The sequence below is a fragment of the Bubalus kerabau genome, chromosome X (genome assembly GCF_029407905.1).
Source record: "Bubalus kerabau isolate K-KA32 ecotype Philippines breed swamp buffalo chromosome X, PCC_UOA_SB_1v2, whole genome shotgun sequence".
NCBI lineage: Eukaryota > Metazoa > Chordata > Mammalia > Artiodactyla > Bovidae > Bubalus > Bubalus kerabau.
Genome location: NC_073647.1, coordinates 155,971,574 through 156,100,641, shown reverse-complemented (window position 1 = coordinate 156,100,641; position 129,068 = coordinate 155,971,574). Strand labels below are relative to the sequence as shown.

At 38.7% G+C, this 129,068-nt stretch overlaps 1 protein-coding gene across 1 annotated transcript; it reads left to right on the top strand.

Moving 5' to 3' along the window:
- Positions 1-9,884: 9,884 nt before the first annotated feature.
- SCML2 (Scm polycomb group protein like 2) lies at positions 9,885-108,731 on the top strand. Its single transcript, XM_055563399.1, has 15 exons — positions 9,885-10,136; positions 32,431-32,476; positions 34,775-34,843; positions 41,601-41,671; positions 42,501-42,735; positions 46,094-46,182; positions 56,213-56,456; positions 93,011-93,228; positions 95,639-95,765; positions 97,532-97,735; positions 98,661-98,843; positions 101,080-101,193; positions 101,994-102,248; positions 105,649-105,806; positions 106,907-108,731. Exons 2-15 carry the CDS (start codon positions 32,455-32,457, stop codon positions 107,033-107,035), a joined length of 2,118 nt encoding a protein of 705 aa, XP_055419374.1. The 5' UTR covers positions 9,885-10,136; positions 32,431-32,454; the 3' UTR covers positions 107,036-108,731.
- Positions 108,732-129,068: the final 20,337 nt, after the last annotated feature.

The following is a 129,068-nucleotide window of genomic DNA, read 5'->3' as shown; positions in this document are numbered from 1 at the left end:
CTCCCGAAGGAGAGGAGACACTGAGGCCTCCCCGGTAGGATCTTAGAAGCCCAGGCATAATTAGCAAGCATGGCGGGTTCCGCGCTCCAGATGGAGATTCAGACAGAATTTGAGAGAGAGAGTGACATGGGGAGACCAAGTTTCAGTGAACAAGGCCCACACTTTATTTTCCAAAGTAGTTTTTATACCTTAAGTTGTGCATAGAGGATAATGGGGGAAGGGGTGGAGTCATGCAAGGACAGCAGTTCCTGGTCCTAATCGAAGCCAGGCTTTCAAACTTATCATATGCACAAGTTCAGGTGAATTACATCATCTTCTGGCCAGGAGGCCTGTTAACATTTTAAGAAACTTATTTTTCTCTAAAGGTGATTATTCCAAAGTCAGGCACCAGCCTCCCAAAGCTGCATTCCTATAGGGCAAAGGTGAGGTGGGCTCAATCAAGAAAAGAATTAACTCAAGGGTCCAAGCTTACAAACATTGAGGCTACTACTTACATTTCTATACACCCATTATATATCAATCAATACACTGCCAAGGACACAGTAGGTAAGGAGTATGGAGACTTAGCAGCAAACATTGGCCCAATAAGTGAAAAACCCTTCACCAATACAATTTCTAATCAATCTTTGAACTACTCAAAGGAATCTGTGTTTAGACAGTTTAGAACATCTCCTGCCTCTCACAGTTGGGAGGCTCTGAACAATCACATGTGGCCGGAAAAACCTATTCAGGCAGGCTAGAGGATTTCCAAAGGAGTTTGTAGGTTAAACACTGTCACACCCAGGAATTATTAACTGGAGTTGTAAGCTAACTCTTTTTTCAGAGAGAGGTAGTGGGGGACAGCCCCCGTAAAGTCAGAGGTGTAGGTGAAAGCACAAAGCAGAAAGTAGGCAGACTCTGGTTTTGGGGGTAGATGCTCGAGAATTTCCAGGGGGACTCCTGAGGCTCGATCCCGCCTTTGCATATGCCGAGCCTCCTTCCTCATGACCTTTGTCATGGGTGGAGTGCCTCATGCTGGCTCCCAGCAGTGATAGAATTCCAGTTGAGCTATTCCAGATCCTGAAAGATGATGCTGTGGAAAGTGCTGCACTCAATATGCAATATGCACTCAATATGCAATATGCCGGCTCCCGGCAGCAGCCGACTAGGCTCCTCTGTCCCTGGGATTCTCCAGGCAAGAACACTGGAGTGGGTTGCCATTTCCTTCTCCAATGCATGAAAGTGAAAAGTGTAAGTAAAGTCGCTCAGTTGTTCCCGACTCTTAGCGACCCCATGGACTGCAGCCCACCAGGCTCCTCTGTCCATGGGATTCTCCAGGCAAGAGTACTGGAGTGGGTTGCCATTGCCTTCTCCGAACAGAAGGTATAGTCATATATAATTTTGAAGAGCATTGAATGAATTATTTACAGAGGTGTAGGTAGTTTAGGGGAACTAACAAGGGATGCTGAGGTTGCCCAGGAATTAGTAGAAACTGGAAGCTGTACCTGCTCCTCCCTCTTCCTGAAGGCTTAGTGAGAACCAGTCCTGAAAGGAGGAGACCCTGCCCAGAGCTGTTGTAGTGGAGATACTGCCACTGGCAGTCTAAGGTCCCAGGCAGGAAGAGAGTGGGAAGCACTCTCTCTCTTTCCCCACCCTGTGTCCCCCTCCCCCCGCCCATCACATTTGCCATTGGCCAAACCAGCTGACAAAAGGGCCAGCACTACTGAAAAGTAAGTCCCCACCCAGGGACAAAAAAGGGTGAAAATGCGTGGAGGGGGGGGCGGTGTGGGTAATGGCTCAAATGGAGAAGAACCAGTACAAAAAGTGTAAAATCAGAACTAGTAAATGTTTTAACTGTCCAAAGGACATTGTGTCAGTCAGTCAACTGCTATTCCATTCATCGAGTTATGCAGTATTATATGGTACATCTAAAAATTTTTGCTATGATGAAGGGTGTGATAGGAGATACTAGTTCTTTTGAAGATTTTAAACCCCCTCCTTTCCTCCCTCTTTCTTTTGATTGGGTGTAAACTCCTGGAGTGTTCAGTTTGTCTTATTCATTTTGATATCCCCACCTCCAACAGAGCTGCATACAGTTCAGTTCAGTTCAGTCGCTCAGTTGTGTCCGTCTCTTTGCGACCCCATGAATCACAGCATGCCAGGCCTCCCTGTCCATCACCAACTCCCGGAGTTCACTCAAACTCACATCCATCGAGTCAGTGATGCCATCCAGCCGTCTCATCCTCTGTCATCCCCTTCTCCTCCTGCCCCAATCCCTCCCAGCATCACAGTCTTTTCCAATGAGTCAACTCTTTGCATGAGGTGGCCAAAGTACTGGAGTTTCAGCTTTAGCATCATTCCTTCAAAGAAATCCCAGGGCTGATCTCCTTCAGAATGGACTGGTTGGATCTCCTTGCAGTCCAAGGGACTCTCAAGAGGCTTCTCCAACACCACAGTTCAAAAGGAATTCTTCGGCACTCAGCTTTCTTCACAGTCCAACTCTCACATCCATACATGACCACTGGAAAAACCATAGCCTTGACTAGACGGACCTTTGTTGGCAAAGTAATGTCTCTGCTTTTCAATATGCTATCTAGGTTGGTCATAACTTTCCTTCCAAGGAGTAGTCGTCTTTTAATTTCATGGCTGCAATCACCATCTGCAGTGATTTTAGAGCCAAAAAAAATAAAGTCTGACACTGTTTCCACTGTTTCCCCATCTATTTCCCATGAAGTGATGGGACCAGATGCTATGATCTTCGTTTTCTGAATGTTGAGCTTTAAGCCAACTTTTTCACTCTCCACTTTCACTTTCATCAAGAGGCTTTTTAGTTCCTCTTCACTTTCTGCCATAAGGGTGGTGTCATCTGCATATCTGAGGTTATTGATATTTCTCCCGTCAATCTTGATTCCAGCTTGTGCTTCTTCCAGCCCAGCGTTTCTCGTGATGTACTCTGCATAGAAGTTAAATAAGCAGGGTGGCAATATACAGCCTTGACTTACTCCTTTTCCTATTTGGAACCAGTCTGTTGTTCCATGTCCAGTTCTAACTGTTTGTCTTATTCATTTTGTCTTATTAATTTTGATATCCACACCTCCAGCAAAGCTGCATACAAGTGTTCGATAAATGTTTGGTTTTTGACTGAAGGACTGGGTGAATGTAATAATGGCCAAGTGTACCCTATAATTGGAGAAGGCAATGGCACCCCACTCCAGTACTCTTGCCTGGAAAATCCCATAGATGAAGGAGCCTGGTAGGCTGCAGTCCATGGGGTCACCAAGAGTCCAACATGACTGAATAACTTCACTCTCACTTTTCACTTTCATGCATTGTAGGAGGACATGGCAACCCACTCCAGTGTTCTTGCCTGGAGAATCCCAGGGATAGAGGAGCCTGGTGGGCTGCCATCTATGAGGTTGCATAGAGTCAGACACGACTGAAGCAACTTAGCAGCAGCAACAGCAGCAGACCTCATTCATGTCTCCCAGGAGACATTTGGTTGACAATAATAATTTAGGTTCTTTTACTATCAAATAAGTAAGCAGCAGCAGCAGCACCCTATAATGTTCATTGAAATTATGCTAGTTTTCACAGTATATAAAATATCTGACTTGGACAAAGTCAGCTTATATCTCATACATTTTGTTGGTAAGAGATGAATCTATGTTTTGTGTTTTTTTTTAAAGTGTGGGGATCCATTAAGGGAAGACCTTGTGGTTTTTCAATAGATTTGAGTAGCACTTTCTCAGCTGTGGAGCATGGCAGATTTTATTACCCCCATTTTTAAAAGGAAAAAAGTTGAGGGATGGAAAGATGCTAAAGAAATCTAGTTAGTAGATGATAGACTAAGAATTCAAGATAAGAGCTCAGACCTCCTGATGCTGCTCTGTCTTTTGATAAGACATAGTCTTTCTGTTAGATTGGCATCTCTCTCTTCATATCACAGACTACCTCTTGATATTTTTCCAAGGAAGTTACTATTTTGAACTTAGGAAGAAGTTTATTTTACCAACAATAACAATCCTAAATAAAAGCAATTTATATCTTATTGACATTATCTTGATTTAATGTGGAAACAGTGAAAGTGTGTTAGTCGCTCAGTCGTGTCCAGCTCTTTGCAACCCCATGGACCGTAGCCTGCCAGGCTCCTCTGTCCATGGAATTCTCCAGGCAAGAATACTGGAATTGGTTGCCATTCCCTTCTTCAGGGGATCTTCCCGACCCAGGGATCTAACCCAAGTCTCGGGAAAGGGTCAGTTTGTTAGAAACAAGTATCTGAAGATGTTTGTAAACCCAGCTACTATTTTAATTAGTTTTTTAATACCAACTATATAGAATTTTTCACTAAAGTGAAAACATGCATGGTGAGTTTACCAGGAATACCTTGGATCTCTAGCTTCTGCCAGGCTTAGGCATCTGTGTTTTAGGGAGAAAGGAGTGCATGAAGTGGGAAAACTAGAGGGTAACTTCACTAAGCATCTGAAAACTTGAACTTGATCTGTGCAAATAATATTGTTTCAATATACAGATGCCTGCTGATGGAAATCTAGACTAAACCTGCTTACCTAGGAAAGACTACTGGAAAAACCATAGCTTTGAATCCCAGATTGGTGGGAAAGATTGAAGGCAGGAGGAGAAGGGAACAACAGAGGACGAGATGGTTGAATGGCATCACCAACTCAATGGACATGCATTTGGGCAAGTTCCGGGAGATGGTTAAGCACAGGGAAGCCTGTTGTGCTGCAGTCCATGGGTTCGCAAAGAGTTGGACATGACTGAGCAACTGAACAAAATCCTAGGAAGGAAGATCATATTTTCATTCTGATGAACTAATATTAAATCCTAAAAAAAGCAAAATGGCTGTCTGGGGAGGCCTTACAAATAGCTGTGAAAAGAAGAGAAGTGAAAAGCAAAGGAGAAAATGAAAGATATAAGCATCTGAATGCAGAGTTCCAAAGAATAGCAAGGAGAGATAAGAAAGCCTTCCTCAGCGATCAATGCAAAGAAAGAGAGGAAAACAACAGAATGGGAAAGACTAGAGATCTCTTCAAGAAAATTAGAGATACCAAGGGAACATTTCATGCAAAGATGGGCTCAATAAAGGACAGAAATGGTATGGGCCTAACAGAAGCAGAAGATACTAAGAAGAGGTGGCAGGAATACACAGAAGAACTGTACAAAAAAGATCTTCACGACCCAGATAATCAAGATGGTGTGATCACTGACCTAGAGCCAGACATCCTGGAATGTGAAGTCAAGTGGGCCTTAGGAAGCATCACTACAAACAAAGCTAGTGGAGGTTATGGAATTCCAGTGGAGCTCTTTCAAATCCTGAAAGATGATGCTGTGAAAGTGCTGCACTCAATATGCCAGCAAATTTGGAAAACTCAGCAGTGGCCACAGGACTGGAATAGGTCAGTTTTCATTCCAATCCCAAATAAAGACAATGCCAAAGAATGCTCAAATTACTGCACAATTGCACTCATCTCACATGATAGTAAAGTAATGCTCAAAATTCTCCAAGCCAGGCTTCAGCAATACGTGAACCGTGACCTTCCAGATGTTAAAGCTGGTTTGAGAAAAGGCAGAGGAACCAGAGATCAAATTGCCAACATCTGCTGGATCATCGAAAAAGCAAGAGAGTTCCAGAAAAACATCTATTTCTGCTTTATTGACTATGCCAAAGCCTTTGACTGTGTGGATCACAATAAACTGTGGAAAATTCTGGAAGAGATGGGAATACCAGACCACCTGACCTGCCTCTTGAGAAACCTATATGCAGGTCAGGAAGCAACAGTTAAACCTGGACATGGAACAACAGACTGGTTCCAGATAGGAACAGGAGTACGTCAAGGCTGTATATTGTCACCCTGCTTATTTAACTTCTCTGCAGAGTACATCACGAGAAACGCTGGGCTGGAAGAAACACAAGCTGGAATCAAGAGTGCCGGGAGAAATATCAATAACCTCAGATATGCAGATGATACCACCTTTATGGCAGAAAGTGAAGAGGAACTAAAAAGCCTCTTGATGAAAGTGAAAGTGGAGAGTGAAAAAGTTGGCTTAAAGCTCAACATTCAGAAAACGAAGATCATGGCATCTGGTCCCATCACTTCATGGGAAATAGATGGGGAAACAGTGGAAACAGTGTCAGACTTTATTTTTTTTTGGCTCTAAAATCACTGCAGATGGTGATTGCAGCCATGAAATTAAAAGACGACTACTCCTTGGAAGGAAAGTTATGACCAACCTAGATAGCATATTGAAAAGCAGAGACATTACTTTGCCAACAAAGGTCCGTCTAGTCAAGGCTATGGATTTTCCAGTGGTCACGTATGGATGTGAGAGTTGGACTGTGAAGAAAGCTGAGTGCCGAAGAATTGATGCTTTTGATCTGTGGTGTTGGAGAACACTCTTGAGAGTCACTTGGACTGCAAGGAGATCCAACCAGTCCATTCTGAAGGAGATCAGTCCTGGGTGTTCTTTGGAAGGAATGATGCTAAAGCTGAAACTCCAGTACTTTGGCCACCTCATGCAAAGAGTTGACTCATTGGAAAAGACTGTGATGCTGGGAGGGATTGGGAGCAGGAGGAAAAGAGGACGACAGAGGATGAGATGGCTGGATGGCATCACTGACTCGATGGACGTGAGTTTGAGTGAACTCCGGGAGTTGGTGATGGACAGGGAGGCCTGGTGTGCTGCCATTCATGGGGTCGCAAAGAGTTGGACATGACTGAGCAACTGAACTGAACTAAAAGAAAGGTACAAAAGGAAGTAATCAAACATACTTGAGATACAGGAGTATTTTGCATTGGATTTGGGCTGGCTGGGGATGACAGATCTCCTTTAAGGTTGTTACAGGTTTTGGGCTGAGTCAGGAGAACTATAGGAGCAAATCCACAGAAGGAAATCTGAGGCTTGAAAATTAAGCATGAAATTTAGATTTTACTAGTCTTAGTCCTTATTCTTTCAGTTTAAATAGTCTCATTTTCATGTTTTCTAGGCAAAATTAAACATCATAATAGTAGGTATTCATTATCCATTCATCTATTCACTCATTCAACAAATATTTATCAGCTTTCTACTGTGTGCAAGACACTTCTGTGTAATGTAAAAGAAACAGTGATGTTCTGACCTATGCTAACATTAAAAAGCAGTCTTGAGTTTATTTTGGCAAAGGGAAAAAAGTAAATAAAATAATTTTTATTGGATGTCTATATACACTTTGCTGACAAAGGTCTGTATAGTCAAAGCCATGGTTTTTCCAGTAGTCATGTACAGATGTGAGAGGTGGACCATAAAGAAGGCTGAGTGCTGAAGAACTGATGCTTTCAATCTGTGGTGCTGGAAAAGACTCTTGAGAGTCCCTTGGACAGCAAGGACATCAAACCAATCAGTCCTAAAGGAGATCAACCCTGAATATTCATTGGAAGGACTGAGGCTAAAGTTCTAATACTTTGGCCGCCTGATGCAAAGAGCCAATTCATTGGAAAAGACTGATGCTGGGAAAGATTGAAGGCAGGAGAAGGGGGCGACAGAGGATGAGATGATTGGATGGTATCATGGATACTTAATGGACATGAGTTTCAGCAAATTCTGGGAGTTAGTGAAGGACAGGGAAGCTTGGAGTGCTGCAGTTCATGGGGTCTCAAAGAGTCAGACACGACTGAGCAACTGAACAAAATACATGATCTATGACAAAAGCATATGATTGATGACTAAGTTGGAAGGGATAGGGACATTTCAAGTGTATATTCAGAAGCTGATTCTGGCACTTATTTGGGATGTAATGTTACATTTCCTCTTCTATAAAATGGGAATAAGAACTTTGTGAAAGAATGTTAGGAATATTGAAAATTATGTATCTAAAGAGGCTATCATGATTCTCAGCACTTGGTAGGTGCTCAATAGATGGTGGCTGTTATTGTTAATAACATTTAATATAACAAGGAGACTCTTCTATAAATGCCTACGTGATCACAGTCATTGAGAAGATATTCTAATATAGATAATGTGAATTACATTATTAGAATTAGGGCTTCAGTAATTTCATGGGAAATATGGGAAGTAGATGAGGGATTCTTGAAACAGGCAGTTTATAATCAGAGTACTATTTCTACAACTTAATAAATGGTCTGTATGTGTAAGAGTCTTTAGTGATAAGTCTTTCAGAGAATGCAGGATGAATTTCAGATATTTCTACTGCATCAGGATTAGAAAGACGATGGCCAGTAATTACAAATTTACCCCCCTCAGTAGCCCATACTAAGGGTTTGCTAAGATTAAACTTAAATCTGTTTTTTTTTTTTCTGTTAAAGGTAACTTTCTAGCTTTTAAAAACATTTTTGAACCTTCATCTTAGACCATTTCAACTTTTCCTCCTATGTGATAATATACAACTGATGCAACAAATCTCACTTTAATATTTGCACCTGAACCAGTGAACCAGTGAAGTTGCTCAGTCATGTCCGATTCTGCAATCCCATGGACTGTAGCCTACCGGTCTCCTCCATCCATGGAATTTTCCAGGCAAGAGTACGGGAGTGGGTTGCCATTTCCTTCTCCAGGGGATCTTCCTGACCCTGGGATAGAACCCGGGTCTCCCGCATTGCAGGCAGATGCTTTACTGTCTGAGCTACCAGGGAAGCCCTAGTTTGCACCTAATAATGGCCTAATTTTTCTATTTTCATCTTCAAATTTTCTTGAATTTTGCACTAACATTTATTTATTCATTTTAAAGGATGCAATTTGATCTTGTGCTATTCTCTAGTGTTCAGATACAATAAATAATACTTTAATTTGGTCCTTGTTTAACATTGCATAAGTAGTGTCCTATGAAAATAATTTTATTCTGCATTGTAGAAAATGGATATATTCCGCATTTTTTAAAAAAAATTTTCGGTTTCTATTCCCGAATTATGATTTTAAAACTCATGTCCTAAGTAAAACTCATGTACTAAGTTAAGCAGATCATGGATGCAAAACTTTCATCCAACTTTTGGAATAAGTTGTAAAGAGAAAGGCCTGCCAATGGTTTACTTTTAGCTAACACAGCACATTGTATTATTTTTCAGACAAAAGTTTTAAATCTGCCGATACCCAACCTCACAACGAGGAATGGGATGTTTTTCTCTGTTCTTTTTTTTTTTTGTCTGCTACATTTTGTGCGGGAGAGATTCCCTTTGGAGCTTTTTTTTTAACGCCCGCCCCCTGCCCCTAGGTGCGACCTCCACCTGCGCAAACCTCTGGGTTCCTGGCCAGGGGATTGAGCAGAGGAGACCCCAAAACCCACTCTCGAAGACGCTCCCAAGTACTTTCAAGCCTGTGAGCAAATTATTTTACTCTCCAGGTTAATCTAGTTCCCGTTAGCTCAAGCCTGGGTTTAAAGGAACAACTAAATCTGGAATGTGGAGCTGGAGGGGATTGCTGGCAAAAACTCATGGAAAAAAAAGAAAAGCTGTTTCGAGGACTATGCTGCAACCCGCGAAGGAGTGGCTTTGCTCAAGCTGCTCTAACGAACTGCTTTTTCCTTGCTCATCGAATTTGCTCGAGCTCCTAGGGAAGCGCCTGCCTTTTCGGTGCGTGGCCAGGGTGGGCGGTGGCCGAGAGTCACAGTCGATGGCTAAGGGGAGAGCGTTCCCCTTGGATGAAACTTGATGCGCATCCTGGGCTCCCAGTTGGGGGCCCACCACGGTCTTGGGTGCAGGGGCTGCGACTTTTTTTTAATTTTTTTTTTGGCGGGAGGGCAGATTGGGGCGGGGTTGGGGGGAGCGGACGAGGGAAAACTGCCAAGGTCTTGCCCGGGTTTGCAGAGTCTCACTGTTGGCCACCGGCCGCAGGAGCTTCCGGCAGAGCCCCCGGCTCGGGCCCCGCACGCGGCAAACGGTCAAAGTGCGCGGCTGCGGCAACCGCAGGGCACGCGGACGGAGGGGAGGGGGCGGGGCCGCGGTGGCGGTTGCGGGGCATGCGCGGCTTCGCGCGCGGCTTCTCAAACATGGCGGCGGCGGTGTGAAGACCGGTTCTGGCTCGCGGGATCTGTGTGACAGAATTTCGCTTTTTTCGCCGACGAGACTCGAGGTGTGAGGCGACTCCGGGCTCCGTGAAGACCAGAGAGGAGGAGTTTTGGCGTTCTGGGCTCTGGCTGTTTTCCGCAGAAGGTAGGGAGTCTCCGGCGGCGCGTCCCCCGCGAGGAACGCCCCCTCACCGCTCCGCGGGGTCCGGCCCCAGATTGGTCCCTCACTCCAGTCAGCCACTCTCCGAGGCTTCACCCCCGAGGTCCCCTACCCCTCGGCGGCCTCGCCCCCAAGGCCGGGACTCCCCTGCCCCGCGTAGCGCTTTCCGCGACGCCCCTCAATCGCTCTCGCGCCGCCCCTCACACTTGGGGCCCGGTCGCCCGGCACCGGCCCATCCCGCCCGCGGCGTTCGGAGGCCTCACTCCAACGGTCCCCTGACCCGAAGCGCGGACAGCACCTTCTAGAGCATCCTCCGCCCGTGGGTGGGGCCGGGCTGGGGTCCCGGGACAACGCAGGTGGGCGGCGGGGCTGAGGAGTAGGGATGACTTTGGTGGTCTGTGTTGAAACTGGTCCCGGAGTTTTCCGGAGACTTGTGAGAGAACTTTTGGAGTTTCTGAAGGAAATGTCAGTTGGGAAGGATGCGCTTGTGGCCGAGCGCGGGCTTGGGCCCCGGTGCCAGGTGTGTACGTTAGACTCGCGGCCCGGGGCTCGGGGCGGATGGGTTGGGGGCAGCGCTGGTGCCTCGCTCTCGGGGGAGATAGGGGGCGGGAGGGCGCGGCAGGCTCTGGCGGTGGGGTGCGGGTGGGAGTGGGGGGCCGAAGAGTGGGTCTGCTGCTCTCGGGAACGGCGAGGCGGCCGCCGCGGTATCGCGGCAAGACTGGGTCGCAGGACCACTGTTCTTTTTCGAGATAGCGTTCTCGCTTTTTCCACCTGGATAGTGGTTGTGCTACATTCTAGTGTGAATCGCCAGGGGGAGAGCGAGTAGGAGAGTTGACTAGATTTTGCGTCTTGAAGTTGTACGTAACTTTGAGGGCTGAGCTGTAAATTCGCGCCACCTTCCCCTCGTCCCTCACCCCAAATGTTAGGGCAGCACAGGTAGTGACAAGTTTACGTTTAAGACTATTGATTTTTTTTTTTTAAAGGTTGTAATACATTTGTCATTCATTATAAAGTGTGATTACAATTTGGAACTAGCCTCTACTTTGAAGAATTAGATTAGCATTTACAACTTACCTGTAGGTTGACTTTAGGACAGACGTCTCTAAGAGTGCATGGGGCGGTTAGGAGGGGAAACTGAGGCAGAGAAAGTGAATACTTCCTTATGATCATATGATATACAAAGCTATTGGAGATGGTTTTCTTTCCGAGATGTTCATATGTCTGTTTTGGGGAAAGAGTATTATAAAATGTGTAACATTTATGCAGTACAACTTCCTATGACAATCAGTTGCGTTTTAACTATAACTCATAGACGCATTTTTTTTTTCAATAACACTGCTTGGAAATGTTCAATAAGGACAGTTTTGCCTTTCTTACCATTCTTTTTCTTACTCATTAAATGTGTTTCCACGGATGAATGTTTTCTTTAACTATGTTTGTGGTTTTGTATATTCAATGGCAGGAATGTGAAAATAGCTTTTGGAATTGAGTCCATTTGGGATTTTGAGACTAGAGTTCATCAGTACTTACATGATGCCTTGAATTTGTTTGTCTATGTCTTTATCCATATTCTTCAAAACAGTCGGATGGATTTTTTTCAAAAACTTAGCCGAACAGTACTTTCAGTGGCTCTGTCATTTTTGAATAAATTTCATGTATATCACACAACCTCATACTCTTCCAAGGATGTATACCTGTTTCCCCCCAGAGAACCTGATTTGTTTTGAAATTGATACTTCTAAAAAAGATTAATGTGGGCAAACTACATTGTTAATGTGTGAGGATGCTTTAAAGTTAATGATGTCATATGTACAAAAAAACTGGAGTCAGTCTTTAAAGAGATGATTTTTCTCTTGAGGCAGCAGTTGGTCAGTCCTTTTGATTTATGGTTCAATCAACACATCTTTATTAAGTACCTGTGCTGTCTGTAGTATGGCGTTCAGTTCAACCTACTGCTGTGTGTGCTGATTTCTAGGGTGTTTAAGGCTTCCCATTAGTAGTTTATTACTGAAAATCTCAAGATTATAGTTAAGAAAATCATTATGAATGTAGAACAAGTAGTCTTTTTCTTTCAGTGGCCAATTCAGGGAGTCAGTGTTTTGGTCATAATTCTCTAAACAAAATTTGAGTCTTGAATTATTTCTGATTTATGTGATATTAACTTTATTCCTCTTTTGTTATGATTATACACAGCTATATATATATTTTAAAACAATTTTATGTATTTATTTTTGGCTGTGTTGAGTTTTCATTGCTGTGCCAGCTTTTCTCTACTTGTGGCCAGCAGGGGCTACTCTGTAGTTGTGGTGTATGGGCTTTTCATTGTGGTGGCTTCTCTTGTTGCAGAGCATGGGCTCTAGGCATGCAGGCTTCAGTAGCTGTGGCACATGGGATCAGTAGTTGTGGCTCCTGGGCTCTAGAGCACAGGTTCAGTACTTGTAGCCATAGGTTTAATTGCTCCACCGCCTGTAGAATCTTCCCATACCAGGGATCGAACCTGTGTCTCCTGCATTGGCATGCAGATTCTTTACCACTGAGCCGCCAAGGAAGCCCAAAGCTATATATTTTATGAGAGATTATTTTTTGGGTCAAACAGATGTCATACTGGTTAGGCTTGAGGGAGAAAATGAATTACTGGTATAAATTGAAATCAGTACGGGTTCTGGAGAGTGGGTATTTTTTAATGCTAAGTAACTTCTATGGCTGAGTAGTTTAGGCTGTAACTAGATATTAAGTGACAATTTAGAGCCCTTTCTTTTTTTCATAACATTTCAGAAGTCTCTCTGAGCTAAAAAATAACAAGGGTTATGATGGTCAGCTATAAGCCAGATGTGACTCTCATTTTCTTTAGGGTTTGTTCCTTTTTAGCTGCCTGCCTGTTCCTCCCAGATGCTTCCTATCACCCCTCTTCCTGCCCCTGTTCCCTTTGCTGTTGGTGTCTGTTTCCGCATCAGTGAAATGGTCAGGGTAATCCTGCACTGCCTCACTGAGAAATAATTGATGATAGTAAAATGCCTTGTGAAGGCTGAGTAAATGCCAATTTTTTTGAATGAGAATGATGTAGCCCCTTGTTCCATTTAAGGAAGGCCCAAATCCCAATTTTAGCTTGAGCTCTTAGAGTGTGGGGAGAGAGGGAGGGAGGAGGAAAATTGCACTTGAAAATTTACTGCCCCCTCCCCCCGTTTTGGTTAATAGAAATGACTGTTGGAACTTTAGAAACTGGAACACTGAAGGGTGCAAAGGATCCTTTGCTATTTGAGTCATTAGTCACCTCAATTTTTTTTTTTTTTTTTTTTTTGGCCAGGTTACTCTGTCTGTTCCTTTTTACATTTATGCCAGGTGTGAATGGAAATCTGAGGTCATGTTCTCTTTTAGCTCATCTCCCTGGGAGTCAAATTGTCTCTTCCTAGTAATATTCCAGGTTTTTAGGATATGTTAAGATATGAATTAAGTGAACTCTGCTAGCCATCAGCTGGTAGAGCTGTGAGGGGTATGGTATGAATATTGGTCTGGCATTACCAGGTATTTTGTAGTTTGGAGTGAGAAAATCAAATACCCTTAGGAATTTAAGGAACATTATTAATGTCTGAAAATTACTACATCCATCATATTTTAGAATTTGAAGTGATTATTGATTTTAGGAAGCAAAAGCCTGGACGTTTTGAAAACGGCAGATGTGGGTCAGTTTGAAAGAATAAGTTTACCCTACCTTAGCTTGGGCTCTTAATCTTTATAATCCTTTTGTCTTGGGGAAATAAATGAGAGAAACCGCTGTTGTTTATTTTAGATTAAAATAGCTTGGCATGATTTAGTGGCAAGTAAGTTTTCTAGGCTCTAACTAGTTTGGGCTTTGGTTACTCTTAAGAGTAGAAATGCCTTTACTGTAGTGAGAACATTTTTTAAGATACCAGAGGTGACGGTTCTTAAAAGTAGGCTAGAACAGTCTTATGGACTCTGTGGGAGAGGGAGAGGGTGGGAAGATTTGGGAGAATGGCATTGAAACATGTAAAATATCATGTATGAAACGAGTTGCCAGTCCAGGTTCGATGCACGATACTGGATGCTTGGGGCTGGTGCACTGGGACGACCCAGAGGGATGGAATGGGGAGGGAGGAGGGAGGAGGGTTCAGGATGGGGAACACATGTATACCTGTGGTGGATTCATTTTGATATTTGGCAAAACTAATACAGTTATGTAAAGTTTAAAAATAAAATAAAATTAAAAAAAAAAGTAGGCTAACTTCAGAAAATTAAAAAAAAATTAAGATTTGAAATATGCATGTGCTGTTTGGTTTTCATGAGGAAGGCATTTTTGCTTATTTTGTCTTTATGTTATCTAATATAAAGTAATCCTTGGTTACTTTAGAAATAATAATACTAGTTATTTTTATGCTAAGTGACTTCTACTAAACATATATCCCTAAACTTTTCTCTTGCTTTCATTTTTTAGGCATGTGGTGGAAAGGTTTTAAATAAATGAGAATATCTTACTGTGTTAATAGTGAAAGATTTGAGGCTCCTATAAGCAGTTTATATAATGGTGCTGTTCAGTTTAATTTCATATTCATCTGACATAGACTAGTGAGTTTCTTATTTAATTAAGGAGTTAAAAAAAGAATATGCTTTGTATGAGTAAAGAGCTGGGAAACATTTGAAGGTACAGAGTATTTGACTACCTACTACTTGTGACCTGTGTTTATGGCTGTGACTCTGCCTCTTCCTAAGTTTATAGGAGCAAATTGTTGTGTAAGAGCGGAAAGAGAGTGCCCACCTTTTATGGTAACGTGCCATTGTAAACTTCAGAAGGGACAGATATATTGCAATTCTAGGGCATATCTTGAGAACACTTGCTTTTCTCGGGAAAGGTGATGGAATTCTCTTTGCTTTTTGTGTGTAGAATACATATTTGATTTTTCTCGACCTCTGTTTCTCATAAGGGTTAACTGGTGCTGAACTCCAAACAAACAGCTCTATTTGCTTGGGTACCTTGTAGCCTTGACATAGTCTTATAAGCAGATGTATTGACAAACTTCTTTTAGTTTTAAATTAAGCAGTGAGTAAATCACATGTTTCTTCGGTTCTCTTGCCTCCCTGAATACAGTTGTAAACTTGTGCCCTTTGCTGTGAAACTGCCTTTTTTTTTTTTTTCCTTTTGAAAGATGTGAAGTATTATTTGGAATGTTTTACAGTATACTTGAAAGGGTTTTGAAAGGTAATGATCATTATTCTCTTTGTTTTTTTATTAATTTGGTAGAATTTGATAAACCGTTCAAATGAACTACACTGTCTTTGATTATTAAAAGAATTAAAATATAGTACTCAGTAATTTAAATACATTTATATATTGCTTGGTTTTAGATTATAGACTCTTGAGATTTTTTTGTGTTGAGATTTTGAGAGATTGTAGAAATATTTAAATAGGTCGTTTACTGACACCTGCTTCATGTTTGAAGTATGGTCAGGGATGTTTAGTTTTCTGGTCACTTCAGATTATGGTTTATTACTTGCTTTTCTGTAATCTGTTGTCTAGCAGGGATTGTTGCTGTCATCATTTCCATTATTTCTTGTAGGGCCAGTGTTAGAAACCATAAATCTAGACGTGATAATAGGGACAGGCTGTAACCTGACCCAATTCTTTTGTCACAATGTCCGCACTGAGAGCTGCCTGTAGTAAATTGACATGCCCGGCTATTAACTTCAGTCATCTGCAAATGTCTGTGGGCAGCAGGTCTTTGGGCAATTAGCCTGTGGCTGTGCTTTAAAACCTTAGGAATTTACAACTATAAACTGGGATTTTGGCAGCTCTTTCATTTATCTGTTTTCTGACATGACATACTTTTTAATTAAATGCATAGATTTCGTATATGTATTGTTTTAAAATTGTAGGGGATTATTTAACTTGGAGACTTTAATTCTTTAGATAAATTAAAAATTCTTAAAAATAGTTGTTTTCTTCTTGAGTTTGCTTTGACACAGAAAAATAACTAATTTCTAATTCGTTGGGGTCAGACTTTACTAAAGCATAATTAAAACTGCTCCTCCAGGAAACTTGTTTTGATACATCTTCACTGCTAAAAACATTGATTTTGATTATTCGCAATTCAGAGATGGGATTTTATTTTTAAAGGTAATTGCAGCCTTAGAATTGAGGTGTTTTCCTGATTAATTTGATAAATAGATCAGAAAATGGGAAATTTGATTACTGAGTAAATCGAGTAGGTGCTTGTGAAATCTTAAAGTGATGAATCATGTCCAGTTTAAAACTTAAGCTGTGCAATGGATATCCTACAGTTGTCTCTCTGTATCCATGGGGTGTTGGTATCAGGACCCCCTCAGATATCAAAACCTACAGGTGCTCAAGTACCTTATAAAATGGATTAGTACAGTCAGTCCTCTGTATCCGTGGGTTCTGCATCTGTGGATACTGAGGACCAACTGTATACACTTTTTTAAACTGTATCAAGGTAATCATCTTACCAGGAACAAATTTTTAGTTAAAAGAGCCAGTTTCTCTTTGTCAATGGAAAATATATAGCTATAATATATTTCAATTAAATCAATAAGTGCTTTTGCATTTAGGTGTAAATGTGCAGTACTTCTTGAAATCAAAATAATAAACTTTTCATGTCAAAATGAAAAACTTAAAGGTGTTGTTTTATGCAGTTAATTTAGACTCTCTGTTATCTTGCATATTGACTGAGCAATAAAGAACTTTTGCATTTGTGTTTCAAGTTTGAAAACAGTAGCAGCAGCAGCAGCAGCAGCAGACTAAAAAGGAAAAAGCATTCTACCTGTGCTATTTCATTAAGAGTCTGTGGTGATTTCTGTGTGTATATAACTTTGACCACCTATTTCAACCTTTTCTTTAAAACCACCAGCAACCATATGTTCAAGGCTTTTAGCCTTGAAACTTCTTATACTTTTGATTATGCTCAAGGGGATATAATGAAATATTTTTGCCACTAAATTATTTTGTGTGTAGGTTCTGTGTCTTTTCTCTCTTTTTTGTGAATATTGGTTTAAAGCACATGTTTTAGTTCAACTGTTATGTAGTTGGAATTTATAAACTGAATTCTGGTACAGCATAGTACACATAGTTCTTCTCCTTGGAAAAATACTTATAATAACAACATTTGTATTTGGGCCTGTCTTTTTGAGACTTCAAACATTTTAGAAATCAAATTCAGAGTAAAAAAAAAATGAAGGTCTATCAGATGTTGGAAAGGAGGAAGTTGTGGGAGTGGGGGACTGTCTCAGATCCCACAGAATTTTATCCTTGGCTCATTGATTTAGACTCTAAGCTATAGAGTAGACATTGCAGGAGAGAATGGAGAACAATGACAGCCAAAAGAAAATCTCACTAAATTTTTTTAAAAACTACAATATTCTAGGACTATATGGTTTAGATATAAGCATACTGTAGCACAACAGATTTACTAATTTAGCAAACATTTGGGGGCCCTACTCTGTGATAGACCTGGTGGATAGATATTACAGAATACAAAAGTGAACCAGAGTAGGTTTCTAGTAGGGTACCACGCATTTAGCAGGAGCTCAGTAGGTGACAGCTCTTAGTATTTATTATTACCACTGCCAGCACCACCATCAGTAGACCCCAGGGACCATAATCTTCATTTTTTCCTGTCTTCAAGGATCCATTCTGTGCAGGGTGTCTGTCTCCTTACTTCTCCCTTGTAAAGCAGGAACAGTGTTTGGAGCTCTGTCTTTTGTTTTGGTGTCTGACACACCTAGATTTGAATCGTTTTTCTTTCACTACTTTCTTTCTAAGCTTCAAGAATCAACGGAACTTGGTAACTGATAAGATATTGGACAGAGGAGTAGGGTACTCAATGCTATGCTAAGTCATTTCAGTCGTGTCTGACTCTGTGCGACCCCATAGATGGCAGCTCACCAGGCTCCCCCGTCCCTGGGATTCTCCAGGCAAGAACACTGGAGTGGGCTGCCATTTCCTTCTCCAATGCATGAAAGTGAAAAGTGAGATGACTTCTAATTCAGAAAGATTGGTAGTTTGTAATGTCTAGAGTAGGCAGCAGAGGGAGAGAAACTCATTTTGGAGGGCAAAAGAGTTTGATTTTGTTTGTTGCTTTTTTTTGGCCATGCCATGCGACTTGCTGGATATTAGTTGCCCAACCAGGGCTGGAACCTGGGTCCTCTGCAGTGGAAGCTGAGAGTCCTAACCACTGGACCTCCATGTATCCCCAGAATTTGATTTTTAGAAGTATGTTGTATTTGATGTTGTGAGGCATTCAGAGTGATGTTCACTTGGCTAGAGTAGACATTTTGGAGAGGGGTCGGGACAAGAGGCTTTGATATAGGAGTTATCCACATAGAAATTTGCATGAACCATGAAATAGAATGAGATTCTAGATTCTAAAAGTTTCTAGAATGTAGAGAAAGAGACTGAGTGACTAGAGAAGATCAATGGCTAGGAGAGCGAGAGGAAGTAGACACAGAGGGATAATAGATGTAGGACAACCAGGGAATAAATAACACGTGGGGCTCAAAGAGGAGAGGTGTCTGGGTTGATGGATCTATCACAGAGGGCTCCTAAAGTGTCAAGGAGAAGTACGACTCAATGCTGAAATAGGGTTTGATGTCTGAGAGGTAACTGGGGCCTTGGAAAGCAGTTTTAGAAGAGGGAATGTAGAGGCCAGATCACAGAAAGTGAGGGAACCCAGCAACTCTGTATTATGGGTGTTATCATTATATTTATTACCAAAACTCCGGTCATCAGGAAAGATTACTTTGGTAAAGATACAGTTGAGAATCTTTTATACACCTATAAAAATTCAGTGTTACCTCTTTTTAAGGTCACAACTCTTTCAAAAAATCTGGATTTTAATATCTGTCAAATGGGAGGTTGAATGAACAGGTGAATAATGAATGCTTAAATTTGGACGTCATCCCCACCTTTGGGGCTTCTGTTTGGTACATATGGTAGCAAACTTTGCTGTTAGTGAGGGAACACATTTAGTTTTTCAGCTTTGCATCTGTATTTTGTTTATGTTCTCTCAGGTTGAGATTCTGTAATTCCATCCATTTTAGAACATCTGAGTAATAGCCTAAATTTAAAAGGGCCCTAGGAAATTTCCTGCTAGTCAGACTTGTTTAGTTCCTGTCCTTGTCAAAATGTTATCCTTTATTGACTGTTCAGATAGTGGTCTCTAATTAGAGACTCAAGGTGTATTACCTTTTTTTCAAAACAAAACACAAGGGAAAGGCTAAAAGAAAAAAACACCCAAACAAATAATGGAAGAGCCCTTAGAATTATGGACTCATTAACTTGCTAAATAGTTCTTTAAAATGGTCTTTTTAAAAAAGATTGTAGAATTTTCTCCAGAATCAGATAAGAGCAATAGGAGTTTTAGGTTGAATAATTCCACTTTAATCATTGTTTTGCATTGTTTAATCATACTAAGAAAATGATTCAAAACAGTGTAAGACTTTCAAAGCATTTTTGATTTATTATCAGCTCTTAAGTCTGTTATAAGATATAATTTGCAAAACAAATGATTTTGTAAAAGACCCCTGCCCCCTACTATCTATCCTTGTTCAAAGCCTGCTAGATACAACTGCTAGATTTAATGTAATTGTGGTCTTTGGTAAAGGAAATGCCAGTGTCAGATACTATAACCTAGTACTTTTTTTGGCTTATATTTGAATTTTTTTTTTTTTTAATAGCGTGACGTTGCTCCTTATATGCATTTAGTGAAACAACTTCTCTTAGTTCTGGCAAAAGTAAAACAAAACTTCTAATTTTTTTTCTCATTAAAATTTTCTCTCCCATGTAACGTGGAGAACTACTTTGGGGGTCTTATTTGAGTTTTTTTTTTTTTTTAAGTGCTGAGGCAGTTCAAAGTATATTGAGAGCAAAGTTAAGCTTTTCTGCAGTTTCTTCTGCAGACTGCCACTGTGGAAATGAGGTATGTCTTTATTTTTGAAAGAAGATCAGGGTCCTAATATTTTCCAGAAAGATAACAGCTGTGCTGTATTGCATATCTGGTATGTAAGTCATATGTTCTAACTCCACAGTATCTTTGAGGTGTTCTGAAGATTCAACCATGAATTGATGCTATCCAGAGTTTACTAAAAGAACATGGTGTAGTCCTCTAACTTCTATAATGTCTGTCCTATTGTATCTGAAAGACATAAGTGAATTACATTATAATGCTGGGGGCATTTTAAGAGGGACAATACAACTTCTGTTTTTCTCAAATTAGTTAGTCAAAGATACTTTCTGTTAAATTAACCAATATTCCTTTACATCAAAATCTATACAGATTTCTCCTAGTATTCAGTGCTAGGCAAGTGCTTGTCTTTCCCATTCAATTTGTGTATATGTTTATCTTGAAGTGGGACTTTTGTAGACCAGAGAGAAATTAATCATTATATGTGATTTCCTACCCCTCCTTTTACCTATCTGTGTTCTGATTTTTAAGAGAGTTGATGAATGTGTGAAAAAAAAGGAAAACAAATCCCCAAACTATTCTAGCTTCTAGTAGTTCATAAAGGCCATTTTAGTTCACAAAAAACCTAAGGCTGTTTTTAATACTCACCAACCCTAAAGGAAATAATACATTCATGAATAATTATACTTCAGAGTCATCCAATATGGAGTGACATCAAGATTTTTTGACTCCAGCTAGAATGTATAGGCTTTCTGATAGTGCTAGCTGGGAGATGGTGGCTGCTTTCTTTGGTAATTATATGTCTGGGCATTACGTATATGTATATTTATTAGTTTATTTTAAAAATGTCTTAAACTTAACATTTTAGTTTATACTTTGAAAGTGAATAAGTAATTCTCAGGAATCAAAGTATGAATATAGGTTCATTTTACAGCATAATTGCTGTTGTGTTAATGCTAAAACTCATTCATCTTGGGGAGTTTTAATTAGGACAGATGGGATGGGATAGAAAACAGTCTTTGAGTTTCTAGTTGTTCAGGATACTATGCTAGATGCTTTACCTGCACTATCTCATTTAATTTCATGACTGCATTTAATTTCATGGCTACAGTACAAAATGTAGATGGTAATAGTTTTAATTTACACATGGGAAAACCAAGACTCAGGGAGATGAAGTAATTTGTAATGGCTTTGAGCACTAGAAATAATATTTCTGTGTAATTGTTATGGCTACCAGTAACCATCACAGTAACGATATAATTTATTAAAATTTGTGTGATAAGCCAGGCATTTAGGGATTATTAAAAAAGAAAAAATAACTGACAGGGTACATTCTCCCGCAAATGAAAATAACTTTCTCTGGTTATTTAATATATACTATGGTAAAGAATTCAAATCATACGTAAAAATATAAGGAAGAAAATAAAGCTCACCTAAAATCGCACCACCCTGTGATGCACAAAAGGAGGATCACCAAAATATTTTTGCATTACTTTATGCAAACTTATGCAAAATTTTATATAAATAGAATTATATCACACAAAATAGATTTATAATGCCTCCACACATACCATTATCTTATCTTTACCTTCCCAAGTAAGCCTTAATAACAGCCTAGTACATGTCCTATGTTTCTCTCCATGCTTAAATAACTTAAATCTGTTATTCATGTAATCCTGTAGAGACCTATGTATACACTTAGAGTGAGATTTTAGTTACTATCAGAACGTTTGAGTACTTCTTTTTAGGTGCAAGTCTTTGTGCTAGTTGTGGGAGAACTATAAGGAAGAATAAGTGATTCTCAATCACTTTGTAGTGTGTGAGGAGAGGTGAGCAGGTAAACATACAAGACTTGCTTTGATACCTGCTAAACGCTGGTTGGAAACACAGCCTGGGAGCCCTGCAGGGGAGCTCCCAGAGGGCAGAGGCCTTGCCTTGTTGATTCTGATGGGCATAAACCCTTGCTTGACCCATGGGATTATGGGTACATGTCTGTAAATAAAAGTATGTGTTTAAAACAAAAAAGATTATTCTGTTTACAGGTCTAAATGGATTGGCTTTTGTAGTTTGAGAGTCCAGTAGAGAAATAGTTGGTATATTTGTTTCTTTGCAATGGAGTTATCCATTTTCCCATCAGAGAGTTTAATTCATTTTCTTTTAAAGTTTGGGAATATTTGTAACAAGGAGGACACTGTAATATTTTGCTGTACAGTTTAGTGTGTATAGTGCAAGGCCCTTTGAAGTTTAAGATAGTTTAAGTAGTTAGTGATACTTTCTAACACAGAAATCCTTATTTGCTCAAAAGTAAGCTTAAGCATTCACTTTGATTGTACATTTGATGCATAAATTGAATGTGAATTTATACATTTGCATACGCCAAGTATTGAACTTGGGAAGAGTAAGAAATAAAATAAGTCTCCAATGAGATGATTGACTTTCAAAATGTTTGAAAAGAAATAATGTTTTATTAAAGGTTGGTGAATATTCACTCGTGTTCAGTTTGCCTAGCACTGTTCTAGATGCTGTGATATATATCTGTATATATATCTATATATATCTATATCTATATCTATATATAAAGGAAATAAAATGGGGCAGGACCATAGTCTCTTAAGGGGAAAACTATTTCATTTAACATTGAAATGAACATGGAAGCTATGTGGCTCGAGGGAAAGCAGTAAAGGCTGTTTATAGTGAAGAAGAGTGTTTAGGGCAAATGATTTTGATTTTATCATGACCCTGAAAGAATCCTTAAATTACTGCGATGAACACAAGCTCACTTTTGATGTCTCCTTAACAACTCAGTGAACTTTAACACCATAATGACTGAAAAGGAAGGTTTATTGAGTCACTGACTCATTTCCTAAAGAGTTTGGGTTCTTTTTGTATGTTGAAGTCTTTATGTGACATGACTTTGGACTTCACAGGAGGATAGGTCTGCTCATTGGTGTTGAATGACTATGATAATTGAAAAGGAAATGTTTCTAAACTCTAATAAAAGAGTTGGTTTTATTTAATATGGCTAATCTCAAACTAAAGGGGTCTGGAATTCTTCCTGTTTTTATCTAGGGATAAGTAGAATATTTTATTCTTTGGTGTGTGGTTCTACTTCTAAAGTAAGTGCTGATGTATAGAACAGTCTTATGGACTCTGTGAGAGAGGGAGAGGGTGGGAAGATTTGGGAGAATGGCATTGAAACATGTAAAATATCATGTATGAAACGAGTTGCCAGTCCAGGTTCGATGCACAATACTGGATGCTTGGGGCTGGTGCACTGGGACGACCCAGAGGGATGGAATGGGGAGGGAGGAGGGAGGAGGGTTCAGGATGGGGAACACATGTATACCTGTGGCGGATTCATTTTGATATTTGGCAAAACTAATACAGTTATGTAAAGTCTAAAAATAAAATAAAATAAAAAAAATTAAAAAAAATTATGTAAAGTTTAAAAATAAAATAAAATTAAAAAAAACAAACAAAAAAAATAAAGTAAGTGCTTTGGATTCCAAAACATTAGTTTTAAAGTTAAGAATATTTATTTACTTTGTGTTTAGCTCTAAGAAGGTTCTATTTTAATAGAAATACTTGTTTTTCTATTACCATCAGCAATGAATGAGTTCCAGTTCTTCATCTTTACCAACATTTGGTAGTGTCAGTCTTTTTAACTTTAACCATTTATGTGGTGATATATCATGGTGGCTTTAACTTGTGCTCCCATGAATACTGATGATTTTAAACATTTTTTTCACATGCTAGTTGGCCATTTGTGTATCTTTAGCGAAGTGATTGTCCAAATCTTTTGCCAATTATGCTTTTATTGGGCTCTGTTTGCCTTTTTAAAATTGAGTTGTCAGTTTTTTGTATATTCTGGATACAGATCTTTTATCAGATCTGTGTTTTGCAAACATTTTTTTCCGTTCTGTAGGTTATCTTTTTGTTTTCTTAATAGTATCATTTGAAGAGCAGTTGTTAGTTTTGATGAAGCCCAATTTATCAATTATTTGTTTTATACATTGTGCTATCTAAGAAATCATTGTCTAATTCAAAATTACAGTATTTTTGTGTTTTCCTCTAGAAATTTTATACTTTCAGGCTTTATGTTTAGATTTATGAACTGTCTCAAGGTAATTTTTGTTTATTGTGAGTGAAGCATTGTTTTCTTTTTTGTTGTTTTTAATTGAAGTATAGTTGATTTACAATGTTGTGCCAATCTCTACTGTACAGCAAAGTGACTTACTTATAAACATACATTCTTTTTTGTGTGCTTTTCCATTATGGTTTATCATAGGTTATTGAATATAGTTCCCTGTGGTATACAGTAGGACCTTTTTGTTTATCCATCCTATATATAGTAATTTACATCTGCTAATCCTACTTTTCCAGTTCTTCCTTCTTCTGCACCCCCCCTCCCTTGGCAACCACAAGTCTGTTCTCTATGCCTGTGAGTCTGTTTCTGTTTTGTAGATAGATTCATTTGTGCCATATTTTAACTTATTTATTTTTAATGTTTTTAAAATTTATTATTATTTTTTGCAATCTTTATGTTTAATTGTAGGATAATTGGTTTACAATATTTTTGTTGGTTTCTGCCATATATCAACATGAATCAGCCACAGGTATACATATGTCCCCTTCCTCTTGAACCCATCTCCCACCCCATCCCACCTCTCTAAGTTGTCACAGAGCACTGAGTTTGAGCTCCCTCTGTCATATAGCAATTTCCCACTGGTTATCTGTTTTACATACGACAATGTACATGTTTCAGTGCTGTTTTCTCCATTTGTCCTACTCTCCTTCCCCCACTGTGTCTACAAATCTGTTCTCCATGTCTGCATATCCATTACTGCCCTGCAGATAAGTTCATCAGTACCATCTTTCTCGATTCCATACATATGCATTAACATATGATATTTGTTTTTCTCTGACTTATTTCACTCTGCATAACAGACTCTAGGTTCATCCACCTCATTAGAACTGACTCAAATGTGTTCCTTTTAATGGCTGAGTAATATTCCATTGTATATATGTACAACTTCTTTATCCATTCATCTATTGATGAACATCTAGGTTGCTTCCATGTCCTAGCTGTTGTAAATAGTACTGCAGGGAGCATTGGGATACATGTGTCTTTTTCACTTATGACTTCCTCAAGGAATATGCCCAGTAGTAGAATTGTTGGATCATATGGTGGTTTTATTCCTAATTTTTAAAGGCATCTCCATACTGTTCTCCATAGTGGCTGTATCAGTTTACATTCCCTCTAACAGTACAAGAGCATTCCCTCTTCTCCACACCCTCTCCAAAATTTATTGTTTGTAGATTTTTTGATGATGGCCATTCTAACCAGTGTGAGGTGATACCTCATTTTAGTTTTAATTTGCATTTCTCTAATAATGAGCCATGTTGAGCATATTTTCGTGTATTTTTTAGTCATCTGTATGTCTTCTTTGGAGAAATGTCTGTTTAGGTCTTCTGACCACTTTTTGATTGGGTTGTTTGTTTTTCTGGTATTGAGCTGATGATTCTTTTTTTTTAATTTATTTTTTAATTGGAGGAAACTTTCTTTACAATCTTGTGTTGGTTTCTGCCATACAACAGCACAAATAAGCCCTGATTATACATGAATCACTTTCCTCTTGAGCCTCCCTCCTCTTCCTTCCCCCTTTGCCATATTTTAGATTCCACATACAAGTGATAGCATATGGTATTTGTTCTTCTCTTTCTTACTTCAATTATTATGATCATCTCTAGTTGCATCCATGTCACTGCAAGTTGGCATTATTTTGTTCTTACCATTAAAAAAATTTTTTTTTTGTTCTTACCATTTGGTAATTTTATTTTTAGTTATCTGAGAAATCTCCATATTGTTCTCCATAGTGGCTGCACCAATTTAACATTCCCACCAACAGTGTAGGGGAGGATCCTTTTTCTCCACACCCTCTCCAGCATTTGTTATTTGTAGACTTTTTAATGATGGTCATTCTGACCAGTGTGGTTTTGATTTGCATTGTACTTTTCATTTGCATTTCTCTGATAATTAGTATTGTTGAGCATCTTTTCATGTGCCTACTGGCCATCTATATGTCTTCTTTGGAGAAATGTCTATTAAGATCTTCTGCCTATATTTTGATAGGGTTTTTTTTTCTGTTGTTGTTCAGTTGTATGAGCTGTTTGTGTATCAGTTCAGTTCAGTTGCTCAGTCATGTCCAACTCTCTGCGACCCCATGGACTGCAGCATGCCAGGCTTCCCTGTCCATCACCAACGCTTGGAGTTTACTCAAACTCATGTCCATTTAGTCAGTGGTGCCATCCAACCATCTCCTCCTCTCTCATCCCCTTCTCCTCCTGCCTTCAATCTTTCCCAGCATCAGGGTCTTTTCCAATGAGTCAGTTCTTCGCATCAGGTGGCTGAAGTACTGGAGTTTCAGCTTTGGCATCAGTCCTTCCAATGAATATTCAGGACTGATTTCCTTTAGGATGGACTGGTTGAATCTTCTTGCAGTCCAAGGGACTCTCAAGAGTATTCTCCAACACCACATTTCAAAAGCATCAATTCTTCAATGCTCAGCTTTCTTTCTAGTCTAACTCTCACATCCATACATAACTACTGGAAGAACCATAGCTTTGACTAGATAGACCTTTGTTGGCAAAGTAATGTCTCTGCTTTTTAATATGCTGTCTAGGTTGGTCATAACTTTTCTTCCAAGGAGCAAACGTCTTTTCATTTCATGGCTGCGATCACCATCTGCAGTGATTTTGGAGCCAAAAAAAATAAACTCTGTCACTGTTTCCATTGTTTCCCCATCTATCTGCCATGAAGTAATGGGACCAGATGCCATGATCTTCGTTTTCTGAATGTTGAGTTTTAAGCCAACTTTTTCACTCTCCTCTTTCACTTTCATCAAGAGGCTCTTTAGTTCTTCTTCACTTTCTGCCATAAGGGTGGTGTCATCTGCATATCTGAGGTTATTGCTGGTTCTCCCGACAATCTTGATTCCAGCTTGTGCTTCATCCAGCCCAGAGTGTCTCATGATGTACCCTGCATATACGTTAACTAAGCAGGGTGACAATATACAGCCTTCGTGAACTCCTTTTCCTATTTGGAACCAGTCTGTTGTTCCATGTCCAGTTCTAACTGTTGCTTCTTGACCTGCATACAGATTTCTCAAGAGACAGGTCAGGTGGCCTGGTATTCCCATCTCTTTCAGAATTTTCCACAGTTGATTGTGATCCACACAGTCAAAGGCTTTGGCATAGTCAATAAAGCAGAAATAAATGTTTTTCTGGAACTCTCTTGCTTTTTCGATGATCCAGCGGTTGTTGGCAATTTGATCTCTGGTTACTCTGACATGGTACATGTCTTCAGGAAAAGTATATATAAAAGAGTGTATATGTGTGTATCACTGAGTCACTTTGCTATACTGCAGAAATTAACAAATACTGTAAATCAACTATACCTCAGTTAAGATAAAGGCGGGGGGGAAGAAGATAAAAAAATATTTGTTTTTAATTATTTCTAAACACATATTTTTACCTTCTGAGATTTACAAAATCACTCAACTAATGGGAACAGTTGATACCAGTTTGGATTAAGAACTCACTTATGGAGATTTTAGAGAAGAACATAGGAACCTGAGTTTATCTTCTGTGTGTGATTCATCCCTCAGTTTTTTGAACTAAATCCTTTGTGTAGTAATGGGATTTATTTTAATGTAATTCACAAGTTTTTGCTTTCTGACTAGAGTTGGTTAACTTCCTTTGGTCCCTACCTGGATTGTGGTCATCTCCCTTTACTTTCTGCTTTGATTCAGCACTCTTTATATTTTTCACTTTTTATTTTTTGCTGTTAGGCTGTAGTCCTTAATTGATAGTATCCTCCACAGTGGTATCAAATATCAAGTTCATTTAATTATTTCAGTCTGACTTTCAGAGGAGCGATCTGGGAGGGAAAGTTAATACTTTGCAAGTTGTCTGTGTATGCTTGGCTCCTGAGAGACTGTAGAGGGAGATGAGAGCCCAGAAGGAACCGGAGCAGCTCCAGCATTTCATAATCAAGTAGACCAGGCAGGATCTTCTTTAGTGTTCACTCATTTTGTGCCCTCAATCTGAAATTCCTCTCTGTCTTCTCTGCTCATTTTAATGTTCACCTTTGAAGAACCAGTTTACACACCTCTGAGAAGCCTTCTTTTATTGATATATTCCAAGTTAATAGTACCTCCTACCTTCCTGAAGAGCCTGTATATTGTCTTGCTTTTTAAAAATAACTATTTGTTAATATGTCTTTCCCAATAGATTTATAGCTCTTTTGTAGTAGATTGTGTATCTTCTATCCAAACAGCATCAAACATATAACAAGAATTCTGTAAATATGGTTATATAAATAACCAGATCACACCTGCAAACAGATGGTGGTAATGTAGAAAGGAACAAGAAAGGCTTCAAGAAGGAGCTTGCATTTATGTTGGGCATTAAAGGATGGATAGGATTTCCAGAAGCAGAAGAGGAGGAAAGTGTGTCCCATGTAGATAGAATAACATGATGAGTTTTGGGCTAGGCCACAGGTGGTATATAGGTGGTAGATGTCAGGTGGCTTTGAAATTATGAGTGGCTTTAAATATGTCCCAACAAAGATTTGTTCAATTCAGTAGTCAATGAGATTACTAAAGTAGGAGGGTAATTGGGCAGAAAACAGTTCAGACAATGTATGACATTGTGTATTGGGTAGTTTGGGGGTGGGGGTAGACATTTGTGATAAGACCAGTTAGGGTGCTATGGTATTAGACCAGGCAGGAGCTAATGAGGGTGTAAACCAGTTAATGGCTTCCCTCTTCCCTGGTGGCTCAGCAGTAAAGAATCCACCTGCAATGCAGGAGACTCCGGTTTGATACCTGGGTTGAGAAGATCCCCTGGAGAAAGAAATGGCAACCCATTCCAGTATTCTTGCCTGGGAAATCCCATGCCTGGTGGGCTATAGTTCGTGGGGTCACTAAAGAGTCAGACAGGATTTAGTGACTAAATAACAACAAAACCAGTTAATAGCAGGGGAAAGGGAAATGAGAGAGCACATGTTGGCCACTGATTGAATATGTGAGTGAAATAAGAGAACTTCATTTAGTCATAGCTGGGGTTTTAAGGCCAAGCACCTGGAAAAGTGGTGCTAGTAAGAGAAACAAAAATGTTAGAAGAAGCAAGTTTTGGGGAGGTGATGCTTGAGTATAAATCTGTTGAGTTAGAGGTGCAGGTGATGTTCTGGGTGGCTTAGAGAACATATTCCCCATAGGCTTCCTTTAAATAACAAATTACCTTCTGTTACGTACATCATCATGTTCTGACTATAGGCACACAGAGTAGTGAGAGGTAGCTATCCCTTTGTCAATGTTTCATGTACTTTTTCTTTTATAACACTCAATGTGTTTTGTTCATGTGCCTATTTTTGACTAGAGAGTCAAGGACAGTATATTATTTTTTTTGTAGAGTGCCTGGCATATCAAGGACATGCAGAAAAAGTTTGAATTAATGAAAGATTTAGTGGCTCAAAATACAGAGGCCTTTTAACAAGTAATTATCTTGTTAGAAGATTGATACTTCAGTGTCTCTTTTGCTGTCTCCTATACAGGGTTATTGTTACCATTATTCTAAATTCCATATATATGTGTTTTGTATACTGTATTGGTGTTTTTCTTTCTGGCTTACTTCACTCTGTATAATAGGCTCCAGTTTCATCCACCTCATTAGAACTTATTCAAATGTATTCTTTTTAATGGCTGAGTAATACTCCATTGTGTATATGTACCACAGCTTTCTTATCCATTCATCTGCTGATGGACATCTAGAGAGGGAGAGGGTGGGATGATTTGGGAGAATGGCATTGAAACATGTATAATATCATATATGAAACGAGTTGCCAGTTCAGGTTTGATGCACGATACTGGATGCTTGGGGCTGGTGCACTGGGATGACCCAGGGGGATGGTATGGGGAGGGAGGAAGGAGGAGGGTTCAGGATGGGGAACACGTGTATACCTGTGGTGGATTCATGTTGATATATGGCAAAACCAATACAATATTGTAAAGTTAAATAATAAAATAAAATAAAAAAAAAAAATAGAAGATTGGCACTTCTTACAGGTTTCATCAACACAGTTATAATTCTTCCACCTCTTGGTAACATGGGCGTAAGTCAGCTTTTGGGATAGTTGTTAGTTTGAATCTCAACTCTACTAGCTTACCATCTGCTCTTTTTTATTCATTTAACCATAAAATTTAATCTTTTTAAAGTGTACCATTCAGTGGTTTTTAGTGTATTCATAAGGTTCTACAACCGTCACTACTGTATAATTCCGTAACATTTTCCTCACCTTAAAAAAGAAACCCCTTACCCATATTTACACCCATACCCATTAACAGTCACTCCCGAGCCCCTCTTCCCCCAGCCCCTGGCAACTACTAATATACTGAACTTATTTTTATTCAAGGGAAAGAGATTAAAATGATCTAACTCTATAGCTGATTTCTTTTTTTTTAACCTTTATTTTTTTCTTCCAATTTTACTGATAAAAGTGGCATGATTTGACTTACATACACCATGAAGTGATTATCATAATAAGTTTAGTGAACATCCATCATCTCATAAAGGTACAAAATTAAAGAAATAGAAAACAAATTTTTCCTTATGATGACAACTCCTAGGATTTAATCTCTTTCATATGTAATATACAGCAGTGTCAATCATATTTATCATGTGGTACATTGCATCCCTAGCATTTATTTATCTTATAACTAGCATTATTTATCTTTTTTGTGCATTTTGACTGCCTTCAGCCAATTTCTCTTCTCTTCCCCCAACCCCTATACTAGGTGACAAATCTGATCTTTTTTCCTGAGTTTGTTTCTTTGTTTTTAAAGTATTGACCTACAACACTATGTTAGTTTCTGTTACACAGCATAGTGATTCCAGATATCTGTACATTTGAAAATGATCACCAGGATAAGTCTATTTATAATCATGATCTTATATCATACATATATGATCATAATCATGATCATATATCATACAAAGATGAAAGTGGAAGTGAAGTCATTCAGTCATGTCCGACTCTTTGCGACTCCATGGACTGTATAGTCTGCTAGGCTCCTCCATCCATGGGATTCTCCAGGCAAGAATATTGAAGTGGGTTGCCATTTCCTTCTCCAGGGGATCTTCCCAACACAGGGATCGAACCTGGGTCTCTCACACTGCAGGCAGACTCTTTACTGTCTGAGCCATCAGGGGCCTGCTCACTCCATACTGCATAATTATTGACTGTATTCCCCACACTGTATATTTCATATCTGTGACTCATTTATTTTGCAAATGGAAATTTGTCCCTCTTAATCTCCCTCGGCTTTCTTTCTCCCAACCCCTTCCCTTCTGGCAACAACCTGTTTTCTGTCTTTATGACTTGTTTTGTTACGTTATTTTAGATTCCATATATGAGTGAAATCATACAATATTTGTCTTTCTCTGTCTGCCATACTTCATTTAGCATAATACCCTCCTGGTCCATGCATGTTGTTGCAAATGGCAAGATTTTATTCTTTTTTTTTTATGGCTGAGTAATGCTCCATTGTGTATATATACCCCACATCGTCTTTATCCATTTATTTGCTGATGGATGCTTGGGTTGCTTCCATATCTTGGCTATTGTAAATAATGTTACAATATTTATAATACAAGTGAGCATGGGGTTGCAAATATATTTTTGAATAGTGTTTTTGTTTTCTTTAGATAAACACCCAGGAGTGCAGTTGCTGGATCGTGTGGTAGTTCTATTTTTAATTTTCTGAGGAATCTCCATACTGTTTTCCATAGTATCTGCACCAATTTGTATTCCCACCAACAATGCATAAGGATTCCCTTTTCTCCACATCCTTACCAAGACTTGCTATTTGTTGTCTTTTTGATAATAGCCGTTCTGTGAGATGATATCTCATTAAAGTTTTGATTTGCATTTCCCTGATAACTAGTGATGTTGAACATCTTTTTATGTGCTTATTGGCCGTTTGTGTATCTTCTTTGGAAAAATAATCTTTTCAGATCCTCTGCCCATTTTTTAATCGGTTTGTTTGTTTTTTGATATTAAGTTGTTTGAGTTCCTTGTATATTTTGGATATCCACCCCTTATTGGGTATATTATTTGCAGTTTTTTTTTTAACCATTCAGTAGGTCACCTTTTCAGTTTGTTTAGTGTCTTTCACTGTGCAGAAGCTTTTTAATTTGATGTAGTCCCATTATAGCTGATTTCTAATAATACCACCCTGCAGAAATGTATTATGTTAAAAGGAGGCAGTAATTGATTTTTCTCCTTGTAGGAAAGCACACCAGAGAGAGATACCATGGGGCAGACAGTGGAAGAAGGTAAGATTTACTTGTCTAAAGATGATACTTTTAGTCAATCATTTGAAATTAGTATCTTTTGGTGGACTGAATGTTTAAAAAAAAAGCTTTTTTGAAAAATGAAATTAATGGCAGATGTTAGTTTAGGTGCTAAGAATTGGAGTTTTAGAACTGAATAGCTATTAAAGGTAATCTTGTTTTCCCTTCTTAGTTTTATAAGTGAGAAAGCTGACACTCAGGGAGGTTAAGTGTACAGGTCATATAACAATCTATGACAGCCAAAATCACAGTCCAGATTTTCTTAAATAGGATGATAAAAAAATGCTTCATCCTGTCCTGCTCTAGTGAGAAGTCAGCTCACTGTCCCATGAGTGTGTCACAGTCATTTTCACTCTCTGTTTTGAGTTGTATTTTCTTTCCCATAATATATTCTTCATATTTTTGTTGTCGTGAATCCTGTTCCTTCTTCAAGACCCAGTTTAAGTTCTCTTTCTCTCATGACTTTTACTCTGGCTGCATGCTGAATGTTGTGCTCTGCTATTTCTGTTTTTGTCAAGTGTATTGGTTTAGTATAGTCTCTGTACCTAGATTCTTAGCTTTCCTTGAGCAGGAACCAGGCCTTTATAATTTCACTTTCTTCTCTGTTAGAAAATACTACTGTAGAACTATTTAGTAAATATAAATATGTACTTACTTTATATTAGTCAAATTATCTAAATATAAAGTAGCCCATACATCCCTCTTGAGTGTTCACATATCTTGAAGAGTCAGTCATAACCAGAAAGTAGATCTGATACCTTTAATGGTACGCCTGGCATCCTTCCTATATTCTTCTTTAAGAAGCATGTCACTTGACAGTTCAAGCATCAGTAAGGGTAAAACAGCACTAGATGAAAACACACCATGTTATTAAATCCATTGGTTCATAACGATACTAAAAATCAAAACAATACATATTGGTCATCTGTGGAGAATGGTGGGGATACAATTCATTATTTTGAAAACTAGAGAATAAAGGAGAAAGAATAAAGCATTGATTGTGACTTCTTTTTGTGGTCTCTACCTCAGTGCAACTGAATGGTTGAAGAGAGGAGTTTTCTCTCTATAGAAGTTTTCTGGCTAATAAAGACAGGATGATAAAATTAGAATACCTCCATTATGCGACCACTGATGAGCTAATGGATCTAGGCAATAGTCATATGTGGCTGCTCATATCCCAAAAAGAGAACTAGGTATATTAGGAACCTCCTGTGAGAAGTACACACCACCACCTATGAAGTCATTTTCTCTCTTCCTTGTAAAAAAGCTAAACCTGAATCTGGTTAAGCTCGTCTGGCTTGAAATAGCTGTATCAATTTAGAGAACCTATAAGGACCAGAAGAACCCAGTATCATGAGGAAGTAGCAGACTGGAAAAGTCTGAACTGATATCACCAGCAAAAATATTGCTAGAGGAAGGGAAAATAAACAGAGGAGGAAGAGCCTACAGATCAAAAGAAATTTAAGAAATGTACCTACCACTGTCTGTATGGACTTTATTTGGGTCCTGATTGAAACAGATATATTTAAAATATTTAAGACAACGGGGAAGTTAAGAGTGACTGCTTATTTGATAACATTGAAGATTGTGGTTAGTTTTTCAGCATAATAATCACAATGAGTCATTTAAGAAATACATACTGTAATAAATGTGGATGAAATATATCTTAGATTTGGTGAAGTTCCAAGGTCCAGTCCTGTTTGAGCTCCTCAGCCTAGCACAGAGAAAAACTTTTCCTAATCTGTTGGAGGACAGGGAACCCTGGTGTGCTACAGTCCATGGGGTCACAGAGAGTCAGACACAACTAAGTGACTGAACAACAACAAACAGTCCGTTGAATTACATTGTATTCTAGCTTCTCTGTTGTTTTAAATTCTCAAAACTATGCACTTTATTGCTGGGACACATTAATCTGAATATTGTAAGGATCAGCTCAGCTCATTTTGGTTTGTTCATTTATTTAACAAATTTTCAAGAATGTTCTGTGTGCCAAGTCCTTTTTGGGCACTGAGGATAAAAAGTAGTGAATAAGAGACAAAATGAAAAAATGTCTGACCTTTTGGAGCTTACATTTGAGTGAAATGAGACATGCAATAAACAAATAAATTATAAAATACATTATATATTAGAAAGTGAAGTCCTATGCAGAAAGTGAGGATTTAATTATAAAATTGAAACTGGTTCCTACTAGAAAATACAGTTTAGGTTTTTGTAAGTACTCTTTCAAACTGTTGCTCTTTTCTTCTGGTATTGCTCACTATTTTCTTTCTTTTTTTAAAGACTCAATGGGTGAAAAGAAGGAGAATCAAGAGAGAGCTCCTCAATCAGGCACATCTTCTGTGAAAAATGGTAGGTTTTAAATTAGTTCAGTAGAACATATATTTTTTCTTCACTCAGTGTTAGTATGAAGTCTTTTCTTATTGCTTTTGGTATAATCTATGTATAGTAAGCTCTTGTAAATATAAAATGTAAGCAATAGGAAAGACCAAAAAGATAGAAAATTTTACTTTGGTTTCACATAGAGAGAGATTAAGTTAAAAGATAACTGTGTATTTCAGTGCAGTTTTGCCAAGGTAAAGATATCTAGTTATTAATTACCATGTATTACCAATTTAAAATAATTTAATTTTTAATAAAAACCTTTCTAACAGTAGAGTCAATGTGAATGTCTTTTTTGATGGTCAAAAGACAGTCTAGTGGATTAAAGCTTAGGCATTTAGGGGGTCTGACAGACCTCTTCTAGAATCTTGGCCTCATTTTTTACTAGCCTTGTGACCTTGGGCGAATTACTCAAGGTTCTTAGTCTCTCTTTTCTCCTGTGTAGCACAGGGATAATAACTACTTACTCATGGAACTATTAGAATTAAAGAAAAGGAATGTAAAGCACCTAATATAATGCCTAGGCTGGTAGTAAATGTTCAGTAAATGTTAACTTTATTGTCTGAGTTATTAATTCATGTTTTAAGCTTTTATTGTTAATAGCATGTTTGTAGCACTATATCAGAGATTCAGGAGATAAGACTCTGACCCATTGCACCTGCTCTTATGGAAAATAAGGAAATAAGTCATACGCAGACAAGAGGCTGAATTAAAAAAAAATACAACAGCAAACTTAGTGTGTTTACCAGCGATTTCCAGGCAAGCCTCTTGCCCCTTGTGTTTCTGTTGTACCTTCCCTGCCAGCCCCACTCTTGGAGTAAGTAGTTCATCCATGACTTTCTGTTCCTACGAAAAGATTGCCTGTAGAGGTAATCCCGTGGAGTCATTCTTTATTACTGTAGCTGGGTCCTCAGTGTTTCCTTAGTTCTCTTTCTCATTGGCCTTACTTGTTCCTCAGCTCTTCCTTCCAATCCCCAAAACTCTCCAAGGAAATGGAGGCTGTTAGGCTAGAGTGCTCTTCCTCATCCTTACAAATTCCTTTCCATTTTTTAATATAATAGTTCTATTGAGATATAATTCACATACCATACAATCTCCCCATTTCAAGTGTACAGTTCAGTGGTTCTCAGTAGTGTATTCCCAGTTGTGTAACCATCACCATGATCAGTTTTAGAATATTTTCATCACCCTAAAAAGCAACCCTAGTACCTTGCTAGTAGTCACTCTTCCTCATGGTGCCTCTCCCTAGGCAACCACTTACCTTCTTTCTATCTCTATAGATTTGCGTATTCTGGAAATTTCATGAAAATCAATTTGAAGAATATATTCTTAAAAGTTGAAACTAGTAATTTTTCAAACTTTTCTGCTTGAGAAACTTTGATTAAAAATGAGATTACTTAGTCAAATTGACAGACATTTGCAGAAATTTATCAGTGTCCTGACCCTAACATCTTATTTTAGAAATCAGTGAGTGGCTACTAGAAGGTCACCTTCTGGAGAGCCAGGATATTTCTCTGTTTTATTAACTGCTGCATCTGCAGTATCTCCTATGGTGCCTGGGAGATACTGGTGACCCTCTGTGGGAATCCAGTAGTGAATAAGACAAACACAATTCCTACGGTCTTTGAGCTTGCATGCGTGTATGTTCAGTTGCTTTGAGCTTTGGTAGACATTAAACAAATGTCCAGTTATAGTTGTGGTAAATACTATAAGGTAGTGGGTGCTGATCATTCAGCTGAGAAGCTTCAAGCTCTAAATACTTTGCTCATTTTCTTTACATAGCCTCTGAACCCAAGCCTAGCACTGGTGGAAGACATTATGATTCTGATTTACTCTGGAGAAGAATAGGGGGCCTCATAGATTATGTTCATTTTGCTAAAAGGTCTTTGGGCTAGTGTATGGACTAGAATAGATTACAAATCAAATAAGAAGGACCACAGACATGTGCAAGCAACAAGCAAATCACCACATTATGTACATCTGTCTCCTGAAAAGGCCTATCAGTTCCCAGGGCTCTTTTCTGAAACAGTAAATCCCCACCCCCCCACCCCACCCCCCACCCCCAGCTGCTAATCTGTCAATGAGGATAAAAATGCAGAGATAGGGACTTCAGGCTTGTCTGCTACTTTCTGAACTATTTTGGTCAGGAATTCTCACTGTGGTATTATAGATGTATCAAATCTAAATTAGTAAAGCCTTTTGCTATGTGTGTTTCCACTGTTTTTGGTAGACTCTCATCATATGGGCATCCAAGCTGAATAGTGTTGTGGACTAAGAATTTTTGCCTTATGAACAAAGAAGAAAATTAAGGCTCCAAAGGTTACATTAACTAGCAATGCAATAGAAAGCACTTGTATTATATAGCACTGGTATAAAGGATTTGCTAGCTCAAATTATAGTCCATGATTGCCGGGAGAAATATCAATAACCTCAGATATGCAGATGACATTACCCTTATGGCAGAAAGTGAAGAAAAACTAAAGATCCTCTTGATAAAAGTGAAAGAGGAGAATGAAAAAGTTGGCTTAAAACTTAACATTCAGAAAACTAAGATCATGGCATCCGGTCCCATCACTTCATGGCAAATAGATGGGAAAGCAGTGGAAACAGTGGCTGACTTTATTTTTCTGGGCTCCAAAATCACTGCAGATGGTGATTGCAGCCATGAAATTAAAAGACTTCCTTACTCCTTGGAAGGAAAGTTATGACCAACCTGCTGCTGCTGCTGCTAAGTCGCTTCAGTCGTGTCCGACTCTGTGCGACCCCAGAGACGGCAGCCCACCAGGCTCCCCCGTCCCTGGGATTCTCCAGGCAAGAACACTGGAGTGGCTTGCCATTTCCTTCTCCAATGCATGAAAGTGAAAAGTGAAAGTGAAGTCGCTCAGTCGTATCTGACTCCTAGCAACCCCGTGGACTGCAGCCTACCAGGCTCCTCTGTCCATGGGATTTTCCAGGCAAGAATACTGGAGTAGGCTGCCATTGCCTTCTCCGATGACCAACCTAGACAGCATGTTAAAAAGCAGAGACGTTACTTTGCCAACAAAGGTCCATCTAGTCAAGGCTATGGTTTTTCCAGTGGTCATGTATGGATGTGAGAATTAGACTATAAAGAAATCTGAGCGCAGAAGAATTGATGCTTTTGAACTGTGGTGTTGGAGAAGACTCTTGAGAGTCCCTTGGACTGCAAGGAGATCCAGCCAGTCCATTCTGAAGGAGATCAGTCCTGGATGTTCATTGGAAGGACTGATGTTGAAGCTGAAACTCCAGTACTTTGACCACGTGATGCGAAGAGCTGACTCATTGGAAAAGACCCTGATGCTGGGAAAGATTGAGGGCAGAAGGCGAAGGGGACAACAGAGGATGAGATGGTTGGATGGCATCACCGACTCAATGGACATGGGTTTGGGTGGACTCCAGAGTTGGTGATGGACAGGGAGGCCTGGTGTGCTGCGTTTCATGGGGTTGCAAAGAGTCGGACACGACTGAAGACACAAATGGTGATAGAATATTTTAAACATTGTCTTAGATGAATTAAGTATTTTCCAGTGTCACTGAAAAATTTTACAAATATAACTGGTTTGTGGAAAAGTCTTAAGTTCTTTGAGGTCTAATTGTGAAATGGCTTTGATTTCTCAGTTATTATTTCCAACTTATACTCCTTTCATCCCAGTATGGTGGCTCTTTAGTGACATCCTAGTCAGATTTTTTTACCCCATTCATGTTTTGTTTTCTTCTTCTTTTTTTTAATGCTCTCCAAGATCATATGGTGGTAGAGCTTCATTTAGAACCTTGGGTCTCTTGATTGTCAGGTTAGTGCTTAGGAGGTCACTGAAGTAACCTGGTCAGTTAAATTTTGGAGCCATGGAACTCAGTTTTCACTTTTAATATAGCTATCCAGTATTCTTAAGTTTAGGCACAACTATGACATTTCAGTTCAGTTCAGTTGCTCAGTCATGTCCTACTCTTTCCAACCCCATGGATTGCAGCATACCAGGCTTCCTTGTCCATCACCACCTCCTGGAGCTTGCTCAGACTCGCATCCATTGCATCAGTGATGCCATCCAACCATCACATCCTCTGTAGTCCCCTTTTCCTCTCACCTTCAGTCTTTCCCAGCATCAGGGTCTTTTCAAATGAGTCAGTTCTTTGCATCAAGTGGCCAAAGTATTGGAGTTTCAGCTTCAGCATCAATCCTTCCAATGAATATTCAGGACTGATTTCCTTTGGGATGGACTGGTTGGATCTCCTTGCTGTCCAAGGGACACTCAAGAGTCTTCTCCAACACCACAGTTCAAAGGCATCAGTTCTTTGGTGCTCAGCTTTCTTTAGAGTCCAACTTTCACATCCATACATGACTGCTTGAAAAACTGTAGCTTTGACTAGATGGACCTTTGTTGGCAAAGTAATGTCTCTGCTTTTTAATATGCTGTTTAGGTTGGTCATAGCTTTTCTTCCAAGGAGCAAGCGATTTTTAATTTCATGGCTGCAGTCACCATCTGCAGTGATTTTGGAGCCCAAAGAAATAAAGTCTGTCACTTTTTCCATTATTTCCTCATCTATTTGCCATGAAGTGATGGGACTGGATGCCATGATCTTAGTTTTTGAATGTTGAGTTTTAAGCCAACTTTTTCACTCTCCTCTTTCACTTTCATCAGGAGGCTCTTTAGTTTTTCGCTTTCTGCCATAAGGGTGGTATCATCTTCATATCTGAGGTTTTTGATATTTCCCCCGGCAATCTTGATTCCAGCTTGTGCTTCATCCAGCTCAGCATTTCACATGATGTACTCTGCATATAAGTTAACTAAGCAGGGTGACAATATACATCTTGACATATTACTTTCCCTATTTGGAACTAGTCTGTTGTTCCATGTCTGGTTCTAACTGTTGCTTCTTGACCTGCATACAGATTTCTCAGGAGGCAGGTAAAGTGGTCAGGTATTCCATCTCTTGAAGAATTTTCCACAGTTTGTTGTGATGCACACAGCAAAGGCTTTGGCATAGTCAATAAAGCAGAAGTGGATGTTTTTCTGGAACTCTCTTGCTTTTTCAGTGATCCAATGGATGACATTTAGTTTTATGTCATCTTTATTTCACTGAATAGTATGTATTTATCAAGTTATTTATATGCATACTACTTCAGTTAGTTCTCAAAAATACCTTATAACCATACATATTACTTTCCTCATTTCATAGATAAAGGAACTGAGGCCGAGAAAATGAAGTGACTTGCTCAGGGTCACTGGCTAGTAAAAGGCAGAGTTAGACTGAAAGATAGCATTTTCATGTCAGGAGCCTGTGTTCTTGACATTTTGCCGCATGCTCTTCAGCACTGTGGTAGTGCTTGCTTTCCATGATCTGGAAGCAGAATTAAACCCAGTATTTTTTTAAAGTGGAAAAATCTCTAAAAGGGTATATGCAGTGTTAGGAAATGACATGCTTAATACCATATGTATGCACACATATTAAATGCATAATTTCATGCAACAGCGATACTCCGAATCTTGCTCACATTTCACATCAGCTCACATTTCTTCCTAACTGTGTGGTTGGTAACTTTACCTTGGCATCTTGCAATCAGCTGTGGTGGTGGTATTTACATCACAGAAATATGCAAACACTAACAGTTCCAGTCAGGCTTTTTGTTTGTATTTTCTGGAAAGCTGGCTGTTAAACATTTATCAGCAGTGTGTGAATGTGTGTGTGTGTAAGTGGAACTGTTACAGCCTATGAAGAATGTTTAAGGGGCTAGCAACGCAGATTCCCCTAGGGAGGGAACTTTGAAACCCTAATATTTTTATAGTAAAGAGATTAAACAGGGAGTATAGAAAAAAAACCCCTCATGTTTGATGAGAATTAAAGTTTATGTGAGTTAATAGTACCTTTAATACTGCTGTCAAGTCTTTCAGGGCATTGTGACTGACAGTGAATTGAAGTGTCTGGGAAAAGTGTACTGCCTTCTGACCTATGTCATCAAGACTAAGTGAGAGAAAGAACAGAAGGAGTTTGCAGAAAATATAGATCATTACAACAATCTGTGTTAGTCATTGCACTGATGAGTGGTTTCTGCTTTATTCTGCCACCATATTCTTGACACCCTGGATGGAGATCTAATAGTCAGTTGAGAAACAACGCTGGTTCTCAGAGTTTTTCTTTCCATAAATTAATGCTTTATTTCTGCTATGCCACACACCTTTAGATCCCTGTGAAAAACAAAGAAACAGTTTCAGAGTAATGGGATGAAATGATAAAGACATATTTTGAGTAAATTTGTATTAGAGACATATGAGTAGAATTTGCTATTACTGTATAAAAAGTTCTTTAGTTGTTTCTAGAGTTCACGTTTTTAGAATCACTGTGATGCAGTCCTCATTACATCAGGAAGATCTGGATTATCATTTATTTCAGAACCATTATTATCAGGAAATGGTCTTATTTTTTATTTCCATGCTGGTAGTCAAATGAGGAAGTTTGAATCTGTCCTTTGAGAAGTATTTCTTTAAAGAGATATGGAACTAAAATCCATTTTATTCCTGAAAGTTAGTATACATATTATATATGTTTTAAAAAACCCTGAGAATTCTCTGGCAATCCAGTGGTTAAGACTTGATAACTTTCACTGACATGGGCCTGTGTTTGCTCTCTGATTGGGGAACTAAGATCCCATAAGCTATGGCAGGGCCCAAAAATAAACCAAAAAACCCACCTATTTTTGCATGTTTTTTTCCAGATCATTTTCAATGGGAAAAATACTTGGAAGAGACTGGATCTTTAAGTGCTCCTTCAGAGTATTTCAGACAGGTATGCCAAAATTCTGTAGATACCATGTTATGTTTATTTTTGTAAACTATTAACTTGTTGAAGGGAATCTGTTATTAGGTTCTATTAGTGTGAAGCGATTGTGGGATTGTGGCAGTGCTGCTTAAGAACCAGATGGTCTCTTTGCATTCATTGATTAAGAATTTACTTTATGTCAGATATACTAAGCTCTTATGACTGCCCATCTGGAGGGAAAGACAGCCATGTAAATAATTAATGATAAAAAAGTGTGATAACTATACTGGAAAGGGCTCACGGAAGAGGTCCTATCTGAGGTAGTTGTAATGAGGGGAAGGATATTCCAGGCAGAGAGAACATCCAAAGGAAAGAGACATGGGCGTAAAAGAACCTGAGTGTTGAGGGATGGTATGGGTGGCTGGAGCACTAAGTAGATAGAGGTGATAGTATGGGAGTGAGGTTAAAGTGTGGTGGCTTTTAAACTATACTGAGTGTTTGGACTTTACATTAGGCAGTGGAAAGCTGCCTTTTGGCTTACTTTAAGAGGAAAGGCCTAATCAAATTCTTATATTAGAAAGACACTCAGGATGCATTTTAGAGGTTGTATTTGGTTTGCCTGGAAGTGGGCAGATGAGTGACAAGCAGTGGGCAACCATGTCAGGCTGTGTGTCAAGCCAAGGAGAGAATTTGGAGATCTTTTTCTTAACCCTTACAGCTCTCATTTTGTTCACCAACTGTTGCAACTGTTACTTAAAATGTTCCTCGTGTATTCTGGTAACATAACTGATCGTTTGATTTTCCTACACTTAAAGAGTTTTAACAGAATTTTATTTGTATGTGTTTATGTATATAGTCTAAGATTCCGCCAGCTAATGACTTCAAAGTTGGCATGAAGTTGGAAGCCCATGACCCTCGCAATACGACTTCAGTATGTATTGCTACAGTTGTTGGAGTTACAGGTGCCAGGCTCCGTTTAAGATTGGATGGTAGTGATAACCAAAATGACTTTTGGCGGCTTGTTGATTCTCCAGACATACAGCCTGTTGGGACATGTGAAAAGGAAGGGGACTTACTTCAGCCTCCACTGGGTAAGGATAAACAGTTTTAAAACAACATATTCTTGGTAATGTAATATTCAGTAGAAATAATTTTAACTGACCTTTTAAAAATCTCTTCTCCTGGGCATTCTGGCAAACAGACGGTGGTTACTGTGGAGAAGGTTTGAGAAAGTAACTCAGTACCATATGTTATAGAGTTTCATTTAAGTACATATTTGGCATATGTGTGGCTAAAGGTTCCCCACTCCATAGCAAGACTCATTCTGCCTTAAAACTTGAAATGTCAAAAGCAGATTACACATGCAGATTCAGAAACCCTTCTGGGGGAGAAGTTTGTAGCATTTGATATGAGTCACTTCCTCCCTCAGTATTGTCTAATGAGCCATTCATCCTTTTTGTTATGGGGATTAGCACGGCAGAAGGAGATGGAGATGATTTTACATTGGAACTCCAGTGTCAGGCTTGGGAATTTCATTACACCTGTTGTGTGGGAAGAAATCATAGTGAAAGGGGTAGGAATCAGTACCTTTAGGTCTTTGTAAAGGAAGAGATTGATGGAACTCTTTAGCAAAGGTTTTTAATATAAAATTCTTGATTTTGACCAAGTTTTTAAAAGAAACAAAGTACGTGACCCTAATTTTGTGCAAAAATTTTTCTGTTTTAATACTTTGGTGTACCATGGTATTCTGTAGAATATAAGTATTTAGTTTATTACTTACACATTCTGAGTGAATGGTGGGTATTGGTTTTTGTTTCTTTTTTACAATGCTAAAAATGAAAATGCTGTATTATAATGCACAGTGAGACAATTAATTTTTTTGTCTCCAACTAGTGAAAGATGCTGTAAAAATTTAAGACAATAATAACTTCTTTCTAGCAACATCATTTTATATTGTCTTTGTTCTAATGGTTAATTAATACTAACTTGGTTTAAAGTATTTTTAAAAACTAATCAAGTATGTGTTATTCCCAAGAAGATGGTTTAGGATATGTGTGTTTTCTGCTTTTCTCCTTTTCTTCATAACATTCACATTTTTTTATTGCTTATTTTTATAATATCTTAAATCATACAGACTTCTGTAACAGATATACATCTGAGGCTTAGTGCTTCCTCGTTTGGGTTTTATTTCTCTATTGACAGTATGCTAGTATGTGTTTGTATTTTGTTTAAAGGAAACATAGCTGTTGTGATTGTCAGCATTTCAGACACATAACCAAATTTATAATCATTCAAAAAAAATTTATAATCATTCTTTTTTCAAATTACTTTTAGAGTTTATTAATTAAAAATATGAAATATATAGCAATACATGCTGATTAGTATGTATTGTGACACCACATAATAAAAAAATACAATTTTTGCCAATTTGCTTATGAGATGCTTTTGAATAGTTTAGTTTCCATTTTAATATAACACAACTTACATAGTTTTACTTTTTAAAAGGTTTATTTATTTAAATGTTAAAGGTTATTATTTAAAATTGTTTCTTAAAGTTTTAACATACATGGAGAAAAGTGTACAGCTTATAAATGCTAAGTCACTTCAGTCCTGTCTGACTCTGTGCAACCCCATAGATGGCAGCCCACCAGGTTCCCCCCGTCCCTGGGATTCTCCAGGCAAGAACACTGGAGTGGGTTGCCATTTCCTTCTCCAATGCATGAAAGTGAAAAGTGAAAGTGAAGTTGCTCAGTCGTGTCTGACCCTCAGCAACCCCATGGACTGCAGTCTTCCAGGCCCCTCCGTCCATGGGATTTTCCAGGCAAGAGTACTGGAGTGGGGTGCCATTGCCTTCTCCGAGCTTATAAATTAACATGTATAAACACCAACACCCAGATAAAGAAAGAGAGCATTGTCAGCACCCTAGAAGCCCCATTCCTGCTGATCCCCAGTCATATCCTCCTCCTTTCCAAAGGTAACTACTGTCCAGACTTCCTAATATCATGAACTAGTTTTAGCTGTGTTTGAGTTTTTTACATGAACTTTGATCTGTGTTTGACTCTAGGCAATTCAGAATTAAGGAAAATGCTAAATTAAAAAAAAGTCATGGTACCTCATGTAATAGGATAAGATGCAGGTTAAGAGAAAGGCATAAGGACCAGAGAATGATTGTCATGCGGTATTCTAACAATAGTGTGGAGAATCCATGCTCTGGTAACTATTTAATATTAAGTATCACTAGTAATACTGATTTATTTTAAGGGAGTGTGTAACAACCCTTTACAATTCCCCAGCAACAATTATTTTCCTAGTCAGATTAAGGGTGTTTTGATACATTATTATAAAATGACTTTCTGTCTGAACTTTCTTGTATATTTTATCCTATTGATGGACCCATTGGCAATGTGATTCATGTGCCTCCCTGTATTAATGCATGTATTCATCAGGGATACATGCAAAGTTCTCACCAACCAATTCTGGCATCAAGGCAGGCAAGTATTGCATGTAACAGATTGCCCCCAGAAAATAGTAAAGCTAGCAGACTCCTGCTCCCTGCTGCACATGCCACATGCTGTGATAGTCACCGTTAATTGATGAGATCTCTAGAGAATACACATGTTGAGTCTATTTTGATAGCATTTGATACAAATCCTAATATAAGATCATTTAGTGTGTGTAGAGATTGCTAAAGTGAGAGCTGTCTTTTTTCCCAACTTAATGTATGAAAAATTCAAACATACAGAAAAGGTGAAAGAAATACCCACTACCTATATTCTACCCGTTATCATTTTACTATACTTGCTTTATTGCTTACTTGCCTTTCTGTCAGTTCATCAGTGAATTATGTTTTTAAATGCAATTCAGGATAAGTTATTGACATCAGTACATTTCCCCTAAATACTTTAGCATGCATATCATTAACTAGAGTTCACTGTTTATTTACAGTTTGTTTTCTTTTGAGGTAAAATTTACATACAGTGAAATGTACCATCATAAGTGTACATTTACTGAGTTTGACAGAAAACTGTCTTTCTGAAAGGAAGTAAGGCAGAGGCTCTGAGGAAAAAGGGGCTGGTAGTCTTTTGTAGCCTTACTACTCTGCATGTGTGGTGGTTGGTGGGGAATGGAAGCTCTCCTGGGTTTTGAATTGGATCTCTCCTAGTATTATGGCCCATTCCCAGCATATATGTGTATGTTTGTGAACCCTAGCTAGTGGCTTTTTAAAAATCAGAATTTCTACCCCCACTGTAGCATTCTTGTCTAACAGTACAGTGGATGCAGTAGCACTGATTGAAGGGTGCACCTGCTCCTCTAGCCCATTTCCTGCGTTCCTCAATAAGAAAGTCATTCTTTGGAGAAGAATGGTAAATGGAACGTTTTTTATGCCAACTTGCTATAATATCACAGAGAAGCTTTTAAAAAAAATACCTGCTTTATTTTATAAAATAGGGTACCAGATGAACACATCGTCTTGGCCAATGTTCCTCTTGCGAACACTGACTGGATCTGAAATGGCACCTGAAGCATTCTTTAAGAAGGTAAGAAACATGTTATAAAAAGCCTCCATCAACTGGGCTGTGTTTTTTTTTTTTTAATTGATCTAGTGGGGATTCTTAAATGCTTTGTCTTCTCTAATGTGTATTGAAAATACTTTGCAAACTGCTTGATTGGCAAATGTGTTAGTCTGCTCAGGCTGCTGTAGCAAAGTACCACAGACTCAGTGGCTTAAAATAACTGAAATTTATTTTTTCACATTTCTGGAAGCTAGAAGTCCAAGATCAAAGTGTCATCAGGGCTGGTTTCTGGTGAGGTGTCTCTTCTCAGCTTATAGTCTAAACTGTGTCCTCACATGACCTCTGCTCTGTGCATGTGGTAGAAGGAGAGCAATCTCTGATTTTCCTTTCTTTTCTTGTAAAGAAGTCCTGGACTTGGAGCCCCACCCTTATGACCTCACTTAACCTTTATTACCTCCTTAAAGGCCCTGTTTCTAAATATACTCACGTTGGGAATTAGGGCTTCAGTTTATGAATTTTGAAAAGATGTAACTCATTTCATAACAGTGGCTTAAACAGAAGTTTATTTTCTCACTTTGACTCTCTCATGCTTTTTGGTTTATAGACAGCCATCTTCTCCTCTTTGAGTCTTTACATTAGTTACATATCTGTGTCCTGATTTCCTCCTCTTAGGACACTGATCATATTAGAACCCCCCATAATGACATTATTTTAACTTAATTATTCCTTTAAAGACCGTGTCTCCAAATACAGTCACATTCTGAGGTATTGGATGAGGAATTAAACATATGTATTTTGGTGGGATAGGGGGTGAGACACAGTTCAGCCCGTAACAGTGAGTCATAAAAAAGGCTCAGTTTTCATCACTCAGTAGTCAAAGTGAATTAGTACCTCTTTCTTGACCTCAGATACAAATGGGTACTTGACTGGAAGCAGATGTTTGTTATTATTTTTTATTTACCTTCAGAAGTGAAACTTCTTAGTTTGCAATGTTAGTCATCTCTTTGATATTGGAGAAAATGATGGGACAAAAAACTTGAAAGTTATTTGGACAGATTTGGTTGCAGAAGTAAAAGAATGTTAAAAACAGTCATCAGAAAGAATTTTTTTTATAAGGAAATACTTGTTATATAACAAAGAGGGAAAAATCCAAAAATAGTTTATGCTCTTGAGAAAATGTTAAAAGAGAGTACACTGTGTTAAGAAACAGTGAATGAAAGCTAAGTTTTAGTTAAATTATGGGTCAAAATATTTCTCATTCTGTCCTCATTGTTTTTTCAGTCACTTAAATTTTATTACAGCCATTCGTATCAGGAATGGTAAACATTGATTATAGTTTTAAAACTTTTTTAAGAAGATTAAATGTACAAAGATGTGAAATGTCAATTGACATGATTTCTACATTGCAGAGAAAAATTCTTTGAGTACAGCTTTGAGCAGCATGAAATGCTATAAGTGGGCTTGCTTACCAGCAAGGGGCACAAGTGAATGAGTCCTTTTGGGCACTGTGTAAAGCGTATTTGACAATAGTTAATAGCAAAAGAGATGTTTTGTAATAGTCTTTATTAAATACTTATTAGCTTAGACTGTGGCTTTAGAAAAGCCATTGGATCTATTTTAATTATCGAATTGTTTTATCAGCTAGTCACATGTCACATGTTACATACATTGTGTTTTTCATTTTTAAAATTATAAAAGTAATTTATCTTTGTGTGTGGAGGAATCAAGCTATATCCTTAACTAAAGTGGAAAATGAGCGTCCATTTATCCTATCCATTCCTCCATTCTACTCTTCTCTCCAAATAGTTCTTCATGACCTTTATCTGTGCATTTACAAACATATATGGACTTTTATTTCTTAAATGTAAATTGGAATGTATTCTGTGATTTAGTTTTTCCCCTAAAGTGTGTATGCTTTGGAAATTTCCATTTTGTTTCATACATATTTTAGGTTGTATTGCTCTCTTCTGTGATATGGATTACCATAACTGATTTAATCTCACTCTCCCTAAGGATTAATGTTTAGGTTGTCTCCATATTGTGTTTAAATCATCTACAGTGGACATTCTTGTATAGAACTTTTTATATAAGTATGAATGGCTACACTTTTATTAATAGAAGTAGAATTCCAATGTCCTTCAAGTAGTGTTTAAATATATTGTTAAATTGCACCTAAAAAGGGTGTTCCAAACTGTTCTCCATTATTAATGTTTAGATATATTCACATTCCCATACCTTTACTAGCATTGAATATTATCCATCTTTTAAAATTTGGTGAATCTTTTTTGGAGGTGGGGATGGTAATGGTATCACATTGTAATTTGTATGGAAGTAATTACCAGTGAAATGGAATTTTCAAAATATCTTTAATGGCCTTTTATTTTTCTGTGAATTGACTGATTATAGCCTTTGCCTGTTTTTCTATTGGATTTCTTTTCTTACTCTTACTTACTTGTGCGGTGCCCTTTTCAGCCAAGCTTGAAACTTGACTAGGAGCCACTCCTAGTCCTCACTCCTTCTTGACCCTGCGCTCTGGATAGCCGATTAATTAGGAAGGCCCACCTACTTAGCTTGCTAATTATCTTTGTTGTGTCTCTTCTTCATACTTATTACCACTCCTGCAGGCTTTTCTCTTGTCTGGACTATTCAACTAGCTTTGTAACTGCCTCTAACACCCTTACATACAATGCTAGAAATATCTGATACAGAAGCCATGCTTCATTATTCCATACTTAAAACTCCTTTGAAGTTCCCATTTGCATTCAGGATGAAGTATGTTTGTTAATATGGCCTTTAAGGTACCCTGTGATCTGGTTTACAGTCGCCACTTCTTGCTTTGGATCTTATGTTCTAAATTGTTTGTAATAGCCTGTCCATACCATGTTCCCCTTTTAAAAAGGCTGGTTATCTATCTATGGTTTGCTCCTATTTTTCTTGTAACATTCATCTTAGGCATTAAATCCTCCAAGATACCTTCCCTAATTTCAACTCTCTATTCTTATACTTCTGTAGCACTTTGTGCATATGTCAGTCTTTGTAGATATTGGATTATATTATTATTTTCACTCTCTTGCTTCCTAGACTATAGTTCCTTTTGAGAAGTTAATATGACTTTGTATTCTCATTGCCTATCCTAGGTCCTGGTACATACTTATTTGTTCAATGAATGAAGAAAGAATGAGAAGTACAGGAAGGTGAATACTTAGGGAGAAGATGGGTTTAGATTTTGATATGTTGAAAAGTGCCTCTGGCAAGTTTGAGGAGGAATGACTACCACCAGACATTGACATAAAATATTTAGAATTTAGAAATAAGATTTGGCTTGGGTACATGGATTTGGGATTTTTTAGCTCAAATGGTAGTGATAGAAGCCTTAAGTGTGAATGAGCCAGTTCAAAGGCAATACAGAGAAGGAGAGAAGAGTGTCAAGTTTAGAACCTTGAGAAATATCCACTCACCTTTATAATATATAAGTACCCATATCAGGAACTTAGTAGAGGTCAGTTAAAAGGAAAGCGGATTCTTGACTATTTTACAGAGGAAGTTCATCAGTTACATTAGCAAGAACTGAAGACCAACTGAAAAGTGTCCTCAGATAGAGTGAAGTTTATAATCGTGAAGGCAGAGTATTGTTAGAGTTCATTCCTAATGGCCTCAGTTTACTCTGAAATGGGAAACTGACAAAGGCTAGAGGGGAGGATTCATACATAGACTGAAAGTCTACTATATTCCACCACCAAGGCAGAGAGCTTACTCTGTGGTTGGGGAGAAAGTCATTTAACAAATAAAATAATAAACATTTAATGAGGAAACATTGGTCTTAAGGCAAATGATAAAGGTTTGGAATAGCTGCCATATGGGATGGGGAGGGGGATCGACCTAGGGACATATGACAGTATTTTGGAGGGTTCACCTGAGGACGAAGACTAAACATGTGTAGCACTGCATGTAATACACATGTGGGAATTTTCTCCAGCAGTGCTCAGCAGCTAAGTGTAAATAGGTAAAGTGGAGGGTGATACTGAACTAAGGTTTGGAGATAATAGAACCAGGACAAGGGGATAAGTTGGTTTGGGGTACAGAGAAGAAAATGGTGATGCTCTGTAACCTGGATGTGAAAGGGTGTGATAGAAGTTGAGTGTTTCGTCCTTTTCTTCATACAGTAGTTCTTTATGAAGGGGATGTTTTTGGTTATCACAACTGTGTGTGTGTGTGTGTGGGGTGCTACTTATATCTAGTGAGTAGAGACCAGGGATACTACTAAACATCCTACAATGTACAGAACAGCCCCCACAACAGAATGTTCTGATCCCAAATGACAATAGTGTCGTGTTTGAGAAACTGATCTGCATTAATTCCTTGGTGATTAATCTAATTCCTGACTTTAGGTTTAGTTTATATGCAGATGCCTTTCAGATTTATATTTCTGGTCCAGACCTTTTGCTCCCAACTCAGACTTCTATATCCAGCCCACCTACTCAGTATCCCTCCTTGGGGATGTGTCTAATAGACATCAAACTGCTCAACTTGCAGCCTTTCCCATATCAAGGAATAGCAACTGTCTTTCCATTTGCTTAAGCCAAAAACCTTGGTGATTATTTCTGTCGCACACTGCATCCAGTCCATATGGAAACCCCATTTCCTTTATCTTTAAAATATATTTGAACTCCAACTACTTCTTGCCATCTCAATTGCTGTCAGACTGGTACAACCCTTACCCTTATCTCTCACTTGGATTACTGAGTAACCTCTTTATTGATCTCTTTACAGTCTGTTGTCAACATAGCAGCCAGAATATTCCTTTTAAAACATAAGTGAGATTATATCACTCCTCTCCTCAAAGTCATCCAGGGGCTCCCTGATTTACTCAGGGTAAAAGCCAGAGTTCTTACAGTGGCCTCCATAATTCTACATGATATGACCCCTTATTATCTCTCTGACCTTGTTTCCTACTGCCCTCCTACTTGCATACTACATTTTAGCCACACGCTGCTTCCTTGTTCTTTGAACATTTCAGACACGTCTCTGTTTTAGGGCCTTGGTTCCTAGCTGTTGTCTCTGCCTAAAGCACTCTTCCTCTAGATAACTGGCTAATAATCTCCTTCAGGCTTCTGTTCACATGTCACCTTCCAGATGAGGCTCATCCTGATTTCCCTATTTATTTATTTTTAAAGAATTTTATTTATTTACTTACGGCTGTGCATGCTGCATGTTTGTTGCTGCACAGACTTTACTCTAGTTTTGGTGAGCAGGGGCTACTCTCTAGTTGCAGTGTGCAGGATTCTCATTGTGGTGGTTTCTCTTGTTGCAGAGCACAGGCTCTAGGGCACACTGGCTTCTGTAGTTGTGGCACCCGGACTCTAGAGTGCAGCCTCAGTAGTTGTGGTGCATAGGCTCAGTTGTTCCACAGCATGCAGGATTATCCCGAATCAGGGATCAAACCCGTGTCTCTTGCATTGGCAGGTGGATTCTTTGCCACTGAGCCACCAGGGAAGCCTTGATTGTCCTATTTATAATCTCACAACCCCTCCCCTACATTGCTTTCTGGATCTCCCTTACTCTGCTCTCTCTTTCTGCAAAGCATTTATAATTTATAACATAGAATATATTTTACTTATTATGTTCCTCATCTTTCTCTTTACTAGCATGTGAGCAGTACACAGGTGGGTTTTTTTTGTTTATTTTGCCAGCTAATATTGGGTTGGCCAAAAAGTTCGTTGGTGTTCAGGTTTTTCTGTTAACCTGAATGAACTTTTTGGCCAACCCAATATATATCAAGAACCTTCAGTAGTGTCTGGGACTTAGTAGGCGCTCAGTAAATATTTGTAAATGAATAAATGAAGGTTAAAGGACTAGAATTCTTGATGAAATCAAAGAAGTAGTTGATTAAAAGTAAGGAAGTAGAAATTTAAGGATAGGAGTTTGTGATCAGAGGTAGACTCCAGGAATATAGCTGTAGACTTTGCTATAAAAGACTCCTTCCTTTATGGAGCTTACCTTCTAGCTGAGTAAATTTATAGTAAGTCATAATAAATGCATTGTATTATGCTTGATAGTTGTATATGCTAAGGAGAACAAAGGGGTGACATTTTAGATAGTTTGGCAAGGAATGTCTTGCTGAGAAGGTGCCATTTGAGTGAAGATGTGAAGAAAGGGAGAGAATGAACCTTGAGACTACAAGGGTAAAAATATTTCAGGCAGAAGGGTAATGCAGATAATACTAAGACTGGCTTCAATCAGTGGGATGTAGGGGAAAATAGCCTGTAAGAAGAACCATACTGTAGGTAAGCAAAAGGGAGGTTAAAAGGCCATTCTTTGCTAGCCACCTTTTAGAACAGAATCATTTTCTTACAGTAAGAAAAGAGAATGATCCCTTTTTATTTAAGCTTTTGCTTTTGCAGATTGTATCTTTGTGTTTAGGAAGTCATTCAAGGATGGATAATGACAAACTATATTCTTTTAAAACATATCTTAAGGCTGTCTTTTCACCTTGCTTATAGTTTCCTTCGTTGTGCAAAAGCTTTTAAGTTTAATTAGGTCCCATTTGTTTATTTTTGCTTTTATTTTCATTACTCTGGGAGGTGGGTCATAGAGGATCCTGCTGTGATTCATGTTAGGGAGTGTTTTGCCTATGTTTTCTTATAGGAGTTTTATAGTTTCTGCTCTTACATTTAGATCTTTAATCCATTTTGAGTTTATTTTTGTATATGGTGTTAGAAAGTGTTCTAGTTTCATTCTTTTACAGGTGGTTGACCAGTTTTCCCAGCAGCACTTGTTAAAGAGATTAACTTTTCTCCATTGTATATTCTTGCCTCCTTTGTCAAATATAAGGTGTCCTTAGGTGTGTGAATCTATCTCTGGGCTTTCCATTTTGTTCCATTCATCTATATTTCTGTCTTTGTGCCAGTACCATGCTGTCTTGATGACTGTAGCTTTGTAGTATAGCCTGAAGTCAGGCAGGTTGATTCCTCCAGTTCCATTCTTCTTTCTCAAGATTGCTTTGGCTACTAGAGGTTTTTTGTATTTCCATACAAATAGGACATGGAAAGGGCAATGACAACCCACTCCAGTACTCTTGCCTGGAGAATCCCATGGACGGAGTAGCCTGGTAGGCTGCAGTCCATGGGGTCGCTAAGGGTCGGACACGACTGAGTGACTTCACTTTCACTTTTCGCTTTTCATGCATTGGAGAAGGAAATCGCAACCCACTCCAGTATTCTTGCCTGGAGAATCCCAGGGACAGAGGAGCCTGGTGGGCTGCCGTCTATGGAGTTGCATAGAGTCAGACACGACTGAAGTGACTTAGCAGCAAAGCAACTTTTGTATCATTACTTTTTGTTGACAGTAGAGGGAACCATTTTGCAAATTATCTAAATCTGGAAGGAGGTTGGTTGTTTTGTGATAAAGCCCTTTCATTTACTGTGTTATGAAAAAAGAGTTAATTTGTTATGAAACAAATTAAAATTTGTTTTCTTCTAGAGCTCTATTAATACTTATTTGTGTAAGAAAATTTGATAGGTTATTCATGAAATTTAGAAGAAATAGGGGTTTCCCTGGTGGCTCAGATGGTAAAGAATCTGCCTGCAATGCACAAGACCCGGGTTTGATCCTTGGATCAGGATGATCCTTGGAGAAGGGAATGGCTACCCACTCCAGTATTCTTGCCTGGAGAATTCCATGGATGGAAGAGCCTGGTGGGCTACAGTCCATAGGGTCACAAAGAGTCAGACACGACTAAGGGATCAGAGAAAGCATGGGATGATGAGATGGGTTTAAAGGGGACATTTTTAAAAGGAACCCATCTACCAGATAGGTTTTAAAAATTATATCTTGTTGAAAGAGGTAGTTCAGAGCTTGTTTACTGTTCTCCAGGTGATTCTTTGGTTCATTCATTTAAAAAATGCTTGCCATTGAGTACTGTGCTGGAAATAACAATATGAAAAAGATCTCAGAAGAGTGAACATATTTTAATAGTTTCACAATTGAAAGGCAAGAGTGCTACTTTGGTGGGCCTCGGAATAGCAAGCATTGTTCAGGGAAGCTTTATAGAGACCAGGAGAACTGGGCTTTGAGGTGTGGAAGAGTTGGAATTGGCTTGGCAGATGTTGGGGTGTAGAGTGTTCCAGAAAGTTGGCTACTTAGACTTAAAATCGAGCTCTGATACTTATGGTGTAGTCTTAGGCCATTGTACATTAGTTTTATCATCTTGCAAGATGGGTATAATAGCTGCACTGGCTTCATAGGACTGTTGTGAGAATTAAATGAATATATAGAGAATATTTAAACTGTGCATATGCTCAACAATTGAAGGTGGTTGTTTTTGTTCAGTCACTAAGTTGTGTCTGACTCTCTGCGCCCCTACGGACTGCAGCACACCAGGCTTCCCTGTCCTTCACTATCTCCCAGAGTTTGCTCAAACTCATGTCCATTGAGTCGGTGCCATCCAACCATCTCATCCTCTGTTGCTCCCGTCTCCTTCTGCCCTCCATCTTTCCCAGCATGAGGGTCTTTTCCAGTGAGTCGGTTCTTCGCATCAGGTGGCCAGAGTATTGGAGCTTCAGCATCAGTCCTTCCAAAGAATATTCAGGGTTGATTTCCTTTAGGATTGACTGATTTGATCTTCTTGCTGCCCAAGAGACTCCCAAGAGTCTTCTCCATTACCACAGTTCGAAAGTATCAATTCTTCGGCACTCAGCCTTCTTTATAGTCCAACTCTTACAGCTGTACATGACTATTGGAAAAACTAGCTTTGACTATATGGATCTTTGTCAGCAAAGTGATGTGTCTGCTTTGCCATCCCAAAGGAAAAGAAATGCAAGAAGGCAAAATGGTTGTTTGAGGAAGCCCTACAAATAGCTGAGAAAAAGAGAAGGGAAAGGCAAAGGAGAAAGGGGAAGATAACACCCAACTGAATGCAGAGTTCCAGAGAAGAGCAGGGAGAAATAAAGAATTATTAAATGAACAATGCAAAGAAATAGAGGAAATTGAAGGTTAACCTTTTTATAATGTGTTCCCTAATATTTATTTTCTGATTTCTGGAAGTCTTAATGAAGAGAAAATTAACTTTTAATGTTGTTATTCTAGAGATTTAGGGGGTAGAATTGGCAGGTTGTAGTCTCTGAATGTGAGTGTTAGGGGGAAAGGATGCGTATAGGGTAGTGGTTCTCAGCCTTGGATGCACAGTAGAATCATCTGGGCAATTAAAATGTGCCCCATGTCAGACCAGTTTAATCAATATCTCTGGCAGTGTGGCCCCAGGAAATTCTAATGTTTAGTCACGCTGCGAACCACAGGTCTAGGGCCATTTGCAGGTTTCTGACTTGGGTAACTGGGTTGCTGATGGTGCCATTTACTGGGATAAAAAGCAGAGTGGAAAAAAAGAAGATGTTGCTTTTAATGTAGCCCTTGGTCTAAGAATCCTGTTAGCATTTGTATGCTTTAGCTTTTTGTAATGAAGGAATGTTTTTAAATATTTGTTTCTGGATTGCATATCATAAATAACCCCAGACTGTGACTTTGATGTTCTTGTATCTACATTTTATATTTTGAGTTTCTTTTTAGATATTATCTGTTGCTATTCCTTCTCTTTGGACTTATCTTTCAAATTACTCTATAATTTACATATTTTTAGGTTTGTTTGACTCCCTCTTAAAATTTCTTGTTATTGCTTCCTCCCCTTCATCCTGTCTGGCCTCCCAACCACTGCTACCACCACTATTGGAATGTAATGTCTACAAGAACAGGGATCTGACATTTTTGTTCACCTATGAATGGTAAATTCCTGGTACATAGTATGTAATACATATTTCTTGAATGAATAAATGACCATCAGGCTGGTTTTGTTTTCTTCTAGGTTCTTGACTATGCTCTAGAGTAAGTGAGATATTGTAGAGCAGAGTTTCAAAGGGATCTGTGAGAACTGTCTCTTCCTGTATTTCATTGATAAACATGAAGCTTAATTTTTGGTTGCTGAAGATTGTAAGAATACAGTTGAGCAAATGCTTCTTAATACATCTTAACAATGAAAACTTTTTTTTTTTTAATATTTTGGTAGGAACCACCAAAGCCACCTCTAAATAATTTTAAAGTGGGGATGAAACTTGAAGCTGTAGACAGAAAGAACCCTTATCTGATCTGCCCTGCAACTATTGGAAATGTTAAAGGAGATGAAGTTTATATCACATTTGATGGCTGGAGCGGAGCTTTCAATTATTGGTGCAAGTATGATTGTCGAGATATTTTCCCAGTTGGGTGGTGTAACCTGACAGGAGATATATTACAACCACTAGGAAGTAATGGTAAGATAATAACTAACTAATACATGTTCTTTTATTTTATTGAAGTTAGATTTAACTGCTGTTGACATTGAGGGTAGGACTTCATGCCCAACTGAGGAACAGCAGGCAGAACAGTGAGGACACTGTTCAGGTTAGAGAACTCGAGGTAAAAGATTATAATTAGGATTCTTGAGGGTCAGCACAACATAATGGTCTGAATTGATAGACCACACTGGCCAGTATGGGCAAAGCTGCAGGCCACATTTACACCATTGAAGCTTTGCTGCTGTAAGCATTTTGGGGTGCTTAGCTACGTTTATAGTTGATATCCTATTTAAAATTACACATGGCATTCCATTGTTAATATCTTGAAGATTTTTTTTCAAGGTTGGGCATAGCAATTGTTATACATGTTTTACATGATTTTGGTTGATTTTTCAAGTTAAATTGGTGCTTTGATAGTGTTAAGATTTCACTTCTATAAAGATTTTACTTATGCATGTTAAAAATTTTTGACTATGAAAGCCATCATAAACTAGTATATTATTTAGTATGTTACTTCAGTCAAGTGTTTATCAGTTGTAATGCTGTGCTTCCTAAGTTGAATACTGTGTTATCTAGCCTAGATATTTTCTTTCAGAAAAAAGACATCAAAATATTGAAGCTCCTTGGTTGACTCTTCCAAGGACATAGACATACCTAACCCAGTCTTCTGTGATGAAATAACTGCTGAGATTTAACTGGAGTCTAAGCACAGAAACCAATCATTTGATCCAAGTTAAATGTGAACTTATTAGTGGAATCAAATATAAATCTACTTAAGATTTTCCCCACTATATTAATTTATACCAGAAAGAAAAGAAAGATGAGTGTAGGAAATGAATAGGTAACGTGTGTGGAGGAAGGCAGTACTTAAGTATGAGTTATATGCTCATATAACCATAATCTTCTTGTAACTGCTAGTAGAATCTTATGTAATTTGGAATTTTAAGACATCCCATTATTCTACAGTACTACATACCATGATGTTCTTTTTATTAGGTACCTCTTTTTACCCATTCCCTGCTGTCATAATTTTAGGTAACAGATGTTAATGGTTGATTTTTGTACAAGTTAGTATGATACAGATTTATGTATCTGTATATGATACTAAAATAAGGCATAGTCTCTGCCCTCAAGAAGTTCACCTTCTACTGGGAGAGGGATGAATGGAGGGACAGACTTTTAAAAAGATACAATACAAAGTTAACAGTGTAAAAATAGAGATATATGCTAGATACCAAGGTGGCCGAAAGACATCTGGTTTGTTTAGGCTGGCGGTAAAGGTGGTTGGGTAAAGGAACGCTTCACAAAAAGATGCATGATGGAAGTATTAAGAGAGGAGAAGGAGTTTGCCAGGCAGAATGGAGATAAAGGTAGGAGATAAAGACATCACAAAGGTGTGAAATTGCACAGTATGTTCTGCAAACTGATGAGTTCAAGTTGGGACATGGTAACTTCGGAAGGTGTAGTCAAGAATGCTATTGTCATTCAGTATTTGGTCTCCCCCCTTTTTCTCCCCTTAGTAACAGTTTGGCTGCCTAACGTAAATACTAGATTTCTAGCTTTAGCAGTTAGTTATGGTCTTGACACTTAAATCCTTGTCAGTGGGATAAAAGCACAGATAGTGTGTTACAGAGAGGTGAATGTACCCTTCTCCTTTTTTGCTTCTGTTCTGTTGTTAGAAATGTGGTGGTTTTGGATGGAGCTCTATCTTGAACTATAAAATGGGAACCATATTCTAGGCATTTTGAAGTGGAAAGCAGAAAGGAGCCAGACTCTCTGAGAACTTTGTGGAGCAGAATTTTTATACTAACCTATTCCAGACTGTTATTTGAAAGAAATAAACTTCTGTGTTATATAAACCACTATTTTAGGCTTTTCTGTTACTGTTAGCTGAATTTAATCCTAACTGATAGATTCAGGGTAATTTAGGACGTCCAGGTGGACATGTCTATTAGATTGATGCACATGCAGATATGATGCCTACAAGTTAGGTCTTGGTTGACAAAGTGGCTTTAAGAATCATCAGGTTCATTCAAATAAATATTCTTTGTGTCAGGTGGGATTATAGTTATTGGCAGGGGTGGGGATTATGGAGGTAAGGCAGCTTACACATCCTGTTAATAACAATAACTGGTAGAAGTTTTGGGTGTGATTTTTGGTGCATGTGTAACAGAAGGTAGATGAGGACCAACAGAACCTTGTGGGTCAACATTTAAATCAATAGTTCTTATACTTAAATCAACTGGGGGACCTTGTTAAAAGGCTGATACCCTGATACTCATGAGTTGGTGTTCTGAATTAGTAAGTCTGGAGTGGGGCACAGGTTCTTCCATTGCACATGGTTTGAAGCCCAAACTTTGAGAAGCACAAGACTAAAAGATGGGTAGATGATAGAATTCAATTTAGGACACTGAGAAACAATATATATAAATGTAGGAGATTCGTTGGAGAAGGAAATGGCAGCCCACTCCAGTACTCTTGCCTGGAAAATCCCATGGACGGAGGAGCCTGGTAGGCTGCAGTGCAGTCCATGGGGTCACTAAGAGTTGGACACGGCTGAGCGACTTCACCTTCACTTTTCACTTTCATGCATTGGAGAAGGAAATGGCAACCCACTCCAGTGTTCTTGCCTGGAGAATCCCAGGGACGGCGGAGCCTGGTGGGCTGCCGTCTATGGGGTCACACAGAGTCGGACATGACTGAATCGACTTAGCAGCAGCAGCAGAAGATTCGTTGGATTGATTCCAAGAGAAAAAGATTTTAAGTAAATAAGTATTCACCACTATCAAATGTGACATAATTCTCTCTCTTTATAATGTTCAACTTTTATCTGTCCTAAAGAAATGCGTTTCTTGCAGATAGTTGGATTTTAATTGCCAGTCGGCTAGTCTGTTTTTTTAACTGGAGCTTTTTTTTTTTTTTTTTTTTTTTTTTAGTTCTACCAGTTTATTGCTACCAACCTGTCACCCTCCACCCTCATGCACACATGCTCAGTCATGTAACCCCATGGACTGCAGCCCGCCAGGCTCCTCTGTCCATGGACTTTTCCAGGCAATAATACTGGAGTGGGTTGCCATTTCCTTCTCCATTAACTGGAGCTTTTAATCTATTTATATTTATTGTAATCACAAATATATTGAGTTTTCAATATGCCATCTTATTTTATGCTTTTTATTTGTCTTGCCTTTTCCATGTTCTAGTTTCTTTTCTTATCCTTGGATTATTTTTTCTTATTCCATTTGTTCCCCTCTTGTTTGGAAGTTATACACTATATTTTCTGTTTTTATAATACTCTAGGAATTTTAACATGTTTTCTTAAAGGAAGTCTGAAATTAATATCTTTATTCTGCATCAAAACAATAAAGGAAACAGAATATTCTACCCATTTATGCCCCTCAAATTCATGTTATTACTGTTGTATATTTTAATTATGTATTTTTGTAATCCTATAAACTGTGTGTGTGTGTGTGTGTGTGTGTGTGTATGTATGCTTCCCTGATAGCTCAGTTGGTGATAAATCCACTTGCAATGCAGGAGACCCCGGTTCGATTCCTGGGTTGCGAAGATCTGCTGGAGAAAGGATAGGCTACCCACTCCAGTATTCTTGGGCTTCCCTTGTGGCTCAGCTGGTGAGTCACCCTGCAATGTGGGAGACCTGGGTTCAATCCCTGATTGGGAAGATCCCCTAGAGAAGGGAAAGGCTACCCACTCCAGTATTCTGGCCTGGAGAATTTCATGGACTGTATAGTTCATGGGGTCGCAAAGAGTTGGACATAACTGAACGACTTTCACTTCACTTCATATAAACACACACACACACAGTGCTGCTGCTGCTAAGTCGCTTCAGTCGTATCCGACTCTGTGCAACCCCATAGATGGCAGCCCACCAGGCTCCGCCGTCCCTGGGATTCTCCAGGCAAGAACACTGGAGTGGGGTGCCATTGCCTTCTCTGACATACACACACTACATCTTCTTAAACCAGTTGTCTGTTGATGGGCATTTGGATTGTTTCCATGTCTTCGCTATTATAAATAATGCTTCTGTGAACACTGGGTTGCATGTATTTTTTCAAATTAGCGTTTTTATCTTTTCTGGATGTATAGCCAAGAGTGAGATTTCTGGATCATATGGTTATTTTTAGTTTTTAAAGGAACCTCCTTACTGTTTTCCATAGTGACTGCGCCAATCTGTATTCCCATCAATAGTGTAGGACGAGTCCCCTTTCTCCACATCCTCTCCAGCATTTATTATTTGTAGACTTTGTGTGTGTGTGTTTTCCTGGTAGAATTTTACTTTTTTTTACAGCTTTAAATTTACTTTTTTAAAAATTTACTTTTTTATTGAAGGATGATTGCTTTACAGAATTTTGTTTTCTGTCAAACCTCAACATGAATCAGCTATAGGTATACATATATCCCCTCCCTTTTAAACCTCCCTCCCATCTCCCTCACTATCCCACCCCTCTAGGTTGATACAGAGCCCCTGTTTGAGTTTCCTGAGCCATACAGCAAATTCCCTATTTTTTAAAATAGCTATCTATTTAAAATATGGTAATGTAAGTTTCCATGTTACTCTTTCCATACATCTCACCCTCTCCTCCCCTCTCCCCATGTACATAAGTCTGTTCTCTATGTCTGTTTCTCCATTGCTGCCCTGCAAATAAATTCTTCAGTATCATTTTTCTAGATTCCATATATATGCATTAGAATATGGTATTTATCTTTCTCTTTCTGACTTACTGCACTCTGTATAATAGGTTCTAGATTCATCCATCTCATTAGAATGGACTCAAATGCATTCCTTATTATGGCTGAGTAATATTCCATTGTGTATTTGTACCACAATTTCTTTATCCATTCATCTTGTCAGTTGACATCCAGATTGCTTCCAAGTTCTAGCTATTGTAAATAGTGCTGCAATGAACAATGGGATACATGTGTCTTTTTAAATTTTGGTCTCCTCAGGGTATATGCCTAGGAGTGGGATTGCTGGGTCATATGGTGGTTTTCGTCCCACTCCAGTACTCTTGCCTGGAAAATCCCATGGATGCAGGGGCCTGGTGGGCTGCAGTCCATGGGGTCACTAGGGGTCAGACACGACTGAGCAACTTCACTTTCACTTTTCACTTTCAAGCATTGGAGAAGGAAATGGCAACCCACTCCAGTGTTCTTGCCTGGAGAATCCCAGGGACGGCGGAGCCTGGTGGGCTGCCGTCTATGGGGTCGCACAGAATCGGACACAACTGAAGCAACTTAGCAGCAGCAGCATGGTGGTTTTATTCTTAGTTATTAAAGATATCTCCATGCCATCCTCCATAGTGACTGTATCAATTTACATTCCCAACAACAGTGCAAGAGGGTTCTCTTTTCTCCACACCCTTTCCAGCATTTATTGTTTGTAGACTTTTTGATGATGGCCTTTCTGACTGGTGTGAGGTGATATCTCATAGTAGTTTTGATTTGCATTTCTCTAGTAATGAGCCAAAAGAGTCTGAAATGCAGTACTTGGATGCAATCTAAAAAACGACAGAATGATCTCTCTTTGTTTCCAAGGCATACCATTCAATATTACAGTAATCCAAGTCTATGCCCCAACCAGTAACACTGAAGAAGCTGAAGTTGAATGGTTCTATGAAGACCTACAAGACCCTTTAGAACTAACACCCAAAAAAGATGTCCTTTTCATTATAGAGGACTGGAATGCAAAAGTAGCAAGTCAAGAAACACCTGGAGTAACAGGTAAATTTGGCCTTGGAAAACAGAATGAAGCAGGGCAAAGTCTAATAGAATTTTGCCAAGAGAATGCACTGGTCATAGCAAACACCCTCTTCCAACAACACAAGAGAAGACTCTACACATGAACATCACCAGATGGTCAAGACCAAAATCAGATTGATTATATTCTTTACAGCCAAAGATGGAGAAGCTCTATATAGTCAGCAAAAATAAGACCTGGAGCTGACTGTGGCTCAGATTATAAACTCCTTATTGCCAAATTCAGACTTAAATTGAAGAAAGTGGGCAAAACCACTAGACCCATTCAGGTATGACCTAAATCAAATCCCTTATGATTATACAGTGGAAGTGAGAAATAGATTTAAGGGACTAGATCTGATAGATAGAGTGCCTGATGAACTATGGACTGAGGTTCATGACATTGTATAGGAGACAGGGATCAAGACCATTCCCATGGAGAAGAAATGCAAAAAAGCAAAATGGCTGTCTGGGGAGGCCTTACAAATAGCTGTGAAAAGAAGAGAAGTGAAAAGCAAAGGAGAAAAGGAAAGATATAAGCATCTGAATGCAGAGTTCCAAAGAATAGCAAGGAGAGATAAGAAAGCCTTCCTCAGCGATCAATGCAAAGAAAGAGAGGAAAACAGAATGGGAAAGACTACAGATCTCTTCAAGAAAATTAGAAATACCAAGCGAACATTTCATGCAAAGATGGGCTCGATAAAGGATAGAAATGGTATGAACCTAACAGAAGCAGAAGATATTAAGAAGAGGTGGCAAGAATACACGAAGAATTGTACAAAAAAGATCTTCATGACCCAGATAATCACGATGGTGTGATCACTGACCTAGAGCCAGACATCCTGGAATGTGAAGTCAAGTGGGCCTTAGAAAGCATCACTACAAACAAAGCTAGTGGAGGTGATGGAATTCCAGTGGAGCTCTTTCAAATCCTGAAAGATGATGCCGTGAGGTGCTGCACTCAATATGCCAGCAAATTTGGAAAACTCATCAGGGGCCACAGGACTGGAAAAGGTCAGTTTTCATTCCAATCCCAAAGAAAGGCAATGCCAAAGAATGCTCGAACTTCCGCACAATTGCACTCATCTCACACGCTGGTAAACTAATGCTCAAAATTCTCCAAGCCAGGCTTCAGCAATACGTGAACCGTGAACTTCCAGATGTTCAAGCTCGTTGTAAAAAAGGCAGAGGAACCAGAGATCAAATTGCCAGCATCTTCTGGATCATGGAAAAAGCAAGAGAGTTCCAGAAAAACATCTATTTCTGCTTTATTGAGTATGCCAAAGCCTTTGACTGCATGGATCACAATAAACTGGAAAATCCTGGAAGAGATGGGAATACCAGACCACCTGACCTGCCTCTTGAGAAACCTATATGCAGGTCAGGAAGCAACAGTTAGAACTGGACATGGAACAACAGACTGGTTCCAAATAGGAAAAGGAGTACGTCAAGGCTGTATATTGTCACCCTGCTTATTTAACTTCTCTGCAGAGTACATCATGAGAAACGCTGGGCTGGAAGAAGCATAAGCTGGAATCAAGATTGCCAGGAGAAATATCAATAACCTCAGATATGCAGATGACACCACCCTTATGGCAGAAAGTGAAGAGGAACTAATAAGCCTCTTGATGAAAGTGAAAGTGGAGAGTGAAAAAGTTGGCTTAAAGCTCAACATTCAGAAAATGAAGATCATGGCATCCGGTCCCATCACTTCATGGGAAATAGATGGGGAAACAGTGGAAACAGTGTCAGACTTTATTTTTTTGGGCTCCAAAATCACGGCAGATGGTGACTGAAACCATGAAATTAAAAGACGCTTACTCCTTGGAAGGAAAGTTATGACCAACCTAGATAGCGTATTTAAAAGCAGAGACATTACTTTGCCAACAAAGGTCCGGCTAGTCAAGACTATGGTTTTTCCAGTGGTCATGTATGGATGCAAAAGTTGGACTGTGAAGAAAGCTGAGTGCTGAAGAATTGATGCTTTTGAACTGTGGTGTTGGAGAAGCCTCTTAAGAGTCCCTTGGACTGCAAGGAGATCCAACCAGTCCATTCTAAAGGAGATAGCCCTGGGTGTTCTTTGGAAGCAATGGTGCTAAAGCTGAAACTCTAGTACTTTGGCCACCTCATGCGAAGAGTTGACTCATTGGAAAAGACTGTGATGCTGGGAGGGATTGGGGGCAGGAGGAGAAGGGGACGACAGAGGATGAGATGGCTGGATGGCATCACCAACTTGATGGATGTGAGTTTGAGTGAACTCCGGGAGATGGTGATGGAGAGGGAGGCCTGGCGTGCTGCAATTCATGGGGTCGCAAAGATTTGGACATGACTGAGCGACCGAACTGAATTGAACTGAGTAATGAGCCATTTTGAGCATCTTTTCATGTGTTTGTTAGCCATCTGTATGTCTTCTTTGGAGAAATATCTGTTTAGGTCTTTTCCACAGTTTTTGTTTGGGTTGTTTGCTTTTCTGGTATTGAGTTGTATGCGCTGCTTGTATATTTTGGAAATTAATCCTTCGTCAGTTGTTTCATTTGCTATTATTTTCTCCGATTCTGAGGGTTGTCTTTTCACCTTGCTTATAGTTGCTTTTGCTGCACAAAAGCTTTTAGGTTTAATCAGGTCCACTTGTTTACTTTTTTTTAATTTCTGTTATTGTAGGAAGTGAGTCATAGAGGATCTTGCTTTGATTTACGCCATCAAGTGTTCTGCCTATGTTTTCCTCTAAGACTTTTATAGTTTCTGGTCTTCCATTTAGATCTTTAATCCATTTTCAGTTTATCTTTGTGCATGGTGTTAGGAAGTGTTCTAATTTCATTCTTTTACGTGTAGCTGTCCAGTTTTCCCAGCACCATTTATTGAAGAAGGTGTCTTTGCCCCATTGTATAGTCTTGCCTCCTTTGTCAAAAATAAGGTACCCATAGGTGCATGGGTTTATTTCGGGCTTTCTATCTTGTTCCATTGGTCTATATTTCTGTTTTTGTGCCAGTACTGTACTGTGTTGATGACTGTAGCTTTGTAGTATAACCTGAAGTCAGGAAGGTTGATTCCTCCAGCTCCATTCTTCTTTCTCAAGACTGCTTTGGCTCTTCGGAGTCTTTTGTGTTTCCATATGAATTGAGAAACTTTTTGTTCTAGTTCTGTGAAAATGCCATTGGTAATTTGATAAGGATTGCATTGAATCTGTAGATTGCATTTGGTAGTATGGTTATTTTCACAATATTGATTCTTCCTACCTAGGAACATGGAATATCCCTCCATCTGTTTATGTTATCTTTGATTTCTTTCATTAGTGTCTTATAATTTTCAGTGTACAGTTCTTTTGTCTGAACTGTAAGGTAAGTTTATTCCTAGATACTTAATTCTTTTTGCTGCAATGGTGAATGGGACTGATTCCTTAGGTAAGTTTATTCCTTAGATATTTAATTCTTTTTGCTGCAATGGTGAATGGGATTGATTCCTCAATTTTTCTCTTTCTGATTTTTCATTGTTACTATATATAGAAATACAGGTGATTTCTGTGTATTGATTTTGTATCCTGCAACTTTGCTTAAATTCACTGATTAGCTCTAGGAATTTTCTGATACTGTCTTTAGGGTTTCCTATGTACAGTATCATGTCATCTGCAAACAGTGAGAGCTTTACTTCTTTTCTGATCTGGATTCCTTTTATTTCTTTTTCTTCTCTGATTGCTGTGGCTAGGACTTTCAGAACTATGTTGAGTAGTAGTGGTGAAAGTGGACATCCTTGTCTTGTTTCTGATCTTTGGGGAAATGCTTTCAGTTTTTCACCATTGAGAATAATGTTTGTTGTAGGCTTATCATATGTAGCCTTTACTATATTGAGGTAGGTTCCTTCTATGCTCATTTTTTGAAGAGTTTTAATCATAAATGGGTGCTGAATTTTGTCAAAGGCTTTTTCTGCATCTATTGAGATTATCATGTGATTTTTATATTTTTATATTTGTTAATATGGTGTATCACATTGATTGATTTGCATATATTGAAGAATCCTTGGCATCCCTGGAATAAACTCAACTTGATCATGGTGTATGAGCTTTTTGATGCGTTGCTGAATTCTGTTTGCTAAAATTTTGTTGAGGTTTTTTGCATCTGTTCATCAGTGATATTGTCCTGTAGTTTTCTTTTTTTGTGTTGTCTTTGTCTGGTTTTGGTATCAGGATGATGGTGGCCTTGTAGAATGAGTTTGGACATGTTCCTTCCTCAGCACATTTTTGAAAGAGTTTTAGAAGGATAGGCATTAGCTCTTCTCTAAATGTTTGATAGAATTCTCCTGTGAAGCCATCTGGTCCTGGGCTTTTGTTTTTTGGGAGGTTTTTGATCACAGCTTCAATTTCAGTGCTTGTGATTGGGTTGCTCATAATTTCTATTTCTTTCTGGTTCAGTCTTGGAAGATTGAACTTTTCTAAGAATCTGTCCATTTCTTCCAGGTTATCCATTTTATTGCCATATAGTTGTTCATAATAGTCTTTTATAATCCTTTGTATTTCTGCATTGTCTGTTGTAACCTCTCCTTTTTCATTTCTAATTTTGTTGATTTGATTCTTCTTTTTTTTTTTTTTCTTGATGAGTCTGGTTAGAGGTTTGCCAATTTTGTTTATCTTCTCAAAGAACCAACTTTTAGTTTTATTATCTTTAGTATTGTTTCTTCCATTTCTTTTTCATTTATTTCTGCTCTGATCTTTATGATTTCTTGCCTTCTACTAATTTTGGAGGTTTTTTGGTTCTTTTTCCAGTTGTTTTAGGTGTAACGTTAAGTTGTCTGTTCAGTGTTTTTCTTGTTTCTTGAGGTAGGACTGTATTGCTATAAACTTCCCTTTTAGAACTGCTTTTGCTGCATGCCACGGGTTTTGAGTTGTTGTGTTTTCATTGTCATTTGTTTCTAGAGATTTTTTGATTTCCCTTTTGATTTCTTCAGTAATCTATTGGTATTTATGAACATATTGTTTAATCTCTGTATGTTTGTGTTTCTTACAGTTTTTTTCTTATAATTGATACCTAGTCTCATAGCATTGTGGTCGGAGAAGATGCTTGATTATTATTTGTAGAGTTTTTGATGATAGCCATTCTGACTAGTGTGAGATAATAACTCGTTGTGGCTTTTATTTTTATTTTTCTGATAATTAGTGATTTTCAGCATCTTTTCACATGCCTGTTGGCCAACTGTGTGTCTTCTTTGGAGAAATGTCTGTATGAGTTTTCTCATATTCCAATTTTTTGATTGGTTTGTTTGCTGTTTTTGATGTTTTGATTTGTTTGATGTTCAGTTGTATGAGTTCTTTGTGTGTTTTGGATCTTAACCCCTTGTTGGTGGTTTGCAAATATCATTTGCAAATATTTTCTCTCATTCTATAGGTTTTCTTTTAATTTTGTTGATGGTTACATTTGCTGTACAGAAGCTTTTAAATTTGATTAGGTCCCATTTGTTTATTTTTTTTCTCTTTATTTCTTTTGCTTTGGGAGACTTATCTAAGAAAATATGGCTGCAATTAATATCAGAGAATGCTTTGCCTATATTCTCTTCTGTGAGTTTTATGGTGTCATGTGTTTTTTAGTCTTTTAACCATTTTTAGTTCATTTTTGTATATTGTGTGAGGAAGTGTTCTAATTTCATTGGTTTACATGTAGCTGTCTGGCTTCCCCAGCACAACTTGTTGAAAAGATTATTTTTTTCTGCATTGTTTGTTCTTGCCTTCTTTGTCAGAGATTAATTGACCGTAGGCTCTCTGTTCTGTTTCATTGATGTGTATGTCTGGTTTTGTGCCAATACCATTGCTGTTTTGATTACTGTAGCTTTGTGGTTTCATTTATAACTACTTTTGAATACAAATAATCCAACCTGGCTTCTCTGGTGGCTCAGATGGTAGAGTCTGCCTGCAGTGGGGGAGACCTGAGTTTGGTCCCTGGGTCGGGAAGATCCCCTGCAAATTGAAATGGCAACCCACTCCAGTATTGTTGTCTGGAAAATCCCATGAATGGAGTTGCCTGGTGGGCTACAGTCCATGGGGTTACAAAGAGTCAGACATGACTGAGTGACTTTCATACACAATCCAACCTGTGCCAAAATAGTATTTGGAAGCAGTAGAATAGAAACAAAGATATGCCCCCTGGTGCCACATTCTGATATGTAAAGATTCACGGATGTTCCCGCAAGAACCTTAGGATTGTGGGAAGAGTATGGTTAAAAGTTGTTAATTGATATTCAGAGACATTGCATGTATGATTCATTTTTATTTTTTTCAAGCATTGCTTATTAATTGCAGATAGATTAATAATGTTAGTACTATACTTACACAAGCTGAAATACTCTGTTTTTGAGTAGAGAAAACATTTACTTTAGCCAATATGTCATTCATTAAATGGCAGCTATAATATAGAAGTATCATTTCTTAGACATAATGTGATATATTCTTTTTATTTATTTATTTTTGGCTCTGCTGGGTCTTTGTTGCTGTGCCGGTTTTCTCTAGTTGCAGTGAGCAGGGCTATTCTCTTATTGTGGTGCATGAGCTTCTCATTGTGGTGGCTTTTCTTTTTGTAAAACTTGGGTTCCATGGCATGCAGGCTTCAGTAGTGGTGGCTTGTGGGCTTCAGTAGTTGCAGAGCCTGAGCTCAGTAGCTGCGGCTTGCAGGCTCTAGAGTACAGACTGAGTAGCTGTGGCACACGGGCTTAGTTGCCCCGTGGCCTGTGAAATCTTCCCGGACCAGGGATTGAACTGGTGTCCCCTGCATTGTCAGGTGGATTCTTAACCATTGGATCATCATGGAAATCCTAATGTGATACATCCTTGAAAGCAAAATGTTTTAAAATTATTTTTCATTATTTTTAATATTATTTTTCTCTAATAGAAAAAGTAATAAATGCTTAAAGCAGAACAATGAGAAAAGTATACTGAGATAATCATGGCAAACAGTTTTATCTGTATTTGGCTTCATAATGCTTTAAAAAAATTTTTTTTGCACATATAGCTTAAGAATACAGACACAGCAAAGCAGTAGAAAAACGTTGTTATAGTGTATTTATTCTTAAAAATCATATAGAAGAATTTAGAAGAATGAGACTGTTCCTGTTTACTAAGAAAGAAAACTCTCCAAGATGTATTTATTGAAAAGAACAACCTCCCTATACATACAATATAATACCATTAAGTTAAAATAAGTATGTATTCCTATATTTAACTATGTGAAATTGAAGTTTCTCAGTCATGTCCAACTCTTTGCGACCCCATGGACTGTAGCCTACCAGGCTCCTCTGTCCATGGGATTCTCCAGGCAAGGGTTCTGGAGTGGGTTGCCATTTTCTTCTCCAGGGGATCCTCCCAACCCAGGGATAGACTGGGGACAGCAGGCCAGTCATGAATGCCCACTAGAAACTATAGATATATGTAAATAAATACATAGAACATATCTGAAAGGCTATACAAATTTGTTTTTTTTTTTTTTTGAAAGGCTATACAAATTTGTAATAGTGATTATTTCTGGAAAGGGTGGTAATGGGGACTTTTATCTGTGGCTTTGTTGTTGTTGTTTAAACCAGAATGTATTGGTATGTTGCATTTGTGTCTAAATTAATTCATGGTTTCAGTTTGAAAAGAGATTATACTGCATACTCCACTCTTTTGTCTACTTTTTTCATTATATCTTGTGACTGTATTACCATGTGAAGTACATTCCTCAATTTCAATTTTACTTGTTTTGTGCTCCATCATGTGGCTGTACCATAATTTATTTATCCAAACTTCTGTTTTGTTTTAATTTAGGCTTTTTACACATTTATGTTATTAAATTAGATGATACGAAGAATATATCTTTGCACACTTCTCTAATTATCTACGTAGAATAAGTTTGCTGAGTCAGAGGGTATGTTTCTAAGGCTGACAAATTGTCATTCAGAAAGGTATACTCACATCCATTCCCCTCAGTGGTGGGTGAAAATGTTTTTTCCTTCTCTGGTCAACTTTGGGCATTATCATCTTATTTTTCCTAATTTAAAAAATGTTATTTTAAAATTTTTTATTTCTTAGATTACTAGTGAGGTTGAATCTTTTTGTTTCCATGTATTTTATTTATTCATTTTTTAAATTTTATTTTATTTTTAAACTTTACATAATTGTATTAGTTTTGCCAAATATCAAAATGAATGAACCCTCCTCCCTCCCCATTCCATCCCTCTGGGTCATAATTTTCTTGCTAATTACCTTTTCCCACTTTTTTCTTATTGTTCCTTTCCTTGTGGATTTGCGGGCTTCATTTGTTGCACATAATCAACCCTTTGTCATAAAAATAAAACCTTTTCGTCAGTCATTTGCTTTTTAATGTCATGAAATTAAAAGATGCTTACTCCTTGGAAGGAAAGTTATGACCAACCTAGATAGCATATTGAAAAGCGGAGACATTACTTTGCCAACAAAGGTCTGTCTAGTCAAGGCTATGGTTTTTCCAGTAGTCACGTATGGATGTGAGAGTTGGACTGTGAAGAAAGCTGAGCACCGAAGAATTGATGCTTTTGAACTGTGGTGTTGAAGACTCTTGAGAGTCCTTTGGACTGCAAGGAGATCCAACCAGTCCATTCTAAAGGAGATCAGTCCTGGGTGTTCTTTGGAAGGAATGATACTAAAGTTGAAACTCCAGTACTTTGGCCACCTCATGCGAAGAGTTGACTCATTGGAAAAGATTCTGATGCTGGGAGGGATTGGGGGGAGGAGGAAAAGGGGACGACAGAGAATGAGATGGCTGGATGGCATCACCGACTTGATGGACGTGAGTTTGAGTGAACTCTGGGAATTGGTGATGGACAGGGAGGCCTGGCGTGCTGCAATTCATGGGGTCGCAAAGAGTCGGACACGACTGAGCGACTGAACTGAACTGATGGTCTTTTAAGAGAATGTACAGAAATATTAAACTTAATGACTTGAATGTTAAATAACTTAAGGGGCATAGTTAAATAATTTCAAAAGGGACAAATGATATTAAATTAGTAGAATTTCATGAATTTTTAAAAATCTGTATTTTTTTATTTGTTTTGAATATTTCTCAAACAGTTTGGAATTTTTTTCAACCTTTTTTTAATTGCTTTTCCATTTTTTTTTAAGACTATAGCACATAAAACCTTTTCAAATAATTAATGAGTAAAGACAATTCAGGCTTCCCTGTTGGCTCAAATGGTAAAGAATCCGCCTGTGATGCAGGAGCTGCAGGTTCTATCCCTGGGTAAGGAAGATTCCCCTGGAGGAGGAAATGGCAACCCACTCCAGTATTCTTGGCTGGAGAATCCCATGGACAGAGGAGCCTGGCAGGCTATAGTCCATGGACTCACAAAGAGTTGGATAGGACTGAAGTTACTTAACATGCATGCAAAGACAATTCAGTTGCATAATTTCTTAAATATAGTGAAGCTTCCATGAGTGCTACTTTATTTGACTTTGCATTAAAAACCTTATTTAAGCTTTACTGCTTTTCTTTTCAAGAATAGTAATAAGGTTTAACTTACCTTAAAACTTTTTCTAACTTTTTCCCCTGGTGTTAACACTTCTATAATCAGAACGAGCTAAGTTCTTATCAGGCCTATCACTGGTATAGAAATCCTCTGAGAAACATGCTTTCAATAAAAAAATAAAGCAAGCTGAGTGGCTTTTCCCCTTCTTGTTTATTTAAATTTTCCTTTGTTGGCTCTTGTTAACAACTCTCACCCTTTACTTTCAAAGCCCTTTACTTCTATTTGGTGGTGTCACAGCTCATCAGATTTATTCTAGAGACCTGAACGGGGCATTTGGTGAGAAAGAGGAAGGAAGTGTGTGCTGCTGTGTCCTTGGCAACTTAAGGCTGAATCAAGTAAACTAAAACAAAGTCCATTGTAGATTTTTTCTTGCAAAATTTATTTGATTTTGCTGTTCTCTGTTTTGGTTTTCCCCCTTCCTTTTGTATCTTATATCTTAGTTCTCTTCTAAATAAATGATATAAATTTAGGAATGCCCTGTAAACTGTTGGTTAACTATTGGTTTCTTTTCATATTGCCCTCCTTTTGTTTCCAGCATATACACTTATTGGAATTTATAGCCAGTCATTTCATTAAAGTCCAAGTGTTTAATATATGAAGAATAAGACTTGGAATCTAGCAACTTTGAATCAGAGCTGGGTCAATCATTATTTTAAAGGCTATGTATTTTTTTTTAAACCTTCTTTTTCTTGTCTTTATTTGGAAAATTTTGTAAACAAATATGTTGCTATTTTGTTTTATAAACACAGTAAATGTAGGTTTTTAGTGTTCTGAGCAATTGGGGAAACTCAGAAACAGGATTCTTTTTAAAAATTTGATTCAGTGTTAATTTTTCTAATATTGTGAGATATTCAAAGTTTTTTGTTTTATAAATACAAACCATTCTACCTGACTTTAAAAGTACTTAAATACTCTTTAAGTTAACTATATAAATTAAACTTTAACTTTGTATAATTTCTGAAACATTAATGAACTAATTTTATTAGCTTCAGATTTATGCCTCATTGATTATAAATTAATGACCCACACTGGTGTGAAATGTCATCATGTAGTCTAATTCTTTAAGCATTTGTAGCCATACAGACCAGGAAAGAGGGCAGCAAGCTTCCAGATGCTTAGAGTATAAAGTTTCTGGATCCCAAGGGTATAGAAGAATTCCTCTGGTCTGAAGGGAAATGTGGAGCAGGGGAAAACCTGGAATCAGAAAGATGTAGCCAAGCATTCCTGTATAATGGCACAGTATGCTGTCAGTGATCATTTTAACTCTTTTCTTGATCAAATCGTTCAGTTTATTTGGGTCCCCCACTCCCTGCCTCTCACGGAAACAACTTTAATTTCCAAGTGGAACTCAGTGGTAACATGTCATTTCATTCACAATTTTGTGAAACATTTCTGATTGTGAATAATTGCTAGAACTGGCATATTAGATTTTCTTTGTTGGTAATTCAGACATAAATTGTATGAATAAGAATGTTTTTCTTAAGATTAAAGTGAAAAATAAGTTTTAAATATTATCTTGGGCACTAGCTGCTTCTTTGAATGATGGTTTATTTTATGTCGTGTGTATGCACATGTTGCAGGAAAGGGGACCCCTCCAGGGCCTGAAACTGGGCTCCTGTCTAACACTTGGAAATGAATTGTCCAAGGAGACACATATGCTGACAAGGCAAGTGATTTTATTGGTAAAAGGTGCCCAGGAGGAGAGCAGTATGGTAAGGGAACCCAGGAGAACTGCTCTGCCATGTGGCTCACAGTCTCTGGTTTTATGGTGATGGGATTAGTTTCGGGGTTGTCTTTAGCCAGTCATTCTGACTCAGAGTCCTTCCTGGTGGTGCATGCCTTGTTCAGCCAAGATGGATGCCAGTGAGAAGGATTCTGGGAGATGGTTGGACATGTGGTGTCTCCTTTTGACCTTTTCCAGACTCTTCTGGTTGGTGGTGGCTTATTAGTTCCGTGTTCTTGAACAGGACTTCCTGTCGTAAAACAGCTCATGCAAATGGTTATTATGGTGCCTGGCCAGGGTGGACAGTTTCAGTTAGTGTGCTTCCCCTAACACACACACATGTATATAGTTTAGTTTTTTAATTAAAATTTTAAGGGAGTGGGTTTTAAAATCTAAACTTATGATCCTTTAAAATACATAATTAGTCATTTTACATTATTGTCTTATTTTGCCCTTTGTAACATTTTCCTTTGGAACTATTTAAAAGTTAATCTTTTAAAAAAATTTTACTGAAGTATAGTTGATTTATAATGTTGTGTTAATTTCTACTGTACAGCCAGTATACACACACACACACACACACACACACACATATATATTCTTTTTCAAAGTTAGTTTTTTGAGAAGTATTTCAAAGCTTTTATGTGTGGACAAGAAGTAGCTTTACTCTCCACCCCCATCTCATTCTCATTTTTTAAAAACCAAAACCATGAATTATGGCTGCTTTTGCTCTTTGTTCAGGTAACCAGAGGACTATGTGGTTTCTATAACTTGTGCTTCACCTCTCTAAATTTTAAAATTAAGATTTTATAGTTTTTCAGACATCTTTCCCAATTTTTTTCCTCTTTATATGACTGTGTGTTGAGTAAATACCACATAAAGCAGCACTTTTCATTTCTCTATGTTATGGTGGGTTAGAAATAACAGAGGTGCATAAAATTAAGGCTGTAAAAAATTCAAGGTGTATCAGTTCTATCAGAAAGTTTCTGAATAAACATTTGAGTATTTGTTTAGAGTTTTGCCCTTAATGTAGCTTATAATAAAATGATGTGAAGAGCTGACTCATTGGAAAATACCCTGATGCTGGGAAAGATTGAAGGCAGGAGGAGAAGGGGACGACAGAGGATGTGGACATGAGTTTGAGCAAGCTCTGGGAGTTGGTGATGGGCAGGGAAGCCTGGTGTGCTGCAGTCCTAGCGTCCCAAAGAGTTGGACAAGACTGAGCAGCTGATGATTGATGCTTAGTATATTTAGTATTTTTCCTGTTTGGTATAAAATAGTTAGAAATGCTGTCAGCCCAAATTATTCACTTACAAGCCAAGAAATTTTAAACAGTTGATACTTTCTTTTTCATTTGAACAGCTTGGAACAAATGTTTTGCTTGTGCAAATAAGATAGCTATTATGATGCAAAGGAGTATCTTGAAGAAAAAAACAAATGTCCTTTCTTTAAGTACTTCAGCTAAGTATTGCAGTAATTGCAAGCAGAGCCTGAAGCTTTTTCTTCTGTTTTATGATATATTTTAACAAGTACTCTTGAGACTATTAAAATATCTTGATTTTTAGAAGTCCAGCAGGGATAACTTTTTCTGTGGACACAATCGGGTTGGCAGTTAAGATTTTTGCTTGTCTTCTTATTTGTTTCCAGATTCTCTGACCCAGGGTAACCTTTGGTTCTTTTCTGAAGGCAGGAGTGAAGGAAGTTTGAGCAGGTGACTGATGATCACTGTCTATACAGCCCACAGACAATATGTGAATTACTTTAGCAGTCCTCTTAGTCCCCTCCTCCCACTCTCCCCTTCTCCAAACTAGCAAATGCAAATAGCATCATCTCTATTTGCTAGAAATTCAGGCTTACTCCAGCAACATGGGCTTTGTTAACTCGCTTTCTCCAGAAAGGCAGTTTTATTCCTGGTAAAGGAGAAAGGCTATCAAGTGGAACCTAAATCACCCTTGTGGTAAATACAGCACCAACTTGTTTCTCTTGACTATTTCTAAAGGTAGGAATTTCCCCCAGAGTTTCTTTCTATTGCAGTTGAACTGTGGTTAAAGAAATTCATTGTCTGCTTTGTTAGCTTTTGTATACTAAATATCGCAGGCATTTCTGTTAACAACAACAAAAATATCCTCTATTCTGTTCTACATATTCTGTGCTAAATTGTTGGCACCAATTATTTGGTTAGTCTCTTCTAAAAATTGTTTTATAATACAAGGAAAAGTCAGATTTTGGTTATTTCCATGATAAAAATATTTTAAAATAGAAAATAACAACCTTATTGTAAATCAGACTTAATCATTTTTCTATAGCATTGAGGAATTCAGCATGGTTTTTCACTGGTATTACATGAGACTTATTAAAAGGATTTTTATGATACAGAAATGTATATAACGTATTTTGCTAATATTGTATCATACATTTAATGTGTTTTGTGGAAATTATAGTGGTGACTGCTGTGATTTTTTTTTTGGAGCATAATGAAAGTCACTCTATAGAAGTCATTTGATAAGAAAAAAGACACTATGATTTAAAAATGGAGTGACTTTTATTTATTTATTTATTTTTATATTTCTTTTTTTTAAATTTAATTTAATTTTATTTTTTAACTTTACAATATTGTATTGGTTTTGCAGACTCAGCTTTTAAAAGTCACTCCAGGATGGAGTGACTTTTAAAAGCTGAGTCTTGTTAGATGATATGAATTGACCTGACACAACTAAAGTTGCTTCTTTTTGTGCAAACTTTACTTTGAAAATTTTCTTTTGTCATTTTTGGTAACTGTTATCTTCTTCAGTAATGTCATTTTAACCAAAATCTTGGTTTCTTATGAACTGAGCAGATAGGAGTAGTAACTGTGAATTAAAATGATCTTCATGGTAGGCACCACCCTTGAAGCTGAAGGGACTGGTTTACAAAGCACCTATGATCTACAAGTCAAAAACAAATATGTTTTTAAAACAATTCTTTTAAAACCCTTCTAAATTCTAATTGTGAGTTCTAGCTTGTTCTTGCATTTTTATGATTTTGTTTCTAGACTAAATACATATAAGATATAATTATATAACAGGGTAGGAAAAACCAATATAAATTCAACTAATAGATTTTCTTATTTTAATTTGGCATGTATGCTAAGGGAAGAAGGCGTTGTCACTTAGGCTTGGAGATGAACAAATTTAACTGGACTTTTGCAATTTGTATAAGTTAGAGAGCTATCCTATATCCTTTCAATTTTGTTTGGAAAATTTTTCCCAGAAACATTATTACATGTTTTAAATCACCTTAAGTTGGAATATTTTATGCAGATTATATTTTATAAGGCAGGTGTTTGAAGAATTTCTTCTCTCTTCTTTAATCTTTTTATATTAGATCTCCAAGCCCTGTTTTGAAATGGGGGGAAGGACTGATTCAAAGCTACAGATCTTTTCAATGTATTTGATTTTGACTTAGTTGTCTGGGCTTCCCCGGTGGCTCAGATGGTAAAGAATCTGCCTGCAATGCAGGAGACTCTGGTTTGATCTCTGGGTCGGGAAGATCCCCTGGAAAAGGGCATGGCAACCCACTCCAGTATTCTTCCCTGGAAGATTCTGTGAACAGAGGAGCCTCGTGGGCTACAATCCATGGGGTTGCAAAGAGTTGGACATGACTACCAAAAAAGACATGGCAGCACTTCCCAAATGGGAATGCACTCTAAAGACCCCAAAAGCAAGTTCTTTTTTGTTTTTGTTTTTAACTTTTTATTGTATTAGGGTATAGCCGATGAACATTTTTGTGACAGTTGCTGGTGAACAGCAAAGGGGACTCAGCCATGCACATGTTGTTGTTCAGTCACTAAGTCATTTCCACCTCTTTATGACTCCATGAACTGTGGCATACCAGGCTTCTCTGTCCTTCACTGTCTCCGGGAGTTTGTTCAAGTTCATGTCCATTGAGTCAATGATGCCATCTAACAATCTCATCCTCTGCCATACATATACATGTATCCATTCTCCCCCAAATCTCCCTCTCATCCGTACTGCCACATAACATTGAGCAAAGTTTCATGTGCTATACAATAGGTCCTTGTTGGTTATCCATTTTAAGTATAGCAGTGTGTACATGACCATCCCCAACTCCCTAACTATCCCTTACCCTCCCAACCGTAAATTTGTTTTCTAAGTCTGTGAGTCTTTTTCTGTTTTGTAAGTAAGTTCATTTGTGTCACTTAAAAGCAAATTCTTTTAAGTAAGATCTTTATTTTTCTGAGTGAATTTCCTTTTATGTGTGAGTTACCTTTTATTATATGTTTAAAGTATTTTTAATACTGTAAAGCTGTGGTTCTTGGTGTTGAGAGAAACCTTACATGGGTCAAGAAGGACAATCAGGAAGGACAGTGGAGGAGCTAAGGGTTTGTTCAGTGAGCAGGAAACTGGGCAGTCCTCAGATTGCAATAGGTAACTGGCTGCAAGGTCCAGCAAAGGTTAAATTTGAAAAGACAAGTCCCATCTCCATAGAAACCAGAACGGTTACCACTAAAAATTAGAGATCTTGTTTTCCTTTGTATTTTTTTTCCTTGTGATTAGTTGTGAAGCAGATGAACCTTTTAAAATGAATGAAGAGTGAGGAATGGGGTGCAGAGGTCAAAAAAGGACTTTTATGTTTGTTTTGGTCAAGTTTAGTTCAGTTCAGTTGCTCAGTCGTGTCCGACTCTGTGACCCCATTGACTGCAGCACACCAGGCTTCCCTGTCCATCACCAACTCCCGGGGTTTACTCAAACTCATGTCCATCGAGTTGGTGATGCCATCCAACCATCTCATCCTCTGTCGTCCCCTTCTTCTCCACATTCAATCTTTCCCAGCATCAGGGTCTTTTCAAATGAGTCAGTTCTTCGCATCAGGGGGCCAAAGTATTGGAGTTTCAGCTTCAGCATCAGTCCTTCCAATGAATATTCAGGACTGATTTCCTTTAGGATGGACTGGTTTTATGTCCTTGCAGTCCAAGGGACTCTCAAGAGTCTTCTCCAACACCACAGTTCAAAAGCATCAATTCTTCAGTGCTCAGCTTTCTTTCTAGTCGAACTCTCACATCCATATATGACTACTGGAAAAACCATAGCTTTGACTAGACAGACCTTTGTTGGCAAAGTAATGTCTCTGCTTTTTAATATACTGTCTAGGTTGGTCATAACTTTTCTTCCAAGGAGTAGGCGTCTTTTAATTTCATGGCTGCAATCACCATCTGCAGTGATTTTGGAGCCCCCCAAAATAAAGTCAGCCACTGTTTCCGCTGTTTCCCCATCTATTTGCCATGAAGTATTGGGACCAGATGCCATGATCTTCTTTTTCTGAACGTTGAGTTTTAATCCAACTTTTAAAAGTGGTATGGTAGAGAATTCTTTAAGTGATGATAAACAGAAGGATAAGCAGAGACCTGGGGGAGGCAGGATTGAAATGTGGGAGTGTATTTGACCAGGACAGAGAGTGCCCCTGCTACTGTGAATGGTAGGCACCCTATGTCTCTGATGATCAACTGCTTGAGCAGTAGAGATGCTTTCATGATTATATTCTGCTGAATCAACTTCTCTGAAATATTTCTGTCTTGGTACTAAAGGGGTCTGCTCTTCAGTTCTGAAACTGCTGGAGCCTGAGCTGTAGATTCTGAAGGTCACTGTAGGTATACAGTGAGCCTGTGTGAGTTTTTCTAATGTTATTTTTAGTGGATTTATGTATGCTAGTCTAAAAGTTGTATGGCTTTTTGTCAAAATAGAATCTTATATTTTTTATGTTGAATGATTGTTTTCTTTAGAGACATCTAAATAGAGTGACTGGTTCTATTCTTATTCAGGAAGTGACTGGGTTTATCTTTGTTGGGGAGTTCATATTTTCAGTGACAAAATTGGTGTTTATTGTGGAACATTTAGAAAACAAAGATAAGTGATGAATAAAATCTAAAAATTGCTTATATTCCTGTCATCTGGATACAATTGCTGATAATATTTTGGTATATAAGCATTAGGAAGCTTTACTTAAAAAATGAGAAATATTATTGCCAAAAGTCGTTCAGAATAGCTGAGGACATCTTCAGAAGCATATGTTGTGTTCTGTTGCATGTACACAAAATTGTATTAATTTGGTCTCATCTAGTTAATTGTTATTCTAGTAATTAATAGATACAAAACGTGTTATGATTATAAATATTTGAATTAGAGAAAATCCACAAGAAAATTAAAAGAGTAAAGAAAGACTGTCAGAAAGTACTCCAATATTTGATGCAATTTTTTTCCCTTAAGGGTTTATATTTGGCCAAGATAAGTGAAAAAAACTAAAGCACCTAAAACACTGAATTATTAAGGGCATATTGATAATTTGTTTTCAGTATTACTTTAAATATTTTTCTTTGCTGTTTATATGTAAGCTTCCTCAAATTTCAACCCGAAAAAATGTAATTCTGCATCTTGTTCATTAAGTTTATAGAAGAAAATATTTTAATTAAAAGACCACATCTTTTCATTTTTTCCCTCATTAATTAAAAATAGTACCCAGTTTAAGCAAAGAGCATTAGCTTTTGGATGAGACAAACCTGAATTTGAATCCCATTTCTACCACTTCTAGACTGAATGTGTGATACTGAGTTGGATTTTGCTTATTTTCCCAAGCCTCTGTTTCTTTATGTGTAAAATCGAGATATTAGTACTTGTTTTACAAAATTTTCAACACAAATTTTAATAATATATATGTAATCTCTGGCTCATTTGAAGTACACAAATTTCTCTTCGCTTTTCTCCTCCAGTATGTTTTTTTTTAATTCATGTAATATAAAACCATATAAAAACTTACAAATTTGGGAGCACTTAGAGCTTCCCTGGTGGTTCAGCTGGTAAGAATCCGCCTGCAAAGCAGGAGACCTAGATTTGATCCTGGTTGGGAAGATCTCCTGGAGGAGGGCATGGCAACCCACTCCAGTATTCTTGCCTGGAGAATCCCATGGACAGAGGAGCCTGGCGGGCTACAGTCCATAGGGTGGCACAGAGTCAGAGATGACTGAAGCAACTGAGGATGCATGCACACACACTATAAGATCTGTGCCAGTAGAGATAAATGTAGTATGTGTGTTGTATGAATATTAAGATTCTATGGTTTGACTTGGAGCTTAGTGCTAGAATTTTTCAGAGCTGGTTTTTGAGCAGAGTTCCAAGCAATGTAGGTAGTTTAGCTAGTGACAGGAGAGAGAAGGCTTTTCTTGGGTCAGCTTCTGCAAAGACAGTGAAGGTCAGAATGTTTGGGGCTTTGAAGCAGATGATTATGGCTGACTGAAATGATAGATCAGAAAGAGATGAAGCTGTGAAGATAACGTAGTGGGCCTTGGATACCTGGCCAAGGAATTCAGATTTTAGCATATGGATAATGTGGCATCACTGGTGATCTTAAGTGGAAAAGTTACATACAATTTATACTTTGAAAAAGTCATGCTAATGTGCTATAGAGTATGGATTGAAAATGGCAGCCAGGAATGCTGGTTAAAAAGCTAGTATTGTAGCTTATATGAGAAGTCATGAGGTCTTGGACCAAGTCACTGACAGGCATAAGGAACACAATTAGGAAATACTTAAAGGAAATAGTCTTGGTTAGACATGTGAAGGGAGGATAAGTACAAAGATGACTTCAAGATTTTTGACTTCTAGTAATTTTGTGGAAAAAGGTAATGTCATTCATCAAGATAGAACATATAGGATAAGCATGAAGATTCTGCTTTTGGACCTGTTGAGTTTGAGATGCCTATTTAAATTGTCTAGTTAGCTGTTGAAAACAGCTCTGGAACTTGGGATAGGCTTGTGGGGGCTGTGGTAGGGGAACACGGGCATGTAAATGCTTGAGTGAGCAAGAGAACAATTTGGGAATCATTATTATGTGTAGACAGTAGCTGAAATCAAGGATGTGAACTAAAGTGCTCAAAATGCGATGAGGGTAAGGAGAAGATAGATTATCCTTGGGAACACCATAGGAAAAGTGAGAGAGGAGGTAGGAGGAGAACAAGGAGTAAGTGGCCATGTGAAATCCAAGAAAACTTTAAAAAGAAGTGTTTGGTGCTGCTGGAAGTCAAATAAGAACAGGAAGAAACATCATTGTCAGTGATTGTTAGGAGGTTATGGGTGGTGTTAGCACTCAGAGATTTCCTAAAAAGAGGTGCCTGGGAGTATGCTTGTAGAGGGTGGAAAATTGAGAAAATGAAAATAATAGTGAACGAGAGCTAATCATTCCAGAAGTTTGGTTATAAAAATAAGGAGTGAAGATACTAGCTGTAGATAATGTAGATAAATAGGAGTTCCTTCTTTGGAGGACTTATTTCCTCCATTTGTTAGTCATTGACAGCAAGATTTCTCCAATATCCAATCCACTGATGAAGAGGGCAAGGAGCACCCTCTGGGAAGGAAGAGTAGGATGAGACAGGGATGATGATGGTGGTAATAATAACAGCTAGCGGAGAAGGCAATGGCACCCCACTCCAGTACTCTTGCCTGGGAAATCCCATGGATGGAGGAGCCTGGTAGGCTGCAGTCCATGGAGTCGCTAAGGGTCAGACACGACTGAGCGACTTCATTTTTACTTTTCACTTTCATGCATTGGAGAAGGAAATGGCAACCCACTCCAGTGTTCTTGCCTGGAGAATCCCAGGGACTGTGGAGCCTGGTGGGCTGCCGTCTCTCGGGTCGCACAGAGTCGGACACAACTGCAGCGACTTAGCAGCAGCAGCAGCAGCATTTATTGAGTGTATACCATGTACCACATGCAGATTTCAGATAATTTGCCCAAGTTATTATTTCTCATAGATACTATGTGGATTTGAACCTAATTGGTCTGGAACCAGTATCTCTGCACTAGATAGTAAGAAGCAGGAAGAGGGAATAGGTATAAGGAGTGGCTAGTACCAGAGTTCCATGTTCATCTTATCTCTACCCCGCTCCTTCTGAGAAAATTCAGAGTCCTCAGCTGGCTTCTGCCTTCAAAAATGCCTGCTGTGATAAGGGACAGGAACCTGCTTGTTTGTTTTCTTTTCCACTAGTAACTACCCCTGTGGTTTCCTTCAAGAGTTTTTCTTAGCTTATTTGAGATTTTCTAAGTGGATTTTTTATTGCTAAAACTAAGGAAATGAATGTATTTAAAAGACTGTCAGTATGCTTATGAAAAAGTAGAGTTACTCTTATGTTACAATAATACTCCTTGTGTATTCAAAAAGCTAGTTTTGAAGCTTGTCAGTTTTGAACGTTTAATTCCTAAAGGAAGGTTTCTGGGATGGGATTGTGGCTCCTTTGTTATAGATTTGGGAAGAGAGAAGAAATGGGGTAGTGTCTAAAGATACCAGTCAAGGAAGCCAGTGCTGTGGCATGAGATGGCAGCAGGAATGAAGGAAGGGAGTTCAGAGGGTTTACACTTGACTCTGCCTCCCCTTGGCTCTTACTGCTGCCCATGACCAATCAGTTTGTGGCAACATGGGCTGTATGAAACAGAGAGTAAAGTTCCAAGTAGGGACGTTGGGTACCTTGACTGAGTTTCTGTGAATACCAGGCCTCCAGGTTGAATAAGTTAGGTGTAGCCATCTCTGTTAATAATTTCCATGTTTTTCAAAATTGAGGTTTGTGTTGTTTCTTTGGTTTTATAGTTACTAGTATGAAAGATCATTAACAGTAAGGACAGTTTCATTGCACATACATTTTTAAATATAAGGAAGATGACTCGTGAAGAATTTCTAAATCTGAAAAAGTTTCCAAAGTTAAATGTTTACAGTGACAGTTTTTTTCTTTTTACTCAGTTTTGATTTTTCCACACTGTATTTTGCTTTTCTATTTTTGTCTATTCATACCTGGATTTTGTCTATTTCTAGCCTCAGATTCAAGGCATCTGTTTTCATAGTGGTTTCTGCCCTTATGGTATGGTTTTATATATATAGCATTCAGTCTCTGAGGAGAAAGAAATCATATCTATATGCTTAAGGAGATATTGAGAGAGTCATTTCCTAGGCAGGTTGATAAGAAGTCTAGGGGTCCAAGGAGAGAGGGGTCTGGAATTCTCAAGGAGAAAGAAAGGACAAACATTTTTTTCCTCTGCATTCCTTAGGATTATGTATCCTGGCTGAGGACAGTCTCTGGATGAAACCTGCCTAATCATATTATCTTAAAATGTAAATTATGGGAGTAGGTCTGGTCTTTACAAGGATTATATAACAATAATGTATCTACCCTCTTCTGATGTCTATGTCAGAAGCTTTCTGTATCTCCTTTGTACTTTAATAAAACTTTATTACACAGAAGCTCTGAGCGATCAAGCCTCCTCTCTGGCCCTGGATTGAATTCTTCTTCCTGGAGGCCAAGGATCCCGGCGTCTTTGCATGGTTCAACAACAACCTTTCAATATGAATTATATATATATATATATATATATATATACACACACACACACACACACACACACACACACACACACACATATGCACAAATATACATATAAGATGTGAACTCTTATTACTGGGACCATATTTATTTCTTCTGAATTTCCTAGATTGGTAAAAAGAACACACTGGATATTAAGTAAATCACCAGGGAAGCCCATTAAGTAAATGATGGATGGAAAAATATGGAGAACAGTAAGCAGTCATACCTCTATCAAATATTTTTAGATCAAAAGCAAGATCAATATTAATTTGTATCTCTAATGCATGTTCAGAATGTGGACCACTGGAGAAGGGAATGGCAACTGCTAAGTCACTTCAGTCGTGTCTGACTCTGTGTGACCCCATAGACGGCAGCCCATTAGGCGCCTCTGTCCCTGGGATTCTCCGGGCAAGAATACTGGAGTAGGTTGCCATTTCCTTCTCCAATGCATGAAAGTGAAAAGTGAAAGTGAAGTTGCTCAGTCATGCCTGACTCTTAGCGATCCCATGGACTGCAGCCTACCAGGCTCCTCCATCCATGGGGTTTTCTAGGCAAGAGTACTGGAGTGGGGTGCCATTGCCTTCTCCAGGGAATGGCAAACCACTTCAGTATTCTTGCCTTGAGAACCCCATGAACAGTATGAAAAGGCAAAAAGGAAACTGAAAGATGAACTCCCCAGGTTGGTAGGTGCCCAAAATGCTACTGGAGATCAGTGGAGAAATAACTCCAGAAAGAATGAAGGGATGGAGCCAAAGCAAAAACAATACCCAGTTGTGGATATGACTGGTGATAGAAGCAAGGTCCAATCCTGTAAAGAGCAATACTGCATAGGAACCTGGAACGTCAGGTCCATGAATCAAGGTAAACTGGAAGTGGTCAAACAGGAGATGACAAGAGTGAACATCGACATTCTAGGAATCAGCGAACTAAAATGGACTGGAATGGGTGAATTTAACTCAGATGACCATTGTATCTACTACTGCGGGCAGGAATCCCTTAGAAGAAATGGAGTAGCCATCATGGTCAAAAAAAGAGTCCGGAATGCACTACTTGGATGCAATCTCAAAAACGACCGAATGATCTCTGTTCATTTCCAAGGCAAACCATTCAATATCACAGCAATCCAAGCCTATGCCCCAACCAGTAATGCTGAAGAAGCTGAAGTTGAACAGTTCTATGAAGACCTACAAGACCTTCTAGAACTAACACCCAAAAGATATCCTTTTCATTACAGGGGACTGGAATGCAAAAGTAGGAAGTCAAGAAACACCTGGAGTAACAGGCAAATTTGGCCTTGGAGTACAAAACGAAGCAGGGCAAAGACTAACAGAGTTTTGCCAAGAGAACGCACTGGTCATAGCAAACACCCTCTTCCAACAACACAAGAGAAGACTCTACACATGGACATCACCAGATGGTCAAGACCGAAATCAGATTGATTATATTCTTTACAGCCAAAGATGGAGAAGCTCTATACAGTCAGCAAAAACAGGACCGGGAGCTGACTGTGGCTCGGATCATGAACTCCTTATTGCCAAATTCAGACTGAAATCGAAGAAAGTAGGGAAAACCACTAGACCATTCAGGTATGACTTAAATCAAATCCCTTATGATTATACAGTGGAAGTGAGAAATAGATTTAAGGGACTAGATCTGATAGAGTGCTTAATGAACTATGGATGGAGGTTCGTGACTATGTACAGGAGACAGGGATTAAGACCATACCCATGGAAAAGAGATGCAAAAAAAGCAAAATGACTGTCTGAGGAGGCCTTAAAAATAGCTGTGAAAAGAAGAGAAGCAAAAAGCAAAGCAGAAAAGGAATGATATTCCCATTGAATGCAGAGTTCCAAAGAATAGCAAGGAAAATAAAAAAGCCATCCTCAGCGATCAATGCAAAGAAATAGAGGAAAACAACAGAATGGGAAAGACTAGAGATCTCTTCAAGAAAATTAGAGATACCAAGGGAACATTTCATGCAAAGATGGGCTCGATAAAGGACAGAAATGGTAGGGACCTAACAGAAGCAGATGATATTAAGAAGAGATGGCAAGAATACACAGAAGAAGTGTACAAAAAAGATCTTCACGACCCAGATAATCACAATGGTGTGATCACTGGCTTAGAGCCAGACATCCTGGAATGTGAATTCAAGTGGGCCTTAGGAAGCATCACTACGAACAAAGCTAGTGGAGGTGATGGAATTCCAGTGGAGCTCTTTCAAATCTTGAAAGATGATGCTGTGAAAGTGTTGCACTCAATATGCCAGCACATTTGGAAAACTCAGCAGTGGCCACAAGACTGGAATAGGTCAGTTTTCATTCCAATCCCAAAGAAAGGCAATGCCAAAGAATGCTCGAACTTGCGCACAATTGCACTCATCTCACACGCTAGTAAAGTAATGCTCAAAATTCTCCAAGCCAGGCTTCAGCAATATGTGAACCGTGAACTTCTAGGTGTTCAGGCTAGTTTTAGAAAAGGCAGAGGAACCAGAGATCAAATTGCCAACATCCCCTGGATCATGGAAAAAGCAAGAGAGTTCCAGAAAAACATCTATTTCTGCTTTATTGAGTATGCCAAAGCCTTTGACTGCATGGATCACAATAAACTGTGGAAAATCCTGGAAGAGATGGGAATACCAGACCATCTGACCTGTCTCTTGAGAAACCTGTATGCAGGTCAGGAAGTAACAGTTAGAACTGGGCATGGTACAACAGACTGGTTCCAAATAGGAAAAGGAGTACGTCAAGGCTGTATATTGTCACCCTGCTTATTTAACTTCTCTGCAGAGTACATCATGAGAAACGCTGGGCTGGAAGAAGCACAAGCTGGAATCAAGATTGCTGGGAGAAATGTCAATAACCTTAGATATGCAGATGACACCACCCTTAACCTTAGATATGCAGATGACACCACCCTTATGGCAGAAAGTGAAGAGAAACTAAAAAGCCTCTTGATGAAAGTGAAGGAGAGTGAAAAAGTTGGCTTAAAGCCTAACATTCAGAAAACTAAGATCATGGCATCTGGTCCCATCACTTCTTGGGAAATAGATGGGGAAACAGTGTCAGACTTTATTTTTCTGGGCTCCAAAATCACTGCAGATGGTGATTGCAGCCATGAAATTAAAAGACGCTTACTCCTTGGAAGGAAAGTTATGACCAACCTAGATAGTGTATTCAAAAGCAGGGACATTACTTTGCCAAGAAAGGTTCGTCTAGTCAAGGGTATGGTTTTTCCTGTGGTCATGTATGGATGTGAGAGTTGGACTGTGAAGAAAGCTGAGCGCCGAAGAATTGATGCTTTTGAACTGTGGTGTTGGCGAAGCCTCTTGAGAGTCCCTTGGACTGCAAGGAGATCCAACTAGTCCATTCTAAAGAAGATCAGTCCTGAGTGTTCATTGGAAAGACTGATGTTGAAGCTGAAGCTCCAATACTTTGGCCACCTCATGTGAAGAGTTAACTCATTGGAGAAGACCCTAATGCTGGGAAGGATTGGGGGCAGAAGGAGAAGGGGATGACAGAGGATGAGATGGTTGGATGGCATCAACCGACTCGATGGCCATGGGTTTGGGTAAACTCCGGGAGTTGGTGATGGATGTGCTATGATTCATGGGGTCGCAAAGAGTTGGACACAACTGAGCGACTGAACTGAACTGAACTGAATCCATGTTAGTTCCTCTCAAGTCAGCCACATGTAAACCAAACCAGCAGTCACTTAAAATAGGGGGTTGCTGTTCATTTCTAACTATAGTTCCTTTTCTGAGGTGCTACTCTCTTTTCATAGTTCAAACAGTACAAACAGTATCTTTCAATAATAAAGCATCTTCATGTGTCAACAGAAATGTACATTTAATGAGTACATTAATTTGGTAGTAAATAATTAAATAAGGTTAAATCCTCAGTCATGAAGAGTTTTATCAGCATGTTTTTGTCTGTACTTGTTAATGTTTTCTCCCTATAAGTATGCCTCCATGTCTTATTTAAAAAAAAAACCAAGACTCCCTCTGTCAGAGTGCACCTTGCAACTACTAGTGAAATCTCACATAGGAGTTCACAAGGTTGTCTTTTGGGCCTTCTTTTTTAAAAAAACACATACACTTTGACTCAGGAGAGTGAATTTAATACCTTTTTCTGTTAGAGGACAGAAAGCAAGGTGGAATATTAGAACAAGTGCAATTAGAAGTTAGAAGCCTCTTAGCCAAATGGGTGATATTGGCAAAGTTACCTAACGTCACAGAACCTGAGTTTCCTCGTGTGTAAAGTGGGGAACAATACCTACCTCATAGGTCATTTAGGAGGATTACATGTAATAACAGATATTGAAGTGCTTAGCATATAATGGGTAGCAAATTAATGTTGGCATCTAGCTCCTTTCTTTCTTTGGTTCCCCCTGTTCGAGGCCTCCTCTTGACTTTAATTCCTGCCTTTTGATTGTTTTCCAAATTTGTTCATTTCTTTTGCATTTTCATAATTGAATAACTTCATTATCTTACCCAAACATTGTCTCTCTTACCTGAAGAAAAGCTGAGGAATCAGGTAAATATTGTGTTAGGTATTCACATAAAAGTTTTTTTGAAGATGATTAGCATATCCTTCTATATATATTTTATATACTGTTTTCAAAGATGTTTTTACTGTTACCACTATGAACACATGGTTGTAGTGCTATATATATATAATTTTATCCTTATCTTTTAAACAAATCTATTTTCCTTTAAAATAGTTTAATACTGAATAGGGTTTTAGCATGGTGTGTATATGTTATGTGATTGCTCTTTAGAGGAGAGATGAAAATACATGTATAGTGTATATAGTTTAATTTTGTTGTTCAGTGTATTGAATGATTATTCATTCCTCTTTAGTTAAAGTAGTTTAAAAAGTATTTTGTTCTAGGTGCTGGGAATATGGCAGTGAACCAAACTGAATCTTTGCCTTTGAAAAGCTTGCTTTCTAAAATGAAAAAAATTTTCATACATAAAATTTTTTATAATGCATTTTCTTTGCTCATACATACGTTTTTACCATGCATCAAAAAGTTCTTATTATAAAATAGAATATTATATTTTGGGAGACTATTTGAAGCTACAGCTCAAATATTTGTGTCCCAAGATTTATTAATATCAAATGTCAACATTTTTATATCAAATATTGCTTTCATTACATTTGCCACGTTCCACAAAGTAATGTTTTGTTTGTTACTACATAATTCTTTATATAAAATATATTTGTTTTGGAGGTGAAACATTGGCTTGCAGGTTGAAAGTATTTTTCATTTATTTGGTAAATATTTTTTGAGGCCCTCCTATACTCCTAGGTTCTGTCTTAAACTAATCTAGTGCAGGAATTTAACCTCAGTTCCAGAGCCCAATCGTATTTCCTTTTCTTCATGCCATATATTAAAAGGTAGGGACCAAAACTGTGGAGTTGAAGAGATTCATCAAGAGAATGAGGATTTATTTGGATTTAGTTACTAGGAAGAGGTCATCACTGACCTTAAAGTGGTTGGAGGAAGAATAGCTTATTATAGGAGGCTAAGGAAACGCATGGCGTTGCAAAGAGTTGGACACGACTGAGCAACTGAACTGAACTGAACTGAAGGAAATGCAGACTAATAAGGAAATTGAAATATCAAGAGTAAGTGATTCTTCTTTGTATCATGGTAGTGAGTAGAAGGAAGATTTATGCATCGCTAGAAAGTACCAGAAACTAGGGAAAGAAACTTCAAAATAAGAGAGATATATATAAGGGTTGTAAGAGAGAGCAAGAGTTTGGGGATCAAGTGATTAAATAGTGTGAAGAGAGAAGATAATTGAAACTCTGCATAGAAGTTAAATAAGCAGGGTGACAGTATACAGCCTTGACATACTCCTTTTCCTATTTGTAAAATGCCAGAGAAACCAAAGAAGATAGTTATGGACTTAAGTGAAAGGGGATTTGGCTTAGGAGAGTAAAGAGAAAACTTCATTTGATACAAGAGGAAAAGATGAGCATGAATGAAATAAGAGTATTTGAAGATGGAGAAAGTGAAAGTGGAAGAAAAGCTATGACCAACCTAGGCATCATATTAAAAAGCAGCGACATTACTTTGCCGACAAAGGTCCGTCTAGTCAAAGATGTGGTTTTTTCAGTAGTCATGTATGGATATGAGAGTTGGATCATAAAGAAAGCTGAGCCCCGAAGAATTGATGCTTTTCAACTGTGGTGTTGGAGAAGGCTCTTGAGAGTCCCTTGAACTACAAGGAGATCCAAGTGGTCCATCCTAAAGGAAATCAATCCTGAATATTCATTGGAAGGACTAATGCTGAAGCTGAAACTCCAATACTTTGGCTACCTGGTGTGAAGAACTGACTCATTTGAAAAGACCCTGATGCTGGGAAAGATTGAAGATGGGAGGAGAAAGGGACGACAGAGGATGAGATGGTTGGATAGCATCACCGACTCGATGGCCATGAGTTTGAGCAAGCTCTGAGAGTTGGTGATGGACAGGGAAGCCTGGCATGCTGCAGTCCATGGGGTCACAAAGAGTCAGACACAACTGAATGACTGAACTGAACTGAACTGAAGATGAAGAAATGGGATGGTTATGATCACTCCTGCAAGATAGCCTTTAATCTTCTCTTAAAGTAGAAGGTAGGGTCATTTGCTGAAAGGAATAAGGTGAGAGGGAGAGAGGAACTTAAAAGGGGGAGAATGTTCTGCCATGGAAACATACTTCGAAATCAGTGAGTTCAAGCAGTGACACCTTGGTTGAGATTAGCATAGATGTTACAGTGATCAGCAATATCCTAATGTTCTGTTGTTAGAGAGTTGGCAGACTATAATCTGAGGGCCACATGTAGCCTGTGAGCTGTGAATACTTTTTATATTCATAAAGGATTTAAAAAACTGAAGAGACAAGATTGTGTGACAGAGACCACATGTGACATTTAAAGCCTAAAATATCTACTGTCTGGTCCCTTACAGAAAGATTGCTGACTTTTGTTCTATAGCTTAGGACCAGAGAAAACAAATGTGAGTGTGACTCAGAGGTTGGAGCTGACATGTTGGACATCATCAAAGATCAGGTGGTGATAACGTAAGGGATACTAGTTATGGGGATTTGGTGGAGGTGGACAGTTGGGGACAGGTTAATAGGGAGTAAAGCCAGAAGATAGCTAATAGATTGGATGAAAATGAAGAGAGCTTGTGACTAAGTCTTATAATGAGAATGAAAAGCATGATCAGTTGGTATGAAGCAAAAAATGACAGATAAGGAAGCTGGATGTAGACAAGGGGAGCACAGTTGCTTATCTTAGAGGTAGAAGAGCTTCACAAATTGTCTAATGATGAGGTCAGGATGATGAAGCATCAGAAGTATGATCTTTCAGTTACTGAAGATGATATCAGGCAGACTGTAAGAAGAACTAATGTGAATTATGTTGCTAGAGTTATTTGAAAAAAGTGTAAATGAGCATGGAGTATAAATTAGATTATGATAAAGAGTTAAAAAGAGGCTGGTGTAAGTAGGTGAATTACTATAAATAAGGGGAAGAGAAAAGAGAAGGCGGCAGTTAAGTGGTCCTCCGTTTGCCCTGGCAGCTGAGCTGTTCCACCCTTTTGACTTGGTGACTGATAGAGGTAGATAAAAAGGCTGCTGGGAAGATGTGGTATTCTCCATAGAAAGTCAGTTTACACCTTGTCTTTGAGGATGGGAGAAGCAAAGTGGTAAATTCGTTTCAGGTTGTAAAATGTTGCTGTTGTTTGTTTGCTAAGTTTTCTTAGACTCTTTTGTGACCCCATGAACTGTAGCCTGCCAGGCTCCCCTATCCATGGGATTTCCCAGGCAAAGATACTGGAGTGGGTTGCCATTTCTTTAGGGGATCTTCCTGACCCAGGGATCAAACCCACGTCTCCTGCATTGAATGTGGATTCTTTACCACTGAGCCACCAGGGAAGCCTTAAGTTGTAAAACAAAGCTCTCAAAATAAAATTTCAGTGCTTGATCACTCAGTCTTGTTTGACTCTTTGCAACCCATGGACTGTAGCCTTTTAGGCTCCTCTGTCCATGGAGATTCTCCAGGCAAGAATACTGGCGTGGGTTGCCACGCCCTCCTCCAGGGGATCTTCCCAACCCAGGGATCAAACCCAGGTTTCCCACATTGCAGGCAGATTCTTTACCATCTGAGTCACCAGGGAAGCCCAAGAACACTGGAGTGGGTAGCCTATCCTTTCTCCAGGGGATCTTCCCAATCCAGGAATGGAACTGGGGTCTCCTGCATTGCAGGCGGATTCTTTACCAGGTGAGCTACCAGGGACCTAATACAAGTAGTTGATTTTTTTTTTTCATAGATGTATACAGGGTCAGGGGGCTTCCCTGGTAGCTCAGCTCTTCCTGTAAAGACTTTTTGACATCAGTACTATTTACTATGTAAAATTCATTTTTTTATACTAATGAAATTAAGGGATTAATACTAAAAATATCTATTTTTACTTTGAATACATGTAAGAGTAACCTGGCAGGTAACCTTCATTTGAAATATTAAAGCTGTCTTGATTGGACTGCAAGTAACAAATTCAAATCATTTGGATATGACAGTCCTTCTGTGACCATGTTAATGTAGAGTCTATATTGTAGCTTATAAAACTTTACTATTAAATATATGTATATAGGGATATAATGTCTTTTAGCCATGAAAAATCAAGTAGGGGGATTCCTTTGATCTTTAGAAGATGAAACAGGAGCCATTGTAGCTGCTTTATGTTTTTCTATATTGATGGGCAGAATTATTCCTATATATGGCATCATTGGATAGTATTTTCTAAAGGAAAAACTTTTATCTGCCAAGAACTAGAAATATTAGAGACAGACAAAAGGTAAATTGATAGAGTTTTTCAGTGTGCCAGGTAAGTTTGAAGTTACTGGTTCTTATAAGAGCATCTTTATTTTTTCTAGAGAATCAGACTATTTCCTGATAATCTAAAATCTTAAATATCTTTAACTTGATTTTAAATGGTACCTTTATTTCAGGTGGTTTTCAATGAGTAACCTTTGGAATATTTTTAAAGATTGAGTTAAATGTCTTTTGAATCAAGAAGAAAATACTTTAATTATGTCATTTACTTTAATCATATTTTTGTGTTGTGTGTTTTTTCTCTTAGTTCTTATTACAAAGAATACCACAAAAACACAGCTGCCTCCTTCCAAGGCAGCTCAGCGCTCAATGCAGTCTCCACAGAACAGTGCTATAATATTACCAACACATCAGACTAAGAAATCAGGTCGGCCTAAACCACCTGGATGTCCTTCAGACCCCAAGAAGGGAAGTTCTGTTAAGAATACCACAACAAAGAAAAAAGGCCAACACTCAGGAAGAAAGGTTAGTTGTATCTTCTACTAATTTCTATTATGGGTCTCTGTAGTGCCTTATTAAACATACAGTTTAGGATTTACTAAGAGTGTTATATGGGCTTCCCAGATGGCTCAGTGGTAAAGAATCCACCTGCCAATAAAGGAGACGTGGATTTGATCTCTGGGTTGGGAAGATCCCCTTGATAAGGAAATGGCTACCCACTCAAGTATTCTTGCCTGGGAAATCCCATGGTCAGAGGAGCCTGGTGGGCTCAAAAGATTTGTACACAACTTAGTGACTGAACAACTACAAGAGTATAATGACACCCTTGAGGAATGTACCAAGAGTGTATAAGGCTTTTTACAAGGGGGAAGCGGGAGAGAAAGGGATTGGGATTTTGAGACTAGCAGATGTAAACTGTTATATATAGGATCCAAATACATCTTGTCTGTAAGAAATATACTCTTAAGTATAAAGGTGTAGAATCTTGGATCAACTTAAGACTGAATAGTGTTTGACCTCTTCAAAACCACACTGAAAATACTGCATGGGTGTATTTATCTTTGGGGAAGTTTATTTAAAACTCAGTATACTTTAAAATACTTCATGGGAAATAGATGGGGAAACAGTGGAGACAGTGTCAGACTTTATTTTTTTGGGCTCCAAAATCACTACAGATGGTGACTGCAGCCATGAAATTAAAAGACGCTTACTCCTTGGAAGGAAGGTTATGACCAACCTAGATAGCATATTCAAAAGCAGAGACATTATTTGCCAACAAAGGTTCGTCTAGTCAAGGCTGTGGTTTTTCCTGTGGTCATGTATGGATGTGAGAGTTGGACTGTGAAGAAGGCTGAGCGCTGAAGAATTGATGCTTTTGAACTGTGGTGTTGGAGAAGACTCTTGAGAGTCCCTTGGACTGCAAGGAGATCCAACCAGTCCATTCGGAAGGAGATCAGCCCTGGGATTTCTTTGGAAGGAATGATGCTAAAGCCGAAACTCCAGTACTTTGGCCACCTCATGCGAAGAGTTGACTCATTGGAAAAGACTCTGATGCTGGGGGGGATTGGGGGCAGGAGGAGAAGGGGACGACAGAGGATGAGATGGCTGGATGGCATCGCCGACTCGATGGACGTGAGTCTCAGTGAACTCCGGGAGTTGGTGATGGACAGGGAGGCCTGGCGTGCTGCGATTCATGGGGTCGCAAAGAGTCGGACATGACTGAGCGACTGATCTGATCTGATCTGATACTTTAAAAGGGTTTCCCTGGTGGCTCAGCAGTGAAGAATTCGCCTGCCAGTGCAGGAGATGCAGGTTCAATCCCTCAGTCGAGAAGACCCTTGGAGAAGATCCTGGGAGAAGGCAAATATTCTTGCCTGGGAATTCCCATAGACAGAGGAACCTGGCAGACTACAGTCCATGGGGTCGAAAAAGAGTCAGACACAACTTAGTGACTAAACAACAACACTTTAAAAATAACATAATTTACTGCTATACTGTGAACCCAGATAACGGTCACTAATTTAAACAAAGAAAAATCCAACAGCACTGAGTGTTCTGCTTTTTCTCCTTTGTCCCTGCCTTTTAAATATCTCTATTATTACCTTTTCTAGGCCCAAAGTCCTCTTTTCTGATACTCAAGAGTCTTGTTTGAAGTGAGCTCCTAGAAAACGCCAAGAGCTGATATAATATAAACTGCTAGTGATTTTTAACAATACCCAGAAGACGTTTGTTCTCAGATACAGTGGGCATAATTCTGTATGGACTTTAGCAAGCCACTTTTAATTTTGTCAAAATTATCATGTGTAATATGGAGAAATGCAGGCTAGATACAGTAAAAACCCAGATGAGTGACTGCTTTCTGAAGACAAACTGTCCTCTGCCTTGTTGAGGTTCCCCAACCTCATTTGATGAATTCCTGGATTAGATTTCCAGAGTGTATAAAACTTAGATGCATGCATGCTCAGTTGTGTCTTGACTCTTTGAGACCCTATGAACTGTAGCCCATCAGGCTCCTCTGTCCATAGCATTCTCCAGGCAGAATACTGGAGTGGGTTGTCATCTCCCCTCCAGGGCATCTTCCCGACCCAGGAACCCTGCATCGCTTGCATTAGCAGGCAGATTCTTTACCACTGAGCCACCTGGGAAGCTAAAAAACAAAAAAAGCAACAAACAAACCACAAGTTTTATATAATAATTATTTTGGCTATGGTATAACTAGGTGGAGCAGGGATAGCATTGGGAATCCCAGTCTCTTGGTCTCTTTCTCTCCTACTTGACTAGCTTATGGTCCCCTCTTAGCACAGTTTGAAAAGTACTACAATTTGTAATAAAGAAATTTCCATCCCAAAGGACTTCTGACCACTGGTCATTTGTGGACCAGTGTTGCTAATGATTTTCTGACCTCCTTATCTAGGAATTTTTTCTTTTTTAACAGGGAAAACGTATTCCTGTCATTTGCTCCACACCTTCAACTTCTGAAAATGCACTGGCCAGAGAACATGGTAACATTTCATATGATAAAGATGTTTTCCCTGGGTCATCTAAAATAGTGATGTCTACAGGTAAATTAGTATTTTTAAGAGCATAAAATTAGTACTTTTGTTGCATTATATTCAGTGTCTTTGAAGTCCTGAAAATAAAATAAGAGGGAGAAAAGATGATAATAAGCATTTCTTTGAGCATTTTTCATATTAAAATATTTTGAAATTCTAGTTGTTTATTTTGATGTTAAGGAAAAACAGTCTGTTTAAATACATGAGTCACCTGAAAATTCAGCATCCTTAAGATATTTTATCCCTCTTGGTAAAATTTATAACATTTGCATTATTGTCAAATCTATTCTCGTTTTCCCATTATCTCATTTCACAATTTGTCTTTTTGTCTTGTATATATTTTTAAAGTTACCTCAAACCTTTTTTAAATGCCTTTTAAAATTTTCACAGATCCTTGCCTGTCAAGGGACATGATGACTTTAAATTGCTGTTTGCTGTGTAAAGAGTGTGAAATGACAGGCACCCAAACTAATTAATCCCTTTGATTTGTCATCTTCTACAGATTTCCTTATTCCTTCCTGTTTTTTTTTAATAGCAAGTTTTATTGCTTCCTCTCCTAGATTCTTAATTATCTTTCTCTTACATTCTTCTCTTCCCTGGACTTTTTCCCCTCAATTTTTCTTTTCTTACTAAAAAGAAATTATAGTTTAATTTTTTGAAATAGGTGTCACTTTAAAAATAATTATTGTTACATTTCCCATTTTGTCACTTAATTATTTCTGATTTTTAGTCCATTAGCTGGTGAGACTGACTAAATGAGTATAAACATTGAAATCCTTGTTTAGCTCATTTGTGCTCAGTAGAACTTTGTCAAGGCCATCAGTACCTCAGGTTGTTTTAGTAGGTGATATTTCTATGACAGGGTTGATCCTTCCTCTGGCTGTTGCCAAAAAGTTGAGAATTATCATATATTTCAACATGGTGAAAGTGAGATTAATGGGTTTTTATTGTACTAAATACAGACTTTATATCGATGAAAATTTTGCAATAAAGCAGTGGAGAAAAATAACATGCCTTTTGATTTAGGGGGACAATATATTTTCTTTTTGGTAATAATCATATTACATTGTTGATTAGAATTTGATTCTCAGTGAAGAAAAATTAAGGAAACTTGACTGTGATTATAGGATATTTACTTCTAAATGCTAAATGCTTTTATTATACTAAGGAAAGCATTTATTCTTAAAATTTTCTTTTCTGAACCTCAGCATGTATAGAAAGAACATTTTTATTTTCTTAAAATTAATGAAAAATTTTCTCCAGGTCATTAGAACTTACTGTGACACATATCTTAAATTATGTGGTTACTTTAGAAAATACTATGTAATGAATAAATGCAGTATTGTTGAGTTAAAATAAATTCGGTCCAAAAGGAATGTGCTAACATGACCAGTTTTGAAAGAAAATTCTTGCACTGTGACTGCAGTAAAAAAGTGAAAATATTCTTGTCTCTAAGCCATTTTTATCTAATATGGGAATGTGCAAAGAATTGTTTTGTGATGCTACTAAAACTTCTATTGTTTCTATAATTAGTTTGGACAGAAATCTAGAAAATTGAAGAAGCTTTTGGATTATTTCTTTCTAGGTTTAATGTATTTATACAATGTGAAACTATGTTTATATATTTTTAGGTAACAGAAATGATCATTAATATTAACTATGTTTAGTTTCTCTTTGAGTGAAGTGTGGCTAATGGGATATATAGTGATTATGTAGTGTTTGTGTTCCTTCTAACCAATCTCATTGTTATATCTATATACACATTTTTCATCAAGTCTGTGTCTATATAAACAAACATGGAAACTGTGGCCCTCACCTGGATCAGAACAAAATCCAGCAGCTGCCAGACCACTTTGGCCCAGGCCCTGTCAATGTGGTGCTCCGGCAGACGGTGCAGGCCTGTGTGGATTGTGCCATTCAAAGTAAGACTGTTTTTGAATTCCTTAAGCCAGATGATCGTGGAGGAGAAGTGATAACCGGTATGCACATCTAATCCTTTATCAGCTTTTGTTCTCTAATTGGATTTTAGGTTTCAAGAAGGCAAAGATTTTATAAAATACATAGATTATTTTCTAATTTTTTATTCTATTGATAATCGAATATTTATTTTGTTAATATATAGAATATTTATAATAATTATATGTTTATAGACTTTTAACCCTGTTTTGAAAAGTTTAACTTTCTAAATAAACTAATAATGTCAGTAATACTGTAAATTGAGGTAAGAGGTACAGATTTTTCCTTTTACCTTCTTTATTAAGCTCACTATAGATAAAGTGAGGTTTATATTAATATATTTTAATTTTTTTTTTAGAAAACAGACTAATATATAAGAATCTCTAAATAAAAATGTGATTCAAGAAGTGATTAAGGGATAAGATACATATGGCTCTCATGATTGTGTAATCAGATACTGCATTTGTACCCATGGCTTCCCTGGTGGCTCAGAGGTTAAAGCGACTGCCTGCAATGCGGGAGACCTGGGTTCGATCCCTGGGTCGGGAAGATCCCCTGGAGAAGGAAATGGCAACCCACTCCAGTATTCTTGCCTGGAGAATCCCATGGACGGAGGAGCCTGGTGGGCTACAGTCCATGGGGTTGTAAAGAGTTGGACATGACTGAGCAGCTTCACTCAATCACTTCAGTCAATGTTTGGAAGAGTAGAAAGTATTGTAGATCAGTGGGTTTCTATTGTTGTTGTTTACTTTATGAATATTTTTAAATGAGAATGCTTTTCTTCGGACTATTGTGTTTGAATGAGAGGAACTTATATAATTTAAGATTATTCTTTGATAAATTACAAAAATCACACATTAGATTTATGTTTCCTATATTGATGGCTTTTTTGTTGTTGATGTTATGGTTCTCATCTTTTTATGATGTGACTCTGACATCTTTTCATAGCTGCTTTTGATGGGGAAATTCATTCCATCCAGCTGCCTCCAGTGAACAGTGCATCATTTGTTCTTCGCTTTCTTGAGAACTTGTGCCACAGCCTGCAGTGTGATAACCTTTTGAGTAGCCAGCCTTTTAGCTCTTATAGAGGTAATACTCATAGTCCTGAAGAGAATGATCAAAATAAACCAGGTAAGAGAAAATGTAAAATTTTATACTAATCTTACATTCAAACACCTTAGTGGTCAGCTAATGATTATACAGGGGATTTTCCTAAGTGCCCAGAACCAGTATATCTTCCAGCCTTTGTCAAGGGTTTTTTGTGTGTGTGTTGAAACTTACCTTCAACATTCCTTGCAGAACTTCATAGTTGTCAAGAAATGAAAGATTAGGGCCTCCCAAAGTCTTCCCTAAGCATTCATAAAGCCACGCACATACATAGGGCCTTACAGATTTGCAGGAATATCTCAGTGCTTTTCTAAGTGTCCTAATGGACATCTCATTCTCCCGTTCTTTTGGTCAAGCTTTTTGTCAGCCCCAACTGATAATCCTGCCTCAGAGAGCTTCACCACTAAACATTTGCCACTGTTGTGGTTTTTTTGGTTTTGATTTGGTTTAATTTTTGACCAGTGCTTTGGAGATAGGACTGTTCACACAGAGCAGCCTCCGATTTAGGTCAAATAAAACAAACCCAGAGATCAGAGGTTTTCAGAGACAGTTCTCTGAGGGTGAAGCTTTTGTAGAATTCCAAATGCTTTGTGCCCCTTCCAGTGTTAGGCTGCTGGCTTTCACAGCTACTTTAGTTGCGAAGCTATTGGTTTGCAAAACTGCTGAAAAACTGAGATTAAGATGGGGGAAGCTAAAATGTCACAGAATTTGTTGTTCTGATATTCAGCCATTTTTCTTGAATAAACGCTTTTTTGGTTGTTGTATCCCCTGGAGAAGGGATAGGCTACCCATTCCAGTATTCTTGGGCTTCCCTGGTGGCTCAGACAGTAAAGAATCGCCTGCAGTGCAGGAGACCTGGGCTCAATCCCTGGGTTGGGAAGATCCCCTGGAGAAGGGAATGGCTACCCATTCCAGTATTCTGGCCTGGAGAATTCCATGGACAGAGGAGCCTGGCAGGCTATAGTCCATGGGGTCAGAAAAGTCAGACATGACTGAGTGGCTTTCACTCACTTAAGCCTTTTGTTAACATCCAGAGTTTTGAAGAAGTTGATTTTGCCAGTGCTGTCATTAGTTCTATGAAAGAATGGAAAGTCCTTAATCAGTCATCTTGGAAGTGCCTCTCTATGATGACTTTTAAAGTACTTTGTAAATTATCTGGCTTTTTCTAATTACTCTGCAAGAACAGTTTCATGCCTTAGCTTACTATAGTACCCAGAAACAGAAGTCAAGAATCAGTTTTATGTTTGTATCAATCCCAGATAGTAGACCATATACTAGCTTCATAAACTTTTCATAAAGTATTATAATGTTGTACATAAAAGGTAAGTAAAGAATTTTTCTGATCTTGCTATAATTCTGAAGTAAATACCTATAGAAAACCATAGAAACTGTATACTTTAGTGTTCAAATTTTCTGTATCAGTAAATTGGTATGAAAAAAGTCAGTTATTTCTTTTCTTAGAACTTAACAGTCCTAATTGTAGAAATACGTCTTATTCACTGAAATATGTTTTGGCTGTTGATTTTTATAGTTGATGATTAAAAATAAAATCAAAAGTCAAGAACGCTTTTAGACTCATTCGTAATCAGTCAGTAACAGGATGGTTAAAAATTACTTATCAGAGGATTTTAAGGGACATGCCTGACCCTTAGCCATTTTTAACTAGATGAAGTTTGACTTTGGTACTTTGTCATTGCAGTCTGTCTCCTTTCTGAAGATCTATTATCCTACTTTATAGATTTTTATTGTACTTTATTTTTCCTTTTAGTTGGAGATTAAATCAAAATATTGATTCATTTTAGGATTATGCCTTAAAGAATGGTCTTTTAAGAAGAAATGCATTTGGTTGAATGATAAGTAAGCAATAGAATTGTTTTAAGAGTAGCCCTAGGCCAGGATTGTTACCTATAAAATGGAGTGTTCTTTGTACTCTATCTACTCTAACTTCTCTGAATTCTTAAACTTTGTTGTTCATGGGAGCAATTTTCTCAGGCCTTTTTAGTTGCCTTACTGCTGCCTGAGAGAGTTAGAAAAATATGATGACCCTAGAATAAGTGAAGCCTAGATATAATGGTTTTAACCCTTGTATATCACTGAAATATTTAATAGGATGAAATGAGCACATCTTGTTCATAAACAAATGATTATTGATGAAGTTATAGTAGACAAATGATATACAAAGAAGTGTTTTATGCTGTTGATATGAAAATGCTTAAGTATATTAATTAGTTAAAACAGACATCTCTTTTTTTGAAAACAGTAGAAGAAGATATAATGGAAAAGAAAATCACCAAACGACCTTCTGAACAACCTTTGCCTTATGTTGCTCCTCTCTCTCCTAAGCAACCCAAAATAATAGTGCATCCCTCTGAAGGTAAACAGTAGTTACATGTTGCAAGATTGGAAAGAAAAGTCATTCTGCTATCACTTACGTATGCTGTTGAGTGTTGGTGTTGGGAATAGGGGAGTATATTTCCCAACTGCCAAATCTGTTTGGCAGTTAGCTATTACTTTGGCAGCTTTGTTGAGCACTTCATTCCCTTAAGAAATGCACAGTTGTCATTTCTCCTTAGATTAAAGAAAAAAAATTATAGCAGCAATTCCCATTCAGCTTTGTATTGCTAAAAGCTTTATAGAAAGAGGAGTAGAAAAACCTAAAACATTTCTCCAGTGAAGGTTTTTTTTTTATATGATTTTATTTTATTTTATTTTATTTAAATTTTATTTTATTTTTAAACTTTACATAACTGTATTAGTTTTGCCAAATATCAAAATGAATCCGCCACAGGTATACATGTGTTCCCCATTTTTTAAGTGCTCAAGTAGTAAGCAAATGTTAGAAACCAATAGTGTAAGAACTGTATTTGTAAAGATAAATGTTTTAGTGAAGTGTTCATAGTCTTGGTGGCAAGACTGGCAAAGGTTAGTTATGAGAAAAATAGATGATGTCATTAGAATCAATTTGGATTTCAGGACAGTGAAATCAAGAAGGGGATAGCCATGTGCTTTGTGTTAGAGGTTTGTAGTTCATTATACCATGGCTTAAGTAAACTATTGTTGCCAATTTAGGGGATTTTTGACATTTTAGTAGTATTCAAACTGTAAGTCTGTTGAAGATAATTGCCTCTGTCTTTTTTCTTATTGCCTTCGAATTTTTTTATTTTTTTCTTGTAGAGGAAGTATTACCTTCTGAGGAAGATGGCATGGCCAAAAAGGAAAAGCTTTCTGAAGAGTCCAAGAAGTCACCACTTAGTTCAGCAAATTCTTTGAGTCCTGCCAGAAAAAATCCTATAAGCACTCATACTCCAGTCTCCACGAATGGTTCTCAAAGTATGCCGTGCACCTCAAGCCTCAAAGTAGTGGAGACCAAATCACCTATCAAGAGTAGTCAGCTTGAAGTTGAATTTGAAGTGCAGAGGGAAAGTGAAGGTATTTTCCAAAACAATGATTCTCATCTGATGGGTTTGTCTTTCCCCTTAAGGTTCCTATGCCCCACATCATCCCCTGAGAGTTTATCACATTGAAGAAATTGTCAAAATTAAGGAGCTAAGAGTCCTCCCCTTCACATCATTGTCAGGGCCAAGCTGCTGCAGATGCTCTAATCCTCATGGCATTACAGAACTGTTTCTGGGGATCTGGATCACCAATCATGTTTCTGATAGAGACTTCTTATTTTATTGGTTTTCATTCCATTGTAGTTTCTCATTTCCTTGGATACTGTCTGGACTCACAAACCTCGTATGACTCGGAGGCGTGGAAGGATGCACTCCCTCTTCATTCTGATGTGCTCCCTTCCTTGTCCCTCTTGAGACCTTTCCTGGCCCCAGCCTGTACTTGGCTCCCAGATCTAGGCTCTGGCATCCTGTTGCTGCAGCCATTTCCCTGTTTTCCACACTCTCAGTCATTCCCTCACACCGACCAGGAGAGCATGATGTGTATAAACTGTATAGCATCCTACCACTCATTTAGAAAGAGCCAGAACAGCCTTCCACGTGCAAAGATAGCTCTATCCTGTACCCTTTTAAAGATTAAGGATGTTGGGGTGGAGGGAATAAGTGTTTTGTCTTTTTTCACCAGATAGGCATTTAGGCAAGGTTGAGGAATACAGGAAGTAGGAATCAACTCACTCCCTTGCCTTTTATCATGGATATCATCTGTACACATGCTGTGACACATTTAATATTGTCACTCCCATCTCATTTCCCCATATAGATTGTCTCTGGGTTTGGAGTGATTTTTGTAAAGAATCTAAAGATAGATGTTCATTTTATAAAGGGGTAGTGTATCGTAAGTTTTTAGATATTGTCACTATATGAGCTTATGAAGATAGGCCTTCTTAGAAGAATGCTCTAAAGGTTACTTCTAATGCTGAATCTCACTTCCAAATGTATATCTAACACTACCATGCCAAAGTAGCCTGTTTTGGGGTTTGAGGATGCTAGCTTCTAGTCTTCCTAGGTGTGGAAAGCCTTAATAGTAATAACGTTACTTAATAGTAATAAATTCATCATCATCTTCATTACCATCTGATATTATGTGCCAGCACATAATATTTTACATTGCTTCATGCATTACATATTTACAACAGTTTCTCAAGATGTAGGTGGTGGTAAACATTTTCAGGTGAGAAATCTGAGAAGTTGCTTAACTAAGGTCTCCCAACTAGAAAGTGGCTTGGCCAGTCCAGGCACTCTGACTCCAGGGCTGTATGTACATCTTCAGAGAATAGGTAAGCGTTTCACTTTATTTTCTTTAAGGTGTTGGAACTGTTGCTTACAGCTGAGTCTACCTTTATTTCTGATGATACTCAGACAACATCCTGCCCTGCCCCACCCCAATATTTGAATGAAACAAATTGTTGATTTTTATTAAAGGAAAGAATTCAGTATCATCTGGGATAAAATCAAGTCACTTTCATTTCATTTATACCAGAAATATTTACTGATAGCCTAGTGTATATAAGACAGAGCCATTAAGGAGAAGAGTGTGACTGGACTTTAATTATTTTTCATATAATTATGTGAATAATACTACTAATGTAATGTTTATAACCTTCTTTGATTGTCTTGAAGATATGGGCCCAATTAAAGTATTTTTCCATGGTAGATTAGAGATAGGTGGGCTCACAGCTGTTTTATTTTTAATACAAAATTATAATTTTATACCAGAAATCCTATTTTTACATCAAGACATAACCCATACCAGATTCTGATGACAGAAACAAAAAATCCCACAAATATATGTTAATTTAGAGGTATGATTAGCCTTGCCAGTAATTTTTTAAATATTAAATTGAGTCTTTCTTGAGTTAAAGGAGAAGACTTTTCTGTCTGAATTGTTAGACTGCCTCAGGCATGATGTGGTCTGTATCATCATCACTTTTACTCGAGTTGATACAACCTAGCAGCATTTCTTGGTAGACCAACATTTTTATTTCTGACAAGTAGAAAGTAGGATGTGAGTGAAGTGAAGTCACTCAGTCATGTCCAACTCTTTGCGACCCCCATGGGCTGTATAGCCTACTAGGCTCCTCTGTCCATGGGATTTTCCAGGCAAGGGTACTGGAGTGGGTTGCCATTTCTTTCTCAAGGAGAAAGTAGGATAGATTTTAGTAAAGAATTTTTATTTCACATCAAAGTTAAAATATTTAAAAAGAAAATATATAAAATTCTAAGCTACACCAAAAATTTACCATTGGAAGTTCTTACATCTTCTGTTTTCTTTGCCCTTTCCTTGGGTGAATACCCAGAATACTTCTCCCTAAAATGGTTAGAGCACAGATGACAGGAAAGAAAAGGTTCACTTTTGGGTAATTCACACACACGAAAAGATCAAATTTGTGTTGATGGTCTTTGTTTAGAGAAACAAATCTTCCTAGCAAAGCACCAAACCCGCTTCTGTTATCATATACTAACTTTAGAGAGTCAGGCACTCTGGTTAAGGAAATGAATACGTGTCTGGACAGAAAGAAATTTTGAGTACAACTTAGTGAATAGCAAAACTATAACTTTTTGGGGTATGAGCACTTAAATTATTTCATGTTTTGATTTCTTTTTAAATATATAAACCTTCAACCAAAATATGTATCACTATGCAGTAAAATTTGAAAGAGATATTCCGTATAATGTTAAAGTTGCTTCTGACCTAACTAAGTACAAAATAATCTTGTTTTCTTCAAAATTCAAGTAAGCATTTAAGCCTTGAGAGACAGGAGTTTAAAGAATAAATTGATGCTAAAAATAATCTTTATTGAATACATGGGACAGATTCAGTAAAAGAACTAATTTGGTTCTCAAGAGATAATATGGTTTATTGAAAATTTATTGATTAAAGTGAATTAATTTAAACAATTATAAAACTCTAAATTTTTTGGATTTTCATTGCAATTACCTAGTAAAAGACTCAAACCTAATCTTGAGTCTTCTCAAGAGGAGGAAGATTGAGAGAAATTCTTCAAAATACTTAAAGGAAGGGAGCAATAGGTTAGCTTAGATTAACCTTGATTTAACCTAAGTTACAGGTCTTTTTCTGTATTTGCCTGTGGTCAAAGAGGCCTTGGATTGCTTGGTCTGTATCATGATCTTTGAAACTCTAGGGTACATTCTGAAGTTGCTTTTGTTGTTTGGAGGAGGTCAAGTGGGACATTCTTGGGTAGCTATCCTCAGGTTATCTTTATCTAGGCTTTCACTAAATTTTACCTTTGGAATCCTAGGTCCATGCTGGAGTACTTCACAGAACATTCCAGGAATGATAAAATTATTCCTTGCTTAACATCTTTTCTTTCAGGATAATGATCAGGTCAAGTATGATTTGTCTTTTTTCCCCCCAGTTGAAGCTCCAAGTTATATAGCTGTACCTGACCCCAGTGTCCTGAAGCAAGGCTTCTCTAAGGACCCTGAAACCTGGTCTGTGGATGAAGTGATACAGTTTATGAAACATAAAGATCCTCAGAAGTCAGGCCCCCTTGCTGACCTCTTCAGGCAACATGTAATGTATCTTTTGATCCAGTTTTCCTGATGTAATGACTTTGAATTATCTCTCTGCAGGCCCTTCAGTTGGTTACTGATTAGTGTGGATGGTGGGGGAACCCTATCAACTGATTTTCCCATATTTGAGAGAGTTCACTTTGCCCAAAGTTAGATCCTTAAAGGATAGAGGCTGGATCTGTGCTTTAAATGGGTACCCAAGTCCCTAACATATTTACACGTCTTTGAGTTCTCAAGAGAAGATGATTCAGCATGGCCACTCTCAGGTGTATTCTCCTTTGTAAGACCAGCTACAAAGATCCTTCTCCCCACCTGCTCCCTGCTTGGCCCTGGGATTGTGAGTAGGAGGGAATGACCACCTTTGTAACATGGTGTCCTTCTTATTACGATGCCTGATGAATCCAGTAACTGTATAAGATTAAGTGCAGCTTTATTTTAAATCAGAACTCAGGAAAATCAAACATACTTCCAAAACATAAATTGGTTTATTAAGCAAATAAATAGTATTAGGAGGATACCTTGTGTCTGTTAAATAATGTTTATAGTCTTTTCTAACAAATCAAATTCATGACCAAATGTATCCTTTTGTATCCTTTTTCATATTGTAAGAAAATCAGTAATATGTTTTAGCATCTAATTAGCTTCACATAATTAGGTGAATTGCTTTCAACATAAAGACAACACCGTTTAGCACATTTACAGTTTGCATTAATGCTGACATACATTCCCAGCCTTTCTAAGAAAGTTAATGACTGTCTGAAATTCATTTCTACAATTCATAGTTTTCTATCTACCATTTGTCATAGATACATGGTATTATATTCAACACATAGTTTTTAAAATCAGACAGTTTGATGCTAAAGGCCATTCTTCAAAGATACTGGGTTAAGTTTACTTTTTCTTAAAGTTTGAAGTGAATTTAGAAATTTTCAAATGATGTTTCACATAAGTTATGTTTTTAATAGTTTTTAATAATAAATGCATATTCAGAGAATATATATTGAGAATGTACAGCTACTCTCTATTTACATGTTCTTATATGTAAGTAACTTGACAAAATGTGAAACAGTGCTAATAATTATAATTTATTTCTCTCTATAGGAAATTGATGGGAAGGCTCTGCTACTACTCAAAAGTGATGTGATTATGAAGTATATGGGGCTGAAACTGGGGCCAGCCTTAAAGTTATGTTATTATATTGAAAAACTTAAAGAAGGAAAATACAATTGAAAAAATATATGTTTAGATTAGACATAATTTTCAGTTGTTTTGATAACTTTTAATGTAAAAGTATTTTTATTCTCATAGCAATTTTTGTTTTGTAGACAGTTCCTCTAAAACTACATTATATCCAGAATTGCAGAACTCTATTATAAGTCCAGTCTACTTCTTTAAAAGCCATTAACATGTTAGTATTAGCATATTCAAATTGGTAGTTCTTTATCTCTGTTTATTATTTTATTGTAGAGTTTACAAATACACTTCATGCAGGAAACAAAGAAACACCTTTGATTTTGGTTAATGTATATATGTAAAACCAAAACAGCTAAATCCCAAAGGGGAAAATATCAGGGACTGACAGGCTCTCTAATGAAATTCACACGAAGTTTTCCTTAGATGAGAATTTAAAGATGCAACTATAGATATCATCTCTTTTTCAAATACTTTGTCTGTTACTGCAATGTTCTGTTTGTGTTCTATCAATTTCCTGAAAGGGAATAGCCATATAAATTATCTTCCTTTCGTTACTATTTCTCTATATGTTGTATTTGTTAATATTTAAAGAAAAAACAAGCTTATAAACTTTCTTAAAGTGTTTTTATCAGTTTTTGATGAATTTTGAACAATTATAGAGTAGTTGTTCTATGCAGGAGATATTATACTACAAGGGTGGTTTTGATGGAGTCCAATTAAATTTTTTCAATGAAATACCTGTTATTTCTAAACTTTACATATTTTCTCCAAGCTTAGACATTTAACTTGGGATTCTTTCTCACATCTTTATATGAAGAAGACTATCCCTTCTCCAGTGGATGTTCCCAACCCAAGAATCGAACCGGGGTCTCCTGCATTGCAGGCGAAGTCTTTACCAACTTAGCTATCAGGAAAGCCCTTACATGAAGACACCTGTGCCCAAATTTTAAAATATATATATTTTATTGTCTATGTTTATTCCTCATATGAATTCAATACTGTATTTATATATTATTCTATACTTGTAGGTATTCAAACAAGTTAACCTGTTCTTTTTGAATTTAATATGGCACTTTGCATTGCCACAGAGGTAATGGTGAACTATTTATATAGTTGGATGTTTTTATTCTGAAAAAATATTTGCATCATTTGCTATCACTAGTACCTCTCATCTTAGTCTTCAGGGGATAAGAAACAATCCACAGATTGGTTTCCATACAGGGAAGTTCTCTGTCCTATGCAATGTTGTTAGTTAATTTGCTTAGTTCTGAGCCATTTATTCTGCTAAATTTTGGAAGATGCATTAATTCTGACTTATCGTTTTGGGTTTTATTTTTAAAGTTAGAACTTTTGAGGGAAAATGGTGCTATATGTTAATTGTTATTACTTTGTACAACTTTGGTGTAATGTTTATAAGCTATGAGAATCTGTGCTAAAAGTATTAGCCATTTGTTATAAATGCCAATAAAATGTACACCAGGGGCAAGAATGTACATTTTCTTTTTTAGAAAACCAAATGTACTTTATATGAGAATGCTACTATTTAAAGGGTGGTTTCATCTATGTTATTCACTTTGTGTTTTAAGACAAAAATTCTAATTTAAACTGTCTTCTCTCAAATTGTTTGTGTGAAGATGCTGTGCCCAGTTAAACAGTCCTCAGGTGTTTGTATAAATACTGTTTTACAGTCTTCAGATTTTAAAATATAATAAAGTTAAATAACCTCAGTTAATGTGAAAGCCTCAGATTTGATTTTACTTGCTTTTACCACATTATATTAATGTATGAATCAGTTACAGTTGAAAAAGAAGTACTCTAGTAAGTTTGTGTTTTTATGTGTCCAAATACTTGGTTTTAACACTTGGCCTCATTCTACTGGTAAACAGATTCTTAGGAGCAAAGGGCTTATCTTTTGCAAGGGCCTTAAATGAGACCCCAGGGAGGCAATAAGAAGTTAAATCAATGAGCTTTATCTGTACTCAAAGCTTTTGTTACTTTGGTGATGATGAAAGCATGCTAGAAAATGGCAGTGCCCCCCGGATCCCTCATCTCACCAGAGTTTATGACCTGTGCTTTTTTTTTATGACTGTGCTTTTGCCGCTGGGGGCCAGAAGCTATGCTGCTACTCAGCCTTCAACTCTCCCAACTTATGTGCTGGAAAAGCCCTGGAGGCTCAGGGTTGTGGTTGAATCACCTTCAAGATTCGACCCCTCAGCCCACCTGTCCCAGGAACTGGTGCCTTGGAATCCAGAAACTTACCACTGTTCATTGGAGATGACCGGGCCCCAGTTGAGGCTCCAGGGATGATAATCTCAAGTAACTAGAGTAGCGGGTGTCGATTTTCACTGTGGGGTTTGTAAATTTTTGTCCAGGGACTGTCATGCCATGTTACATGGTTTACCTGTGAACTTAATTAATCTGTGCTCTAGTTTTCCCTCTCAGTCCATCCTTCAACCTCCTGTAAGGAGCAGGACTCTGCAACTTGAGCACCAAAGCCCTCTGGACACATCAAGCATTTGCTTTCTGATTTTTGTCTTTGTAACTTCTAATGATTGGAGAGTCTTATAGTACATGGTCCAGAGTAGAACTTCCCAGACCCTAAATTGGGACTATCTCTATAAGCATAAAAAAGCCATCAGTTCAGTTCAGTTGCTGAGTCAAGTTTCACTGTTTGTGAACCCATGGGCTGCTGCATGCCGTGCTTCCCTGTCCATCACCAACTCCTGGAGCTTACTCAAACTCTTGTCCATCAAGTTGGTGATGCCATTCAACCAGCTCATCCTCTCTTGTCCCCTTCTGCTCCCACCTTCAATCTTTCCCAGCAGCAGGGGCTTTTCCAATGAGTCAATTCTTCTCATTAGGTGGCCAAAGTATTGGAGTTTCAGCTTCAGCATCAGTCCTTCCAATGAATATTCAGGACTGATTTCCTTTAGGATTGACTGGTTTGAACTCCTTGCAGTCCAAGGGACTCTTAAGAGTCTTCTCCAACACCACAGTTCAAAAGCATCAATTCTTCTGCGCTCAGCTTTATTTATAGTCCAACTCTCACATCCATACATGGCTACTGAAAAAACCATAGCTTTGACTAGATGGACCTTTGTCAGCAAAGTAGTCTCTGCTTTATAATATGCTGTTTAGGTTGGTGATAGCTTTTCTTCCAAGGAGCGAGCCTCTTAATTTCATGGCTGCAGTCACCGTCTGCAGTGATTTTGGAGCCCAAGAAAATAAAAGTCTGTCACTTTGCATTGTTTCCCCATCTATTTGCCATGAAGTGATGGGACCAGATGCCATGATCTTCGTTTTCTGAATGTTGAGTTTTAAGCCAACTTTTTCATTCTCTTTCACCTTCATCAAGAGGCTCTTTAGTACCTCCTCACTTTGCCGTAAGGGTGGTGTCATCTGCGTATCTGAGGTTATTGATATTTCTCCTGGCAATCTTGATTCCAGTTTGTGCTTCATCCAGCCTGGCATTTCACATGATGTACTCTGCATATAAGTTAAATAAGCAGAGTGACAGTATACAGCCTTGATGCACTCCTTTCCCAATTGGGAACCAGTCTGTTGTTCCATGTCTGGCCCTAACTGTTGCTTCTTGACTTGCATACACATTTCTCAGGAGGTAGGTCAGATGGTCTGGTGTTCCCATCTCTTTCAGAATTTTCCACAGTTTGTTGTGATCTACACAGTCAAAGGCTTTGGTGTAGTCAATAAAGCAGAAGTAGATGTTTTTCTGGAACTCTTGCTTTTTTGATGATCCAATGGATGTTGGCAAATTGACCTCTGGTTCCTCTGCCTTTTCTGCATGCAGCTTGAACATCTGGAAATTCATGATTCGTGTACTATTGAAGCTTGTCTTGGAGAATTTTAAGCATTACTTTGCTAGCATGTGAAATTAGTGCCAATTGTGTGGTAGTTTGAACATTCATTGGCATTGCCTTTGTGTGGGATTGGAATGAAAACTGACCTTTTCTAGTCCTGTGGCCACTACTAAGTTTTCCAAATTTGCTGGCATATTGAGTGCAGCACTTTCACAGCATCATCTTCCAGGATTTGAAAGAGCTCAACTGGAATTCCATCACCTCTACTAGCTTTGTTTCTAGTGATGCTTCTTAAGGCCTACTTGACTTCGCATTCCAGGATGTCTGGCTCTAGGTGAGTGAGCGCACTATCGTGGTTATCTGGGTCATAAAGATCTTCTATGCATAGTTCTTCTGTATATTCTTGCCACCTCTTAATATCCTTTGATTCTGTTAGGTCCATACCATTTCTGTCCTTTATTGTGCCCCTCTTTGCATGAAATGTTCCCTTGGTATCTAATTTTCTTGAAGAGATCTCTAGTCTTGCGCATGCTATTGTTTTCTGCTATTTCTTTGCATTGATCACTGAGGAAGGCTTTCTTATCTCTCCTTGCTATTCTTTGGAACTCTGCATTCAAATGGGTACATCTTTCCTTGTCTCCTTTGCCTTTCACTTCTCTTCTCCTCTCAGCTATTTTTAAGGCCTCCTCAGATAACCATTTTGCCTTTTTGCATTTCTATTTCTTGGGGATGGTCTTGATCACTGCCTCCTGTACAATGTCATGAACCTCCGTCCATAGTTCTTCAGGCACTCTGTCTATCAGATCTAATCCCTTGAATCTATTTGTCTCTTCCACTTTAGGTCATACCTGAATGGTCTAGTGGTTTTCCCTACTTTTTTCAATTTCAGTCTGAATTTGGCAATAAGGAGTTCATGATCTGAGCCACAGTCAGCTCCCGGTCTTGTTTCTGCTGACTATATAGAGCTTCTCCATCTTTGGTTGCAAAGAATATAAGCAATATGATTTCGGTATTGACCATCTGGTGATGTCCATGTGGAGTCTTCTCTTGTTTTGTTGAAAGAGGGTGTTTGCTGTGATCAATGCTTGGCAAAACTGTTAGCCTTTGTCCTGCTTCATTTTGTGCTCCAAGGCCAAATTTGTCTGTTACTCCATGTATCTCTTGACTTCCTACATTTGCATCCCAGTCTCCAATAATGAAGAGGATATCTTTTGGGTGTTAGTTCTAGAAGGTCTTGTAGGTCTTCATAGAACCGTTCAGCTTCTTCAGCATTACTGGTTGGGGCCTAGACTTGGATTACTGTGATGTTGAATGGTTTGCCTTGGAAAAGGACTGAGATCATTCTGTCATTTTTAAGGTTGCATGCAAGTATTTTGTTGATTTGTCTCTTGTGGGCTCACTCTTCTGTTGATTATGAGGGCTACTCCACTTCTTGTTAGGGGTTCTTGCCCACAGTTTTAGATATAATGGTCATCTGAATTAAATTCGCCCATTCCAGTCCATTTTAGTTTACTGATTCCTAAAATGTTGATGTTCACTCTTACCGTCTCCTATTTGACCACTTCTAATTTACCTTGATGCATGGACCTAACATTCCAGATTCCTATACAATATTGCTCTTTACAGCATCATACTTTACTTCCATCATCAGTCACATCCACAACTGGATGTTGTTTTTGCTTTGGTTCCATCTTTTCATTCTTTCTGGAGTTATTTCTCCACTCTTCTTCAGTATTATATTGGGCACCTACTGACCTGCAGAGTTCATCTTTCAGTGTCCTATCTTTTTGCCTTTTCAGGCTGTTCATGCGGTTCTCAAGGCAAGAATACTAAAGTGGTTTGCCATTCCCTTCTCCAGTGGACCATGTTTTGTCAGAACTGTCCACCATGACCTCTCTGTCTTGGGTGGCCCTACACAGCATGGCTCATAGTTTCATTGAGTTAGACAAGGCTGTGGTACATGTGATCAGTTTGATTAGTTTTTTTTGATCGTGGTTTTCATTCTGTCTGTCCTCTGAAGGACAAGGATAAGCTTATGGAAGGAAGCTTATGGAGAGACTGACTATGGGGGAAACTGGGTCTTGTTCTGATGGGTGATGCAATGCTCAGTAAGTCTTTAATCCAATTTTCTGTTGATGGGCAGGGCTGTGTTCCCTCCCTGTTGTTTGACCTGTGACCAAACCATGGTGGAGGTAATGAAGATAATGGTGACCTCCTTTAAAGTCCTGTGCATGCACTGCTGCACTTAGTGCCCCTGACTCTGCAGCAGGACACCGCTGACCCTGGAGGTGAGATACCACTCACACCTCCACTGGAGACTCCTGGACACTCAGAGGCAAGTCTGAGTCAGTCTTTTGTGGGCTCACTGTTCCTTGCTCCTGGGTCCTGGTGCACACAAGGTTTTGATTGTGCCAAGAGTCTGTTTCCCCAGTCCAGTGTTAAGTTCTGTAATCAAATCCCACAGGACTCCAAAGTAAAATTCTCTAGGGGTTCTCAGTCCCTTTGCCAGATTCTCAGGTTGGGAAATCTGTTGTGGGTCCTAGAACTTTGGCCCTGTGGAAAACTGAAAAAAATCCCTCATCTTTATGAAAAAACTGAAAGATTTGTCATAGATGCAAACAAAGTGTGTGTATGTGTGCATGTTTAACTAGGATTTGAAGATGTAACTGAGCTGTAAACACTTAAAACAACTTTAAGAAAGCTGTCCCATGTCCTCCTGACAACTTTTATATCTGCAAGCCAGTTACTGGATGATTCCATTTTTATTGAGCCGGGCTAATATTTTTCTCTTCACACTGAGTCGTGTCCACATATAGATGTGATCCCATGAACTGCAGTATGCCAGGGTTTCCCTGTCCTTCACTATCTCCCAGAGATTGCACCATTTGAAACCATCAGTTCTTTGGCACCAAGCCTCCGTTTGGTCCAACTCACATATCTGTACATGACTCCTGGAAAAACCATAGCTTTGACTATATGGACCTTTGTCGGCAAAGTGATGTCTCTGCTTTTTAATACACTGTCTAGGTTTGTCATAGCTTTTCTTCCAAGAAGCAAGCGTCTTTTCATTTCCTGCCTTCCATCACTGTCCACGGTGATTTTGGAGCCCAAGCAAATAAAATCTGTCACTCCTTCCACTTTTTCCCCATCTGTGTGCCATGAAGTGATGGGACCAGATGCCATGATCTTAGTGGTTTTTTTTTTTGGAGGTCTTCTCTCTGGATCATGGTTTTTTCCTAATTAATTATTTTTAATTGGAGGCTAATTATTCTACAGTATTATAGTGGCTTCTGCCATACATTGACACGAATCAGCCATGAGTGTACACGTATCTCCCATCCTAAACTCCCTTCCCATCTCCCTCCCCATCCCATCCCTCAGGGTCATCCCAGTGCACCAGCCCTGAGTGCCCTGTCTCATGCATAAAACCTTGACTGGTGATCTGTTTCACATATGGTAGCATACATGTTTCAATGCTATTCTCTCAGATCATCCCACCCTCGCCTTCTCCCACAGAGTCCAAAAGTCTGTTCTTATCTCTGTCTTTTTTGCTGTTTCATGTATAGGGTCATCGTTACCATCTTTCTAAATTTCATATATATGCGTTAGTATACTTTATTGGTGTTTTTCTTTCTGACTTACTTCACTCTGTATAATAAGGTTCCAGTTTCATCCACCTCATTAGAACTGATTCAAATGTGTTCTTTTTTATAGCTGAGTAATATTCCATTGTGTATATGTATCACAGGTTTCTTATTCATTCATCTGCCGATGGGCATCTAGGTTGCTTCCATGTCCTGGCTATTATAAACAGTGCTGTGATGAACATTGGGGTACATGTGCCTCTTTCAATTCTGGTTTCCTCAGTGTGTATGCCCAGCAGTGGGATTGCTGAGTTGTATGGCAGTTTCACTTCCAGTTTTTTAAGGAATCTCCACACTGTTCTCCATAGTGGCAGTACTAGTTTGCATTCCCACCAACAGTGTAAGAAGGTTCCCTTTTCTCCACACCCTCTCCAGCATTTATTGTTTGTAGACACTGTGATGGCGGCCATTCTGACCAGCATGAGATGGTACCTCATTGTGGTTTTGATTTGCATTTCTCCGATAATGAGTGATGTTGAGCATCTTTTCATGTGTTTGTTAGCCATCTGTATGTCCTCTTTGGAGAAATGTCTGTTTAGTTCTTTGGCCCATTTTTTGATTGGATCGTTTATTTTTCTGGTATTGTGCTGCATGTGCTGCTTATATGTTTTTGAGATTAATTCCGTGTCATTTGCTATTATTTTCTCCCATTCTGAAGGCTGTCTTTTCACCTTGCTTATAGTTTCCTTCATTGTGCAAAAGCTTTCAAGTTTAATTAGGTCCCATTTGTTTATTTTTGCTTTTATTTCCATTACTCTGGGAGGTGGGTCATAGAGGATCCTGCTGTGATTTATGCAGAGTGTTTTGCCTATGTTTTCCTCTAGGAGTTTTATAGTTTCTGGTCTTAAATTTAGATCTTTAATCCATTTTGAGTTTATTTTTGTGTATGGTGTTAGAAAGTGTTCTAGCTTCATTCTTTTACAAGTGGTTGACAGTTTTCCCAGCACCACTTGTTAAAGAGATTGTCTTCTCCATTGTATATGCTTGCCTCCTTTGTCAAAGATAAGGTGTCCATAGGTGCATGGATTTATCTCTGAGCTTTCTGTTTTGTTCTGTTGATCTATATTTCTGTCTTTGTGCCAGTACCATACTGTCCTGATGACTGTAGCTTTGTAGCATAGTCTGAAGTCAGGAAGGTTGATTCCTCCAGTTCCATTCTTCTTAAGATTGCTTTGGCTATTTGAGGTTTTTTGTATGTTCATACAAATTGTGAAATTATTTGTTCTAGTTTTGTGAAAAATACCATTGGTAGTTTGATAGGGATTGCACTGAATCTATAGATTGCTTTGTGTAGTATACTCATTTTCACTACATTGATTCTTCTGATCCATGAGCATGGTATATTTCTCCATCTATTTGTGTCATCTTTGATTTCTTTCACCAGTGTTTTATAGTTTTCTATATATAGGTCTTTTGTTTCTTTAGGTAGATTTATTCTTAAGTGTTTTATTCTTTTCGTTGCAATGGTGAATGGAATTGTTTCCTTAATAACTCTGTTTTCTCACTGTTAGTGTATAGGAATGCAAGGGATTTCTGTGTGTTAATTTTATATCCTGCAACTTAACTATATTCATTGATTAGCTCTAGTAATTTTCTGGTGGAGTCTTTAGGGTTTTCTGTGTAGAGGATCATGTCATCTGCAAACAGTGAGAGTTTTACTTATTTTCCAATCTGGATTCCTTTTATTTCTTTTTCTTCTCTGATTGCTGTGGCTAAAACTTCCAAAACTATGTTGAATAGTAGTGGTGAGAGTGGGCACCCTTGTCTTGTTCCTACTTTAGGGGAAATGCTTTCAATTTTTCACCATTGAAGATAATCTTTGCTGTGGGTTTATCATATATGCTTTTTATTATGTTGAGGTTTATTCCTTCTATGTGTGCTTTCTAGGGGGTTTTATCATAAATGAAGTTGAATTTTGTCAAAGGCATTATCTGCATCTATTGAGATAATTACATGGTTTTTATCTTTCAATTTTTAATGTGGCGTATCACCTTGATTTATGAATATTGAAGAATCCTTGCTTCCCTAGGATAAAGCCCACTTGGTCATGATGAATGATCTTTTTAATATGTTGTTGGATTCTGTTTGCTAGAATTTTGTTGAGGATTTTTGCATCTATATTCATCAGTAATATTGGCCTGTAGGTTTTTTATTTTTTGATCAGAAAAGATGCTTCAAATGATTTCTTTTTTTTTTTTAATTTACCAATGCTAGATTTATGGCCCAGGATGTGATCTATCCTGGAGAATGTTCTGTGTGCACTTGAGAAAAAGGTGAAATTCATTGTTTTGTGGTGAACTGTCCTGTAGGTATCAATTAGGTCTAACTGGTCCATTGTATCATTTAAAGATTGTGTTTCCTTGCTAATTTTCTGTGGTTGACCTTTCCATAGGTGTGAGTGGGGTAATAAAGTCTCCCACTATTGTGTTACTGTTAATTTCCCCTTTCATACGTGTTAGCCTTAGCCTTACATATTGCGGTGCTCCTATGTTGGGTGCATATATGTTTATAATTGTTATGTCTTCTTGGATTGATCCTTTGATCATTATGTAGTGTCCTTCCTTCTTTGTCTCTTTTCACGGCCTTTATTTCAAAGTCTATTTTATCTGATATGAGTATTGCTACTCCTGCTTTCTTTTGGTCTCCATTTGCATGAAATATCTTTTTCCAGCCCTTCAGTTTTTGGGTCTGTGTGTGTCCCTTGTTTTGAGGTGGGTGTCTTGTAGACAGCATATATAGGGGTCTTGTTTTTCTATCCATTCAGCCAGTCTTTGTCTTTTGATTGAGGCATTCAACCCATTGACATTTAAGGTAATTATTGATAAGTATGATCCCATTGCCATTTACTTTGTTGTTTTGGGTTCGAGATTATAAACATTTTCTGTTTCCTGTCTAGAGAAGATCCTTTAGCATTTGTTGAAGAGCTGGTTTGGTGGTGCTGAATTCTCTCAGCTTTTGCTTGTCTGTAAAGCTTTTGATTTCTCCTTCATATTTGAATGAGATCCTTGTTGGGTATAGTAATCTGCATTGTAGGTTTTTCTCTTTCATCACTTTAAGTATGTCCTGCCATTCCCTTCTGGGCTGAAGAGTTTCTATTGAAAGATCAGCTGTAATCCTTATGGGGATCCCCTTGTGTGTTGTTACTTTTCCCTTGCTGCTTTTGATATTTGGTCTTTGTGTTTGATCTTTGTTAATTTGATTAATATGTGTCTTGGGGTGTGTCTCCTTGGGTTTATTCTGTTTGGGACTCTCTGGGTTTCTTGGACTTGGGTGGCTATTTCCTTCCCCATTTTAGAGAAGTTTTCAACTATTACCTCTTCAAGTATTTTCTCATGCCCTTTCTTTTTGTCTTCTTCTGGGACTCCTATGATTCAAATGTTGGGGCATTTAACATTGTCCCAGAGGTCTCTGAGGTTGTCCTCATTTCTTTTAATTCTTTTTCCTTTTTTCCTCTCTGCTTTAGCTATTTCCACCATTCTATCTTCGACCTCACTTATCCTATCTTCTGCCTGTTATTCTACTGTTGGTTGCTTCCAGAGTGCTTTTGATCTTAATCATTGCATTATTCATTATTGATTGACTTTATTATTTCTTCTAGGTCCTTGTTAAATATTTCTTGCATCTTCTCAATACGTGTCTCTATTTATCTGTAACTCCATTTTGTTTTCAAGATGTTGGATCATCTTTACTATCATTACTCTGAATTCTTTTTCTCATGGACTCCCTATCTCCTTTTCTTTTGTTCTGTTTGGTGGGCATTTATCAAGCTTCTTTACCAGCTGAATATTTCTTTGCCTTTTCATTTGTTTAAATTTCTGTGTTTGGGGAGCCTTTCTATAGGCTGGAAGTTTGTGGTTCCTCTTTATTATGGAGCTTGCTCCCTGTGAATGGGGCTGGATTAGTGGTTTGTCAAGGTTTCTTGGTTAGGGTAGTTTGTGTCTGTGTTCTGGTGAGTGGAGCAGGATCTCTTTTCTCTGCAGTGCAATGAAGTGTCCAGTAGTGAGTTTTGGGGTGTCTATGGGTTTGGTGTGACTTTGGGCAGACTGTATTTTATTTCTTAGGACTGTGTTCCTGAGTTGCTGGAGAATTAGCACGGTATGTCTTGCTCTGGAACTTGTTGGCTCTTGGGCGGAGCTTGGTTTCAGTGTAAATATGGAGGCCTTTGGATGAGCTCTTGTCAATTAATGTTCCCTGGATTCAGGAGTTTCCTGGTGTTCTAAAGTTTTGAATTTAAGCCTCCTGCCTCTGGCTTTGAGTCTCATTCTGACAGTAACCTCAAGACTTCTCCATCCATACACCACAGATGATAAAACATCTAGGTTAATGGTGAAAATATTCTCCACAGTGAGGGATACCCAGAGAGGTTCACAGAGTTACATGGAGAAGAGATAGAGGGAAGAGAAAGATAGAGGTGACCAGGAGAAGAGGGGGGAGTCAAAAGTGAGGAGAGCTATCTAGGCAGTAATCAATTTCCTATGTGCTCTCCACAGTCTGAAACACCCAGATAGGTTTACAAAGTTACATAGAGAAGAGAAGAGGGAGGAGGGAGATAGAGGTGACCAGGAGGAGAAGAGGGGGAGTCAAAAGGGGAGAGAGCAGTCTAGCCAGTAATCAGTTCCCTAAGTGTTTTTCACAACCCAGAACACCCAGAGAAATTCACAGAGTTAAGTATAGAATAGAAGTGGGATGGAGGAGGTAGAGGTTACCTCAGAGAGGAAAGAGATAGTCAAAAGGGGAGAGAGCAATCAAGCCAGTAATCACATCCCTAAGTAAAAATGGGTACTGAATTTTAGATTCTTAAAGGCACAAAATCGATAACAAATACCAAAAAGCAAAGATTAAAAATCTAGAGCAGAGGTTAGACTCTCAAAAACAAAATATTAAAAATACAAAACAAAATCACAAAAATTATAAAAAGTATATATAAGAAATTTGCTTTAAAATTAGGGTCTCTTTTTTTTTTGCAAGGTAATAGTAGGTTATAACTGAGTAGGTTATAAAATTGAAAAAGGAGTAATAAAGCACTTAAAAAATAAAAAATGGTAATAGTAAAAATATATCTAGGAATTTCTTTGGAGCTGTTGAGGCAGTGTGGGTCAGTTCAATTTCAAATAGTTCTTGTTCCAGGTTATACTTCTTCTCAAGGTCTGTAGGTCCCTTCCAATGTTTCATCATTGTTAACTACCGGGTTGTAATCTGTTGCACCTGTCAGTTCCAGAGCAGTTCCCTCTTTGTTTATTTTGGCTACCTCTTTTAATTTCATGGCTGCCATCTCCACCTGCAGTGATTTTAGAGCTCAGAAAAATAAAGTCAGCCACTGTTTCCACTGTTTCCCCATCTATTTGCTATGAAGTGATGGGACCAGATGCCATGATCTTAGTTTTCTGAATGTTGAGCTTTAAGCCAACTTTTTCACTCTCCTCTTTCACTTTCATCAAGAGGCTTAAGTCTGAAAAGCATTGCTGGGCATTAGAAAACAATTTAAATGCTATCTAGACAGCATATTTCCTAAAGTAAATCAGTCCTGGGTGTTCATTGGAAGGACTGATGTTGAAGCTGAAACTCCAATACTTTGGCCCCCCGATGCGAAGAACTGACTCATTTGAAAAGACCCTGATGCTGGGAAAGATTGAGGGCAGGAGAAGGGGACGACAGAGGATGAGATGGTTGGATGGCATCACCAATTCAATGGACATGGGTTTGGGTGGACTCTGGGAGTTGGTGATGGACAGGGAGGCCTGGCGTGCTGCGGTTCATGGGGTTGCAAAGAGTTGGACACAACTGAGCGACTGAACTGAAGACAGCGTATTAAAAAGCAGAGACATCACTTTGCTGACAAAGGTCCATCTAGTCAAAGCTGTTGTTTTTCCAGTAGTCATGCACAGATGTGGGAGTTAGACCATAAAGAAGGAGGAGTGCTGAGGAATAGATACTTTCCATCTCTGGTGCTGGAGAAAACTTAAGAGTCCCTTGGACAGCAAGGAGATCAAATCAGTCAATCCTAAAGGAAATCAACTCTGAATATTCATTGGAAGCAGTGATACTGAACTGAAACTCCAGTACTTTGGTCACATGATGCAAGGAGCTGATTAATTGGAAAAGTCCCTGATGCTAGGTAAGGAGGGCAGGAGGAGAAGGGAGTGACAGAAGATGAGATGGTTGGATGGCATCACCAACTCAATGGACATGAGTTTGAGCAAGCTCTGGGAGATGGTGAAGGGCAGGGAAGCCTGGTGTGCTGCAGTCCATGGGGTCGCAGAGTTGGACACGACTAATTGACTGAATAACAACAACTGATGCAACCTACGAGATACTAGAGTTAAAAGGATATGTCTCTATCTTCTAGGAAAAGAGCCATATGGAATTTAGAGGCAGAGAGGATGTTTGTTTTTCTTTAAAAAAGGGTTTATTCTTTTTATCTTCATGAGGAATTCATAGCTGACAGGGCTCCCTGGTGGCTTAGGGGTAAAGATCCCACCTGCCATTATAAAATATGTGAGTTCGATCCCTGGTTGGGAAGGTCCCGTGGAGAAGGAAATGGCAAATATATTCTTGCGTGGGAAATCCTATCTGGTCAGAGGAGCCTGGTGGGCTACAGTCCATGGAGTTGGAAAGAGTTGGACACGACTTGGCAGCTAAATAACAACAATAGCTGACAACTATACCTAATTAATAGTTTCTATAATGTGTAATTTTTAGCTATGAAGTTTTCCTCAGCTTTGAAATTTCAACTGAATTTTGGTTGAACCTTAAGAAGTGTTAACCATAAATGTGTAATAACTGCTCTAGTCCAAAATTTATAAATTACATTTCCCGTATTCCTCCTGCCTTAATGAAAGTTGCCGAAGATCTTCCATTATTATCAAAGTTCAAAGGCATTTATGCCATGGCATATGGTAAGTAGATTTGAAAATTGTAAAAATGGAGAACGTTCGAAATTGCCATTTGGCCAGACTAGGGAGGATCCAGTTGTTGTCAACCTCTTCTTTGCTGTGGGATAAGTCACAGGAGTTTGAAGGTATGGTTCAGAGGTTTCCGAAGCAATTCTCACAGCCTGAAGGGTAACAGGGCAGCAGCTAGTGAGGGCACAACCCTGGGAAGCCATGAGAGCCTAGGAGAGAGCCACTCCTCAGGGAAAGGTCAATACACGGTACTCCTGTCTATGTCATAAAATCGTACAAAATCCAAAATTTAACAGAAGAGGATTACATTAAACAGAAGGTAACCTATAGTGTTCTTCTGAACCCCAGTAGAGAATCTCCAGTGCTCTATAGTGGGGGGCCCTGATATGAAGATCTTGGCAGGCCACTGGGTGTGCTGGATGTGCTAACATCCTCAGGGAGGCTCCTCCTGGCTTTACCCTGTCCACAATGGGCCCCGTGATGTTTTCCTGGTCTCTCCTTTTAGAGCATTTTCTTGCCCCCCAAACATCAGAGTGTTTTCAGGGATGTTACAAAGAGATCTGAGAGAGAACGATATATCCAAAGGGACTCAAGGTTAACCCCCCCCCCCCCCCCCCCGCTGTTTTCTGTTTGTGGCCCTTTGTTAAGCTCTCAGATAGGAGGATAACCACTTGCCTCCAGGGGTGTGAGAATTCGGGGAGAGGAGGATGGGAAGCAGCTTGACACAAAGGGTATAGGAACCATCCCTTTATTCCAGCATTGCCTCCCTCCACTCAGTCCCTGCTGCTCCCTTTTCCATATCCTATTCAAGGCTTAAGCCTAGTTATACTGGAGGCCCAGGAAAGCAGCTGTGTGGCCTTGATATTAAAGAAGACTTTAGATTTGTTCTTAAAATAAATTTCAGCATGGATTCTGGAGAGTAGAAGGAAGCTTGGAATAGGAAGGCCGTTGGGTCAACTTTGGATGGCGCTCAAGGGCTTCTCTAGTAGCTCAGCTGGTAAAGAATCTGCCTGCAATGCAGGTGACCCGGGTTTGATTCTTGGGTCAGGAAGATCCGCTGGAGAAGGGATAGGCTACCCACTCCAGTATTGCTGGGCTTCCCTGGTGGCTCAGCTGGTAATCCGCCTGCAACGCAGGAGACCTGGGTTCGATCCCCGAGTTGGGAAAATCCCCTGGAGAAGGGAACGGCTACCCACTCCAGTATTCTGGCCTGGAGAATTCCACAGACTGTATAGTCCATGGGATCGCAAAGAGTTGGACACGACTGAGCAACTTTCACTTTCAAGGACTGTGCTGTGAGAAGCAAGCAAAGAATTATAAATTGAAGGTGTGTGTGTGGTGGGAGCTCACAAGGAGACCTACATTATGGACGAAATCATCCTGGCAGCCAGTGGGGGTGGAGTCTCAGCAAACAAAACCTATAGATCGTCCACAATACACAGAGCCCCCGAGGCACCCCCGTCCATGTTATGTCCTTGGGGGCGACTCCAGTAGTTTCATTCTACCGTTTTCTGAGCTCTTCTCCTCCTCCTCAGAGGAGGAGGCATCCCTCTGAGAGACGCCCGAGTTGTTTGCTGAGTTCAGTACTGCCCACAAACAGTCCAGCACAACCACCTTTCTCTTTCAAGTGAAATTAGCGGTTCCTTTCCATATCGCCAAGGTTCAGGAGGTCCAGCTTTTGGCAGGGATCTCAGAAGAGCTTTGGGGGCTAGGGAGGAATCCAGGAAGGCACCCTAGAAGCTTTGACCGCTTGTGATATAGGTTCCAGGTTGCCGAGCCCGGCCCACCTAGCTCAGGAAAAGAAAGTTCTGGGCACGACGGGAGGGCCGTGTACGCCACAGCCGCTTCCCAGCGCAAAAGGGCGATGGGGTGCAGACGGATCTCCCCACCTCACCCAGGCGCCCAAGAGCCCAGGAGCCAGGCACCGCTGCCAGGAAGCCATGTGGGACTTGCGTTACTGCCACAAAGAAGACAGGTGAGGAGAGGCCCCAAGTCCTGTGTTTTCAGATGGCCGCCACCTGGAGGGGAGAGGGTGCTCCCCGGAGCCACCAGGGTCCCAGGTCCAGGCTCGGCCGGGAAGGCAGACAAGCTGTTGTCCCACTTACCTCGCCTGATGCCACCTACAAAGTGTAGGTCACACAGCAGTGGAAAGGGGTTGGATTTATTTCCCTCCGTGTCCTCTCTGGAGTGTCTTTTCTATTCTCAGCCCCTGGCGTAGCCCCATCTTCCCCCACAGTCTCTTTCACATACCCCATCCCCATTTCGGCCTTAATGGACCAATGGGATCCAGTTTTACCACCACTGGAAGTGGTGTTCTGTCCCTCTCCCAGGCCTTTCCCCGTCTTTACAAAGAGAACTTAAGTTGGTCAAACTTGTACCTGTGTTGTTGCTACCCCTCCACCCCACAATGAGAACTGTTCTTCAGGCCTTGGATCCAATAGCCTCATTGTGACCCTAGGAGGTGGGGGTGGAGGGGTCAGCAAAGACGCAGGGACACATGTCTTGGTCAAGTGTGAGTTTCCATACCTGGACTCTGCAGTCCCCAGCATTTCAGGCTGTTTGGCGTCCATCAGTACTGCTTTGTGAATCTAGCCCTGGGTTGCAGTAGTCTTTTGTTTGCTGGATCACTAATTTTATAATTCATTTATTTAAAATTAAATAATTTGAATTGAATATAATCAATTATTTAATTTTAGTTATATACATATACATATAAATCACAACTTTATATCCATTGATATGATAAATCACATTTTCATATCATTCATTGATGGACACTTTGGTTGCTTCCATATCTTGGAAATTGCAAATAATGCTGCTATGAGCATTGGGGTCCATGTATCTTTTCATATTAGTGTTTTTGTTTCTTTCTTTCTTTCTTTTTTTTTTTTAGTGTTTTTGTTTCTTTCGGATATATACCCAGGAATGGAATTGCTGGGTAATATGGTAATTCTATTTTTAGGTTTTTGAGGAACCTCCATACTGTTCTCCAGCAGTGGCTGCACCAATTTACATTCCCACCAACAGTGTACAAGGGTTCCCTTTTCTCCACATCCTCATCAACATTTGTTATTTGTGTGTTTGTTTGTTTGTTTGTTTGTTTTTGGATGATGGCCATTCTGACAGGTGTGAGGTGCTATCTCATTGTGGTTTTGATTTGTATTTCCCCAATGCTTAGTCATGCTGAGCATCTTTTCATATCCCTGATTGGTCATCCAGGTTGCAGTAGTTCTGATGAAGTTGAACTGTAGGGGTCACTGCTGTTTTGTGAGAATATTTATTTGTACCCTTCTCTGTCTTTTGGGCAGACTGGGCATTTAGTCATTTCACTTCCTCTTCCCTGCTCACTTAACTGTCCATGAACCAGGTTGATAACATGAACCTGTCAGGTGATGTGATAGTTAAATGCAAAGATCCAGTGACCAGCCTCTCGTGGGGTGCAGAGCAGTGCCTCTCAGCCCGGTACCTGTGAGAAACCCCTGGAATTCTTCAGCCTCAGAACCTAGCTCCCCCTGACCAGGGACCTGGGGATCTCTGGGGCCCAGACCTGGGCACCAGTGTTTACAGCTCCCATGGCATTGGTGGGTGCAGCCTGGGCTGGGTACATGAGTGAAGACAGTGAGCAATGCCTCGGCCACCCTCCCCTGGGAGCAGTGGCTGGAGCTGGGCCCCGTGCTCCCCAGCTTGCTCCTCCAGCTCCCTTGGAGACCCTGCTTTCCATCCCCTTCTCTGTTGTCTTGCAAGAGCCCTGCCAACCTTTCCTGGCTCTATTTTTCTCACCGTGGCAAACGTTGAGGTCTTTAGCTCCACACACTATGCAAGGGGTGGTGCCCTCAGCTGGTATTGTCACCTGTAGGGGACACTAGAAAGGCCTGGGACTGCGAGTCTCTCTCCCTGGCTTTGCCGAAACACAGTTTTCTGTCACTAAAGGGTGAGGAAGGCTTTCTTATCTCTCCTTGCTATTCTTTGGAACTCTGCATTCAGATGCTTATATCTTTCCTTTTCTCCTTTGCTTTTCACTTCTCTTCTTTTCACAGCTATTTGTAAGGCCTCCTCAGACAGCCATTTTGCTTTTTTGCATTTCTTTTCCATGGGGATGGTCTTGATCCCTGTCTCCTGTACAATGTCACAAACCTCCATCCATAGTTCATCAGGCACTCTATCAGATCTAGGCCCTTAAATCTATTTCTCACTTCCACTGTATAATCATAAGGGATTTGATTTAGGTCATACCTGAATGGTCTAGTGGTTTTCCCTACTTTCTTCGATTTCAGTCTGAATTTGGCAATAAGGAGTTCATGATCTGAGCCACAGTCAGCTCCCAGCTTGTTTTTGCTGACTGTATAGAGCTTCTCCATCTTTGGCTGCAAAGAATATAATCAATCTGATTTTGGTGTTGACCATCTGGTAATGTCCATGTGTAGAGTCTTCTCTTGTGTTGTTGGAAGAGGGTTGACCATCTGGTAATGTCCATGTGTAGAGTCTTCTCTTGTGTTGTTGGAAGAGGGTGTTTGCTATGACCAGTTCATTTTCTTGGCAAAACTTTATTAGCCTTTGCACTGCTTCATTCTGTATTCCAAGGCCAAATTTGCCTTTTACTCCAGGTGTTTCTTGACTTGCTACTTTTGCATTCCAGTCCCCTATAATGAAAAGGACATCTTTTTTTGGTGTTCGTTCTAAAAGATCTTGTAGGTCTTCATATAACCATTCAACTTCAGCTTCTTCAGTGTTACTGGTTGGGGTATAGGCTTGGATTACCGTGATATTGAATGGTTTGCCTTGGAAACGAACAGAGATCAGGCCACCTGACCTGTCTCTTGAGAAACCTATATGCAGGTCAGGAAGCAACAGCTAGAACTGGACATGGACTGATTCCAAATAGGAAAAGAAGTACGTCAAGGCTGTATATTGTTAACCTGCTAATTGAACTTCTATGCAGAGTACATCATGAGAAACGCTGGGCTGGAAGAAGCACAAGCTGGAATCAAGATTGCCGGGAGAAATATCAATAACCTCAGATATGCAGAGGACACCACCCTTATGGCAGAAAGTGAAGAGGAACTAAAAAGCCTCTTGATGAAAGTGAAGGAGGAGAGTGAAAAAGTTGTCTTAAAGCTCAACATTCCAGAAAACAAAGATCATGGCATGTGGTCCCATCACTTCATGGGAAATAGATGGGGAAACAGTGGAAACAGTGTCAGACTTTACTTTTTTGGGCTCCAAAATCACTGCAGATGGTGACTGCAGCCATGAAATTAAAAGACGCTTACTCCTTGGAAGGAAAGTTATGACCAACCTAGATAGCATACTAAAAAGCTGAGACATTACTTTGCCAACAAGGGTCCATCTAGTCAAGGCTATGGTTTTTCCAGTGGTCATGTATGGATGTGAGAATTGGACTGTGAAGAAAGCTGAGCGCTGAAGAACTGATGCTTTTGAACTGTGGTGCTGGAGAAGACTCTCGAGGGTCCCTTGGACTGCAAGGAGATCCAACCAGTCCATCCTAAAGAAGATCAGTCCTGGGTGTTCATTGGGAGGACTGATGCTGAAACTCCAATACTTTGGCCACCTCATGTGAAGAGTTGACTTGTTGGAAAAGACCCTGATGCTGGAAGGGAGTGGGGGCAGGAGGAGAAGGGGATGACAGAGGATGAGATAGCTGGATGGCATCTCCAACTCGATGGACATGAGTTTGGGTAAACTCCGGGAGTTGATGGACAGGGAGGCCTGGCATGCTGCGATTCATGGAGTCACAAAGAGTCGGACGTGACTGAGCCACTGAACTGAACTTAACTGAAAGGGTGAGGAGCCTCCTTCCTGAAAACCTGGGGCCTCAAGGATTTTCAGTCTGGATCCTTCCTATGGATGTCCTGAGATGCCCCCAGACCAGCTTCCTCCAGAGGACCTGGGTCACTAGCAAGGTACCTGTGTCAGGGTCACTATGTATGGAGGCCCTGTGTTTTCATGGAGGTTAGAGGGTGCAGCAGAGGCCTCTGTCCCCTCAGCATAGATTTTTTAATTGCTTCTTTCTTCAGCTCACTTATGTTTTCTATATCTGATCATATTTCACTTCATGCTAGATATTCTATTTAAATATTGTTTTGGGAAATAAGTTGATATTCTCTTCCTAGGAAAAAATTTTTATTTGCTTATGCAAGACAGCTGGTGTGGTTAATTATTGGTTAATATTGTTGTTGTTGTTCAGTCACTCTGTCATGTCCAGTCTTTGTGACCCCATGGACTGCAGTGTACCAGGCTTCCCTCTCCTTCACCATTTCCTGGAGCTTGCTCAAACTTGCTCAATATTGTTTAATGTTGGATCACTTTTACTCTGAAGGTATGACTCTTTATGGTCCCCATCCAAGGGAGGAAGTGGTTTACCAGCCCTATTTGTTTGGTGGCTCCCAGAGTCTGACTTTGTCCCTCAGTTCAACAAAGCCAACAGTACTATAGCAAGGCCTCTCATCCTTTTATGGAAGAGCAGTAAATACCCTAGAGCAGAAGCCATCCTCTCAGCTGCTCACACTTCTCTAGTTTTCTGGTCTTTCCCAGCTCTTAGCTCAGTAATTGCTCATAATGTTAACTTTTTGATGTTTTTGAGACTATTTTTATTTTATTTATATTTTTAGATTTTAAAAATATATTTTAAAAATTAATTTATATTGGAGTATAGTTGATTTACAATGTTGTGTTAGTTTCTACTGTATGGCAAAATGAATAAGCCAAACATATACATATATCCTCTCCCTTTGGACTTCCTTCCCATTCAGGTCACCCACAGTGCATTAGGTAGATTTCCCTGTGCTATACAGTATGTTCTCAGATACTATTTTTAGAACATTTCATCCAGCATTTTTAGTTGTCTTCCAGAATGGCTGCTCTGCAGTTCCCCTGTCCATTATGACAGGAAGCAGAACTCCATGACTGCACTGGGTATTGATTAAAATACCTCCTCTTCTGTAGGATGGTGGCTCAGTTCTCACCTCAGCCTAGGTTGATGGTACTACCAGCATCTCTTCCAACTTCTCCCATGTCTGCAAGGTCTCCTGGGCACTACATTCTGCCCTACTTGGTCAGGTTGATGCAGCTTAGGCCAACTAGGAGGAGGAAAGCTAGCCTTAGTAGAGAACCATGGTAATAAAGCATTTCCACCTACCATTCTGTGTCCCCGCATGGAGAAGAGGGGTCAATCGAAAGAATGGAGAGTTCTGAATAGAAATAAAAGTGAAGGGATTGTTGAGCATCTGTTGGATGTTCAGTAACATTCTAAGAACAGACATTGATTGGGTCCATTGGGTGAGTGGATCAGTCTGGATATACACTAAAGAGGAAAAAAATCACATAATTGGAACAGAGAAAGTTTAATACAAGGATGTATTAAGTATAATGGTGTATTGTAGTAATGAGGGACTGGCTAGTAAGAAATACAGAAAACTCTAACGAATATAGAAATAACAGCTATAAGGAACAGTGACTACCTCTAGGGCTGACAGTGGGCCCAAGAGGGCACAACTATGACTGAATGATACAAATCATTGTGCCTGCACTGGTGGAACTTGTTATAAATCGACCCTCTGGAACTTGCCAGAAATATATCCTGTAGGGTAAAACTTGTTCCTTCTGCAATCTGTCTTCAATACCTCCTACTGAAAGAAGCTTAAACTGTGCTATTGGCAAAGGGAAAAATTAAGGGTCCATATCCATT

Coding starts and splice junctions, on each gene's coding strand:
- SCML2 (XM_055563399.1), top strand. CDS start 32,455: ATGGGGCAGACAGTGGAAGAAG. Junction 97,736..98,660: donor TGGAGGAGAAGTGATAACCG/GTATGCACATCT, acceptor ATCTTTTCATAG/CTGCTTTTGATGGGGAAATT. Junction 102,249..105,648: donor AGTGCAGAGGGAAAGTGAAG/GTATTTTCCAAA, acceptor TTTTCCCCCCAG/TTGAAGCTCCAAGTTATATA.